This window comes from Hemiscyllium ocellatum, chromosome 5, assembly GCF_020745735.1.
Source record: "Hemiscyllium ocellatum isolate sHemOce1 chromosome 5, sHemOce1.pat.X.cur, whole genome shotgun sequence".
In the NCBI taxonomy this organism is placed as follows: Eukaryota; Metazoa; Chordata; class Chondrichthyes; order Orectolobiformes; family Hemiscylliidae; genus Hemiscyllium; species Hemiscyllium ocellatum.
In genome coordinates this window covers 39,330,500-39,435,657 of record NC_083405.1, presented here as the reverse complement: position 1 = coordinate 39,435,657, position 105,158 = coordinate 39,330,500, and the positions used below count along the sequence as shown (strand labels likewise).

Below are 105,158 nucleotides of genomic sequence, written 5' to 3'. Positions count from 1 at the left end.
GCTTGCTGCTTGGCATTGAGGTTTTGAATGAATGAGGGAGCCTGAGTGAGTGTGTGAGGGAGGGTGATTGATCTTCAGCTAACTTCAAATGGCATAGAATTCACTTCAGAACAGCTGCTTTGGATATCACTTGGGCCTTCATCTGCAATTAGGAAACAGCATGACTGCTCATAGCTAAGGCAAAAGTGAGGACTGCAGATGCTGGAGATCAGATTCAAGATTAGACTGGTGCTGGAAAAGCACAGCAGGTCAGGCAGCATCCAAAGAGCAGGAAAATCGACGTTTCGGGCAAAAGCCCTTCAACAGTGCAGGACATGTCCCAGCACATCCTCCCTAGCTCACAGGTTACCTGCAGCTCGTAAATATGATTGGTGTGAATTACTCACTTTTTCAGTAATTCCAGTTTCAAACATATGTCTCTGGATAAAGAGCAATGGACACATTTGAAAATTTCTACTGCCATGACCTGATTTTTTTTTTCTCTGGATTCTCAACGTTCTCCACGTTTCTGTTTCATTTTCATTAATATCTGCAGCTTTATATTGTACACTTGAAAGCAAGCATTTGTATTTGCACATTTCCTTTTACAACTGAAGAGGTTCTGAAATTGCCTTATATTAATTAAATAATTTTGAAGTGCATTCATCATAATTAAGGAAACACATTATTTGCAGCAGGAAATCCCACAAGCAGCAATAACGTACATGGTCAGATAATCTGTTTTGGTGATGTTGATTGAGGGGAAGTAATGGCCAAATACAAGAACACTTCTGCTCTTCCTTGAAGTAATTATGAACAATGGAAGAGAATACTCTACAAATAGGTAGCACCTTTAACATAAAAACACCATAGCAAGGCACTTCTCAGAGGTCTGATAAACAAACTGGCTAACAAAGAAAAGAAGTTTTAGGAGGGGTGACCAATATCTTTTTAACACAGATGAGAGGCATGGAATGCAGGACATGAAACTGGTGCAGCAGAAGTTATCACTAAGATATGATGTGCAAAAGGGTGGAGGGAATTATACAACAGATCAGACCAGAAAACTGGAGGGTCTGAGGGAAGGGTGGGAGTTATAGGCTGGAAGATAGAATCGTACATGTCTATGATGGTATTTTGCCGTTAAAATTTTAAATTTAAGACATGCAAAATAGAAGCAGAAGTAGGTTTTTCTGCTTGTTCAGCCTGCTCTGCCATTCAAAATGAGCATGACTGAGGGGGCAAATCAGTACCCTATTGCCATTCTTTTACCCATACCTTTTGATTCCTTAAGGCCTAAGAACTATATCTAACTCCTTTAATATTCAACGTTTTGGCCACAACTACTTTATATGGCAAAAATTCCACTGGCTCATCATTTGTCTGGACGAAGAAATTTCTCCTCATCTCAGTTCTAAATGATCTACTCCATTTAGACTTAGAATAACCCCTGGTTCTTGACTCCCTCGTCAATGGGAACAATATTTCTCCATTTAGTCTGTATAGCCCTGATAGAATATTTGTAGAGATCTCCCCCACTCATTCTTCTAAATTTCAATATCTGAACTGAATATGCTCCTAACTGATCCAGTCTCTCTTCAGACATAGACACAGAACAGTATAGCTCAGGAACAGGCCCTTTGGCCTGTCATGTCTGTGCCAACCATGATGCTATTTTCAACTGATCTCATCTGCCTGCAAATAGTCCATATCCCTGTATTCACTACCTGTTCTTGTGTCTGTACAAATACTGCTTAAAATTTGCTAACATTTCTGCTTCTGCCACTTCTCATAGTCGTGCATTCCAGGCACCTACCACCCACTGTGTAAAACATTTTCCTCGCACATCTCCTTTAAACTTTCCCCCTCTCACATAAAACCAATGCCCTTCGTATTTGGCATTTGCATTCTCAAAAAAGATTCTGACCACCCGCCCTATCCATGCATCTCATAATTTTATACACTTTTATCAGGTTGCACCTCAGTCTCCGATGTTGCAGTGAAAACTATCCAAGTTTATCCGATCTCTACTTATAGTTAATACACTCCAATCCAGGCAACATCTTGGTGAACCTCTTCTGCACCCTCCCCAAAGCCTCCACATCCTTCCTGAAGTGTCATGATCAAAACTATGCACAGTACTCTAAATGTTGCCCGACAGAAGTCTTATACAGCTGCAAACATAACATGTCAACTTGTATACTCAGTGCCCCAACCAATGAAGGCAATCATGTCGTATGCCTTCTTTGTCGTCTTATCCATTTGTATTATCACTTTCAGGGAACTATAGACTAAGATGCCAAGATTCCTCTAAATAACAATGTTCCTAGGGTCTGGCCATTTATTATATGCTTTCCTCATGCATTTGACCTCCCAAAATGCATCACCTCACACTTGCCTGGATTAAACTCCATCTGCCATTTCTATGCCCAATTTACCAATTGATCTATATCCTGCTACATTCTTCAATATTCTTCCTCACTATCCACAACTACATCAATTTTTGTGTCATCTGAAAACTTATCACTGACATTTTCATCAAAACCATTTATATACATTCCAAAAAACAGACTGATCCTTGTGAAACACCATTGGTCACAGACCTCCAGTCATAAAATATAAAAACCTTCCACAACTACCCTCTGTCTTCTCTGACCAAGTCAATTTTGTATACTATTTACCAACTCACCATGGATTCTATGCAATCTGATCTTCTGAACCAGCCTACCATGAATGACCTTGTCAAATTATTTAGTTAAGTCCATATAGATAATATCCTTACCCTCAATCATCTTTGCCACTTCTTCAAAAAACTCAATCAAGTTTGTGAGATAAGACTTCCTCTGCACGAAACTATGCTGACTAATAAGTCCATTCTTCTCCAAATGCAAGTAAATCTTGTCCATAAGAATCTTCTCCAATAATTTCCCTATCACTGAAAAAAGGATCATTGTGTTATAATTTCCCGGATAATTCTTGTTGCCCTTCTTGAACAAAGGAACTACTACATTGGGTATTCTCCAGCCTGTCCTGCCATCCCAGGATTCAGTCTGGTAAACCTTTACTGAACTCCCTGCCTAGCCAGAACATCCTTCCTCAGATAAAGAGACTGAAAATGCCCACATTACTCAGGAGTGTAGCTCACCAAGTCCCTGTACAATTTTGGTGATATCCCTGCTCCTGTACTCAAGTCTTTTTGCTATGAATGCCAACGTACCATTTGTCTTAACAAAAATTGGAATTGCTGGCAAAGAAAGCAAAGTTAACATTTTGAGCCCTGTGACACTTCATCAGAACTGTTAGCAGCTAGGAAAATGTGGTGTTCACACTGAAGATGATATGGAGGGTGTTACTGTGTGAGCTATTAGGTGAAGATGGATCCCAGAGAGAGACATGATAGAGGTGGGCAGATAAGGGCATTATTGATAGGCGGCCAGCATAGAAGAAATTAATTCACTTGCACATTTCTTCCATCTTGAAGAAGCTCATCTCCACTCTGCAACAGGATTTCTGTTCTAACTTTTCTTCTTGTTCACCATTATTAGTTTTGTTTTCACTCCGAGTGTTTGACAAAACTCGTTTCCACAGTCCCATCCCATTCCTCAGTAACTGTCTCTGCTCATATTCACTCCATGTGACTCATGCTTTGTGTTTTGAATCCACTAGGGATCATTGGTTTCTCTGATTTACAATACTCCTCAGAACTCTGGTCTCATAACATCCTGAAATCCACTCTCAGTGTTATGCATTGCCATCTGCAGAATGTCAAACTGTCTCTTCGTAACCACTGCCTCATGCTGGCTCAGAGCTGTCCTATAGTCATAGAATCCAGTCCCCAGGTCCATTTCATTCTCTAGCTCATTCAATATTCTCACAAAACTCTTTTCCTTTCATTATTAAGAAATGCTAACTGCAATAACTCAGAGATACCTGTATCCCTCTTTTAACTTCTCTTCCCGCTGTCTCCATCCCTTCTCCTAACCTCACCTCTTGTCAAGTATTTATAATCCCTTCTGACCATTGGCTTGCAGATGCTGAACATTCTGTATTTAGCAAAGGTCTTAGTTTTATCCATCTGTGCACCCACCTCAATGAATTTTGGGCATATATAACTTTAATTCTTCCATCACCTTTACCTCCATGCCCATTTCTTCAGACAGGAATACGCCCTCTGTCTCACAGACTCCTTCATCCATCTCCAACACTCTCCCTCCACCTAGAACCCGCTCTGTGGCCTTTTATCTGCACTCAACCTGTTCATTTAGAATTGTCAATGTGACATCGGTTGCATTAATTTCTCCGTTTCCCCCCCCCACCCCCCACCCCACCCATTCAAACTATTTCCCTCTGAACTGACTGCACGCTCTGCTCTCAGATCCAACCGTGACCTTATAATCAAGCTAGCCAATAAAGGTGGTGCTGCTGTTGTCTGGCAGAGGCTGAGCACCAGCTCTCACATACTTCTACCTATTTCCCCTTGGACATGACCCCACCATTGAGCAACTCACCTCATCTGGGGATCTTCCTGCAACAGCCTCCCAGCTCCCCCATCGGGATGGTCTCAGGATTCTCCATTTTTCCTGGAAAGAAGGCCTGGACCATCCACATCAACCACCTCTCTCCTCTGTTTGGCTGGGCTTGCTCTATTTAACTTCTCCCACTTTCTGCAGATCAAAGGTGTGGCCATGGTGCCCACATAAGGCCCAGTTATGCCTGTCCCTTTGCGGGGTACATGGAACATACCTTTTTCTAATCCTACTCAGGCCCCCATCCAAAGTTCTTTCTGCATTACATTGATTACATCATTGCTGTTCCTTCCCTCCTTCATTCAGAATTGGAAAAATTTATCAATTCTGATTCCAATTTCCATCCTGCTCTCACCTTCCCTTGGTCCATCCCTGACTTCTCCCTTCCTTTCCTCGATATCTCTGTTTCTGGGGATAAGTTGGCCATCAATATCCATTCTGCAAATGTGTTGCTGGTCAAAGCACAGCAGGTTAGGCAGCATCTCAGGAATAGAGAATTCGACGTTTCGAGCATAAGCCCTATTTTTACTCGAAGATTTTTTACATCAATATCCATTACAAACCCATCGATTTTCACCGTTACCTTAACTATACATTCTCATACATTGCTCCATAAACGACTGTATCCCATCCTCCTGGTTTCTCCATCTCTGTCACATCTGTTCTGATGAGGCCAGGGGATTCAGAAATGTTCACTTTTTACCTCAACTAAGTATCCCCTGCTGCAGCAGTTGACAGGGCCACTAGTCATCTCCAACCCATTTCCCATACGTCTGCCCTCACCCCTTCCCTTCCTTCCCACAACAATTATAGTGTCCCCCGATCCTCAATTTCCACCCCATCAGGCTCCAATTACAAAAGATTATAAGCCGCCATACTGGTCCCTCCAATGGGATGTCACAACCAGACAGATATTCCCCCTTTCGTCCCTTGTCAGCATTCTGCGGGGACCGTTCCTAGTTGCTCCAGTCCACTCCGCCTCCATTCCCAACAGCTCTCCACACCCCCACAGCACCTTCCCATGCAATCACAGAAGGTGTAATACCTACCCGTTTACCTCGTCCCTCCTCATTATTCAAGACACCAGACACACTTTCCAGCTAAAGCAGCAATTTACCTGTGCTTCACGCAATCCAGTCTATTGTACTCACTGTTCACTGCGTGGTTTCCTCTACATTGGGGAGTTGAAATGCAGACGTGGTGACTGTTTTCAGCATTCACTTTTGGCCCATAAAATTGACCCACACCGACCAGTTCCTGCCATTTTAACACGACATCGTGTTCACTGGCCAACATTTCTCAAGCCTGTTGCTATGTTCCATTGAGCCTTAGGACAAGTTTGAAGAACAACATGTCATGTTCCACCGTGCAGCCTCTAGAACTTGAAATCGAGTTTGGAACCTGATTCCATCCTACCATGTTTTTTTAACCATCCTCACACTCTGGTCCTGTCATGACATGGATTGCTTTGAGCACAGCCAACCCATTCTCTCCTACTCTCAACTCTCATTATCACTTATGCAACTTCTCAACTGTCCGAGCCTATTATCGATAACCCCCTTGTTTGTCTACCCCTTCCATATCTCTCTCTCTGGGCTCTGTCTCCACATATCCGCTCACCACTCCCACCACCCTCCAAAGCCCATCTTCAGCATTAATACCACTTTCTCCTAGCTGCTACCAGTTCTGCTGAAGAGTCACTGGAATCAAAATGTTAGCTCTGCTTTCTCCCCGCAGGTGCTGCCAGACCTGCTGAGTTTCACCATCAATTTCTGCTTTAGTTTCAGATCTCCAGCACCTGTGGTTTTTTTGTTTTGTTATACCATTTCCTGTTTCACCACCTGCTGCACCTGCATGATTACTTTCACTTTATCTGCCATGCATTCGCCTACTCACTCAATTTGTCCAAATCACAATGAAGCATTTCTGTATTCTCCTCACAGTTTATCGTCCCATACAGCTTTGTATCATCTGCAAAATGGGAGATATTACATTTAGCTCCCTCATCTAAATCATTAATATATATTGTGAAAAGCTGAGATCCAAGCACAAATCCCTGTTGTATCTAACTAGTCATTGGCTGCCACTAATAAAACTGTTTCTTGTTACGCTATGTTTCCTGTCTGTCAACCAGTTCTCTATTCATATCAGTATGCTACCTCAGTCCCATGATCTTTAATTTTACATGCAAATCTTTTGTGTAGAACCTTATCAAATGCCTTCTGAAAGCTCAAGTAAAGCCCATTCACTGGCTCCCCCAACCACCCACCCTCCCGAGCTGGCACCTACCCCTGCTACCGCAGGAATTGCAAAACCTGCGCCCACACCTCCTCCCTCACCTCCATCCAAGGCCCCAAAGGAGCCTTCCACATCCATCAAAGTTTTACCTGCACATTCACTAATATCATTTATTGTATCCATTGCTCCCGATGCGGTCTCCTCTACATTGGGGAGACTGGACGCCTCCTAGCAGAGCGCTTTAGGAACATCTCCGGGATACCCGCACCAATCAACCACAACACCCTGTGGCCCAACATTTCAACTCCCCCTCCCACTCTGCCGAGGACATGGAGGTCCTGGGCCTTCTTCACCGCCGCTCCCTCAACGCCTGATGCCTGGAGGAAGAACGCCTCATCTTCTGCCTCGGAACACTTCAACCCCAAGGCATCAATGTGGACTTCACCAGTTTCCTCATTTCCCCTTCCCCCACCTCACCCCAGCTCCAAACTTCCAGCTCAGCACTGTCCCCATGACTTGTCTTCCCTGCCTATCAGCCTTTCCACCTATCCACTCCACCCTCCTCCCTGACCTATCACCTTCATCCCCACCCCCACTCACCTACCATACTCTATGCTACTTTCTCCCCACTCCGACCCTCCTCTCATTTATCTTTGCACCCTTCAGGCACTCTGCCTGTATTCCTGATGAAGGGCTTTTGCCTGAAACGTCGATTTTACTGTTCCTCGGATGCTGCCTGAACTGCTGTGCTTTTCCAGCACCACTTCTAATCTAAACTCTGGTTTCCAGCATCTGCAGTCATTGTTTTTACCTAACTGGCTCCCCCTTATCAACTCTACTCATTACACCCTCAAAAAATCCCGGAAATTTATCAAGCGTGATTTCCCTTTTGCTGCTGACTTTGGCCAATTTTATCACTATTTTCTATGTGCTCTGCTGTTAAATCTTCTCCAATTGACTCTGCATTTTCCCTACTACTGATGTCAGCCTAGCTGGTCCATAATTACTTGTTTTATCTCTACCTCCTTTTTTTAACTAGTAGAGTTATAATAGCTACCATCGAAATCGTAAGAACTGTTCTAGAGTCTAAAAAATCTTGAAAGATGATCACCCATGCATCCATTCTTTCTAGGGCCACTGTCTTAAGTGCTTTTGGATGTAGGTTATTGGGCTTGGGAATTTATCAACTTGTAATTCCATCAATTTCCTATTCCTTACTAATGCTGAGTTTATTCCTCCTTGTCATCACACTCAGAGTTCCCCAACATTTTTGCAATATGATTTTGTGTTCATCTTTGTGAAGACAGAACCAAGGTATATATTTAATCTGTGTGCCATCTCTTGGTCCCCATTGTAACTGTCCCTGTTTCTGATTGCAAGGGGAATACATTTGGCTTCACTAATCTTTTTCACATTACATATAGAAACTTTTATCATCAGTTTGTATGTATCCTCTAATGCTATTCTCTGACACTGTTTTCTTCCACTTAATTAATCCCTCTGTCTTCCTTTGCTGAAATTGAAATTGCAATTGCTTCCAGTTGTCAGGTCTGTGGAGTTTTTTGGCAAATTGTGTATCCTTTCCATGGATCTAATACTATCCCTAATTTCCCTTATTAGCTATGGTCAGGCCACATCTCCATTTTTTTGTGTTAGACAGGAAGAAACAATATTTTAGTTACTCCGTCACTCTTTGAATGTTTTCCATTGCAGATATTCACCATCATCCCTTTAACTAACATTCCCCAGTTAATCATTGCCAGCATGCACCTCTTAACAGCATAGTTTCTTTTATATAGGTTCAGGAACCTAGTCTCAGAATCAATGTCATTTTCCATCTTAATAAAAAATTCTGTCATGTTATGGTCATTCTTGCCCAACGGGCCTTGCACAAATAGATTACCAATTATTATTTTCTCTTAACACAACATTCAGTCCAGGATGGCCTGTTCTCCAGTTGGTTCCAGGTTAATCCAGAAAATCATCTTGTAAATTTCAGGAATCCCTCCTCACTGGCATTGTTGCAAATTTGATTTGTCCAATCTATTGCTGCCAGGAGGTTGAGAGAACTGATATTTGGGCAGCGGTTGAACCCGAGACACTACGCCTGTAGTGTTTCCCATCCGTCCTACTCCTCTAAATCAAACAAAAGACTAGTGTGTTGAAAAGGTAGGGATTTCTATTACTTTTTTTATCGTGTGATTGGTTAAAAAGAATTTTTTTTTTCATTTTTCTGTTATTGATTTTTTGAATTAACTCATATTTATTTAATTAATAAAGTAATTAATTAAGTCGAGATAGCTGGGCAGGTAATGTGTTGTAGCTGTATGATGTGGGAACTGCAGTGACCAATTCTGCAGAAAGTGTTGGTTGCTGGAGGAACTCCAGCTCAGAGTTGAAGATCCGGAATCTGAGCTTCAAACACTGCAGCACATCCAGGAGGGGGAGAGCTACCAGCACGCTTTGTTTCAGGCGGCAGTCATACCTGATAGATTAAATAATTCAAATTCAGTTAGTGAGCAGGGACAACAGTGTGTGATTGCAAGTGAGGCAGTTAGGGGGATCCTGAGCTCAGGAATGGAGGAGCCTTAGTTCTTGACCTTATCCAACAGGTATGAGATGCTTGCCCGCTGTGTGAATGAGGCAGTTGACCATGGCACCGTGGTGCAGAAGGCCATTACAGAGGGGGGAGCAAAAAGATAAGAGGTAGTTATAGGGGATTCTATACTTAGGGGGACAGATAGCATTGTTTGCAAACCGGATCGGGAGTCCCACATTGTGTGTTGCCTGCCCGGTGCCAGGGTGCAGGACATCTCCAACCGGATTAAAAGGCCACTGGAGCGGGTAGGCGAAGATCCACTTGTTGGGACTAACAACATGGCAAGGCTAGGAAGGATTGTCAAGCACTAGGAACGAAATTAAGGAACAGGTCTTCAAGGGTCTTAATCTCTGGATTACTGCCTGGGACCAGGGGGGATCTGTACCGATGGGACGGTCTCCACCTGAACCAATCTGGAACCAATGTTCTTGCGAAAAGTATAAATAGGGTGGTCACCATGACTTTAAACTTGTGAGTTCGGGGGAAGGGAAAGGAAAAGCAACAGGAAGTGTGGTGGTAAATGAAAAGGTAAGCAGCAGTATAGCTGTATGCAGGAGGGTTTAAGCTCAAGGCAGACTATGAAAGAAGCAAAAATGAAGGATAACTCAGGAGGTATTAGAGATCTTGTGAATCATGATTGTAAGAAAACGAGCATAAAGGCACTCTACCTGAATGCTCGTAACATTTGTAACAAGGTTGATGGGTTAACAGCACAAATCATCGTGAACAAATATGATTCGGTAGCCAACACGGAGACATGGTTGCAGAATGGTCATAACTGGGAATTAAATATCCAGGGGTACCAGACTATTCGGATGGACAGACAGGAAAGCAAGGCAGGTGGTGTAGCTCTGATATTCAAGGACGACATCAGGGTGGTGCTGAGAGATGATATAGGTTTTATGGAGCATTAGGTTGAATCCATTTGGGTGTAAATTAGGACTTCCAAGAAGAAAAAGTCACTGATGGGGGTAGTCTATAGGCCACCAAATGATAACATCACATTGGGCCAGGCAATATACAAGGAAATAATTAATGCCTGCAAAAATGGTACGACTATTATCATGGGTGTTTTTAATCTACATGTAGATTAGTTGAACCAGCTCAGTCAGGGTAGCTTGAGGAGGAGTTCATTGAGTGTATTTGAGACAGTTTTCTTGAACAGCATGTAATGGAACCGATAAGGGAACAAGTCATCTGAGATCTGGTCCTATGTAATTACCTCATAGTGAGGGATCCTCTTGGAAGGAGTGATGACAGTATGGTTGGATTTAAAATACAGCTGGATAGTGTGAAGATAAAATCCAATACGATGGTCCTGTGCTTGAATAAGGGGTATTATGATAGAATGAGGGAGGACTTGGCTAAAGTAGACTGGAAAGAGACTGGAAAAACAGCAGGAATCCAGAAGATTGGGAAAACTTTAAATGTCAGCAGAAAGCCACAAAAAGAGCTACAAAAAAAGTAAGATAAGAGTATGAGAAAAAGAAACTAGCATAGAATATAAAGATAGATAGCAATCATTTCTATTACTACATAAAATGAAGAAGAGTGGCTAAAGTGAATGTTAGTCCTTCAGATGAGAAGGAGGAGTAGTTATGGATATGCTGAATTGGCTGAAGCATTGAACAGGTACTTTACACTGGTCTTCAAGTTGAGGATACTAATAAAATGCCACTAAGTGATGAAGAGACAAAGGTAGGTGAGGACCTGGAAACAATTATTGTTATGGAAGAGCTAGTGTTGGGTAAGCTAATGGACCTGATGGAATGCAGTCGAGAATGTGGTGCTGGAAAAGCACAGCATGTCTGGCTGTATCAGAGGATCAGGGAAATCGATGTTTCAGGCAAAAGCCCTGATGAAGGGCTTTTGCCCGAAACATGGATCTTCCTGCTCCTTGATGTTGCCTAACCTGCTGTGCTTTTCTATCACCACACTCTTGACTCTAATCTCCAGCATCTGCAGTCCTCATCTTCACCTGATGGAATGCATCCCAGAGTACTAAATGAGATAGTAGGAGAAATAGCAGGTGGATTGGCAGTACTTTTCAGTACTCTGGGACAGTCCCAGCAGATTGGAAAACAGCAAATGTGACGCCACTGTTTAAAAAGAGAAGTAGACAAAAGATGGAGAATTATAGATCAATTAGCTTAACCTCTGTAGTGGGGAAGATGCTTGAGTCTATTATCAAGGAAGAAATAGCATGGCATCGTGAAAGAAATTATCCCAATGTATAGACGCAGTAAGGCCAGGCCCATCCTTCACAACACCGGGGGCAGGTAGAACCTCAGTACATAGTGACACTTTGTGTTTGTGTACCGGGGGTCCATGTACAGCTTGATGCAGCCACACACAAAGATGGCCATTAGGGTGAGGGTGGCATTGGGTGTACTTTTTCCCCTGTTGTCCAGAGCTTTGTACATCAAGTCCCTTCGGACCCTGGCCATCTTTGATCTCCACATAAAATGGAAGATGGCCCGGGTGACTGTGACGGCACAGGTTCTGGGAATAGGTCAGACCTGTGCCACATATAACAACACAGACGGTGCCTCAAACCTGATGACCAGGTATTTACCCACAATGGAGAGCGACTGTAGCTTCCATCTGCCCAGTTTCTGCCTCACTTTCTTGATACACTCTCCCCAAGACTTGGTGCATGCCCCAGCCCTTCTGAACCAAATACCCAGCACCTTCAGGTGGTCAGTCCTAACAGTGAAGGGGATGGAGGATTGGTCGGCCCAGTTCCCAAAGATCATTGCCTTGCTCTTGCCTCAGTTGACCTTTGCTCCTGAGGCCCATTCAAACTGGTCACATATGCACAAGAGTCTGTGCCAAGATTTTGTAATCTACATTTAATAGTGAGATTGGTTTCGAATTTCTGATTTCCTCCCTCCCTTCCGCTTGTAGATGAGGATATGGTGTGCAAACACTCCCCCCAAAGGTTAGTGCTCTTTTTTATCAGTATAGAGATTTTTAGTGTTGGTTGGCAAGAATCAATGTTTAAAGATCCAAAATAAGGTCAGCGCAACTGACCAATCAGCAAATACTGGGTAGATCTCAGTCAGTGTATTGTGTACAGTTCTGGGTGCCATTAGCAACGGTGAATCATTGGAGAGAGTTAATAAGAGATTTACAAAAACGATTCCAGGGATAAGAACATTAGAAATTTGGAATGTTCTCATTGGAGAGGAAAATCAAAAGTTGAATTGATATGTTTTCAAATCCTGAAAGGTCTGAATAGAGTAGATGAGGAAAAACAATCCCCATTCCTAGAATGAGCGTGCATGGATTTAAAGCGGTTTGCAAATATAGCATAAGTGATGTGAGAAAAAGTTTTTTTTCAAATAAATGGTTTTGCATCAGGAATGCATTGCCTGGAAGTGTGGTGAAGATAAAATAAGTTGATATATTCAAAACTTCATGAGTTTATTATCTAATCAGAAATAATGTAGAAAGTTATGGAGAATTGGCATGAGTCTAGTACTAATTCACAGTGTTCGTTGGAGAGGTGGTACCAACAAAAAGTATCAATTTTCCCCTTCCTGTTTTGCAACAATTCACTTTATGCAAATTCTTGCCACGCCCCAAGGTTTCAACTGTCAGATCGTACATGCGCAGTCCGGGAGAACAGGGACTGCTGGGATGGGTGGTCGCAACTCGGAGGCAAGCGGGTGAGCGAACTGGCGCTGCGTCATAATGGGTAGGGGCTTTTGAACAGTCCTCTCTTCCAGTCCCGAGCTCGGGTCTGTAACCGACCGCGGGGTCTCCCGGCCTAACCGCAGGGTGTCCCGGCCCCGATCCCCGTCCGCCCCTGACCAGTCGGGGGCGGGGAGAGAGAGAGAGTGCTAGTCGAGTCTGTGGCTGCCTGGGTAAGAGGGCTCGGTCTCCCAATGGTTCAAAAGCAGAAATGTACGAGGAGTTAGTGAGTTTAACGCGATTTTGGTAAAAAAAAAGAGCTTTCCGATCTCCGATTCCCCGCTAAAACCTTTTTGTGAGAAACTGTCTTTAGTGCCTTGCCTTGGTCACTCCACGCCCGTGCTTCCCCACTTGCACTCATTTAACGATGGTAAAGTTGTCAAAGGTAGGTGGTGTGTCAGCCGCTCCTTCATTCCTGATGAAGGGCTTTTGCTGCTCCTTGGATGCTGCCTGAACTGCCGTGCTCTTCCAGCACCCCTGACCCTGAACCTTTGACACCTCCTCTCGGTTCCATCTCCTACCCACACTGGGTAAATGCTCCACTTCCAGCAGACACGGAACGCCATTTTCGGCCTCCTGCCACTGACAACACCAAAAGGGCAGGAGTTTGCAGGAGCGATAAAGATACCGACCATTATTTATTTTTTTAAAAACACGCACATTTAACTTTTTGTTTGCGGAATGTTTATATAGTATCGTGGTACGGTGGAAAAATGTTTGCAAGTGATATCAGAACATAACGAGTTCAGAGGAGGTGTTTGGCCCCTCCAGATTGTGCATCGGTTTAAAGAGATCATGGCTGATTTGATTGTAAACTCGATATTCCTGCCTGCTCCCGCAACTTTTCAAACCTTAACGTAGCAAGAATCTATCTCTGCCTTAAAAATATGCAAAAGCTGCTTCAACTGCGTTTTGAAGAGAATGCCTGGCAGCCTGGAGATGGGTCGTTGAGCAATCTACATTATAGCAAGTAACTGAGAAAGCAGTTAGTAAAGATGGTGATGATGGCAGGAGCGATTTTGTTGTTGACATAAATCTTGGATCAAGTGACTGTGACTTTAGCTTTCAGCTTAACCTATTCCCTCATTTGCTTTCCTTGTAATGCAAGTAAAGGAAATACTTCAACTGGATACTGCAGTCTGAATGCATCTGGGGTAGAGAAATATTGAAACAGAATTTTGGATTGGTGAGAATTAGTATTAGGCTTCTGAATCATTTTTCTTTTTGATTGTCTGTCTGATTTAAAATGTGCTGTGCATAGGCAGAAAGTATTTCTCAATATTTGCAATTTGCAACACCAGACTGACACTGTTCCATAACCACTGCCTTAATCATGTGGTTTGTATGGACTTGCAACTATCAGTTACAGGAAATCTCTTATCATTTCATTGCATCACTCTCCTCCACAGCTTGCTTTCTCCTTTTCAGTCCCTTCAACTGAGAAAGTTCGGTTTCTGCTCTTTCAGAATCCAAGAATTTCTAGTTTTTGGCCCTCCATTCTCTGTAACATCTACCCTTCAGCAGTTCCTCCACCCTTGCCTCCAACAATTTATGGGAAGTTTATGGAATTTTGTAATAAATAATGAGACCATCTGATTGGCTGCTCTCCCACTTCATTTCCACTAGCTACCAGACTAAACTTCGAATCAGCTACACTTCCTCCACTTCCATTACCTCCATGTCCCAGCCTTAATAATTTGTTTATTTATTCACAGGATGAAGGCTTTGTTGGTTGGGCCAATACTTATTGCCATCCCTTAAGAAATTTGTGATGAACTGTCTTCTTGAACCATTGCAGCCCATTTGTGTAAGTACATACAGTGCTGCACAGAAAGGAGTTCTGTGGTTTTAACGCAGCAGCACTGAAGGAATGGTAAAATATTTGTATTATATTTCCAAGTCAGATGATGATTGGTTTGGAGAAGAATTTGCAGGTGCTGGTGTTCAACTGTATCTCCTACCCTTCTTCTAGATGGTAATGTGTTGCACATTTAGAAGGTGCTGTTTAAGGAGCCTTAGTGAATTTTGCAGTGCATTATGTAGGTGCTGTTTACTATTGGAAACCAGTATCAGTGACAGAGATGTGTGTTGTGGATGTGGTGCCAACCAGCTTTGTCCAAGATGGTGTCATATGTTTAGTGGTGTTGGAGCTGCACTCATCCAGGCAAGTGGGGACTATCCCATCACACCCCTGACCTGTGCCTTGTAGACATTGTAAGGTTTTGGGGAGTCAGGAAGTGAGCTACTCACTGTAGGATTCCTGGATACCAACTTGCTCCTGTAGTCACTATTTATATGGCTTGTCCATTTTCAGATCTGGTCTATGGTAACGTTGAAGAATTTTAATAATGGGGGATTCAATGATGATGACATTGAATGTCAAACGATGGTGGTTAGATTCTCAGTTGTTAACAATGGTTATTGCCTGACTCTATGTGGCATGAATGTAACTTGACATTTGTCAACTGAAGCCTAGATATTGTCCAGATTTTGTTGAAATTGAACATAATCATGCAGCATGGAAACAGACTATTTGCTCCAACTAGCCCATGCTGACCATGTTTATAAACTAATCTAGTCCCTCGTGCCTGTGTTTGTCACATACCCTCCAAGCCTGTCTTATTCATGTACTTATCCCGAATGTTTTTAAACATTGTAACTATACATGCATCCTGCACTCTCTCTGACAGTTAATTCTGCATACGATCGACTATGTAAAAAATGTTGATCCTTATCCTTTTTAATCTATACGCGCTCTCCTTAAAGACATGCCCCCTAGTTTTGAATACTCCCACTTTGGGAAGAGACCCTTGTCATTCACCTTACCTACACCCCTCATGATTTTATACACCTCTGTAAAGTTACCCCTCAAACTCCTAAGTTCCAGTGAGAAAAGATCCCAGCCTATTTTTGTAACTCAAACTCTCCACTCCTGGCAACATTCTGGCAATCTTTCCTGAACCCCCTCCTGTTTAATATCCTTCCCGTAACAGGATGACCAGAACTGCAGTCCTCCAGAAGATGCCTCTTAAATATGTTGTACACCCTCAATGTGATGTCCCAACTCACATCTCAGTGGTCTGAGCAAGGAAAATAAGTGTGCTGAACACCTTCTTAACGACCCTATCTACCTGAATCGCAAATTTCAATGAGTTATGTAACTGAAATCCTAGGTGTTTCTATTCTACAACATTACCCTGTATCCTACCATTTTCAGCCCTTATTTGTTTTACCAGGATGCAATACTTTGCAGTTATCCAGACTTAACTCCATCTGCCACTCCTTACCCCAATAACCAAGATTTGTTTGTAATCTTAAGTAGCCTTCACTGTCCACTATGCCATCAATTTTGGTGTCATCTGCAAACTAAGTAACCATGCCTCTTTAATTCTCATCCAAATCATTTTTATAAATGACAAACACTGTGTTGACCCATGTGGAGCATCGCTGGTCACAGGCCTTCAGTCTGAAAAACAACCTCCACCATATTCTGTCTCCTAAAGTAAATCCAATTTTATATCCAGTTGGCAAGCTCACCTTGAATCTCATGTGATGTAACTTTAATTAGTGTATCATGCAGGACCTTGTCAAAGGTTTGTCTAAAATCCAAGTTATAAAATGTCTACTGCTCTGCCCTCTGTCTTTTTTCCTTAAACTCAATCAAATTTGTGACACGTGATTTCCCTTCCACAAAACCCATGCTGACTATCCCTAATCATTCCTTGCCTTTCCAGATGCATGTAAATCCCTGTCTTTCAGAATCACCTCCAACAACCTATCCATCACTGATGTCAGACTCTCGGGCTTCTCCTTACAGCCTTTCTTAAATAAAGACACAACATTAGCCATCCTGCAGCACCTCAACTCTGGTTGTAGATAATACAAATGTTTCTCTTAGGGGCACCACAGGTTTTCCCTAATTCCCAACATTGTCCTGGGTTACATTTGATCAGGTCCTGTAGATTTATCCACCTTTGTTTTCTAAAACCTCCTAAACCTCCCTTCTACAATGTGAATTATTTTCAAACCATCAATATTTATTTCCCCGAGTTCTCTGGCATCCATTTCTTCTTCCACAGTAAAAGCCAATATGAAACATTCATTGAATATCTTTTCCAATGCCTGAGGTTTAATATAAAGATACCTAATGGACAGCTTCAGAATCTGTGAAGTTGCAAATGGGGCTGAACACCGTGTATACATCAGCAAACGTGCTCATTCCTGACCTGATTGTAAAGTTAGATCATTAAATGACGTAGCTGAAGATAGTTGTGCCAAGAATGCTAGCATGTGGAACTCTTGGGGCTCTTATGGTGGTGTCCCTACTCTGGGTCCTCCCTCATTCCTGATGAAGAGTTTATGCCCAGAACATCGATTTTCCTGCTCCTTGAATGCTGCCTGACCTGCTGTGCTTTTCCAGCACCGCACTCTCAACTCTATTATTACACCGCTTAAACTAAATATTAAGAGTGAAACAGTTATCTTCTGTTTTTGCCTGGAGCTCTGTATCCATGTCACCAATTCTATTCCTCCTCTTGACAATAGAATGAGGTCAAGTCAGACTGTTAATAACTTTAATATTCTGCTTCACCCTGAGTTGAATTCACACCCATTAATCTGTGTCATTATTAAGGCTACCCAGTTTCACATATGGAACAAATTGCCCAAATGCATTCCGGTCTCAGCCTATCTGCTTCAAATCTTCATCCTTGCTTTTATTACCTTTTAGACTGATCATTTCAAAGTATTCCTTGCCAGCCATAGTCATTGTACCCTCTGTAAAGTTGAGGTAATCAAAAACTTCTAAAAGGTCACATAATCCAACACCCTTGAGCTATAGAATCTGCATGAGCTCCAGGTTGCAAAATCTTGATTTGTAATCCTTTCATTACCTTGCTCCTCCCAAATTCTTATTCCCTACAGCCTTGAAACCTTCACAATAGCTGATTCATACTGTGAATTGTGCATGATTGTAATTGTTTGACCTTTGGCTTTGTTTTCAGATCACAAATCTCTACAATCTTGAATTCTCACCATCAGCCTGTGACAGCTTTGATTTTTTTCTTTTTTAAGATCCTTAAAATTTAATTCTTTATGCAGATTTTTGGTCATCCATGATTCTACTGTGCTAAAGGCTAAAGCTATTATATAAATGGATGGCAATTAATACTGTGGGCGGCATGATGTCTCAGTGGTTAGCACTGCTGCTATACAGCGCCAGGTGCCAGATTCCATTCTCGGGCAACTGTGTGAATTTTGCACATTCTCAATATATCTGCATTATTTTCCTCTGGATGTTCTGGTTTCCTCCCCCATTCCAGATATATGCAGATTAAGTGAATTGTCCATCCTAAATTCCCCATAGTGTCCAGGGATGTGAGAGCTGGGTCAGTTAGCCATGGGGAATGCAGGGTTGCAGGAATAAGGTGGCGGGGGTGGTGGTGGTGAGTTTGGGTAGGAGGGTCTGCAGAGGGGTTGGTGTGGAATTGATGGGCCAAATGGCCTGCTTCCACAGTCTTATGCTTATGAAATACAAATAGTCGGTTATGTATTGACTGCACTTGCCTTTCAAAGGGCTGAATCTAGACCATTGCTTCAAAATATAATTTGCTGTACTTGGACAACAAACACCAGTTACTCTCAATGATATTATGCATTGTGTTACAATCAGTAACACAATCAGTTACAACTGGAGCTGTTAACATTCAAAAATAATCTAAAACCTTTATACAACTAATAGAACTATGCCACAAGATTTCACTTTAAATAAAACAGTGAAAATGATTATGAAACTGCCAGCATTCGTTGCCATTACATTAGTGAAACTACATGTTGAAGTCCCAGTGTATAAATGCAAATATTGTATGTAACTCTGTTTATCCAGTGACTGTAGTGTTAACACTAGAAATAGGAGCTGGCGTGAGCCATTTGGCTTTTCAAACCTTCTGAGCCATTCAATTAGATCATAGCTGATTTCTATCTCAGTGCCATTTTCTTACATTATCCCCGTGTCCCTATGTGTATTTAGTAGTTAGAAATGTATCCGATTCTGGATTGAATTTCCTTAATGATTGCCCTCGAAGTCTGTGGCGGGTCAGAGAATTCCAAAAATTTACCAGCCTGTAAATGACAAAATTCCTCTTCTCGGTCCTGACTGGCCTGTCACTTGATTTGATACTGGTTCCTGAGGCTTGTATGCAGCTCTCCTAGTCCAGTGGGAATTTTCTTGTATCTACCTGGTCAAACCCATGAGAATTTCAAGTGCTTTACTGAAAGCAATTATCATTCTTCTAAACTCTAGACAATATAGGCATAGCCTCTTTGTTGTTGGACAATTCTTCCAACCCAATGATCAGTCTGGTGGATCTCCATTATACTGTCTATGGTAAATATAACCTAATATTCTATCAGACTGCATCAGTGAGAAATCAATTGCATTGATGAATACTTTCACTCTTGCAGTAAAAGTGCTTTGAATTGATTTCGGTTTTTTGAATGAGATTAAGCTGGGATCTTAAAGGCAAAAGCTTGAAAATTGCTGTAAAAAAAGGCAGTTTGTTGAAAGTTTCCATTTTCCATTCATCAGGACATTTGCAATAATAATACCTTCCCCAATATAAAGTGGAACAACATTTTATACCTTGTAAAAGAAAATGCTGATGATTTGCACCTGTACACTGACAAAGGCAATGCTGTGATGAATTTGACTACCAAGTTTTTTGTTTAAATTTAAATCATCTTGAGGAATGAACTGAAAAAATGGCCAGCACTTGTTTTAAGTTGAAACAGACACGATGCATATATGTGTTCTTTCTGTCTGCAAAGAGCAGGGCCCTGTGAATTAATATATATAGAATGTGCCCTACTGTGAATCCAGCTGACTGTCTTACATTGGTAGTTAGCATAAATCTTAGCACATTTGCGTACTTCGCAAATAAGAACGATTAGAGGCTTTGGAGAGGGCGCAAAAAAAATTTACCAGGCTACTGCCTGGACTGGAGGGCTTGCCTTATGAAGAAAGTTGAATAAGCTTGGACTTTTCTCTCTGGAGAGAAGGAGGAAGAGAGGAGACCTGATCAAGGTGTACAAAATAATGAGAGGAATAGATAGAGTCAATAGCCAGAGACTTTTCCCCAGAGCAGGATTGACTGGTACGAGAAGTCATAGTTTGAAGATATTAGGAGGAAGGTATAAAGGAGACATCAGAGGTAGGTTCTTTATGTAGAGAGTTGTGAATGCATGGAATGCGTTGCCAGCTGAGATGGTGGAAGCAAAGTCATTGGGGACGTTTAAGCGACTGCTGGACATGCACATGGATAGCAGTGAGTTGAGGGGTGCGTTGGTTAACTTAGTATATTTTACATTAGGATTAAGTCTCGGCACAACGTCGTGGGCCTAAGGGCTTGTTCTATGCTGTACTTTTCTATGTTCTAAATATTGTCCAATGGCAGAATCAATGTATTATTAGACCGTCTTGGACCACGTGTATGTTGGGTTTGGTTGGGACCATGACTGTTGTGAACGGTCAAAGGTATGTGCTCTGTTTGATGTAATCTGCCAGTCTTTGGGACATGCACCCTACATACTGTTACGACACGGGGTAAACCCCACTGCTAATGAAACCAAATACACAGAAAAGCTCACCTTGCCTCCTAATCTGTTAAAGTATGAGTGATGGAGAACCACCCAAATTCCATTATTTAAAGAAAAAAAAACAATTTTATTCTTTAACTCCAAAATTCATAGGGCACTGCAGCCTTCACCATTCAATTAGATCATTTAATACCTTTGGTTAGTAAAAATCCATTGATCTCAGTTTTAAAACAAATGATTGCTTGACCACTTTTGCCATCTTTTTTGCATATTGAAGTGTTTATTGTCACTCCAGAAATTCTTGACTATGCCCCTTGATTCAATAATGTAGCCCCAAGCAACAGAAATAATGTAAATTGGAAGAAACTATTTGTCTGTCTTAATATCATGAAATTTTCATTTGACTCCTCATAGCCTTCAGTTCCTCGAGAATAGAATCCTCATTTATTTAATCCCACTTATAGCTGCATGTCCAATTATCTTTCCAGTGTACCTGTGCTGCACTTTTCCAGGGCAAATAACTGTCCTAAAATGTGTTAACATGAAGTTCCCAATTTAACCAGGAATTCATAAAGCTGAAGCATGACGTTTAGCTCCTTGGTTTCTATTCCTTTAGCTATGAAGGCCAGTATTCTATTATTTTCTGTACTAATTATTGACATTTTAATGTTCTATGCGCATGGATCCCTACGTTATTTTGGCCCTCCACTAGCCTGTTTGGAATTACTATCATGTACCTCTGAAGCAGGTGGAACTTGAACCTGGGCCTCCCAGTCCAGGGGTTGGGAAAGTACCACAATCCCACAAAAGAGCCCTTATTGTGTCTCTTTTTTTTGAAGAAATTTATACTTCTACCTATGTCGCTAATGTAATGTATCTTTGTGTCATCAACAAATTAGGAGATGTGGTATTCCATTGCACCTTCTGAATTAATGATGGTGGTGACTAATTGAAGACCAAACAACGATCCTCCTGGACAGCACTAATCAAAGAAGAATTGCAACACAAAGCAACCATTCAGCCCACGTGTCCGAGCCCAATAGATAAACTATCCATCCATTCTAATTCCTCTTTTTAGCACATTGTCTAAAACGTGCGAGTTGGTTACAACTCTTGGTGTGCACATCTAGGTTCCATTCAAATGAGTTGAGTATGTCTGGCTTGGCTGCCAAATTAAGCAATGAATTCCAGATATCCACCACCTACTAGGTGAAAAGAGTTTTCCTCCTATCCCCTCAAATCCTTGTGTGAATCAACTTAATTCTGTGCTTCCTAGTAACTGGCCCCACTGATCAGAGAAACAGGTCTTTCTTGCCTTATTATTTTGTACACCGCAATTAGGTCACTCCTCAGCTTCCTCAGTTGTAAGGAAAATAATCCTAACCTATCCAATCTTTCTTCATAGCTGCAATTTTCAAGTCCTGGCAGTATCCTTATAAATCCTCTCTATAGATTCTTTCAAGCACTTGCATCTTTCGTATGATGATCAGAACTGTACACAAATCTCCTGCTGTTGCCTAAACAGTATTATAAGGTTGCAGCATTACATTCCTACTTTTGTGTTCAATACCTTGCCAAACGAAGGAAAGCATCCTACATGCCTTGTTTATCGATTTATCTGACTGTCCTGTCACCTTCAGGAACATGGGGGCATCCGCTCCCAAGGTTTCTCACCCCCTCCACCCCTTTAAATATCATCCCTTTTTTTGTGTATTCCCTTGCCCTCCTTTCTTCTTTTCTGGATTGAATTCCATTTGCCATTTTTCTGTCTAATTCTATGTGCTAATTTTTCCAACCAAGCCATTGATATCATCCGGCAGTCGATTGCCATTCACTCTTCGGTCAACTGCACAGTCACATTTTGTGTCACCTGCAAATTTTCCCAAACAGTCCTCCCACATTTTAATTCTGAGTTATTCGTATATTATAAACAACAAGAGAGCACTGTGGAACACTACAGGAAAATGTTTTCCATTCGCAACAATAGTCAACCTTGACCCTTCTGTTTCTTGTCACAAAGCCAATTTTGGATCTATCTTGCCACATTTTCCTATATCCCAAGCATCTTAATTTTTCTCGTGTCTTACTAAAATTGATGTGGACAATATCCATTGTACGACTTTCTTCAACCTTCTTTGTTACTTTGAAGAAGTAATTTCACATCAATTGTTAGTGAGACACAACCGTTATTTCGAAACCATGCTGACTTTCACTGATCAATCTGTGCCTTCTAACAGTTCATTTTATATCTCAGCAATGATTCTAGTAGCATGCACACCACAGAGATCAGACTAACTGACCTGTCATTATTTGGCCCATTCCTCTCGCCCTCTCTAAACAATGGTACAACATTTGCAAGCCTTCAGTTATTTGATGCTCCACTTGTATCAAATGACGATTGGAAAATAATCTTCAGTGCATCCACTATTTTCTCTTTGCTTTCCCTTAAATCCAACCCTTGTAACTTATCCATTATACCCAAAGGTTACTCTTTGCTTCTCATTATGTTTATCTAAGATTTCACATACCAGCTGTTGAAGTAGACTATCTGCATTATTTCTATGTGAAGACAGACAGTATGCTTATTAAGAAGCCCGTCCGCACACAAATTAGTGTACATCTCTGAAGAGCCCTACCCATAGTCATCATCTTGCTCTTAATGTACTGCTAAGATATTTTGAAATTTTCCTTGATTTTAGTCACAAATATTTTCTCGTATCCTGTTTTGCATTTTCTAAATTACTTTCTCATTTCTATACTTCCTATACTCAACTTGCTACTATATTAGTTTCTTTTTGTTTTATGATTGTCATAAACTGTGTTTTTCTACTTTATCTTACCTTGTATTCTTCAGGACAACAGAGGAAGGGGGTCTCTCGATTGGCAGCAGCATACTTTGACTTTGTGGGATAATTTCTTGGATTTTATACTTCATTATGTGAGTGACCCCATAAGTAGCAGAAGTTCATGATAATGGAAGTTTGGCCATCCACACGAAATGTAGGAGTATTCAGTGTATGTACCACATGTAGAGACCACTGAGTGTTCAACAACCTTGATGGAGTGCTGCTTGGACCATGGCAACTATAGACAAGGAATTTTTAAAAGTAGAAACAACAAAGGAGAGTGGGCAGGGATTATAAATCCTGCATGGTGTGTTCCCTCGGTGTAATGGTAAAAGATGTCAAGGAGCAGATGAGTAACACTTTGCAGAGGGAAGGGACTGAGCCAGAACTTGTATGATTGTACCAATGACACTGCAAGGCAGATGTTGATGTGGGTCTGCTCTTCAGGGGCTAGGAGGGAAGTTAAAAGATACAAGACCAAACGTAGTGCTCCTTGGATTACTCAGAATTCTGCACCCTGTGAATATTAATAGATAGGAAGCATCAAAGCATCATTTGAAGCATTATGCATGAGAAGAGAATTTGCCGAGGTAAAATGGATCCAAATATCTGACAGAAAAAAGCTGTTAAGAAACAATAAATAATCTCTGGGATGATGATTCCCGTAAAGGCTAGGAACATTCGAACAAGAAGGAATGATGGATCACAATCGAGGGCTCTTGAATGATAGTGTTTTGCAAAAAAAAATTAAACAAGAAGAAAACGTTCATGTGATTGAGAGAAAGTGAGGACTGCAGATGGTGGATATCAGAATCGAAAAGTGTGGTGTTGGAAGAGCACAGCAGTCGGGCAGCATCCAAGGAGCGGGAGAATCAACATTGTCAGGCCAGTATTTCAAGTGAGAATCTGGCCAAATAAAAATGAAGATGAGAATGGAATGGAATTTAATATAAAAGATCATCCAAGGTTTAATTTGTGCCATATAAGTAGCAGGTAATAGGGGTTTGTGCATATAAGGAACAAAGGTGGTGATATATGCCAAGAGCTGCAAGGTAGGATAGGTGAGAATACTTGAGAATGTTGCATCATTCACTGACAAAGAGGAAAATAATAAAATATGAGTATGAGAGACAAGTGTGTATGGATAGTGAATGGGTGAAAATTGACAAGCTGGATGTATTGGAAAGGCTGACTGTGCTGAGGATGGATGAGTCACTTGGTCCAAATGATTTGGACAGTGCAGCAATAGCAGAACAGCCTGCCATTATTTTCCCAAAAACTCTGGAGGTGTCTGATGATAGGAGAGTGGCTCATGTGACTTATTATTAAAAAGAAACTGCAAAGCCATTCCTGATCACTATAGGCTTGTGATTAATACCGGTAGTGAAAAAGATTTAAGAAATAAATGAGGAGAGAGAAAAATAATGGGCATGTGAAGAATTTTGAATGAATTATGAGAACCAGCAAAAGTTTGTCATAGTCACACTGTGCTTGGTTTATCTAAATTTTTTTGATGAAGTAGTGTAGATGATTCATAAAAGGCATACAATGGATATTGCTTACATGGTTTTTCAGAGTATATTTGACAAAATGCTACATAGAAGGTTGGTCAGCAAAATTGAAGGTGATGGAAAGAGATGGTTACTGTCCTCTCTGATATAAAATTGAGTTCAGGACAGAAAGCCATGAGCATGAAGAATGGTAGATGGTGATGTTCCCCTAAGAGCAATGCTAGGTCTATTGCTTTTTTAGTCGATAAATCACTTGAATTTAAGTTCAAAATAAAATCTCAAAGCTTGCTGATCATATCATACTTGGATGTGGGGCATACTTCTTGTGATTGCAATTACTTTTTCTTTTAAACAATATATTTTTCATCCTCCTGTATTTCCTTTAATAGTAATATTATCAGTATATATTCTATCCAACACTTCTCAACGCAACTAGAATCTATATTTTCAAGTGATTTTTTTTGTATATTCAATTATTCCAAAAATAATATTAGATTTAACACAATCTGCCTTTTAAATCTATGCTATAATTCAAGTCTTCCTATTGAGAAATTTTGTACAGTTGTTACTCTGACAGTCCTCTGACACACAATTTATGTTCGAGGATCTCTGAAAGATGGTAGTTGTGGGGTTATGTTTGCCTTTTTCTCCCTGATATATTTGCACTTGGTATGAAATTTTCTAAATACACAAAATTCTGCTTTGAGTCCATTCCTCATATGTTAAAAAAGACAAAAATGTAAAAAGTTAGAGTTAAAAATGTTCACTAGCACAGAAATCTAACTTTAAATAACATTAGTATGAAAACTGTTCTAGTGTATTTAGAATTTAGATATTCTCATCCATCCATCAGCTCCTGCTAAAGGTTCTTGTGGGGAAGAGTGCAAATGAGCCTTTTTCCTGAATGTGTACAATGGTATTACTGACACCAAGGGTTATAGACATTTTTCATGCCATTCTTATATCTTTGCAAAGATTTATCAAGGAAGATTAGTTTATAAAAGTCCCCTTCTTGCTGCGTATCGTAACTTTTGAACCCTCTTAAAAGTGTACTTTTCCAGAATATCTGTCCGAACAAAGCTTTCAAATGGGGTAGGACTTTCAACTAGAACTGTGTAAAGCAGTGTCATGAATGAGTCTCAATTTGAAATATTTTAATTTTGTGATATTATAGCCAAGTATATTTCTAAATCACCACATTTGTGCATTGTTGTTTCCAGTTCAACTTATTAAGTACTGTGACCCTTTTTAAAATCAATTCACAGGATGTGGGCTTCACTGGCTATTGCATGTTCCTAATTGCTCAAGGGATTGTTAAGAGCCAACCAGACTGTGGGTCTGGAGTTAGATGTGGGCCAGACTGGGTAAGGACAGCAGTATCCTTTCCTAAAGGGCATTAGTAAATCAGATAGTTTTATACAACAATCGATTGTTAAATGTCATCATTTAACTTTCCAGATTTTTATTAAATTCCAATTCCATCATTTGCCATAGCAAGATTTGAACCCAGAACAATACCTGGGTCTCCAGATTAATAGTTGAAAAATGTGGTGCTGGAAATGATATGTGCAGTGAAGTATATTTTAACTACTTCCTGTAACAAATATATGCATACAAACAACAAAATAGATTTTTAAGAGTTGAAAACTGAGAAAATGTCAACCAACTAAAGTAAGACTAAATACCAGGTCATAAAATCATGCACATTTTAATCATGATATCTGAGCCTTTACAGAAAAGCCAGTTCATGGTACTGTTCCTGTGAAGATTTATGATGTGGATATCTGAAATGGGGAAATCAGTACATCAGGTGACGAGATGGCCTAGTGTTATTATTGCTAGACTATTAATCTGGAGAAAGTGAGGACTGCAGATGCTGGAACCCTTCTTCAGATGTGGCTTATGCCCGAAACATCGATTCTCCTGCTCCTCGGATGCTGCCCGGCCTGCTGTGTTTTTCCAGCACCACATTTATCAACTCTGGGTTCCAGCATCTGCAGTCCTCACTTTCTCCAGATTAATAGTCTAGTAATAATAACACTAGGCCATCTCGTCACCTGATGTACTGATTTCCCCATTTCAGATATCCACATCATAAATCTTCACAGGAACAGTACCATGAACTGGCTTTTCTGTAAAGGCTCAGATATCATGATTAAAATGTGCATGATTTTATGACCTGGTATTTAGTCTTACTTTAGTTGGTTGACATTTTCTCAGTTTTCAACTCTTTAAAATCTATTTTGTTGTTTGTATGCATATATTTGTTACAGGAAGTAGTTAAAATATACTTCACTGCACATGTCATTTGCAGACTGCTTTCCTGATGTTAGTGGTGTAATCTGTAATTGAATTGACCAGACCCCTTCTTATAACAGCGTAACATTTCACTGTGAGCAATGCTTTGGATGATCTGCGAGAAAGAAAATGGCATTACAACATTTAATGGGAATGTGATCCTGTGCTGAATAGTTTAAGATGAATCTTCTGATTTTAATATTTGACTTAAAATGGAGTAGATGTGAAATAGAAATTGACTTTAGTGTTTCTAGATTTTGTGTCAGAAAATAGTGATTACACAAAATTGTTTTAATTCATCCATTTTTTGGTAAAAAATATTTCCTTGGATTTAGTGCAACACTTTGTAATCAGTAACTGATCACCTTGCATGTTTGAAACACTCAACAAATTTAGCAGTATCTGTGGAGAGAAGGGATGTTCATGAGGCTTAAAATGCCAGCCTTACCACCCTAACTGCACAGACGTTACCTAACCTACCAAGGGTTCAGTTTTTATTTCAGATTTTTAGTATCAACCTTACTTGACTTTTAGAGGGCAGGTTTCGTATATCTTTTAAGTCTTAATGTTTGCAAGTGTCTGGGCTGAGGAAACAGCATAAATAGTTCAACTATAGAAGTTCCTCTGTCAATGGCTGTTCCAAACAGAGAAGTTGAAAATGTTCCAACATTTGGAACGATATGTCAGGATTCCTTTGGTGTATAGTATTGCCATCATTTTTTAATCTTGGTTTCAGTGTGCATGATTGGCATATAGATTTATTTTTGCAGTGGAAAGTGTTATCAACATAACCATAAACAAGATTGTATTGTTTGAATTGTAAAACAGTGTTCGTACCAAAATGTTTGCATCAGAAATTCTGATGCATACAACCTCTTCTGTGTTTGTCTAAGAATTTGTACCATAAATTCGCAATGACAATGATATCTGTTATCATACAATGAAAAACTCAAAAAAATGTCGATCCTAAAAGGTCTCAGTTTGACAATGCTGGCAAAGGTTAATTAGAATTTCTTAGAAAGATGGAGCACGTTGTTATTTCCCAAGAACACCTCTTAAAAATGAAATGAAATTCGCAAGACATTGAATTCAGCTACCATTGTGACTCAACACCCCAAAGTCATTTCAGATCTTTTACTCTTCCACTCCAACCACTTTCCAAATTGTCTTTTTCACTATCTGAATTTTTTTTTCTGTTTATTATTTGATGACATGTGGTTGTCATTGGCAAGGAGAAAGTGAGGACTGCGGATGCTAGAGATCAGAGCTGAAAATGTGTTGCTGGGAAAGGGCAGCAGGTCAGGCAGCATCCAAGGAGCAGGAAAATCAATGTTTCAGGCATGAGCCCTTCTTCCTGAAGAAGGGCTCATGCCCGAAACGCCGATTCTCCTGCTCCTTGTCATTGGCAAGGTCAGATTTGTTGCCCTTCCTCAAATGCTCTTAAACTGAGTGACCTACAAGGTTTTAGATTAAACAGGCCCTTCGGCCCAACAAGTCCACACCGACCCGCCGAAGCGCAACCCACCCATACCCTTACATTTTACCCCTTACCTAACACTACGGGCAATTTAGCATGGCCAATTCACCTGACCCGCACATCTTTGGACTGTGGGAGGAAACCGGAGCACCCGGAGGAAACCCACGCAGACACGGGGAGAACGTGCAAACTCCACACAGTCAGTCGCCTGAGTCGGGAATTGAACCCGGGTCTACAGGCGCTGTGAGGCAGCAGTGCTAACCACTGTGCCACCGTGCCGCCCACCCTGTGCCACCGTAATTTAAAAAATAATCAACATGGCAGCAGATCTGGAATCACATGTAGCCACACCAGGTAATTGTGGCTAATTTCATTCCTGAAGAGACATTAATGAATCACATGAATTTTGCAATAATCAATGATATTTGCCATGGTCGTCATTACTGAGAGTAGCTTTGGATCCATGATTGATTTGATTAATTGAATTCAAGATCTGTCAACTGCAGTAGTGGGATATGAAGCCTTGTTCCCAGAACATTAAACTGGATTACTAGGTCACTAACATGACCGCAATGTCACCATTTCCTTTTCTTTAATGGGAAGTAAATACTTCCTGTATTCAGACGTGGCACCATTTGAAAATAAGTGGGCAAGCAAAGGATCTAAGATTTATCCACAGTCAAATGTATGCCAAAAAACAGAATAACATGTAATAGGGCATAACAACAAAATAAAAGACATGTTTGACTTGGAGCAGGCTGGCCACAGCAAACTCTATTGCACGTGAGTCAGCCACTGGAAAAAACCTTGTTATCTAATCACATTGTATTGTATCAGCTTCTGAGTAAGAAGCAAATTAAAAGAAACATGTAATTAATTATTTTTATGCAAGACATTATTTAGAATAACACAACTATTTATTTTAAAAGGTTCCAACGTAATTTGCAGTATTGTATAACTCTGTTGCAATACGTTCTAATTAGATATTTTCCACTGATGTGAAAATAATGGCTGCAGCATTCTACAAGATCAAACGTATTTTTGAAAGTAAAGCTTCTTAAATGGTTCTCTCAAAAATTAAAAGCATAAGTCAATTAATTGAAGTATTTTTTGATTTTTCTCTTAGCAAATCTATTGTTTAACATAGAGCACTGAAGATAAATGAAATGGAATTCAATGAAACACCACCTTGACTTTCCTGTGTGCGGTGCAATCCTACTAACTAGACATTGCTAACAAATTGTTGTAAGTGAATCTTGAATTGTTTACTGCAATTGCATATTGAAATGCTTAGTAAGCAATTATTCCATTGTTTTGACCTGTATAAAGCAACAAACTACAAATTTTCTTCAAAAATGATGCAATACAAGTGGAAGCTAGTTAGTCTATTGTGCCTGTCCCATCTCTTTTAATAGATTTAGCTTCCCTCCCTGACATTTTTCTTTCATTCGAGTCAATAATTTCTTTTCAAATCTTTATCCAATTCGTTTTTTAAATTTTATGGAAACTGCTTCCAATGCTTTGAGTTAGTGCTTTTCATGTAATTACTTGTATTAAAAAAAGTTTCTCATGTTGCCTTTGATTTTTCTTTAACAGCCTCAAATCTGTGCCTTCCAGTTAGCAACTCCTACACCTGAACCAGCTTCTCTTTAGTTTATTATAGCTCTTTATATTTTTCTTAATTTTCTTTGTATGAAGAAGAATGACCTCAGCCCCCGTAACCCTTGATTTTCCTATTGATAAAAAAATCTGTCTATCTCAGCCTTAAGTATTATAAAGGAGTCTGCCTTCACTGTGGTCTGGCAATGAGTTAAATTGGCATTCTTTATTCCGAGATTGTGCTTTCCCATGAGAACGAACATCCTCTCCGCATTTACCCTGCCAAACCCCTTAAAAATCTATGTTTCAATAAGATCACCTTATTCTTCTAAACTCTACTAAGTAGGGTCCAAACCAATGTAGCCTTTACTCGTAAGATAATCTCTCCGTGCCAGGGATTGTTCTTGTGAATCTTCTCAGAACTGCATCCAATGAAATGGTATCTTTCTTTAAATAAAGGAACCAAAACTGCTCACAGCACTCCAGATGTGGTTACATCAGCACCTTGTAGAGTTAGATTGAGACATCCCTACTTCGGATACTTCAAACCCCTTGAAAGAAGGACCAACATTCCATTAGCCTTGCTGATTAATTGATTTACCTGTGTGCTAACTTTGTGTTTCAGACGCCTGCAAGTCCCTTTGTGTTGCATATTTCTGCAGTTTTTCTCCATTTAAATAATTTTTATTTTCACAAAATGAGCAACTGCAACATTTCCTACATTATACTCCATTTGCCAACATTTTGATGATTTAAACCATCAATTTCTCTGTGTAAACTGTTAGTATCTTTCCCAAAGCTTGCCTTTACATTTTGTTTGTGTCTTCTGCAAATTTGACTGCAGTACATTTACTTCCTTCCTCCAAGTCATTAATATATGATGCTGTTGTGCTGGCACTGATTTCGGGAGGTGTGTATCAAGTTGTTCCAAGTTACAAATTACAAACTTTGAAAAGAACCATTTATCATCACTTGCTGTTTCCTAACCATTAGCCAACATATTACCTACAATATGGTGGGCATTTATGACTGCCTTTTGTGAGATACCATGTCGAATGCCTTCTGGAAATCCAATTACAATACATCTACTCATTCCCTCTAGCCCCTCTGGTTGAGACTTCCTTGAAAAATTCTATAAAATGAATCAGACATGATTTCTCTTTCATGAAGCGGTGCTGACTCTGATTAGAGTTTGATTTTTCAAATGTATTGTTTTACTTCATTAATGATCAATTCCAACATTTCTTAAATAATAGACAAGGCACATCAGCCTCTAGTTTCCTGCCTTTTGCCATCTCCTCCTTTTGAATAAGGGTCTCAACCCTAGCAATTTTCCATTCCTCCATTGTTTTAGAATGGTTCAGTATAATTCTTTACTCGTTTTCTAAAGTCAAGGATTTGATGTCTCCTTCCTTGGCCTGCCCCACCCAAGATTGTGTGCACACACCAATAGGTGGTGTTCCCTTTTTGTTTTGTTTTGCTCTCTAGCCTAATGAAGGATATATTTTGAAACAACGTTCACTGGAATGACTACTAGTGTGAAAGAACTAACGCATGAAAATAAATTGTTTAGAATAGGCCTGTATTTATTTTTTGGAGTTTAGATGAGATGTGGTCTCATTGAAACACAAAAGTTCTAATGACGCTGACCGATGTTTTCCCTGGTTGGAGACTCAAAAACTGTAGGGCAATATTGAGATAAACTTGTGACCAATTAAGGCTGAGATGAGTGATTTGTTTATTAGATGGGTGATGAATCTTTGTCACTGTCTATCACAGAGGTGATGTTTGCCCAGACAAAAAGTATATTCAAAACTGAGATTGATGGACTTTAAAGCAGCAAGGGAAAATATAATAGGACAAAAAAATAGAATTGATACTGTAAACTTAGTGGGTTTTTTTGTCTAATTTTTCTTGTTTTTAATTTCCACTTTGGCTGTAGAGCAATATAAGGAATTTATGAATTTTTTTTTGTGATCAATTTTTAATTTTAAAAAGAAAGTTGGCTCACTATTCTAAAGAATACATTTTTTCTTACATTTTACAGATCAGAAGGTGAACGTCAGATGAAAGGGCTTTAAAGTGATGAACTGATGAATACACTCACATAAAGGATTCTAAACATTAAGATGCTCATGATGTGACTAGTTTATTTGCAAAAAGAGGCTGTAGTTGGACAATCATGTTTGGAAGTCTGTTCAGAAGAAATCCATCTCAGAAGCTAAGTGTTTTGCTGCTGATATTTGGATTTATTTGGGGCTTGGTGCTACTCCGATATACATTCCAGCATCCAAAGCACCAAAGCAGCATAGAACTGCGTGAACAGATACTGGAACTCAGTAAAAGATATGTCCGAGCTCTAGCAGAAGAAAATCAGAATGCAATGGAAGGTCCTCATGGTGCTTCAATGGCAGGATATGGTAAGAACTGAAAAGCATGTTTTTTTTTGTTTGTTCCTGTTGGCAAGAAGAATCCTGCTCAAAATCTCTGTCACCTTTTAATTGTGGTAGCCAAGCATTGGGGTACTGAAGTTTAATGTGTACTGTTTAGATAAGCAACACTGTTATGACATCATCTGATATTACTCCTGGACTAGTTAGATCACCGAATGAAATCTAATTTGATAGGTCATATTTTGTTTTTTTCTCTAATTAACATTATGGTCTTTCACTGAAACACAAACATGCAAGGCTGCAGATTGTTTTAACAATAACTAAATAAGGTGGTCAAGGAGGCATATGGATGCTTGCCTACATCAGGTGGGGCATTAATTCCAAAAATTGGCAAGTCATATTGCAGCAGTTAATAACTTTTTAGTTAAGCCACTTTGGAGGATTATGTGCAGTTGTGGAGGCTTTGAAGAGTGCGCAAAAGAGGTTTGTCACAATGTTGCCTGGATTGGAGTGTATTAGCTCTAAGAAGAGATTGGACAAACTTTGCTTCTGCGAAGATTTGTAGCTCGGGTGCTCGTTGTTGTGGTTCTGTTCGCCGAGCTGGAAGTTCTTGTTGCAAACGTTTCGTCTCCTGGCTAGGCGACATCATCAGTGCTCTGGAGCCTCCTGCGAAGCGCTTCTTTGATGTTTCTTCCGGTATTTATAGTGGTCTGTCCTTGCCGTTTCCGGGTGTCAGTTTCAGCTGTCCGCTGTAGTGGTTGGTATATTGGGTCCAGGTCGATGTGTTTGTTGATGGAGGTTGTGGATGAGTGCCTAGCCTCTAGGAATTCCCTGGCTGTTCTCTGTCTGGTTTGCCCTATGATAGTAGTGTTTTCCCAGTCGAATTCATGTTCCTTGTTGTCTGCGTGTGTGGCTACTAGGGATAGCTGGTCGTGTGGTTTTGTGGCTAGTTGATGTTCATGTATGCGGATTGTTAGCTGTCTTCCTGTTTGTCCTATATAGTGTTTTTGTGCAGTCCTTGCATGGTATTTTGTAAACTACATTAGTTTTGCTCATGTTGGGTATCGGGTCCTTTGTTCTAGTGAGTTGTTGTCTGAGCGTGGCTGTTGGTTTGTGTGCCGTTATGAGTCCTAAGGGTCGCAGTAGTCTGGCTGTCAGTTCTGAAACACTCCTGATGTATGGTAGTGTGACTAGTCCTTTTGGTTGTGGCATGTCCTCGTTCCGTGGTCTGTCTCTTAGGCATCTGTTGATAAAGTTGTGCGGGTATCCGTTTTTGGCGAATACCTTGTATAGGTGTTCCTCTTCCTCTTTTTGCAGTTCTGGTGTACTGCATAGTGTCCTGATGCAGCTTCGTTTGTGTGTGTTGGGGTGGTTACTTTCATAGTTTAGGACTTGGTCTGTGTGTGTTGTTTTCCTGTGTACCCTTGCGGTGAATTCTTCGTTCAGTGTTCTCTGTACTATCACGTCTAGGAATGGGAGTTGGCTATCCTTTTCTTCTTCTTCTCGTGAATCGGATTCCTGTGAGTGTTTAGTTTAAATAAATAAAGAAAAGTAAATCTTGGCAGGACTTATACGTTTAATGGTAAGGTCCTGGGGAGTGTTGCTGAACAAAGAAACCTTGGAGTGCAGGTTCATAGCTCCATGAAAGTGGAGTTGCAGGTAGACAGGATAGTGAAGAAGGCATTTGGTACGCTTACCTTTATTGATCAGAGAATTGAGTACAGGAGTTGGGAAGTCATGTTGCGGCTGTACAGGACATTGGTTAGGCCACTGTTGGAATATTGTGTGCCATTCTGGTCTCCTTCCTATCAGAAAGATGTTGTGAAACTTGAAAGGGTTCAGAAAAGATTTACAAGGATGTTGCCAGGGTTGGAGGATTTGAGATATCGGGAGAGGCTGAATAGGCTGGGGCTGTTTTCCCTGGACCTTGGCACGCCAAGGGGTGACCTTATAGAGGTTTATTAAATCATAAGGGGCATGGATAGGATAAGCAGACAAGGTCTTTCCCCTGAGGTGGGGGAGTCCAGAACCAGAGGGCATAGGTTTGGGGTGAGAGAGGAAAGATGTAAAAGGGACCTAAGGAGCAATTTTTCCAGGCAGTGTGTGGTGCATGTATGGAATGAGCTGCTAGAGTAAGTGGTGGTTGCTGGTACAATTGCAGCATTTAAAAGGCATCTGGATGGGTACATGAATAGGAAGGATTTCGAGGGGTATTGGCCAAGTGCTGGCAAATGGGACTAGATTAAGTTAGGATAACTGGTCGGCATGGGCGAGTTGGACCGAATGTTGGAGAGATTATCTGGGGAAGGAGGGTTTTGGGTACACCCTGTGTATAACACCAGGGAAAGTGGAGGAGAGAGAGGGGGCAGGCAGTCAGTCATTTGGAGATGATGCCTGTTTAATCACTGTGAACAAAAGACGCGGTTTCCATCAGTACCTGGAGATCATCTTTGGATAATCCGATTTTCGGATAATTGGTATTCGGACAATCAAGGTTCCCCTGTAATTAGTAGAATATGAATGATCACCTGCATCACAATTTTTAGTTCTGAACAAGAGTTCTACTCAAAACAATAACTCTTTCTCTCCACAAACGCTTTCAGACTTATTGAGTTTCTCCAGCGCTCTGCTTGTTTTGTATTTCAAGCATCTGCAGTATTTTGCTTTTATTATTTGGTATTGGCTCTTTGATATCTAAACCTAATGTCAGTCTTTGACTGTGCCTGTTCCCCTATCACCGTGTGAAGAACTCAAAATTCAAACCACATGATGATAAAAGAATACTGACCAGTGAATCTTGCCTTTACACATTCCCTGTAAAGGTAATAATACAAACACTTCATCTGTTTGAAATGTTTTGGTTTCAGTAAACTCATTGGCACATATATTCATCTTTGCCTATAAAAGTTTTAAATGCTCATGCAATTGAGATCCAACATAGAGGATTTTTACTTGATGATTTTTATTTCACAGCCATAGGTGAATTCGAATTGACCAAACCCAGTGGATTCATTTGGCAAATCACTGGTAGGCAGTAACAGAAAACCTATACCTTTTGTCATGAATATTCCCATGACTAGGATAGTACACTTTATTGTTTTGAGAATCTGATGCTATCTCTGAAGGACTCTCCATGCTATGGACTACAACTGTTTTTCACACAAGTTATGCATTATATCTTGAAAATTGTTATACATGAAATTGAAATCTTGGTTTGACCGTGTTTCTTTTGATAGCCCTTAATTAATTAAAAGTTGATTTTTTTTTCCCACCTTGACTTTACCTTTGATTGTCCTTAGAGAAATCATCTCTGGGAGCTGAGTTTTTGTGTCCATGATAACATTACAATTAGAATTAGGTTTATTGTCATGTGTGCTCAAGTATGAGAGTACGTGGAAAGTTTACACTGTCATCCCTCCTGCCAAATGAGGCACAAAGTACTTGGGTCTTGGATACAAGAAAAAAAAGTTACAGTACCTTAATAATTCATAATGTAAGTTGAAAAAATAAGAAATAAAGTTAAAAAGATAAACATTACAGTCAGATAAACAGATGACTGGTAAAGATTACATTGCAGTAGATCAAGGCATGGGGCTTTGACATGTGATCTGACCGTGCTTGCAAGCCACTGACCGCCCACACCAGTCCCCAGTCCAACAATCATCCCTCCTCTGGGCTCCATAAGTAAGGATATAATATAATTCTACTTTTGCTTTCAGTATTGGTCCTTCACGGTCTTCTAAGATCCTACTGAATGGTTCCCTCCAAAACTGATATGGATATTCAGGGTGCCACTTTGATTATGTGTTGAGGCATTCCCACCAATTAGCATATGTGATATGTTTTACAAAACCATACCCAGCAATTAGAATTGATGACTTATCTATGTTTGAGTTTCTGATACTCCGATATGTCCAGCTGGAGGAATTTCATGTGCTTTCCAGCTGTATCTCTTCCGAAGTCGAGGTGGTACCACAACTTAGTGAGCACTTATCCTCTCTCATGGTCTGCAGATTTGTAAGGATATCTCCATTTTCTCATCAGAACCCCTCTTTTTGAATTCATAACTTATGTTACAATGTAGGAACAGACAGCTGAACCAAAGCAACCTTTCCACTTCTATTTGCAACACATTAAGACTGAACTGTTGAAGACCGCTAAATAGTCACTCCAATGGTTTCGAACTAGACTTTTGAATAAGCAATTCCAGATTTTGTGAATAATTATTTCCCGATATCAGTTTTGTATCTCAAACCAAAGACTTAACAATTTATTAAATACAGACTAACATTAGCGGAGACTAAAATTAAACAGTACAGTAAGCTGATTAATGTCTGTGCTTTAAATACATTAGTTTTCAGCCCATTCACACACAAGACCGATGGACAATCAAACCCAATTAAGGGATAATTTTTAAAAAAAATCAAAACTATCCAGATTACTTAAATGGTTTTCACAATGCATTGTTTCCCAAGCATAAATGTTAACTCCTTGGCTGTCTTCTTGAAACATTGATTGGGATCCTCATCTCAGTTCAACTCGAAGACAATAATACTTTGAACTCTGCTTTCCCCTCTCTCTGGGCTTTTGGAAGCTAGTGCATCATAGTGGACAGGGAGCTTTCAAATCTTCATGTTTAGTTCCACTGTATTCCAGAGCCATCTCTCAAAAAAAAGTTCAAAAGCAACTTTAATTCTGGTTCTGCCCTGATAGACTGAATCTCCCTGAATCCTTAGTTACCATTCAGCAATTGCCATCATCATTGTGCCTTCAACAGGAGCTCTAATAAATGGAGGAATTGAATTTTTAATTTCTTCTAAGCGAAGAATATCTCTGGTCGTTTTATATATTACTACTTCTCCCCTTTTCAGTCTTACCTCTCCATACCCCAACTGATTTTTCAGCCACCTCTGGCTAACTCCCCATTCCTGCCACACCCATCTCTCTGTGGATCCCTAGCATTTAAAATTCCCAGATCCAACAGAAGACCTCTGTTTTGCCAAAGGTATCTCCAGTCATGTTGCCTGACAGAAGAAGACAAACCGCGCCCCACCCATACCTCTGTCATCAATATACTGGATATAAGACCTTAGAGCCGTGAATGATTTTAGCTTTCTCCTATTGTCTCATCTGACTCCACACACACCCACCCCACCTCATTTCAGATTCCACCTAGTGCCTTACAACGATGTAATATTCTCATTTAAAGTAATTATCCAATGAGCTTTCATAGTTCCCACATTAAGAGAAAACAGAAACAGTGATCCAGCAGCAGTGATATTATAATTTGGATTTATCATATGAACAATTATAACTTCAGCAATTTACCACTAACCATACCAAATTTGGAAAAATAAAAATCCTTTGTCAAATATGTTGACTTGACTAAGGTGCTAATACTAAAAGTTAATTAAGTTGTGGACCTGTACATGTTAATATAAATGTACTACCCATTTCTCTCATTTTGTTATCTCTAAGGCTGGATTTTTTTTAAGACATGTATTTTCAGGATAATATTTCTGGGAAAAGCATACTTTGTATTAGTGATTTGTGTATTCAGTTTAAAAGTTAATGTGAAATGTGTTAAATGGAAATTGATTATGATATTACACATTTAATATTTTCTTCCTCAGCTGATCTGAAAAGAACAATTGCTGTCCTGCTTGATGACATTTTACAACGCTTGGGAAAGTTGGAAAACAGGGTGGACGACATGCTTATAAGCAGTTTGACAAATAGTACCAACAATACCAACACCAATCCTGTGTCAGCAGCTTCCAATAAACAAATTAATGTTCAAGGTAGTATTAGATAGCAAGTCTGCAAAGGGGGTAAGAAAATGGCATACTATTTTTGTTTCCTTTTCTGTTTTGGTCACCATCAAATCTTACAGACCTTCTCCAAAGGTTTCATTGACATTTCTGTCCAATTGAAGCACAGTAAGTATCTGGTGCTGTGTACAGTCTCATAGAATTTTGAGATCAGTACATTGTGTTAAAACTAATTTTGCAAAAAAAAATCAACCTAATGTCATACTGGAACAGATTGCACGTGAATGCAAATTCTTGGGGATCTGTCTCATGGTTCAGTGCAATTTTAGTTGGCTGGATTTTTACAATGTTATGCTTGTAGACAAAAGAGATCTGTTATATGAAATAGAAATTACCTAGTCAGACATTTATATCCCACTAATATATATTTAAAAGTTGTCATATCTTTACTGACGTTAACGTCATTACAGTTTAAAATGAATATTTTAAGTGCACTGAATTTGCATGTAAATACAAAACAATCATGCTGAATATTTGGTCAATAATGATATGTTTTCGTATGCTACAAGTATAGCCTAGGATCACTTTCAAGTATAATAATAAGGATGCATCACCCCCATTTTCCATTCATTTCACCTAGAACTTGCACTGATGCCTTCAAAGCTGTAGAGATTTTTGAAATGACTGATAGTGAATGTACTGCAAAGTTTAAAGCTATTGCACATATTTTGCAATATGTTTTGGTTAGAAAAAAGGGAACCTGATTATTTACGCATTCATAAAAATATAGATGGACAATTACTTTTTTCAATGTGCTGCTCATTTTTGTGTACTGAACTATTACCACTACCTTACCTTTCTGAACCTGCTAGGCACCTATTTAGGAATGAAAAGGACTACTGCTTGCTTTATTTAATTTGATTTACTTTTTTACTGCAGGAACTTATTTACATTGTCTGCTTTTAAAGTTTATAATTGGTTTGCAGATTCACCTTGTGTACAATATATTTCAGGTCTTCTATTTCTTGATGGAAATAGAGTTAATTGTGGCCTCTCCCCAGTGTAATTAAAACTGCAGTACTTCATAGTAAGACATATCATTGGAGATTAAGGTATCCATTTTTAAAAGTACAGTGAAATTTCCAGGCCAGTTGGCCTTTGTGTATGCTAATGGAGAAAGCCTGTAGGTGCTTTCATTGGAGCTGCAGGTAACATTCATAAAACATAAATTGACTTGGAAAAATTCACAGGTACTTTGCCTATGTATTCAACTCTTAAATTCATTACAGTAAAAATGTATTTACATTTTATCAGAAGCTGTGCATTGCCTGTAAAACAAACTGCATAAATAGTCTGACATCAAATGTTTCCTACACAGTGCTGCAGATTTAAGTATAAATGCTTTTTGTAACTCAATGCTTTTTGACCTGTTAATCTGCTGAGCAATAAACATCTGTTTTGGGGCTTTGGGGTTTACATTTGCTTTGCTATTTATGCTTCATTTAAATGTTCCTTTTATTCATGCTGTCAAATGTGTTTTGCAAAGCAAGTGAGCAACGTAACAGGAAAGAAAATGAACAAAATTACTTGGACAACATTTATAAGTTACTCAGTTTGATACTGGTGTTAAACATATTGTTGATCTCAATAATTAGCTGCAGCAGTGAGCTGTCATTGTATCCCTTTGTGTTGAGGTCTTGAGCTAAAAGAATCCCTTCATAGCGATATATGTCAAGAGAGCTCGAAAAGACTCAATGAACCTAAGCAAGTAACATAAAATTCACAGTATTACTCAGGGAAGCGTCAAGAATCAAAACATTCATTGTGTTCTAGGGAATACTAAGATAAGACACAATAATGAGACAGTGTAGAAGCTGATTTATTTTGCAACTCACCTGAGCATAGTTCATGTTGACTTTCAGTTGACAATAGTAGAGATCGCATTTTCTATCACCGTTACATCTGACATAGATGACAACAAATTTTCAGCGAGACCATTTTTAAATCCATCTTTTTCTGGCTTTCCTACACTATTATATTTTCAAAGAAGTTTGCAGATAAGCCACAGGTTGGAATGTTGGATTTAAAATCTAAATTATTATCACAACGAGCATTGAAATTCACCTTCGAACTAATTTATTATGATATTTGTCCAGGTAATGTTAATAGGCTAGGAATTGACTTCATTTTCTTAACTTTTGCCCATCATGTGACCATTTTTGAAACACTATTGCTATCTTAAAATTAAATGCAGAATCTAGAAGGAAATCTAATTTGAAGTAAAGCAATCTGAAGAGGGGGAAATGAATCCCTCCAAAAGATTTCCTTACTGAACTTTAATCCAGGTCTAAGGTTGATAGCTTTATGCTGGAAGTGTATTTTCTTTCTTCTCATTGTATACTCTAATACTATAATTGTATTTTGCAACACAAGTGTAGCTAATGTAATGTATCCAAGTAGCTGAATATGAAGTAAATGATGGAAAAAAAATCCACATTTTACATCCTCATTTCAGTATTGTAAAAATAGTAATATTACACCATTAGGCAGTTATGTTTTATATTTTTTCAAGGTAATTTAAATAAATAGATGGTGGATGATCATCTCAAGAGAAAATTGGCAAGTAAGTAGGACTTGCGGAGTTGCTCTTCTAGAGAACTAGTATGGATGTTGCAGACCAAATGACATCCTATTGTACTGTAATGTACAAGCTTCTGCTTACTTTGTTACTAATATCATAAATGTGCATAGTGAGTCATTTTGTTTTCAGTTTATGGTAAAATTTAAGTACATTTAATTAATTATTTTGGTAGCACAAGCTGAAACTTCTGAAAATTCCAACATTCCGACCTGTCCCAAATTTGTTTTGATAAATGTTTAACACCAGAATCGCATTTCCTTTCAGTTCATGATCTAAGTGAGTTCAGACTAAATACAACTTTTTGGATTAATTCATTTTTGAGATATGGGTGTGACTAACGAAGCCAGCATTTATTGCATATCACTGAGAATGTGGTGGTGGTCCATCTTCTTGAACAGTCTGTACAGTGAAAATAATTCTATTGCTGCAATTCTTTTACTGGCTGCCATATTTTCATTAACAGAGAAATCTATGCTCACTTTGTGCAATATTTGTTGCTTTGCACTTATAACAGAATTTTTTGTAATTTTTGTGCCACTGCTGGGTTAACCAGTTTTTCTTGCAATTTGCACAGCGGTAATATCATCTCCAAGACTGTTAATAGTCTATTTCAATAATAAAATTGAGATATATGAACTATTTTTGAGAATTTAAAAATACTGGAAATAATTGTATTTCACCTGAGAGTTTTTTAAATTGTAAAGCAAAATAATGTGCTGCTGCAAAGCTTAATCATTATTATGTGACACTGTTTCTGGAGCTTTGTGGTTGGAAGTACTTCTAATAAAGTTCATTTAAAAGGCTTACAGCGCTATTTTTCACTTTCCTGGTCTGTCTGGTTCTTTTAAGTAGTGTTTTTCTTTGGGAGTCGTTGCTATTTAATGCATATTTCCTGGCTTCTTTCCTCCTGCTTACACTGTGTCCTCTGCCAAAAAATACTTTCCCATTATTGGTTCATATTTGTTTGAAGGTATGATTCAAAATCAGCTTATGGGAGCCTATGAAATAAAATTACACAATCTACCTCAGATACTGAAAGAAAAATACCCTGTAGTTATTTGCCACTAGTTTTGAAAGAGATTGTTTTTTAGTTTTCTTTTAGAAATACTGATTGATCTTTTCCTTAGCTAAAGAGTAAAATGGTTGTGAAATATTTGAAACTGAGGTAAATAATAAATAGGTTCCAAGAGGAGTGCCTGTGTTAGGGAAGTAAGGTTGGAGTTGTCATCAAAGGGCTGATATGAAGAGGAGGGTCCAAATAACTTATGTTCTCACCTACTATTATTTCCGAAGAAACTTTTTGAAACAACTCCCAGTTCAGGTGTAACAGAAAGGGAAATGCAATTCTTCACAGATCACAACATATTTTTGGTCTATATTGAAACATTTTCCCCTCCCTTCCACTAAAAGTCTTTATATTTTTGTTAAAATTAGTATAATTTCTGATGGTTCTGAAACCTGTAAAAAAAACATACCAAAAAACTTTCTATTCCATATTTTAGAAATAAACTGCTTTGGTTTTAAGAGATTATCATAAGACATTGGAGTGGAAGTAAGGCTATTTGGCCCATCAAGTCCATTCCACCATTCAATCATGGCTGATAGGCATTTCAACTCCACTTACCTGCACTCTTACTGTAACCTTCATTCCTTGGGAGATCAAGAATTTATCAATCTCTGTGTTCTGTGGCATTGAATTCCACAGGCCTGTCACTTTCTGGCTGAAGAATTGTCTCCTCATTACCATTCTAAATTAACCCCCTCTAAATCTAAGGCTTTGCCCAAGGGTCCTAATCTCCCCACTTAATGGAAACAACTTCCCAACATCCTCCCTTTCCAAGGCATGCATTATCTTGTTAGTTTCCATTAGATCTCCCCTCAACCTTCTAAACTCTAATGAATACAGTCCTAGGATCCTCAGCCGTTCATCATATGTTAGGCCTACCATTCCAGAGATCATCCATGTAAATCTCCGCTGGACACGTTCCAGTGCCAGTATGTCCTCCTAGAGGTGTGGGGCCCAAAATTGGACACAGTATTCTAAATGGAACCTAACTAGACCTTTATAAAGTCTCAGAAGCATATCACTGCTTTTATATTCCAGCCGCCTTGAGATAAATGACAACATTATATTCACCTTCTTAATCACACACTCAACCTGCAAGCTAACATTTAGAAAATCCTGGACTAGCACTCCTAAATCCCTTTGTTCTTTAGCTTTATGCATTTTCTCACTGTTTAGAAAGTAGTCCATGCCTGTATTTTTTTTCCAAAGTGCAAGACCTCACGTTTGCTCACATTGAATTTCATCAGCCATTTCCTGAACCACGCTCCTAAACTGGCGAAATTTTTCTGCAGCCTCCCCACCACCTCAGTACGACCTGCCTGTCTACCTAACTTGGTATCATTGGCAAACTTCACCAGAATGCCCCCAGTCCCTTCATCCAAATCATTAATATATTAAGTGAAAAACTGTAGCCCCAACACAACACTTGTCGCTGGTTGCCATTCTGAAAAAGAACCTTTTATTCCAACTCTGTCTTCTGTCAGACAGCCAATCCTCAATCCATGTCAGTAGCTCACTATGAACACCATGTGTCCTCCCCTTACTCGGTAGCGTCCCATCAGGCACCTTATCAAAGGCCTTTTGGAAGTCTAGATAGATAACATCCACTGGGTTTTCCTGATCTAACCTCCTTGTTACCTCTTCAAAGAATTCTAGCAGGTTTGTCAGGCATGACCTCCCCTTATGCAATCCAGGCTGATTTGTTCTACTCTGACCTGCACTTCCAAGAATTTAGAAATCTCGTCCTTAATGATGGATTCTAAAATTTTACTACAACCGACGTTAGGCTTATCAGACTATAATTTTCCATCTTTTGACTTGATCCTTTCTTGAACAAGGGGGTTACAACAGCGATTTTCCCATCATCTGGGACTTTCCCTGACTCCAGTGAGGATCAATTTTTAGACTTTTTAGCTTTTCTAACACTTTCTCTTTTATAATGGCTACCATACTCAACTCTGCCCCCTGACTCTGCTTATTATTGGGATATTACTCATGTCTTCCACTGTGAAGGTTGACACAAAGTACTTAAGTGCTTCAGGTATTTCCTTAGCTCCCATCATGAGCCTTCCAGCATCAATTTGGAGTGGCCCAATGTCTACTTTTGCCTCTTGTTTGCTTCTTATGTACTGAAAGAAACTTTTACTATTACTTCTAATATTACTGGCTACCCTACCTGAATATTTGATCCGCTCCTTCCTTCTTTCTCTTTGTTATCCTCTGCTTGTTTTGTAGCCTTCCCAATCTTCTGAATTCTCAGTGCTCTTGGTCATTTTATCGGCTCTTTTTCCTTGATACATTTCCTGACTTCCTTTGTCAGCCATGGCTGTCAAAACCCCCACCCTGGAAAATCTTTCTTTTCTTTGGGACGAACCTCTGTACTGTGTGCTCAATTACACCCAGAAATTCCTGCCATTGTTGCTCTACTGTCTTCCCTGCTAGGCTCTGCTTTCTGACATGCCCTATCTATTTCCCGGTGTATCTTGCGCCCCTGGTCCTGACCACTGTTAGGAGGGGGGTCTGTACCTAACTCCCATTATGTTTTTTTTTGCCTATGTCGTTCCTCAACTCCAACACACAGACTCCAATCATCTGACCCTATGTCATTCAGTGCCATAGATTTAATTTCATACTTAGCTGACAAGGCAACCCTGCCCCCACCGCCCACCTCCCTGTCTTTTCGATAAGTTGTAAATACTTGGATGTTTAACTGCCAGTCCTTCATTCCCTATGTGAAGGGCCAGTTGAAATGTCATTTCGTGAGGTGTAGTCATCCTTACAATTCTAGGTCTGGAATGAATCTCTCAAACTAACTTTTAAAATGAATGAGAAATATGCATTACCCATTAGGTGATTGAATGAATATTCAATTTCGTATTCTGATATACTACTGAAATGAGATGTTACTTTTGATAAAACAAAACTTTATCTGGTTATTTCTGACACCTTGAGGACCTACGTTGGAATTAGCATGTTTTATTTTCATCCTCCTACAACTCGTAAAATTTGAAAGGTTCATCAAACGGTAAATACACATTTGAGAACAGCAAGGTACTGAATATTTACATTTCCAGAACAACATTTCTTCCTTTGTTGTTGATCAAAACTCAATTCAGTTCTTGAAAAATTACCCAAGGCCTTGGCCTGCATTTTAGTTCCCAAGTTGGGATAACTTGCAGGTCCACAAACCAGACCTAGGAAAAAGTGCCCCAAAACTTCAGATTTTGTTTGGACGGAGTTAGGGATAGGTGGACAGGTTTTATGAAAGTCATAGCTGTCGATCAGGAAGGCATTTAAGGGCTGCTGGTTGTGAGGCAGCCTTAGAAAAAGGCCACCTTTGGTGCTCCAGACTTTGTTGCAGCACTAAAGAAAAAGGTAAAATAAAATGGCCCACATTCCTCACTACTCCCACCTACTTCCCATGCTCTATACTTGTCAATTCCTATCTTACCAATTGGCCCCTCGCAACCTTAGTGCCAACCTACACCCTGTATCCAGCTCCTCCTGTGCTTCTCGTAAAGATATGCTGCAATCTTTTGTTGCTAACCCACACCATACCATCCACTTACCAATGATACTTCAATCGTCACAACCAAAATATGCCCCTCGATCCATTCACTTGTCCCTTCACACAATTGATTAACTCATGTCCCTCTACATAATTCAGATAATTGCTTCCTGCCTTATAATTTGTCATTTGCCTAACCAAACTTTATATCATTACAGAACTTTCAGCTTTGTGTGGTTTAACGTCAGTAGATGGTTTTCCACATTGTGAAGAGAAACTTAAGGTGAGGAAATAAACCTTTTCTTTCTGAATCTTAGTAATTAAGGTTGATTTTTAAAACAAAAACTTAACCGTTCCTTAAATGTTTGTTACAAGTTTTTTGAGGTGGTATTAGCATGTAGGTCAGTGATACTTTTAAAAAAAACTTTCATGATCGTAGTTTCTTTCAAGGGTGAATAAGCTGTCGGTATTCCCTGATGAAGATCTTATGAATGTTCATATGGGCAAAACTACTGGACAGCATCTGGTGTCTTTGCAATCATTGTTTTGCAACAATTTAAAGGTTGAGTACATGTACTGAAAAGCAAAACTCAATCTTGGAGGTTCTTATCTGGTGTGAGATAGTTTTGATTTATGTTAAGTGATCACCAACCTCAAATAGATGGCATCAGCCAGGGAGTGGGAAGACCATCTTGTCAACCATTGTTTAGTGGCTTTGATGAACCTGAGGAATGATGAGAAAAAAGTGTGTATCTCAAATACATCTTTATTTTTTTAAATATTGATTGCCCAAACAGTCTTGTACAGTACATAGAGAAACTAATTTTGTTCCTGCGACCATTCTGTTCAAACAGACACATAAAATACCAATCACTGGTTGCCAAAGGTGTTGTCAATGCCTGATGATTTTAAGTATGGATTTAAAGGTGGAGTAAATAATATGATGGAGCAGTTTTGGGGACAGAACCCTTGACAAGGTCAAGTTTGATCAACATAGTCAAATTAATGTCTGTGGGGATGTTTACAAATGCAAATTAGGTCATCAATGAGACTCCAGCAAAAGTCAGACAGGACTGAACTAACAAGCATAAGTCAAGATCCAATGAGACCATTAATGCTGTGATTTATTAGTTGGTAAAATTGAGATCTCTGCTTTTTTTTCATTTTTTTTATTGTTTACTTTTGAAATGTGCCAACAGTACTGTTAGTACCCCTAGTTGATCTTGAGAATGTGGGGTGAGCTTTCTTCTTGAACTACTGCAGTTTGTGAAGTGAATTATGTCCTCAACGATGTTATGAAAGGTAAGGAAGCCCAGAATCTTAATCCAGTCATGATGTGGGAACATTTCAGGCCAGGATGGTGTTGATTTGGAGGGGAAGTTGAAGGTGGTGTTTTCATGTCATGAATGCCCTTTCTCCTCCAGGTGACAGTGGTTTTGGAGCTGTTGCCAAAGGAACTTTGAGTTATTATGGTACGTCTTCTGTATGGTACACACTAATGCCACAGTGGTGGATGGATGCCAGTCAAATGGGCTGCTGTGTCCTAGATGGCATCTTGCTCCTTAAATGCTATACAACTGCACTCATCCAAAGATGTGCAGAGTATTTCATCCCACTCCTACTTGTGCCTAATAGGTTTTGAACAGGCTTTGAGAGGTCATAGAATTTCTCACCTCTGAGCTCTTGTAACCATGTAACTGATCCTATTGTGTTTAGGTCAGTGGTTTCCTTTGAAATCTTGTTGATGGAAGTGCTATTGAATGTCATAAGGTGGTTAGGCTGTATTAGTAATACAGATGGAGAAAATCTCCTGGTATTTGTGTGGCATGAAAGCTACCTGCTCATTATCAGTCCAAGCCTGTATGTTGTCCAGGTCTGTCTGTCTTGCATGTGTAAATAGCTTCATTATCCAGGTGGATTTTGAACATTGCAATAATTAATCAATAGAAAGTTGTGCTGAGGGAGGATATTCCTGGAAATACATTGAGGGAAGTTATTTAGGTGGAACTGAGAAATAAGAAAGGGATGATCATCTTACTGGAATTATATTATAGACCTCCTAATAGTCAGAGGGAAATTGAGAAACAAACTTGTAAGTAGATCTCAGCTATCTGTAAGAATAATAGGGTGAGTATGGTAGGGGATGTTAACTTTCCAAACATAGACTGGGACTGCCATAGTATTTCAGGGTTTAGATGGAGAGGAATATGTTAAGTGTGTAGAAGAAAATTTTCTGATTCAGTATGTGGATGCACCGACTATAGAGTGTGCAAACTTTGACCTATTCTTGGGAAATAAGGCAGGGCAGGTGACTGAGGTAACAGTGGGGAGAACACTGGGGCTAGCGACCATAATTCTATTAGATTTAAAACAATGATGGAAAAGGATAGACCAGATCTAAAAGTTGAAGTTCTAAATTTGAGAAAGGCCAATTTTAATAGTATAGGCAAGAACTTTCGAATGCTGATTGAGGGCAGATGTTCGCAGGTGAAGGGATGGGTGGAAAATGGGAAGCCTTCAGGAGTGAGATAACGAGGATCCAGAGAAAGTATATTCCTGTTAGGGTGAAAAGAAAGGTTGATAGGTATAGGGAATGCTGGATGACTAAAGAAATTGAGGGTTTGGTTAAGAAAAAAAAAAGCAAGCATATGTCCGGTATAAACAGGATCGATTGAGTGAATCCTTAGAAGAGTATAAAGGCAGTAGGAGTATACTTAAGAGGGAAATCAGGAGGGCAAAAAGGGATATGAGATAGCTTTGGCAAATAGAATTAAGGAGAACCCAAAGGGTTTTTACAAATACATTGAGGACAAAAGGGTAACTAGTGAGAGAATAGGGCCCTTCAACGATCAGCAAGGCCGTCTTTGTGTGGATCCGCAGAAAATGGGGGAGATACTAAACGAGTATTTTGCATCAGTATTTACTGTGGAAAAGGATATGGAAGATATAGACTGTAGGGTAATAGATGGTGACACCTTGCAAAACGTCCATATTACCAAGGATTAAGTGCTGGATGTCTTGAAATGCATAAAGGTGGATAAATCCCCAGGACCTGATCAAGTGTACCCTAGGACTCTGTGGGAAGCTAGAGAAGTGATTGCTGGACCTCTTGCTGAGATATTTGTGTCATCAATAGTCACAGGTGAAGTGTCGGAAGACTGGAGATTGACTAATGTGGTGCCACTGTTTAAGAAGGGTGGTAAGGACAAGCCAGAGAACTATAGACCAGTGAGCCAGTGGTGGTGGGCAAGTTGTTGGAGGGAATCCTGAGGGACAGAATGTACATGTATTTGGAAAAGCAAGGACTGATTAGGGATAGTCAACATGGCTTTGTGCGTGGGAAATCATGTCTCATAAACTTGGTTGAGTATTTCGAAGAAGTAACAAAGAAGATTGATGGGGGCAGAGCAGTAGATGTGATCTATATGGACTTCAGTAACACATTCAACAAAGTTCCCCATGGGAGACTGATTAGCATGGTTAGATGTCACAGAATACAGGGAGAACTAACCACTTGGATACAGAACTGGGTCACAGATAGAAGACCGAGGGTGGTGGTGGAGGGTTGTTTTTCAGACATTGAGGCCTGTGACCAGCGGTGTGCCACAAGGATCGGTGCTGGGTCCTCTACTTTTTGCCATTTACATAAATGATTTGGATGTGAACGTAAGAGGTACAGTCAGTAAGTTTGCAGATGACATCAAAATCGGAGGTGTAGTGGACAGCAAAGAAGTTTACCTCCGATTACAGCAAATCTTGATCAGATGGGCCAATGGGCTTAGAAGTGGCAGATGGAGTTTAATTCAGATAAATGCGAGGTGCTTTTGGGAAAGCAAATTTTAGCAGGACTTATACACTTAATGGTAAGGTCCTAGGGAGTGTTGCTGAACAAAGAGACCTTGGAGTACAGGTTCATAGCTCCTTGAAATTGGAGTTGCAGGTCGATAGGATAGTGAAGAAAGCATTTGGTATGCTTTCTTTTATCGGTCAGAGTATTGAGTACAGGAATTGGGAGGTCATGTTGCGGCTGTACAGGACATTTGGTTAGTCCTCTGTTGGAATATTGCATGCAGTTCTGGTTTCCTTCCTATCGGAAAGATGTTGTGAAACTAGAAAGGGTTCAGAAAAGATTTACAAGGATGTTACCAGAGTTGGAGGATTTGAGCTATAGGGAGAGGCTGAACAGGCTGGGGCTGTTTTCCCTGGCGTATCACAGGCCGAGGGGTGACCTTATAGTGGTGGAGGCTGGTACAATTGCAACATTTTAAGAGGCATTTGGATGGGTGTATGAATAGGAAGGGTTTGGAGGGATATGGGCTGGGTGTTGGCAGGTGGGACTAGATTGGGTTGGGATATCTGGTCGGCATGGATGGGTTGGACCGGAAGGGTCTGTTTCCATGCTGTACATCTCTATCACTCTATGACCCCCACTTCTGACATCATGATGAAGCTGCTCAAGATGCTTGAGTTTGGGGCACTGCTCCAAGAAACTTTACAGCAATATTCTAAGACTTCTAACAATCACAACCAATGTCTGGTGGAAAATTTTTACCTCATCCCAATTGTCTAATACTTTACTGGAAAACCTTGGTTCCACAGTCAGTCAAATATTGCTTTGTTATCAAGGGAAGTCACTATTCTCATCTCTTAAATTTCGCTCCATGCAGATACAATTGTGTTTTAAAATCAGGAAGACAAGTCATCAATTTAAGAGGGATAGTAAAAAAAAAGTACCATGGTGTCCGTTGGCATACGCAAGAAAACTGGTTGTATGCTTCATTAAAATATCGAGTAAAAAGTGAGGCCTGCAGATGCTGGAGATCAGAGCTGAAAATGTGTTGCTGGTTAAAGCACAGCAGGTCAGGCAGCATCCAAGGAACAGGAAATTTGACGTTTCGGGCACAAGCCCTTCATCAGGAATCCTGATGAAGGGCTTGTGCCCGAAACATTGAATTTTCTGTTCCTTGAATGCTGCCTGACCTGCTGCGCTTTAACCAGCAACACATTTTCAGCTTCATTAAAATATCACCAAGGGGAAACATGTAGTTTAGGAATAGAAAAGGGTCAAAGGTAGAACTCTGAGGCATGGCAGATATGCTGATTTAGGATAAATAGGAAGTAACCCTGTACGTGCAATGTCACATATCAGACACGTGATGGAGCAGGATGGTATCATCAAGTTTGTAACGCAAAGTAAACATAGAAATAAATGAAGGGAAATGATGGAATGATCCACAGAAAAAGCCGTACATTCTCTCTCAATGTCGACTTTGATCAGGTTGGTCATGATGCTGGGACTAAATTGAAGGGATTCAAACAAGTAATGATGGGCATGGATTTATTAATAACAAATCATTAGTAAATAAGCAGGAGTTAATGTCAGAGCAATGGTTGACTATAAAAACGGATTCAAATGGACCTTTTTTAAGGATCATCTAAAAGCTGTAGGACAAAGCGCCAAAATCTGAGTAACTGTATTTGAAGGAGAAAAGATAAAAAGCTGAATGGAAACCAAGTTTTAAGATGAATATTTGTAAGATGTTAGAATGTATTTTTATATTTCTGTCCTTTTTCTAATGATGCTAATGTATAGGATTCTTTTCATATTAGCAAACATGAATGTAATAAATCATCTTAATACTGAGCACTTGCGATTATAATGTCTTCTCACTTTATATTTGCTCAAGTGGATGCAAGAGATGTGGAAATCTGAACCTTGCTATGCAAACTATGGTGTCAATGGAACTGTATGTTCATTTATTGTGTATCTCAGTGAGGTATGTTATTTTTACTTCCATTTTTAAAATTGTCTAATGTCTCAGGTTACATGCAGTGCAGGCGCAAATGTGTGACTTACCTATGAGCAATGTGATTTTTTTTCTCTCAAATTCCTAAAACATTCAATTTTCAATAACTGATAGTGAGTCTTGTCAGTTAATGCAATATCATTATAGTTTTCCCATGCATTCTACTTTGGGGAAAAAAGATTGAGGCTACTGACATTGATTCCAGTGAATATTATTTCACGCATTAGAAACAAGGCTAAATTTAAATAAATAGCATCATAGAATTGTCAATGATGAAGGAGCCTGTCATTTTTTTTCTTTATTTCTACACCACAAAAGGTGAGCTGTAGACTTAAGGCATAAAAAGAAGTGCATCTAATAAATTCACTGAGTTGCAGCAAGACTTTAGTTTTCAGGTTTGCAAAATTCAGCAAAGTATGAACTATTGCCTTTTTAATTGGTTTGCTACTTTATATTCACTGTATTATGCATATTTATTATGTCACTTGTGTTAACCTTCTTTGTTTTACCATATTGTCATTTTTTAAAAAGTTCAAGCAATGCATAGTGATCTCCTATTCAAATATAATGAACATGTACTCTTGGTGAACTTAATGTTAGAAATATGAGCAGGAGTAGATCATAAGGCCTGTTTAGCCTGCCCCACCATGCAATACAAACCTGGTTGATTATCAGCATAAACACCACTTTCTTGCCTTTCCTTTGATTCCACGAGAGAAAAAAAATCTGTGTCTCATCCATAATTGCAATAACGATGAAACCTCCACAACTCTGAGGTAGAGAATCCCGAAGATTCACAACCCTTTGAGTTTAGAAATTTTATTTTAAAATGTCAGTCCTAAATTATAGTCATCATGTCCTTAGACTGCCCCAGTCACTCTTCAGCCAGGGGAACAATTTCTCAGTGTAAATCCCCTTCAAAATCTTGTATTCTTCAATGAAATCACCTTTCCTTCACCTAAACTTGACATGGTACCAGTGCAATTTATTGTGATTGGGAAGCAATCTGATCAGGAAGCAAGCGATCTCATTGCTGCAGTGTGGGAATACAAGCATATCTTTCCTTCAGTGTGGAGGTTGAAACTGAACACAGTATTCCGAGAGTGGCCTTGCCAAAGCCTTATACAATCTCAGAGGACTTTTTTATTCCAAATCTTCACTCTCCTGAAAGTAAAGGCCAACATACTAAATGCTTTCATAATTGCTCACTTTGCCAGCATGCTAACTGGATGTATTTATACAGATACACCCAAGTCTCTCTGAACATCAGCATTTACAAGTTTCATGTTTTAAAGAATACAATCTTTTTATTCTTACTATCAAATTGAATAAGATTGCACCTCCTACAAAATAACTTGTCTGCTGTCACATAGCTCAATCACTTAACCTTTGCAAATACTTTCTGCAGTATTGCTGTGTCCTCCTCACAGATTTCATTCCCATCGAGCTTTGTATTTCTAGTTAGTTCTTTTAGTCTCTTACTTTTAGATTACTTTTAGTCTGTTTGTCTAATTCATTAGCATTGGGTGTAAGTACAGCAGCTGTGGCCCTAGACATAACCTACTAATGTAAAAATGTACCATTTGTCTGTATTCCGCTCCTTATTCACTAATCAATCCCCTATATGTGTTAGTACATTTCCTCCAACTCAATGAGCAGTGTGTAGCATCTTTTGGAAATTCAAGTATACTACATTTACTGATTCCCTTTGTCCACACTGCTGCTTGCATCATAAAGAAATTCAAGTAAATTTGACAGACATTAGTTTCTTTCTATAAAACCATGTTGATTTTGATTGTGCTATGATTTTCTAAATATGTTATAGAGTCATGTTGTTGCCACTTTCTTAATAAGAAACTCAAGAATTATCCAGATGATCGATGTTGGTAACTGATACACACAGTTCCCTGTTTTCTTCCTACTATCTTGGATAGAGGAATTACATTTGCTGACTTCCAATCTGTGGGGCCATTCTAGTATCTAGAGAATTTTGAGAAAGTGCATCCAGTACTAATATATTGCTTGTACTTAAATCATTTGTTATAGGATTTAATTTCATGTAATTAAGGTACTTTCAAATATTAATAAATGAAATGTTGTTTTTCCTCTTTTTCTTACCATGCTTTGTCTTTTTCTTTACTACTGAAACATGTCTCCATACTGCATTCTAAAATCACAACTAAATATGATTGTTTCTTTGCTCATCCTCAACGCAGACATAGTTGCATACATAAATACATACTTTAAATACAGTAAACACATCTTGAAATTTTTATTCTTAGCGTGATGTTTGTGAATGTTGTGGAATTGGAGAAACTAAAGCCATTTTTGATGATCAGTGCTCCAAACTCTGTTCCCCATGTCAATTCTATGCCAAAAGCTAATTCAATCTTTTCCCATGTTTAGAATCATTGAAGTCAAATTTAACACTGCCCCTCCAGCTGAGATCAAATTTTCAAGAAGTATACTCTATCACATAAGGTAATTGGAAATATATCAGACCATATACTGCTGCCGCACAGCACCAGGATCCCAGGTTCGATTCCAGCCTCGGTTAATGTCTGTAAGGGGTTTGTACATTCTCCACGTGTCTGCGTGGGTTTCCTCTGGTGCTCCGGTTTCCTCCCACAGTCCAAAGATCAGGTGAATTTGCCATGCTAAATTGCCCATAGTGATAGATTAGTCAAAGGGAAATAGGTATGGTTGGGTTACTCTTCTAATCTAATCTTAACATTCAAACCAGTATTGTCCATTTCACTACTTATGAACAAAATGAAAAACAATGCATTATTTTTTTTTGTTTTGGTAATAGACAAGATTGAGTTCTGACCGTGCTGCACACTGAATAGCACATGAAACAGGATGTGCAATACGAGAGTTCAAGCAAATGATTTAATAATATTTGGCAAATGCCAAATTGTCATTCATTTTAAACCGTAAATTTACAACCCTCTTTCCCAGAATTGCTAACTTCTAGCTTCATTTCAGAAGATAACCAGAGAAGCCCTCATTCTTCCAAGAGGCTCAGAAATGGGCTATCTGTTGTTCAATGCCTTAACTGCTAACATTGACCTTAAAGATAACACACGGAAGTTTTTCTTCCTGATAAACTTGCTATATTGCCAGTGAGTGACTTTGAGCACAATAGCACGTTAGTTGGTGTGGGTCATTCCTTTTCATGAAAGCATGAAATAATTGAAAGCAAAGCCAAAGTTCATATTAAGCTGTAAATATTGAATTGTGTAGTTCTGTCATCATTAGAAATTATAGAAATATTAGATTTTTTTTTCACTGTTGTTCATGAAACTACTGATGTGGACAAAGTGGAAGAGAGTTGTAAAGACTGAGAGCTCTTCAGCTGATAGGTAGGACCTCTCATAGAACAGAGTGATAAACGTGCAGTGATGACCTACTGAGCATGGTACTACTTTTACTGTAAACTGCAAGGATAAACAAAAATTTAAAAGGATAGTTCTACATCCATTGGAAATTGGAATTATGCCATTACCGATAACTTAGAAATGAACAAGAATTCGCCATTTCGAAAAATATCGGATGAATTCATCTGTGGTTGAAGGAGCATGACAAAAGTCAGGCACACCCACTGCAAAATAAATTAAATTGAAGAGTCAGCCATTTAGGGCTTTCGTATATTCCAAACAATTAGTTTGAGTGAAAGAGTTAAAGATACAGATTTTACTCCAAGTTTTAAAAAAAAATACAAAATCTATCTCTCGTTCTGTTATATTGTTCAATTTTAATGTGATATATTAATTGTCTATATTTCTTTAGATTGAGAATTTCTGCCCTATGCTTCCCGTAAGAATAAATGAGGTTGCTAATAATGATGCCTTAAAACCCAAGGTAAGAGAGTTGAATCATTAATACATTTTAAATGTTTTTAGAAATAAACTATCAGAAGCAATAGTTTTTGTAATTTTAATTCAAATATACATACGTTATTTAAAGCACATTATACAATCCACAAGATATTCTTATGCTTTCTATCAGTCTTTCTTTAAATACAATAAACACATCTTGAAATTTTTATTCTTACAGAGATGTTTGTAAATGTTGTGGAATTGGGGAAACTAAAGCCATTTTTGATGATCTATGCTCCAAACTCTGTTCCCTACCAACTCTATACCTTTCATTGATAAGAGACTGAAATTAAACTTGGACATGTACTTTTGCCACATTGGAGAGCTCTCCATCAAAGCAAAGATAGCAGAATTAGCAAAAACTAAGACTTGCTGCCACCCACCTGATGAAAAATTATCATGATTCAAAATGTTAGCTTGCTCTCTGTCCACAGGTGTTGCCTGACCTACTGTGATTTCCAGCATTTATTGTGTTGAGTACAAATTCTAGCATCTGCAGTAATTTTCCTTAAATATTTCTGACTTTTTAAAAAGTTGTTTCTACCTTAAGTGCCCATAACCACATTGAATACCTTTCACCTAACTAACCCGTATCAAAATACCATCGAGCTTAGACTTCTTACATACTGACCTAGTTGCAGAGCAGCAAGCACACCTAATGTGGCTATTTACTGTATTTAAAGGCATTTGCAGAGACAAGTTTGGTTGCTCCACCCTAGCTCTCCATAATATGGATGCAGGAGAGGCCTCTCCTGTAAGGTAAAATCTCTGTTGGTATTCTCTGAAACGCTGACCCATGTCCAGGAGTGATCAACTATGTGCTGGAATGCCAACTAACAGAGCCTAGCAATGGAAATTGCAGCTATTTGTGTATGTGCCCAAGTTGGACAGTTTCTTAAGGCCAAAAAATGACCAGAATTGACTCCTACCTGATACTGCAACTGGAAAATTGCATGGACAGGGTCAGTAAGGTCAAGTACATTACCAAGATAGATTTACTCAGGGGAAACTAACAAAATCCCTGGTAGCCCATCCAAAGGAAATTTCTGCCTGTGTTGAGTCATGCTGTTTGAACTCCAAAATAGTTCAGTAGTTAGCACTGCTGCCTTACAGCGCCAGGGACCTGGGTTTGATTCCAGCCTCCGGTGACTGTCTGTGTGGAGTTTGCACGTTCTCTGTGTGTCTGTGTGGGTTTCCTCCCAAAATCCAAAGATGTGCAGGTTAGGTGAATTGGCCAGGCTAAATTGCCCATGGTGTGCGAAATTAGTCAGGGGTAAATATACAGGAATGGGTCTGGGTAGGTTACTCTTCGGAGGGTCGGTGTGGACTTATTGGGCCAAAGAGCCTGTTTTTCACACTGTAGGGATTCTCCAATTTGAAAGGCCAATGAACCAGATAGTGACGGGTTTATGTAATTTTGTAGTGTACCTAGATGACCTCTCAGTGTACAGCAACATATAGGAAACATGCTTAGAACAACTGGAAGTCTTCTCTGGAAAATACAGTCAGCTGACCTAATGGTCAGTCTCTCAAAGAGGGAGTTTAAGGCCCAAGTGACCTTTCTAGGATACGTAGTGGGTCAAAAATGAGAGCTACAAAGGCAGAAGCTATATTACAGTTACCCCTTCCTGCAACAAAACAGGAAAGAGTTTTTTTTTGGGAATGTGAGAGTTTAGACTTAGACTTACAGTGTGGAAACAGGCCCTTCGGCCCAACAAGTCCACCGAAGCGCAACCCACCCATACCCCTAACCTAACACTACGGGCAATTTAGCTTGGCCAATTCACCTGACCCGCACATCTTTGGACTGTGGGAGGAAACCGGAGCACCCGGAGGAAACCCACGCAGACACAGGGAGAACGTGCAAACTCCACACAGTCAGTCGCCTGAGTCGGGAATTGAACCCGGGTCTACAGGCGCTGTGAGGCAGCAGTGCTAACCACTGTTCTCCTGAGAAGTTGTCAAACTTCAGAATAGTAGCTGTGCCTCTAAGAAACCTGTTCCAGTTAAAAGCAAAGGTTGCATGAACCAAGGTATGCCAAATTGCTTTCAAAAAACTGAGGGCCATTTTAACATGCAAGGTTGTACTTGCAGTTCCAAACTTTAAACAAGCTGTCAATTCAATCAGTACGAGTGACATGAGGATGGGGGCTGTTCTCCTCCAGAAAGAGAAATCTGGAATGGAGAGACCAATCAAGCACTTTGCCAAAAAAGAACAAATATCAAAGATTATGTTCCACAGTAGAGAAGGAAACCCTTAGCTAATTACTGGCTCTGAAATATTTGATGTAACTATTAGAAATGGGTACAGAGAGACCATCTATACTGGCCACAAACCGTTAACTTTGCTGAAAAGGTTAGGACCCAGAATGCCAGCTTATTGCATTACAGTTCGTTCTTTCAGCCATATCACCTCAAAATTACTCACTTTGCCAAGAAATCAAATGTGATTGCAGATGCTTTATCCATAATTTAGTGACCTCATTAGAAATGAAAAGATAACGTTGGCTAAGACTTAGAGAATGAAGGTATATGTTGTGTTGTTACATATTTAATTCATTTTCACCCTTTGTAATGAAATAGGAATGAATCTAATTTCATTTGTCATGCAGTGGAAGTATTATGACCACTGGTCAGAGTGTGCTAGTGGGACTGAGCGTTTTCATGGTATACCAGCCTAAATTCAAATGCTACTGTGCTACAAAAGTGGCAGTCAAGAAACTACGCCTTAGTCATTCCTACAGTGAAGGTAAAGATCTCTTACTTCTGAATGATAGAGGTGAGATAGCTACACAAACTAAAATGGAAAAATGAAATGAATCTCTCTCACCCTGAATACTGGAATTTAGTGACAGTTAAAACGAGTTGAACTATAGACTTTCAACTCGTTTGCAAATCCGAGGATTATACAGCTGATTGGTCAACTGCCAACGTCAATGCCAACAGTAATCTCTACCACAGTAGCTGCAATGTTCAGCTATTCACTCTTAGTCATAGAGTCCTATAGCACAGAGCCCAAACTGGTTCATGTCTACCAAGATGTCCATCAACACTACCTCCATTTCCCTGTACTTGACCCATTTTCTTCTGAACCATTCCTTTCCATGTATTCATCTAAATGCCTTTTAAATGTTGTTACTATATCCACCTTAACCACATCTGCTAGCAGCTCATTCCGCATGTGTACCACTCTCTGTAAAACAAAAGTTGCCCTCCAGTTCCCTTTTATTCTTTCCCCTCTAACCTTATCCTGAAGCCCTCTAGGCCTTTATTCCCCAACCCTGGGAAAAAGACTGAGTGCATTCACCCTAACTATGCCCCTTATGATCTTGCACACTTCTATAACTAACCCCCCCCCCCCCCCACTTCAGTCTGCTATGCTCTAAAGAAACAAGTTCTAGTTTGTCCAACCTCTCCCTGTAACCCAGACTATTCTGGACCTGAATCCTGGCAACATACTTGTCAATTTCTTCTGCACTCTTTCCAGTTTAAAATCTTTCCTATAACAAAGTGACCAAAACTGAACACAATGCTCCAAGTGCAGCCTCACCAACGTCCTGTGTACCTGCAACATAACTTCCCAACTTCTGTACTCAATGTCCTGACTGATGAAGGCCAGTGTGCCAAAAGCTTTCTTTACTGCCCTGTCTATCTGTACCTCCACTTTAAAAGAATCATGCAGCTGAACTCCAATATCCCTTTGTCGCACTACACTCCTTCGGGCACTACCATTCTCCATGAAACTCCTACCTTGATTTGATTTTCCAAAATGCAAGATCTCGCACTTATCTACATTGAATTCCATCTGCCATTTCTTTGCCTACTTCTCCAGCTGATCAAAGTCCTGCTGCAATTTCTGATAATGTTTCTCACTGTCCATGATAACGCCTATTTTACTGTCATCTGCAAACTTAGTAATCATGCTTTGTACATTCTCATCCAAATCATTGATATAGATTGTAATGGGCCCAGCACTGACCCCTGAGGCACTCCACTAGTCACATGCCTCCAGTCCGACAAACATCTTTCCACAATTACCCTCAGCAACCAACCATCAAGTCAATTTTGTATCCACTTTGCCAGTTTGATCTGGATTCCAAGCGATCTAACCTTCCAGAGCAGACTACCATGTGGAACCGTATCAAAGGCCTTCGTGAAATCCACATGGATTATGTCTGCCGCTCTGCTCTCGTCAACCTTCCTGGTCGTTTCATCAAAGAACTCTAACAAATTTGTGAACAATTCAGACATTGATCTGTAAAGCTTTTAGTTTTTATCTTTTTGGACTCCCCACTTAATTCTAATCTGTGTCTGTGTGCACCACATTATTAATTTTTTTGTAATTAATTAGTTTAATATTTTTAAAGTGTGAGTTAATTGGGTATGGGAGAAAGAATCCACAAAGTTTTAAATTAATCTTTTTATATCTAACTGAGGGATCATGTGAATAAAGAAGAGCCAACGAGAACTTGGATTCGGTGTTCATATTTCCTTGAAAGTGGACAAACAGGTAGATAGGATAGTGAAGAAGCATTTGATATGCTTTCCTTTAATAGTCAGAGCATTGAGTATAGGAGTTGGGCGGTCATGTTGCAGTTGTAGGGGATATTGGTTAGGCCACTGTTGGAGTATTGTATGCAATTCTGGTCTCCCTCCCATCGGAAGGATGTTATGGAACATGAAAGGGTTCAGAAAACATTTACAAAGATGAATAAAAAACAAGGGTTGGAGGATTGCGATATAGGCAGAGGGTGAATAACCTGGGGCTGTTTTCCCTTGAGAGTTGGAGGCTGAGGGGTGATCTTATAGTGCTGTATAAAATTATGAGGGGCGTGAGTAGAGTAGAGAGACAAGATGTTTTCTCCAGATTAGGGAGTCTAGAGCTAGAGAATATAGGTTTAGGGTGAGAGGGGAAGATTTAAAAGGGACTTAAAGGGCAACTTTTTCATACGGTGGTGCATGTAAGGAATGAGCTGCCAGAGGCAGTGGTGAATGCTCGTACAATTACAGCATTTAAAAGGCATCTGGATGGGAATGCGAAGAGGATGGGTTTAGAGGGAAACGGGCCAAGTGCTCGCAAATGGAACTCGATTAGGTTAGGATATCTGGTTGGCATGGATCAGTTGTACCAAACGTCTGTTCCCATGCTGAACATCTCTATGATTCTGAGCCAGTTCATCTATCCTCACCTGGAATTTTCAGTATTCTGTCTGGAACTGTTCTGGTCTCCCTCCTATAGGAATGATGTTATGAAACATGAACGGGTTCAGAAAAGATTTTCAAAGATGTTGCCAGGGTTGGATGATTTGAGCTGAACAACTGTTAGAGACCCTTGTTTGAATCTGGTCATAACAGTGCTCTTTATTACAGTCATATGTACTTTATCTGAGAGAGTACTTTTTCTTCCATTGTTGCATTATTTTCTGTTTGATGTTCAGAATCACTATTACTCCATTATTGTTAGGCCGAGGTTGCAACCAGTCTCGATGGTTTGCTGGAAATGCTGGCTGAACGTAAAGAGCTCACGTGGATAAAACTAAGAATAGAAAGGATGAAAGAGAACTGGATCATGGATATGAAAGCATTGGCAAAGAAACGGAAGTTAGAAAATCGACCAAAAAAAAAGGTATAGCATTGAAAATACGTTACCTTAAATTTCTTTTTTGTTTCTGAAAAAAGCACTTCGACAAGTTATTTCCTATGAGATAGTTTGGTTAACATACAACTGCACTTGCATATGCATCTAAAAATCTGATTTTTTTTCTATAGTGAGCAACATTTTTTTAAAGTGGTAAAAAGCATACATTTGATGAAGTGACTATACAGTTTCATTCCAGATACTTTTAATAGAGTTGTTTTAGAACGTAGGAGTATACAATGTGCATTTATGCAAATTTTAATGTGTGTGTAAATGTAAATTTATATACATGTTCACCTGGTGAACATGGAACAATGTATCCTAGTACTGTACAGAAATGAATACTAAACCAAATTAATGGGAGAAGTGGAAGACATAGAATTTAATTAAAGGAGAAGATGAAGGTGGAAGGTTCAGGAAGAGAATTCAAAAATGTGGCGGTCAATGGTGGAGAAATTGGGTGGAGATACTAGAGACACAGAAAAGTTTGGAGACAGTGAGATTGAAGCTTTGGAGGAGGTTAGAGATGCAACAATTATGGCTGTGTTGTTCAAACACATAAATATAAGCTTTAGATTTTAGTTGTTGTGAGGCCAAAACCTAGTAAATGTCAGTTAAACTAGAAATATTGCAGGACTAGTGTGAGATAAATATGACAAAGGTAATTTCATCCTCTCTCATTCTTAACCAGAATAGAGATCGTGGAAACGTGCTGTGATAAACATGGGATATATTTTGGAGGAGACAAATGAACAATATCACAATTTAATAGCATTCTATTTTTGTAATTTGTATTTTGTAAGCCCCCATGAGTTTTCAGTTGGGGTTTCCTCATTTGCTGCATGCCCTGAGGTAGTGTTTCATGAAATATTTTTCTATGCAAGTCCACTCCTTTTGTGGCAACTTTCAATCTTGTATTTATCAGATGATATAGCAGTGGAGAACATTTTACATGTTGTCAAGTTATTGGAACCAGAGAATAATTGCTTGCCTTTCCATCACGCAAAATCATGAAAACCATGACCTACAATTACTTAATTGGTCGTATTTATGATGTCTGTTATTGACAAGGTTTTGAGCTTTATGAATATGCTCTATTCCTAAACTTACTGTTATTCTGCAATTGAACAGTAGCTCTGGGCCTTCCAAATATTTCCCAATGAAATGCTGAAAAAAACAGAAGCCATTGTCTTTGATCTCTATCAAAAACTTTGTTCTTGAACTATCATCCTAAAGAGCCATATCAGACTCAAAACATTTCATGCTGTTTCTTTCTCTACAGATGTTACTAGAACTGAATTTCTCCACCATTTTGGTGTGTTGTTTTAAATTTCCAGCATCCACAGTATTTTGACTTTAACTTTGTCGTCTTCTCTGACAACTGTGAGGCTGAATAAAAATACTTTCACAATCTTGATGCTGGACCTTGGCATGAACTTTAACTACATATGTGCCATCACTAAGGCCACCTTTTCCACGTGTACACTGCCTAATTCCATCTCTGTCTCAGTTCATCTGTTGCTGAAATGCTCATCCAAATACTTTCCACCTCCGACCTACACAATCCTTACCAATCCTAACATCCTGCATGATCTCTAAACGTGAAGTTGTTCAAAATTCTACTGCCTATGTCCTAATCATGTTCACCGATCATCATGAATTAGGCCACTGGTTAAGCAAAAGCTTGATTTTAAAATTTGAATCTATTGTTAAATCCTTCTATTGCCTCACCGTCTTTAACCGTGTCATCTTCACCACACCTACAATCCAAGATATTTAATCATATTCTAGCCTTTGAGCCTTTGTGATCTTAATTGCTCCAACCATTGATAACCATGCTTCAGCTGCCAATGCCCTAAGCTTTGGAACTCCTTAACCCTCTCCTCTCTCTTTCCTCCTTTAAGACCCTCCTTTGAATCTCCAGCATTATTTCCTATGCAGTTTGTTACCATTTTTGCTTGATGGTTTTCCACTGGAGTAACTTGAAATCGTTTACTACATTAAGCGTGCTATATAAATACAAATTGTTGATGTTGAGAACAATGTTATAGTTTCAACTATAGTTTCCTAGTTATGGTTGTACGTTTTGGCCTTAGACCTGTTTCAGCTAAATCCAACAAATGCCAATTAAAGATGATATATTACATATTTGAATATTTTGTTAGAACAAACTTTATATTGTGATTTTGCTGGTAATGTGTAGTTAGTACAGATGTTTTTACCAGTTATCATTTATGCAGATGTATCAGAGAGGTCAACCAGCAGTAATGAACACACATCACATCACTAAAAGGAGACTTGTACTGAAATAGATAAGATTTAGCATTCTCTGGCAAGTTGACTTCATATCTACTATCCACAGATATCAGCTTCACGCCATTCAAGCATTGTCTGATGAGGAATAATGCAAGCTGTCAGTTTGCAAATATAATAGTGGGGTTGATTGGCGTGATGAAACTCAGACTTCAACTTCTGGATTTCCAAATTTGACAACATGACTGCCTTTGTCTAAAGTTGCTGTAGTGTTCATGCATGAATAACAGTGAACTCCATTAATCTCAATTTTAGATCGATTTGTAGGCCATTTCCACCAATATCTCAAAAATGAGCTTAAAAGTCTAAATGTCTACATGATTTTCTTTGCAGAAAGCAAGAGTTCCTTAGCTGCTAAAATAAATGTTAGTGAGACTATTGAAAGTGCTTCAACACTTAACTCTTCTTAATGCTCCAGAAATAAAATTCAAATTTCAAGTAGTGAAATCACTTCAATTTTAGAGTTTTTGCTTTGTATGAACAATCCTGGGAAAGTCATAGTTTACTGAAGATGTCATGGCATTCAACTTGCCCACCTTCTTGAGTTCCAGGATAATTTTGTATCCTGTCTCTAGGTTGGATGGATCATCCCACATGAACTTAGGTCCACCTACCTGCTTGGTTCCTAAGGTTGTCATCATTTCCCCATCCCTGTGAGAGCTCACTTCACTGCAGCCCCTCTGATCTCACAGCAGAACCTCCAGATAAGAGAGACCCCGAAGGAAAGCCTTCCTAGGGCTCCAGTTCCCATGTTTACTGCAGTCTCAAACACCCAAGAGCTGGTGAGTGTGTGGAACACAAGTTGCAGTCCCTTTAATTCGGAATCCTTCCTTTATCGGAAATGACATTTCCCGCTTGCTTCCTTAATCGATCTCAGAAGCCACATTTTAATGTTGTGGCTTGGGGAAGTTGTTGTGGCTAAACTCGCCAATTAGTAAATCTGTATCCTAACCTACAAGTGTTCTTGCCTTTCTTGCAGGAGCTAAGTTTGCAAAATTCTACCCAACGATTATGTCTCCACTTTTGTTAGAGAGGAATGGTCACAATGAACAGCAAAGCTATTGTACTAAGAGAAGTAAAATATTTTTCCCTACTAACTTTCTTCTCTATTTCTCCTCTAAAACTCCATACGTCAGAAGGATATAATTCAAACGATGGTAGCAAACCACCATTACCTTGCCCAACTACTCTTTCTTGAGCCTAAACGGTTAGTTTCAGCAGACCCTTCAATCAAACAGTGTTTTCGGCTTTATCTCAGTTGTATCTTATGTGGTTATTGCCCATTTACAAACTTATTTTATAGCAGAAATCACTGTTTGGTAACCAGGAATAAATAATAAATGGTCCCTACTTGTTAAATAAGACCTTTTCTGCCAAGGTATTTCAGTGCATTACACGCACTTTTACATTGAGCTGTTAGAGATGCTCAATTAAAGTCAAGTATAAGCAAAATACAATAACAGAGCTAATGGAATTTCACAGGGTCCACTTAACAACTAGACTGGTGTGCTTTAAACAGTATTATTCTTTATTTTAAAGTGGACTACCTTTCAAATTCAGTCACAAATAATGCATTTATAGATTGTGCTGTCTCTGAATTTCACTTCTGTGTCCCACTTGATTTATATTGTGTATAATGAAAACTTCCAATTATTTTATAACTGTTGGAAATGCATCAGGCTCATTTTCTTGATCTGGAGTTTTCTAAAGTGTCTCAATTTAGTCTGGAATTAATTCAACTGTCAAAGAAGTGTGAATTCAGTTAGTACAGATTTCACAGAAATAAAGGCTAATTGCACGTATCAAACCTAAAATTAGAGTGTTTAATAACCATGTCAATGATGCTTTAAAAGTTGATTTCATACAAAATGATGAAAACAAAAACTAATCTTTTCTCTTTATTGTTAGATTTTACTTCATTTAGGTCTTTTGACAAAGGAGTCAGGATTTAAAATAGCCGAAAATGCCTTTAAAGGAGGCCCACTTGGGGAATTGGTACAATGGAGTGATCTCATTGCCTCAGTGTATTTATTAGGTCACAACCTGATGCTTTCTACATCAGTAAATGAATTGAAAGGGTAAGCTATACTGAACAAGACACACACTTTTCCTAAATATCTGGCAAAAAATAATATTAGGAGCTGATAAAAGGATTGCTGAAATGCTGGCATATTTCAATTGAGTACAATTGCTACTTAAAATTGTTGTACTATAAATAACAATGTAATGAATGCTAACAGCAAAAACTAAAGTAGAAACAATTTCTTTATATAAATGCAAAAGTAGTGAAACTAAATATGGAATATAACTGAAACTAGATAATTAGATATAGAAGCAGAATTAGGCCATTCGGCTCATCGAGTCTGCTGTGCCATTTGATCGTGGCTGATGCATTTTTCAACCCCATTCTCTTTCCTTCTCCCCATAACTCTGGATCCGCTCACCAAACAAGAAACTATCAATCTCTGACTTAAATACACTCATGGGCCTCATGGGCCACGGATTAACCATCCTCTGGCTGAAACAATTCCTCCTCATCTCAGTTGTAAAGGGTTATCCCTTCATTCTGAGTATGTTACACAAACACTTAATGTTTACTTATGAATGTGTAAATGTGCAGTATATATATTGATACTGTATATTATTTATTGGATGGATAAAGTGACATTTAGAAGCAGATGAGTGCATTGTTCTCAGTGTGAGGTGATATGCACTGACAACATCTCAACTAGTGTTGAAAACTCATGTCTCAGAGAAAACTGCTTCCAGAACCAGTTGTTCAAGAATAGCTACTACACTGGCACCTTCCTGACAATGGAAACTTGTTCAGTTGTATCCAACTGAACCAATTGTCATTCAAATGTTTTCTGATGACTGTCATGATCTTGCAGCAATGTAAATGTTGTAGCAGATGGTGGACCATTGAAATATAGAAAATAATACACTACACATGACTGACACATTAAGTAGATCAATAGTATGGGAAAGTAAGTGGCCTCAATGTTAACCTTCCATTTATTGAAGAGAAAATGTTATGCTCATGTTATGGACCATGCCAGACCTCCTCAAAACATTTCAACAAATATCCCAGACCCTAACTTTACTAGTGGACATTCTAGAAGGGATACAGATGGTCAAACATTGTGTTTTAAACAAAACAGAATTTATTTACAATATTACAGAATGAAACACAAACAAAAGAGAACAGAATTCAGAATAACAACCTAACCGAAAACACAACAGGCTATCCCAAATTAATGATGCTGTTCCCAATACTTCCAATAATCCCCTTAAACATCCATTGACACGAAAGGTAAAATCAAACACAGGGTCTTAAAGGAGAGAAGTCAGAGAGAGAGAGAGATTCAGCATGGACCTGTTTCTTTGGGTCCAGCAGCTTCACAACTGTCTGACTGCTTTCAGTGACTAACCAAGCCAGAGAAGAGCTGAGCTGGAAAACTGGCCGCTCCCGTTTCATTGTACAAGTGATTTTTTTTTAAACTTGAAAGTCTTTTGCCTGAGGTAGCATCGGTTGGGTAGTATCTGTTAGCTATCATCAAACTGGCCTAAACCCTTCAAACCTGGATTTTTCTAAGTCTGTGTCGTTTATGACCTTGCTGTTTAAAAAAAAAGCCAAGGATAACGTAAGCTTGTTAAAGGAGCAGCATTATCACACTACTTTTCTTAATGACTTAGGACAAAATCTGTTTTGTAACTTATCTAAAATTTGTTTATGATGCATCTTCTCACACCTTTTCTCCAAAACCTTTTTATTATGGATTTGCATAACTATATATTTTTAAGAATATCTGTCTTGTATGTTATTCCTCCAAAGTGTTATGAAGTTGATGGGAAACTGTTTCAACCCAGTGATCTCCTGGGAACTGATTTTACATGTAAAGTGTGATCAGTGGTTTGTTCACTGCCTTCCCACCCATTCCTGCCCAGGTCCCCAGAATAAGCAACTCTCTCCCCTTTTGATACATATGACTAACAAGTAATTGAACTTGCCAACAAATCAGCTGTTCCGAATATTTGGCTGCTGACATATTGCTGGAAGGAAAGTTGGGTGTGCTGTGTGTGGTTGGGAGCACACACCAAGATGATACAATTCCTTCTTTGAGTCCCTGCTTGATGTCCAAATCCAGTCCCCCTCCAGCTCCTTAATGTCTGTCCTAAGGATGCCTGATCTCTCTTCTGCACTGAAAGCCTAGTATTTACATTAATTTGAGGTCCATTGCAGTACTTCCTTGCAGTCCCTCGATGACCCATTACCGGGTTCTGCTACTGCTGGAGTTGCTGGCTAATCTGATTGGCAGATTAAGGGCAGCAATTCCTCTCTCTGGCAGGGAAGTGCCACTTTCTGCTCATTTCTGTGCACTTTCACTCACATTGTGTTATCACTTTGGGAAGCCCTTTTTTTTAGAAAGTCAGTTTAAAATAGGCTTCTATAATGGCAAGTGAGGGTGAAATGAGCAATATGCATTTCTCACCATCTTAAAATTCAGCCCCTCACTTTTTCATAGAATCCCTACAGTGTGGAAACAGGCTATTAGGCTCAACAAGTCCACATTGACTCTCTTAAGAATAACCCACCCAGACCTAACATTTGCCCATGACTTATGCACCTAACCTACACATTCCTTAGCACTTTGAGAACTTTAGCATGGCCAATTCACCTAACCTGCACATCTTTGGACTATGGGAGGAAACCCGCACAGACAAGGGGAGAATGTGTAAACTTCAAACAGACAGACACCTGAGGCCGGAATTGAACCTGGATCCTTGGTGTCGTGAGGCAGCAGTGCTAACCACTGAGCTGCCGTTTTGTTACTCATTATGTATGTATTGACAAAGCTGAGCTCTTCACAGTTTAGGTAACGCCCTGCAATCTTTTTGCATGTTTCCTAGAAGTAAGTGCCCCTGAACCCCAAGCTTTTTTGTACAGCTACTGTATTTAACAAAATACCATCGAGAAAGTACCCCGATCTTTCCTTTCTTGGCCCAAAATGGAGAACCTCTCACTTCCTTATATTGACTGCTGTAATTTTGTCCATTCGCTTAGTCTATCAATATCCCATTATAATTTTATGCTATCATCTACACTGTCTACAATGCTGCCTAACTTCACATCATCAGCAAATTTGGGTATATACCATTATCCAAGTTATCAATAATGTCTATAACAGAGGCCCTAACACCAATCCTTGTGGGACACCACTAGTTACAATCTGCCAATTTGAGTACCTACCCAGTACAGTATTCCCACTTTGTCATCTGCTATACAAGCAATTTTCCCACAGTGGATTTTGACTTCATGGGCACATTTTCATAAAGAATAAGATTTCAGGTACCTTGGATAATAAAGGCATTGCAAATGTATGTAGAACCTGCAAGTTAATTCAAATGATACAATGTTTAACATCTCCCATCTGCCAAATGTAACAGTATTTTTACTTAATTTGCGTTAGTTACTTGAGCATTTTGACTGGAAATAAAGATGGATGTCCAATCAGAGGACCAAAGCTACTGGACCTAATATACATTGATATCGTTGGGTTAAAACAACTACAAACTGTACTAGGAGGATCTTTCACCCACTATCGGTAAGACTGTACCATCCTTATGCTTCTGTTAATTGCATGACAGAAAACAACATATTCTACCTTATGGTTAATCTTCACACTTAAAGTTACAGTGCACTGAGTCAAAATTAAGCAGTTTTATATTATTTCCTGGATTAGTTGGAAGTCTCGTTTTCACAATACCTCGGGTTTACTAGCCATTCACTTAGGAGACATGGTTAGTAAATTTGCAGATGACACCAAAATTAGTGGTATAGTGGACAGTGAAGAAGGTTATCTAATATTACAAGAAGATCTCAATCAATTGGGTCAATGGACTGAGGAATGGCAGAGGGAGTTTAATTTGGATAGATGTGAGATATTATATTTTGACAATGCAAACAAGGATAAGACTTGTACAGTGAACAGTAGGGCGCTGTCGTGGAACAGAAGGCCCTATAGGGGCCTACTCTGTCTGTAATTCTTTGAAATTTGCAGACAGAGTAGACAGAGTTAAGAAGGCATTCAGCATGCTTGCCTTCATTACTCAGACCTTTGAGTATAATAGTTGGGTTGTACTGTTAAGGATATGCAGGACATTGCTGATGCCTCTTCTGGAGTACTGTGCAGTTCTGGCTGCCCTGCTATAGGAAGGATATTATTAAATTGGAGAGAGTCAGAAAAGATTCACCAGGATGTTGCCAGGAATGCAGGGTTTGAGATCTAAAATAGACTGGAAAGGCTGGTTGTTTTTTTTCCACTGAAGCACAGGAGGTTGCAGAATGACCTTATAGAGGTTTATGAAGTCATAAACGGCGTAGGTAAGTGAAAAACAAGTGCCTTTTCCCTTAGGTGGGGGAGTTCAAAACTAGGGTGCATATTTTTTAAGGTGACAGGAAAAAGATTTAAAAAGGACATGAGAATGGTTCATTTGTGGAATGAATTTCCAGTGAAAGTGATGGATGTATGTACAGTTGCGTTTAAAAGATAGTTGGATAAGTTCATGATTAGGCAAGATTTAGGCAATCTGGTGGGACTACTTTAGTTTGGGAACAAAGGTCTGTTTCCTTACTGCATGACTCTGACTCTGCAAGTATCATAGTACCTGCATTTGAAGCAAAATGTTGGGAATGCTGGAAAGTTGTAATAGAAACAGAAAATTGTGGAAAACACAGATCAGGCAACAGGAAAAAAGAGAATACGTTCATGTTTCAGGTCAATTAACTTTAATGAGAACATATTACTTGGCAATGAAATCACCTCTTAGCATGACCAAGCAAGGGTGAATTTGATGTTGAAGCTTCACTGGCTGTACCTCACGAAAACATTCATATAAGGAAAGTTAATTTTGGTTGGATAAGAAAAAAACCGAAATTCCATTTTCTTGTATGGCAAATTGATTGTGTTGTGGAATTTATCTAGGCTTATTATGGTTAACCTTCACTTAGAGAGTAAAAGAATAGTTGGTGTTTCTGCTCCTGAAGACTTTTGCCTCATACATCGTCATGTGGCTTTGAAGTACTTCGCTTTATAGAGGAAGCAGCAAAATGATATTTTCAGGCTTTTCTTTCGCACACGCCATACATTAAAGCAGTAATGAAAGGGCAAACGATGCAGGTTGCTGATCTGTCTGATCAACTAAAGAGATCAAGAACTTTGGAACAATTATGGAGAATAGGGAATAATGTATTTAAAAATATATTCTGTGAAAAACAACAAATAGTATAGTTATGGAAACAAAATCATGCTGCTGAAGTTAATCCATAAGAGAAAGTAAACTGGTTCTAATTTATGTATGAGTTGGTTGTAGTATGCAAGTGTGTATCTTCCATTCAATAAGATATTGCCTTAGATTTGGAAGGTACTAGTATGGTGGTAATGTAATTAGAGTTGTAATCTCATTTTCCATTCAATCATTACCATCCAGCCAGTGAATCACACCTTGTTCAATGAAGAATTAAGGAAGGCAAGCTTAAAAATGAGGTGTCAACCTGGTTAAGCTGCAAAAGGGGGCTACTTTTATTCCAAACAGCAGAAACAGCATGAAATAGACAAAGGTAAACAATGTCACAAGCAATGGAGCAGATCAAAGCTCTGCAACCTGTCATATTCAATTGTGAATGATGGTTGACAATTAACAGCAAGATCAGGCTCCACAAATAATCCATGTCCAAAGATGGTTGGCCCAGCACATTACTGAAAAAGCCAATACTGCAGACTTGTGTCTTGCTTCAATCAGAAGTACTGAGTGGATAATCCATCACAACCCCTTTCTTTCTTGGCCATTCAGCCATTTTTGCCATTCCACATGATATCAAGAAACGGCTGAAGCTATTGGATACTGCAAAGGCAACATTCCAGCAATAGTACTGAAAACTTGTGCTCCAGATTTAGCCTTGACTCTGGCAAAGTTATTCCAGTGAAGTTACAATACTGGCATCTACCTAACAATATGAAAAATTGTGCACCCAATCAATTATTGCACACATCAGCAAAGTGATGGAAAGAAATGTTGACAGTGCTATCCAGCAGTATTTGTTTACTAATAACATGCTCACTGACTATCAGTTGCAATTCTGCCAGAGCCACTCAACTCCTGGCCTCATTACAGACCTGGTCCGAACGTGGACACTGCAGATGTAAGTTGAGAGTGACTATCATTGCCATTAAGGCAGCATTTGACCAAGTATGCATCAAGGAGCCCCAGCAAAATTGAAATCAGTAGGAATCAAGAGGAAAACTCTGCACTGGTTGGAGTCATATTGAGCACAAAGGAAGATGATAGTGGTTTTTGAAAGATCAGTTGCAAGAAATCACTAGAGTAGTTCTTCAGAGTTGTGTCCTAGGCCCAACCATCTTTTGCCTTTTCATCAATTACCTTCCCTCCATTATAAGGTCAGAGTGAGGTGTTCATGAAAGATTGCACAATATTCACCATTTTACATTGCCTCAGATGCTGAGGTAGCCTGCGTCCAAATGCAGCAAATCCCAAGCAATATTTGGACTGATAAGTGACAAGTAATGTTCTTGCTGCACCACTGTCAGGCAATGACCATCTCCAACAAAAGAGAATTTAATAATTTCACTAACATCAGCAACTTTGAATCCTCCAGTGTCAAAATCCTGGGGGTTACCATTGACCAGAAGTTGAACTGGACCAGTTCGTACAATACTTGGCTATAACAGAAAGTCAGAGGCTGAGAGTTCTGCAATGAGCAACACATCTTCTGATTCCCCAGCCTCTGTCCACCATCTACAAAGTAGAAATCAGGAATGTGATTATATATTCTCCAAGAACCTGGTTGGATGCAAGTCAATCAACATTTAGGCTTGTCACCATCCAGGACAACAATCTGCCTGAGTTGCAACCCATTCATCACCTGCACAATACAAATTCATGAATTAAAAACAGGAGTGAATAGGTCATTCAGTTTCTTGAGCCTCCTCACCATTCATGTCTATTTCTGAAAACCTTTCTCACACTTCACCGCTGACATACACAACCGTGCACCATTTACAAGATACAGTGCTCCAACTAACCCAGGTTCCTTCAGCAGTACCTCCAAAACCATGGCCTCTATCACTAGAAGGACAATGAAGGCAGATGTATGAGAAGACCATCATGAAAAAATTCCTCCAGAAGTCACACAATATCCTCACTTGGAACTATATCACTGTTCTTACACTGGCACCAAGTAAAATTTCTGGAACCCTTTTCTTAAAAACACTGTGGGTGTTCCTGCATCTCAAGATTGCAGCCGTTCACAAAGGCTGCTTACCACCAGGGCAATTAGGGATGACTAATAAATGCTGGTTTAGTCAGTGATGCTCACATCCTATAAGGAAATAAAAAAAATGTTTCTTAAACTTATCTAGTGTTTAACTGGATCTGTGCTGTAAAAAGTTGATGGATGACAGATGTGATAAACCACGGAGGGACAAGTACGTGTTTAATACAAAGAAAAAGAAAAATCTGCAGATTTTGGAAATCAAAAACAAAATCTGAAGTTGCTGGAAACTCTCCGGTCTTATAGCACATTTGGAGAGAAAGCAGAGTTAACCTTTGGCTCTTGTGACCCTTCTTCAGAACAATCCTGAATTTTCTGCATTCTCTCCACAGATGCTACCACACCAGTGTGTTTCCTCAGCAATTTCTGATTTTGTTTGTTATACAACAGTCTTGAAATACTGTTGGGAGTATACACTGACAATGCAAGTGATTGAAAAAGGTGGCAAGCAATTCCAGTAAAATAAATGTGAAGAAGTGAATTGAGTTTGCTTCTTAGTGTTTAGAATGAATAATGATATACAGAGTTTTGCAAAGGCCTGCCAAAATATGCAGATAAAGGGCAGTGGTTTGTTCCAAAAATCTGGTGTTTCCAATGGAAGGAATTTGGAACAGTTATCATTACAGTATCTTCAATAATTACACAAATGCTTAGAGAATTTTAAATTGCTCCACATTCACATGGATATTTTGGAAGTTCAGAACTAAGTATTCAAAACTGGTAAATCAGTCTTTTGACTCTTAACGAACTGTCATTGTCTCCCTGATAATCTGAAAATTTTGATCATCATGCCAATATTTTTCATACTTCTTGCATCCTTTCTTAGATGCTTGTTGAGGGTTCTTGATTCTTTTGGAACTGAACCAGAATTTAACCATGCTGAGTATGCCAAGAAAAAGAACCATGGATCTCCCTGGGGCAAACTCAATCTAATTCCTAAGCAGTTTTACAACATGTTCCGTAAGTAAATACATGTAAAACTCATGTATCACAAATAAATTGCTGACTGTACTCCTGTAATTACACATATGCATATATCCCGCAAAAAATATGCAACTCTAGATCAATCTAATTTTTGCAATCTCTACAAACATTTTTATTTAAAGCACACTTTGTAGCAGGTCCATTGCATAAATTTTTCATGTAATTTGCTTGCTCATAACATAAATCTAGATTTTAGGTCCATTTCAACATAAAATGGTGCATGATAAAAACAAAAAAAAATTTTAAATGTTGAGGTTTGGATTGAGTTTTTTAAATTCATTCTGGAGATTTAGGTTTTGCTGGTTGGGCAGCATATATTGCCATCCTGTTTTGTCTTTAAGGCGGCAGTGGTGAGTGGTCTGATTTATGTAGGTACACCTGCAATCTTGTTCAGGAGGAGGTTCTAGGATTTTGACCTAATGACTGTGCAGGAACAGCAATATATTTTCCAATTCAGGATGGAGACTGACAGGGAAAGGAGTTTGCAGGTGATGGTGTTCCCATGTATCTGCTACTCTTTTCCTTTCAGATGATGGCTTTGGAAGATGTTGTTCGACGAAGTTTGGTGAATTTGTGCACACTGCTGCTATTGTGTATTGCTCATGAAAGAAGTGAATGTGTCAGGACGTGGGGTGCATCAAGCAGACTCTCTTTTTCTGAATGGTGTGAAGATTCTGTGTTGTAGTTGCACTTACCAGCAAATGGATCATATTCTATTGTATTCCTGATGTATATAGTTTTCGATGGTGGGCAGGCTTTAGGGAGTCAGTGGTGAGTTTCTAGCTGTATTCCTAGCCTCTGACCAGCTTTTGTAGCAACAATATCTATATGACTAGTCCAGTTTTCTTTCTGGTCAAAGATAGCCCCCAGATGTTGATGGTGGGGATTTAGCAATGGTGATCCTATTAAATTTTAAGATGAAGCTGGTTAGATTCGCTCGTAAGAGAAAAAGCTAATTTTGTTAGTGTAGCTAGATCCTTTTGAAAAGAGTGGACGGTAGGAAATTGTTTCCGTAAGGCGAGGAGTCTAGGACCTGTGGACACAGCCTTAGAATTAGAGGGGGTAAATTCAGAACAGAAATGCAGAGACATTTCTTCAGCCAGAGAGTGGTGGGCCTGTGGAATTCATTGCCGCAGAGTGCAGTGGAGGCCGGGACGCTAAATGTCTTCAAGGCAGAGATTGATAAATTCTTGATGTCACAAGGAATTAAGGGCTACGGGGAGAATGCGGGTAAGTGGAGTTGAAATGCCCATCAGCCATGATTGAATGGCGGAGTGGACTCGATGGGCCGAATGGCCTTACTTCCACTCCTATGTCTTATGGTCTTTTGTGATTTCTATGAACATGAATGGTATTGAAATGAGCAAAGAGTTAGGGAGGCAATTCTGCGATATTATTTTCCAGAAGAGTTCCAAGTTAGGATAATGAATAACTTGAAGGAGAACTTGAAGGTAGTCTTACTATTGGCTGCTGTCCTTTACCTTTTAAGTGGTAGAAGTTGCAAATTTAGAAGGTGCTGTTACAGGAGTAGGTTGTAAGAGTTGCTGTGGTGCAACTTGTAGATAGTACACTTTATTGCATCCATTGTGCATCACTTATGAAGGGCCTGAATGTTTAGGGTGGTACGTAAACTACAAATGGTGGGTTGCTTTGTATTGGGTATCAAACTTCTATTATTGTTGAAGCTGCATGCATCCAATCAAATGAAGACAATTCCATCACATTCCTGAGTGGTGCTGTTTGGATAATCTTCAGACTATTTTTTGGTAATGTCTTGTAGCTACAGTATTTAAATTGATGGTGAAGTTCAGTTTCTGGTCAGTGGTAATTAAGAGGACGTTGATGGTGGGCTGGTAATACCAATAAATGTTAAGACGATGGTTAAATCCTCTCTTGTTGGAGACAGTCACTGCCTGGTACTGTGTGGTCCATTAACATTTGGAAGGTAAGTGAGGACTACAGAAGCTGGAGGGTCAGAGTTAGTAAAGTGTGGCGCAGAAAAAGGCTCTGCAGGTCAGGCAGCATTCGAGGAGCAAGAGAGTTGACGTTTCGGACAGGACCCTTCAAGACTGGGGAAGGGGAAAGGTAGACAATAGATGGGTGAAGGTCAGAGGTGGTAGTGATAGATTGGTGGGAAGTGTTGAGCAAATAGGTGGGAAGAAAGTGGACAGGTAGGTCAGATCAAGAGGGCAGATCTGAGGAGGAGGTTTGGAGCTGGGATGGGTTCGTGGGAGGGGAGATTTAGAAACTGGTGAAATCAGTGCTCATGCATGCGGTTGTAGGCTCTTGAGGTGAAAGATGGGTGTTCCTCCTCCAGTTAGCAGGTGGCCTTGTGTAGGGAGTGGAGGAGCACAGAATGGATATGTCTTTTATGGGTGTGGGTGGGGGTGTTGAAGTGGATAGCCACAGAAAGGGTGAGGTTGGTTAGTGTGTATGGACCAGAAATGTTCCCTGAACCATTCTGCGAGTTTGTGCTCGGTCTCTCCAATGTAGAGGAGACCATATCTAGAGCACTGCATGCAATAAATGAGGTTGCAGGATGTACAAGTAAACCTCTGCTGGATTTGAAATTAACCTTTAGGGCCTTGGATGGAGGGGGAGGTGTGGGCGCAGGTTTTGCATCTCTTACCTGTGGCAAGGGAGGGTGTCAGGAGTGGAGAGAAGATTAGTGGGGAAAGTGGACCTAATGAGGAAGTTCCCCTATTTGTCTCTATCCCTTTTCCTCTTCCCAGTCCTGAAGAAGGGTCCTGCTCAAACGACAACTGTCTTGCCCATTAACATTTGTCTGAGCCTGGATGGTGTCTAGATTTTGTTTAACATGAGATTATGAACTACTTCATTATTTGAGGAGTTACGAATGATATTGAACATTATGCAATCATCAGTGAAGATCTCCATTTCTGACCTTATAATGTTGAGAAGATCATTGACAAATCAGCTGAAGATAATTAGGGTTTGGATACCCTGAGGTGATGCTTTAATAGTGTCCCTGCTTCTGAGCCAGGAGGCCTAGGTTCAAGTCCCATCTGCTCCAGAGGTACGTTATAATCAGCTTGATTAGAAAATTTGGGACGTGGAGTACATTCTGTACTTTTGTGCTTCTCAGTGCTTCTTCCAAGTGGTGCTCAAAGTGAAGAAACATTGATTCCATCAGTCAAGAGTGAGCATAATGTTGATAATAGGTGGCTGTTTCCTTGCTCATGTTTTATCTGATGCCATGAGTTTCTATAAGCCAGTGTTGAGAATTTCTGAAGTGACTCCTAACTGTGTATCCTCTGTTCTCCACCTCTGGTAAATCAGTGCTGCCAGTGCTATACCCAGGGATGGTGATGGAGGAATCTAGGATATTGATTGTGAGGTATGATTCAATGAACATGTCTATATCAGGCTATTGCTTGACCAGTTTATGGGACAGCATTCCCAAAGTTAGTCCACGTTCCCTGATACTCATGAGGAGGACTTTTCAGGATTGCTTTGCTGAGTGTAACTTTGTAACTTCTCATTCCTAAATTGATGCTGGGTGATCTGCCTAGTTTTTTATTCTTTGACTTTAGTGCAGAAATTTGGTAGAATTGAGTGATTTGCTAGGTCATTCCAGAGGTCTGAGATTAGAGTGGTGCTGGAAAAACACAGCAGATCAGGCAGGAATGATGAAGGGCTTTTGCCCGAAATGTTGATTTTCCTGCTCCTCAGATGCTGCCTGACCTGCTGCCTCCACTCATTTCAGAAGTCTATTAGGAGTCAACCAATTGCTTTGTGTATGGAGTCAAATGTAAGCGGAAAGAAGGCAAATTTCCTTTTCTGAAGAACTTTTGGGATGTTAGAATATTTGGGACTGGTTTGAGCCAGAGTTGTTCTGAGAAAATAAAGTTTAGTGGTTTAAAAAAAAAGCAATGATGAGGGTTTCTGCGACAGGTAAGCTGGTGTGGGGGAGGAGTCAGGTGATATTGCAGAGGTGGAAGCAGGCATAGATATGTCATAATAAGTTCATCTTGGAGTCAACGATGACACCAAACTGCTCCTACATATCATTTTTGTTTTAAAGGAAAAACTGAATTTATTTTTTATTTGAATAAAGATTTTCAATTGTTCTTTAGTTTTTTGATGCATCCTAGAACATTAGATTAATGGCATATGGTGAGACTGCATTATTTAATTTCAGCTCCTAAAGTTATGGCAAAAATATCCAACTCAAGCTTTTGGAAAATATCTTATTAATAAAAACTTAATATGTTCAAAATTCCTTTCATTGAATAATATGTAAGTTTTCCTGCAGTAATTTTTATTTACTTTATTTTGTTTTAACATTTCAAGTTACTGAAAAAAAATGTTTGTGGAGGCAAACATTCTGAAAATATTTTGACTAATTTGTGATAAAACCCAATATAAATGGGGACTTTGTCACCTAGAATGGAAAAAGAATGTAACTACTGGAAGTACTTTAAATATCATTCATTTATTTATCTTGTGAGCATGAATTTCATGATTTACTCTAATAAGCAGCTGTCCAACTTATTAAATTTTTATCATAGGTTGATTGAAAGTTAAGATAGCAAGTGAAGTCAGTTTTACATGACACATTTCCTTCAAATGTCAATTTTTTTACAAAAATGTGATTAACAACAGTACAGTAGTCATATTTTCACAACTCAAGTAACCACATGATATCAGTCTATATCTTTAAAGGGCTCTCAATGTTTTGATAAATATTTGTTAGTATATATTACCAGATAATGTCTTCAAGAATGTTTAATTTATTGTATTTTCCAGCTCATACACCTGACAACAGTTTCTTGGGCTTTGTGGTGGAGCAGCATTTGAATAGTAGTAATATTACTGTCAGTAAAATACCAAGAACTAATAAAGCTCTAATTTATGGTAAACTGGCGGGCTATTGGAAGGTATGTGCTGTCTTCTTTTATCCCTTAAACTGTTGATATTTTTATTGCCCTTTTTTAATTCTGAAGAATATATTACTGCTTGTTCCAGGTGTTAACCTCTTTGCACTTGTACTTACTTTTGATTTTCTAATAATTTTCTTACTATTATTTCCAAGTTCACTACTTTCACACCATTTATGAATGAAATGGAACAGGATACTAGAGCATTACAAAATTTACTGGTGATTTATGAACAAGTAATTAACAGTTTCTATTTTTTTTGCCTTTTTCTAAACAGCTGGTGTACCTTAGTGAAGTTACATTAATGATATTTAATTTGAATGGTTTGTTTTAGAAGCCTTTGTTAGCCAAGATGTGGAATATTCCATTTCTAGTTATGCTTTCTGATTTTCACAGGATAAATCATCTTTCCTGGATATTGTCAAAAATTATGCTGAGATCCATGGTACTTTTCACAATGAAAATAATGTTGTTTTACCTAATTTTATAATTAATCATGGGATCCTCAGTGGGCATGACCTTCACCTCTTGCTAAGAGGGACTAAGGTTTGTCAAATATTAACAATTTGTAGTAATTTGTTATCAGTTTTATGGATGTATTTAAAAGAAGACAAATGTACGTTTAAATTAGACATGTTAATTCATCAAAGTCCAGTGGACTATTCTTTAGGCAAATATTATACCATGATCGTAACATAGAAGTGAGATTGCCTAATCAAATGGCAAGAAACATCAACAAAATGAGTGAATCAAACTCTTTCCACACAAGACAATGTTTATTATATTTAACACAAAAGAAGTTGCAAAGGATTCAAATAGTTGAAACCAGTTCTTTTATTAATCGTTCAATTCTTTGTGTATAAAGATACAAGGCAGTGGAGCTCCTACTTGAATATGCAAATCATGTGTCCTCCAGAGGGAAGTAATGGAAACTGTTTGGAAAGTAATGAAAGAATGTGTTTAATTAAGTCTAGTTTTCTGAAACTGAAAGAACCAATCTAGAAGCCTTTGGATCTTTGTCTTCAATTAAACAATGCCCATCAATTGTGTTATCTTTAACAATGTAATCAACAAACCACTCAGTACATTATACATCTTGATCAGTTGTTTTCTTTGGCATCGTATTTTCAAGACTAGTATTTCAATAAGTGTACATATTATGTAGTTCCATGACACCTCTTCTGCAGGAGGATTCAAAGAAGACTCTGTGTTGCAGTCATGATCTGCTTACAAAGTCTTGGTAAATCAGATTTTCTTTTTACCTGTCAAGGCTATTATAGGGTGAGCCGGTGGGGGGAGAAAATGATGCTTTTAATAGCCTCACATTTTCCCAGGCAAGACACACACTTATAAAGCTTAAGTAACAAACCATTTTCATAGCCATTAAAATAAGTTTTGCCAATAATCTGTATACAAATATTATCCTAAATTTTATCTTGCTTTTAGAAAGTATGCACTATCTTCAAAAACTTGTTTGCCTCAAGACACTGAAATAGTATGAGTTACTTCAAGGTGCAATGATGTATATTATACCAATGTTACATCTGCAGTATTTATTTGTTTTAAACATCGTGCTTTTGTCATATAAATGTCATTTTACATAACAACTAAGTGCTGCTGACACTTTTTCTTGAAAATTGTTCACATTCAGTCTATCAGGACCTTGTTTTATCTCCACAATTGACAGTTTGCTGCATTGGAGAAGGGGAGTTCATTACCCCATTAGCTCATCCTGAGTTGCAACTCAAGGTTTGGGAACCCTAAGTTACTCATTGAATTCATCAAGACTTGAGCTATGAATTTGTAGATATTGAATAAACAAAATATTTGCTCCTTCAAGATTATACAAGTTTGAAGACTGATATCTGTTTGGTAGTATTCCCGAGACACTAAAGTGCAAATGATTGTAGAAAGTACATTTATCTCCCCCTTGAAGGGATAGCCTGATTCACGTAGCCCACGGTAATAGTTGGAAAACTATGGTTATTCCTTGATGTTTTGTTAATTCCTAAATGGTGATCAATGTCTCATTGCTATTAAGCTTTAATATTGAGTAGTCCATACACAGTGACCATGCAAATGTTTTTCAATGAGGCTAGGAAGAAGAAGCAGAAATGAGTTTCACCTCAATTTCTTTCCAATCTGCCAGCACCAGCACTAAAGTATCTTTGCCTTCGGGTTGTACTCATTCTATGCCCTAACGAGAACAACATTTCTACTATCAATAAATGTTATTGGCAAAATGTGTAAGAATTTTTCATATGATGAAAGTGATGAATGAAGTTTTAATGTGTAAAATAATTGTTTTATTCTTTAGGTTTTTGTAGGGCTAGGGTTTCCCTATGAAGGCCCAGCACCTCTTGAAGCAATTGCAAATGGTTGCATATTTCTGAACCCAAAATTTAACCCTCCAAAGAGCAGGAAGAACACTAATTTCTTTCAAGGGAAACCAACATTCAGAGAGGTGTTGTATACAAAATATTCATCATTCAATATGAATTGTAGAGTTGTTGAATTATAACTTTAGTTTGTCATTTTTATAAATGTTATACTGCACTGGGAAAATGTGTTTCATTGACCACTTTCCTTACTAGGTAATGATACACCAATTAATATAATCGCCAAAGGTATTGCATTGTAACAATTTTTTTACGACAAACTAGGTGGGGATTAAGGATAATGGAACTAAGATACAGAGCTGGGAAGGGAAGAGAAACATAGAAACAATATTAGGTTGAATACAGGGTGGAAGAAGGGAATATTCTGGCCAGAATGGGGTATTCTGGTTCGAGGAAAATTTTGAGGCTAAATATTAGGAAGTGAAGTAACTAAATATTGGAATGGTGGTCGAGGATACAAAATTAAGGAAACGTCAAACGCTTTTGGGAGCCTTAATGTGGCTCAGTGGGGAGGAATTGTTAAACAAGGTTGTAAATGTTGAGCCTAGGGGTTGTAATATTGCTCATTGGAGGTAGGGAGATTCAGTGGAGATCTTGCTCACCTCGATCAAATGCTCTAGTCAATTAGCCATGTAATCCCAGAAGTTTGTGAATATCTGAATGGTAGACATGTATCTTGAGAGTTTAGGACTGCTGGTAGATGAATGATGTGGTGCATTGAGCATGTTAGTGGTATGCTAGGGAGGAATTGTCACATACAGATGCATCCACTGACAGTCCATATGACATTATAAACATCTTTTGGCACTGCTGTCAGGTCCTTGAGGCTCGAGTGTAGGAATGTTGGTATCACTTGGCATTTTGCAGGCCTGCTCACTCCTTTCACCATAACCCTCTATTTTTATTGGGGGTCAGTTCACTGAGTTTGGTGGACAGAAATTCTCCAGTGCAAAGTAATGTCAACAATTTGGGTTAAATTCCTACACTAGTTGAGGTTAGCAGAAAGTACTCTCCTTCTGAACCTGTCACCTTGCCTGAGGCATTGTGCCCCTCAGATGACTTCTCATGATTTAACCTCTCTAATAAGAGAGTAGCCTTTGGTTTATAGAACCGTGGCAGTTTAACTTTACCACTTGATGTGAAAATATGTCTCTCTCTCCGCACCTGTCCACTCCAAGTGAGCTACAGGGGTTGCGATCTATAGGCACTTCATTTTGCTCAGGTGTTTGCTCCTTTATTTGGAATTGTAGTGCTGGAAATCAGACACAAATCCTTGTGGTTCTGTGCAGGTTCCCCATATGGTTGATAACTGGGATGTTTTAAGCCAAATAGAATGTTAGGTTCCCAGCTAGCCAACAACTTAAGACATGCTGAGCTTCAGGCAGAAAGCACTTAAGTCATGAAGCAGGAGGCAAATCATGAACCTTGTGCCCAAAATGTATACAAAACAATTTTTAGATGTTGATTTTGATTGAACACTTGGCCTGATGATCCAGTGATTTCTTCTTTTTTCTTCTGTTGTCAAATCACTTATATATGGGGATTGTCTTGAGAATTATATGATTAGATGAGAAGACTTTTTCCTTTTTTTCAAGGATTTTCCATTTACTTTTCCTGAAAATCCATTTTGCTGCAATTTTAAATATCTTTACAAATTGGTTTTAGTGCCCTACTCTTTTCTAAAGTTGGCCATTCTGAAAATCAGTTAGACAATTATGTTAATGCAGCAGGTATCCGGAATTAAAACTCAATCTTCACTTCTATTAACAGCTCTCATCTCAGCATCCATATGCCGAGGTTTATATTGGGAAGCCCCATGTTTGGACAGTTAACATTGACAATCCCAATGAACTAAAAGAAGCAATGCGTCAAATAATGGAACAGAAGGTAAGAGCAAAAACATACTAAGTACAAACTTGTTGAACATTTATACGTTATTGTACTGTAAGTAATAAGGAGTGTTGTTTTGGACCTAAGGAGAACACAGATTAGTAATAAATACAGTAGTGTAAAATAATGCAGTTTGGTAGGGAGAGGCCAATAAACTAAACGGTGCAGTTTTAATAAATAGAGACCTGGGAATAAAGAGCAGACGAAGCTTTGAGGGTGGTAAGACGCAGTGATCTTTAGCTTTACAAAATAAAGCAAAAATAGGGAGAATGTGCTGTACCTTTATCGATCACAGTTGGCATCTTGTGTCTAATTCTGGATGCCATATTTTAGAAGGAAGGCCAAAGCCTTAGAGACAATGCAGATAAGATTCACTGAAATACTGTCAGTGATGTGGGACTGATATTATCTGAAGAGTCTACAGAAGGTGGTTGTTCTTTAGACCAAAAATTATTGTGGAGACATTTAGCAAAGGTACTCAGAATTATGAAGGGTTATGACAATATATCTGGAGAAACTATTTCTAGTGATGTAAGGGTTGGTAAATAAAGGACACAGATTTGAGGTAACTTGGAAAAGAACCAGAGTCAAGAATAGGAATTGTTTGTACAGCACTTTGTTTGAAAGCATTGTCTCAAAATGTAGTGAAAGTAGAGTTAATAATAACTATTGAACGACAATTGGATAAAATCCATGAAGCTAAGGGAATAGCTATTTCAAAAGGCTGACACAAATATGAATGGCCACTGTGCTATATCATTCTTCTATGTCACATTACTATGAAACAAGGCACATTAATCTTCTACATATTTAAAAAATTAGATGTGATTTTTACAGAGTCTAGGTTGATTTCATTGTTCATTGGATAATGTGATGGATGGAATTTAATAAAAGTTTATTTGAATTGAATTGAATTTCTGGTTATGTGTACTGAGGTAAAATGAAAAGCTTTGTCTTGCGAGCAATACGGGCAGATCACATAGTTAAGTAACATAGATAGTAAATAATAGGTAAACAAAATACAGGTACAGGTGAATGTTAAGAGTTTGAGTGTCCATTTCGTATTCTAAAAACAGTAGGGTAGAAACTGTTTTGAAACTGGCTGGTGCGTGTGTTCAGGTTTCTGTACCTTCTCCCCGATGGTAGAGGTTGTAGAAAAGCATTGCCAGAGTGGGATGGATCTTTGAGAATGCTGGCTGCCTCTCCTTGACAGCGGATCTGTTAGATGGATTCTATAGATGGGAAGTTGGCCTTTGTGATTGTCCGGGCCGAGTTTACCACTCTGTAACCATCTCTGATCTTGAATGGTATAGTTGCCATACCAGCTAGTGATACATCCAGAAGAATGCTCTTGATGGCGCACCTATAAAAGTTGGCAAGGGTATTCGCTGTCGTGGCAAATTTTCTTAGTTGCCTTAGGAAGAAGAGACATTGTTGGACCTTTGCAACTAGTTCATCCATGTGAAGGAGTTAAGATTATGCAATTTTAGCACAAGGGGAAGGATAAAACCATATGGACTAAAAGGTCCCATTTTGATGCCACAGAGAGAGAGAGAGAGACTAGGGATGGGGTTGAGTTGGGTATAAAAGCAAAAGAGCTATGCTGACCTACATATCTAGAGCATTGCATTGAATTATGGTCACCACACTTCAAAGCATGTCTAAGATTCATTAAGATGGTGCAGAGAAATTTACCAAAATGGCTCCAATGATGAGGCTACAAATTTAATTCATAAGTTCTGAATTAATCATGGAGCAACAGAAACTGAAGAAAGATGTTATAGACTTGTTTGTGATTGTGACAGGTTTGTACAAAAGTAGACAAGGAAATGTTGTTCCCATTAATTGATCGTACAAGGTAACTTGAAGAAGAACCAGATGATGCAGACTTGAGCTACATTTGCAGGAATGATGTGAGAAAGAACCTTTCGTGCAGAAGAAGATAATACTATGAGAGTGGTGAACGTAGAGCTGGTGAATAACTTTAAAAGGAAGTTGTGTCACTGACTAGATTCTCTACTGTGAACTAGCATGGACTTAATATGCTGTATGGTCTGCTTCTGCACCATTGATTCTGTTGCTTACCACTATATTTGACTAATTTCATTTTCTCCAAATCATCAAAATTTGTAGTGTTATTATATTCTAGTTTTTGAGAAATAAATGCAACTAATGTAGAGCAGGAATACTGGAATTGTTGTACTATAGCTCCCTCTAAAGGCAAAATTAGCTTTAAACCGATCATTTACACTGGGGCAATATTTAATTTTGTAGTATGTCATTTTTGTTGAAGAGTACTTTTGCCATTCTTGCTAAAAATAGTGATTTCATGGCTATACCATTCTGAGTGGTTAACCTATTTTGCCTTTATTATGTTAAAAGTCACACAACACCAGGTTATAGTCCATTAGAGTCATAAAGATGTACAGCACGGGGGAAACAGATTCTTCAGTCCAACTCGTCCATGCCAACCAGATATCCCAACCCAATGTAGTCCCACCTGCCAGAACCCAGCCCATATCCTTCCAAACCCTACATATACCCATCCAGATGCCTGTTAAATGTTGCAATTGCACCAGCCTCTACCTCCTCCTCTGGCAGCTCATTCCATACACCTACCACCCTCTGGATGAAAAAGTTGACCCTTAGGTCTCTTTTATATCTTTCCCCTGTCACCCTAAACCTATGCCCTCTAGTTCTGGACTCCCTCACCCCAGGGAAAAGATTTTGTCTATTTATCCTATCCATGCCCCTCATGATTTATAAACCTCTATAAGGTCACGCCTCAGCCTCTGACGCTCCAGGGAAAACAGCATAGAAGCACTAGCTTTCAGAGTGTTGCTCCTTCCTCGGGTAGCTGTGAAGCAGGATCATACAACACAGAATTTATAGTGTCATGCAACTGAAATGATATGTTGAACAAATTTAGATTGCTGTTAGGTCTTTCATCTTTTAGAATGGGTTGCAGGTTTCAGTGAATTAATATATAAATCCCAGAAGTACTTTTAAGTCACATTCTCGAGATAACTTAAGGTTTTCTTAAAAAAAAGAGTGACATCTCAGCTCAGCCAGTGCATTAAAGGTGTGAGGTTAGAGACTGTCTGTATCCCAATCATGAGTCAGACTGGTTCTGTTTCCAAAGTAGGAATTTATAAAATGTTACATGGGTTGACTGTCTGCAAATTGTATCCTTTTTGAGCAAAGTAGAATGTGTCTGCAAATTCGATTCTGCAAATGCAAATTCACCCCATAGACGTGTGTGTGTGTGTGTGTGTGTGTGTGTGTGTATGCATGAGCGAGGGAGTGAGAGTGTGTGCATGTGAGTGCACGTGATTATTATGATGTAGTCAGTAGTGCAGACCTTAAGGATTTTTCCTTAATTTTTTTATAGAATGCACATAACACTGGCAAGGACAACATCTGTTGCCCTTCCCTAATGTTTGCTTCACAAAAATATTCTTGATTCATAATTCAAATTGAACATTGAAATAGATACAATGAAATATCACGTTTGACAGTGAACACTTTGCACTCTTTGGTAACTCAAACCAAATGCAAAATTGGAATATGTACTAAATAGAGAATTATACACATTATAATGCAAGAATACACCCAAACAGGTTCTGTAGGTTAACAGCCTCTCAGTACATTATGGCAAAAAGGTGGTGGCCATTCCTCACTGTGCTTTGTCAGCAGCTGTCCCATCCTTTAACATGAAAACACAAGAACAAGGAACAGGAGTTGGCAATTCAGTGCTTGCACCTGCTCCTCCAATCAACACCATCATGGTTGACCTCATCCCTGTCTCAACTCCACTTTTCTGACCATTCCCCTTAACTTTTCAACCCATTACTAATTAAAAATCTGTCCATCTCCTCCTTGAACTTTGTCCCAATATCCACTGCACTGTGGGGAAGTGAATTACCCAAATTCAATATTCTTTGAGAGAAGTAATTTCTCCTTATCTTAAAAGGACAATTTCATGTTCTAGTTTGCTTCACAAGAGGAAACATCCTCTCTATATCTAGTTAAAAATCAAACAACTGAAAATGTGTTGCTGGAAAAGCACAGCAGGTCAGGCAGCATCCAAGGAACAGGAGAATCGACGTTTCGGGCACAAGCCCTGAAGGCCCTAAATATATGTGTGGATGTGGATCTTTATCTGTGTGCGTGTGTGTGTGTGGTGGGGTGAATTTGTACTTGCAGAGTTACATTGTACTTTGCTCAAAAACTGCATGCATTCATGTAGAACTCTGAGCTCAAAAACTGCTTGAATTTATGTAAAACTCTGATTCTAATCTAAAAAGTGAGATAACAATCTAAACATCATGGCATAGACAGAGAACACAGGGGGCCAACACCTTCAACATATTGTCTAGCTATCATTATTGTTAACAGCTAACCTGAGAATGCAACTTTTTAAAAAAAGTTTTATAATTTACACATGAAAGAAGTGAAACTATCACTATTCTAACAGATGAAAGGCTTAACAGACAATCAATTTTTCAATGTATGATTTTAGTTACATCAAACTGTAAATTTTTGCTATAAATTCTGTGTTAGGATCCACTATCACCTGATGAAGGAGCGTCGCTCCGAAAGCTAGTGTGCTTCCAATTAAACCTGTTGGATTATAACCTGGTGTTGTGTGATTTTTAACTTTGTACACCCCAGTCCAACACCGGCATCTCCAAATCAACTCGATATCTACGTTGTTAACCTCTTTTAGCAGCTTATGTACCTCAATTAGATCTCCTCTCGTTCTTCTCAATTCTTGAGAGTACAGGCCTAAACTGCTACATCTCTCTTCACCTGTGGAATCAATCTAGTGACTCTGCTCGGAACTGTCTCCTTTGCAACCACATGCCTGCTGAAGTAAGGGGGCCAAAACTATATACTTAAGGTACAGACATATTAACATCTTATACAGTTGCAGTAACATTTCCCTAAATGTTTATTCTATAAATAAATGCCAACATTCTATTTGCATTCCTTATTATCTGCTGAATGTACGAACTAATTTTCTGCGACTCTTGCACAGTGATACCTAGATTCCTTTGCACCAAAGTATTCTGAAGTTTCTCTCCATTTCGATAATAAGTTGCAATTCTTTTCTTCTCGTGTGACCCTCAGCAAGTAAACCTGGACATTGAAATATACCAGTCTGCAATGCTCAGTTGAAGTAGACCAAAGAGCATCTTTAACCGGTTTGGTGGTCCTCCAGATACAGTTATGTTTGTCACAGTGATAGTCTTACCAGACCATCGGGCTGCTCTCTCGTCAGAGAGAAGCAACTGCTGATGATTTTAACCAGGTGAAGGAAGAGGTTGCGAAGGAAAGTCCTTCGTGCTAACCTCAAACTGGTGATGGGAATACTGCTCTGTAAACCAACAATCCAGCCAACTGAGCTAAACCGATTCCCTCACAGCGTATAGGCCTGCAACCTGCCGGTAGAGCATTCTAAACGATATGTCCAGCACCGTCAGGTAATCTGACCTGATGGTGAAGAAGATAAAGGATCTAATAGTCCAGTTCCCGAAGAACATGGCCTTGCCTCAATTTGTCTTGGCTCTCAAAGCCAGTTTGAACTGGTTGCAGATGTTCATGAGTCTGCCCACTGATATTGGATCCAAGAATGATATCTTGCAAGTGCCCATCCCTAATGGTCCTTGAATAGGTTGGCTTGCTAGGGCATTTCAGAGGGCATTTAAGAGTCAACCATATTGCTGTGGGTCTGGAGTTACATTAAGGTCAGATAAGTGAGAATGACTGATTTCCTTTCCAGAAGGACGTTGGTACATCAGGTAGATTTTTTAGAATAGTATTGTTTTGATGTTGTAACAATAAACTAAAAGAATGGAGAACACTGCAGAGGTTGCAGAGCTTCTGTGCAAATCAAGAGAAGCTGGGTTAATATAACAGCTTGATTATCTTTCATTAGAAAAAAAATGTTAAGTAAATAGCAAGTGTTAAGCCAGGGAAAAATACAAGGGGGAGGGAAACAGAAAGAGGAAGGTCTGTGTTAGGATAGAAGGTGAAGAAAAAGTGATTAAATTAGTGGTGATGGTGCAAAACAAAAGGAATTGGTGATGGGAAAATTTTCCAAAAAATGTATTTCTAGTCCAGGTGTAAATTGTTACAGTGAAACAGCAGAGGGAAAAAGAAACATGCAAAAATGTGCAAGGAGAAGAATGACCCTGGGAGTTTGGTGGAGAAGATTGGCAGAGGTCAAACCTGTGAATCAGCCGAACAGCTTATTTGCTGATCGTGAATCCCCATTCTCCAACTCCACCAAATATTTGGTATAGGCATTACAACAATCTGACAAATCTGAGCCATGTTGAAGATATATCAAGAAAAACTGAATATTATGAGGATACCTGAAATACTAATGGTAATAGTAAAATGGGAATTCATGTAAAAGGACAGAACCTCAGTTTAACTATTATCTAAAGGATGGCACCTCGGTCAAGCACAAGTATAGCACTAGTATCTTCGTTTTAGTACTGTGAAATGTTGCTGAGTTCTAAATGTAATAGAGCCTAGTTTTTGCAGCTCTGTCTCAGTCTTGTCTTTCAGTCAGGCTGTAGGGTTCAAGTTCTTCTCTAAGATTTTGAGTGTCAAGTCTCTGCAGATACAATGGTGCAATGTTTTGGAGGCGTGGCATTGGCTCAGATGAGACACTAAACTGATGTCTCTATCTGCTTTCAACAGACAATGGGAAAGATTTCTGGAGGTTTGAAGAAAGACAGGGGATTTTCTCTGATGTTTTGGGTAATGTTTATCTATCAATTAAAACAGCATTAAGCAAGTTAAACAAACCTAGTTATGATTTCATTATGATTTCTGGGAGCTCTTTTTTTGCAAATCAGCTACTTCATTACCCTACAATTGAGGCAGTGCCCACATTTCAATAGATACCTAAATGATTGGAATGTGCTTTGGAATGGCCTAAGGTCTTGATGATCAATAAATGCAAGTTCTTTCTTCTTTTCATTATAATGTAATCAATATTGTCTGCTTTTTCTTTTGAACAGGTTGACCCATATTTGCCATATGAATTCACAAGTGAAGGAATGTTGGAAAGATTAAATGTTTTTATTGAAAAACAAGTATGTTTATTATTTAACTTGAGAATATTGTTAGAAAAATCATATTTCAAATGGATCTCGGTGTAAAAATTCTAAATATACGGTATAAAAAGTACTTCCAAAATCTCCAATGATTTGATAATTATATCCAGCATACAGCTGAGCCATATAAACCAGCAGGTTCTGTGTTGATCCCAACTTAGTAATGTTAGAAGATTTCTGGTGAATTGGCAGTAAGAGCTTTTTTTATTAGATGTGACTTAGAGTCATAGAGATGTACAGCACAGAAACAGACATTTGGTCCAACTGGTCCATGCCGACCGGATATCCTTACCTAATCTAGTCCCATTTGCCAGCACTTGGCCCATGTCCCTCTAGTCTTCCACCTCGGCAACATCCTTGTAAATCTTTTCTGAACACTTTCAAGTTTCACAACTTCGTTCCAACTTAACTTGAGGGAAATTAGCTCAGTCACAACTTGAACTATGTGCTCATCCTATATTCAGGATCCATGTTGTGCCCTTATTGCAGATACCTACATGATTGTTGTAACCCAGTGTATGTCATGACCTTAGAACATGCCCTTATGATTCACCGGTGTTTCTGATGGCTGACTTGTAAATACTTCAGGGAAACAGGGTGAGATATCAATTGGTTAGGTACGTTATTTTATTTTACCAGTAGCAAATCAATTTACAGAGTAGTAGATGCAATTATGTTTCTTCCAGATTCAAATATCTATATAAACCTCAAAATAAGCTGGAAAACTTACACAAGTATGCCAGAGTCCTTGCTGTAGGCTTCCTTAGTTAACCTTTGTAGCTAATCGTCTGATTTTGATTAGCTCTGGACTTGAAAACGAAGTTCTCTATTGCTGAACCAGACTTTACCTCCACTCTTAGTTAGTTGCCTGACTGGCCCTTATACTTTTTTTTTTGTTCGCCCTATACAGAAGGCTTGTTTCGTGATTCATCAATAGGATTTGTCAGTATCAATCAAATCAATGTCCCTTGATTTCCTAAAGGTGTATTCTTAATGAACACCACATTTTAGCTTCACACGAATGGAAATAAGCCTACCACTATAGATGTAAGCATTCCTGGAAATTCTAAATGATTGTTGTTATCAAAATTCTGAACTCTGCTTCCATTTATTCTTGCATACGGTGTATTGAGCAGTTGAGTCAGTCTCCTTTTTGTCTGAGATAACGTTGGGCAACTTGTCTCATGGAAAAGCTCATCACACAATGTAATGATCAACACAAGCTGCAATGGCACTTTACAGTTCTGTTTTTAATCAAGCAACCAGATACAGTCCCCTGAAACTGCATCCAGAAATCTGCCCCTAAAATACCTTCATAGTTTATGCTTTTGTTTTGCATACACATCTGCTATGTGTTTTTGAGCTCAATTTCTCTATCAACAGAGATGGGATTCTTCCTTGGTTTCTGAAATTTCTGCCTCCATGTTTCAGGCACTAAATCATGAGTGCCTTTTTTTATGTTATGTTGACTGCCCTAATCATTTCTGCCTCACATTTTTATTAAATTATGGAATATGGAGGTTGCGTATCATCCATTATACTGATGGTGCAAATATGTTTTGCACCACTCAAGTGCCAGACAATTCTGGCTCTTCCATAAAGACAGTCTAACATTCCATGGTATTACTGTCATTTGCATCCTTTATCCTCAAACAACTCTCATCACCAAGCATTGATCACGACAACCAGAAATGTAAACACAGCAGCCACACAAATACTGAGCTACCAGAGGCTGGTATTTTACAGTAAATGACTCCCAAAACCTTTTGCAATATTCTTAATGTATCTGGAGAATATGGTGGTGGGTCATCTTCCTGAATTGTCACAGCATTTGACAGTTGAGTTTACCCAAGTATACCCAGAATACTGTTGGGTCAGGATGTCCTGGTTTTTGACCCAGCAACAGAAGAGGAGTATTATCTTTCAAAATATGGGCTATAGGTCAAGGAGGAGGCAACTGTATTCCAACATGCTTGCTGCCTGTGTTGTAGATAGTTGAAGTCACGTGTCCAAGGGTGTTATCAAAGAAGCCTTAGTGAGTCATGGCAATGCATCTTTTAGATGGTACACACTGCAACAATAATGTTTGTGACTTGGAGGGAGTGAATGTTTATGGTGGTGGATAAGGTGCTAATAAAACAGGTTTATTTGGCCTGTTATGATTTTGAGCATATTTGGTGTTGACAGAGTTGTAATTGTCCAGATAAAGAATACTCAAAGGTTTTGGGGCTTTATTTACTGTAGAATATCCAGCCTTGGTAGCTCAGTATTTATGTGGTTGTTGTGTTTACATTTCTATCATGATCAGTGCTTGATAATGCAAGTTGTTTGATGTTAAGAGGTAGAATGAAATCACTGCCATTGAATGCTGAGGGGAAATGGTTAGACGTTCTCTCGTTGGAAGTGCAAGTTGTCTGACACTTGAGTGGTGCAAATATACTTGCTACTTATCAGACCAGCCTAAATGTTGTCCAGATCTTGCTCCATCTTTCCAGACATTCATACATCTGTGTTATACTCCTATTTTTCCTAACCAGCATTTAGTAAAAGAATTGATCTGGAGGTTATGACATTAGAGGCTCTGACTGTTAATTTCTTCCCTCCTCCTAAAATCATCCCTCTTTTTACCTCTGCTGTTGATACAAACATGGCTCTTTACCTTTGGTGGTTCAATCCGTGGTCTATCATCCCCCTTCTGAATATTCTGAATCACTCGGTGGCATCCTGTCCCCTGGTACTAGGGAAGCAACATATCATGGTGGAATCACATCTGCAGTAACAGAAACTACAATCTATTCTGCAAACTTTCAAATTCCTCTATCAGTAATGCTTTTCTGATCACCCTTATCCAATACTCCTGTCTGTCATGTACTACACTGGTGCTCATCAACTTGTCTTAACTCTAATGCCTAGAGAAAACATCACACTCAACTGCAGAAGATCAGTTACAATCAAGCTCCTTACTTTGAACTCTCCGGTGGACTGCTGTCAGGGACTTGCTACCCATAATTATCTTGATCTATTTCTGTGCTCTTATAAAGTCCACATTATCCAATCTCCAAGTTCATCGATTCTTGGAACCTGATTGCTGAAAGATGGATTGATTAGATTAGATTCTCTACAGTGTGGAAACAGGCCCTTCGGCTCAACAAGTCCACACCGCCCCTCCGAAGAGAAACTCACCTAAACACATTCCCCTACTCTATATTTACCCCTAACGCACCTAACACTGGGCAGTTTAGCATGGCCAATTCACCTGACCTGTACACCTTTGGATTGTTGGAGGAAACCGGAGCACCCGGAGGAAACCCACGCAGATACAGGGAGAATATGCAAACTCCACACAGACAGGCAGGAATGCTTCTCATGCTGTTTCTCCTAAGATTTGTATTCCCTGCTCTCACTGACTTCCTTCAATTATTTTATCCTGTTGCCTGCTCCACCTTTTCAGGGTTGCATGCTCTACTCTCTTTATCAGGTAAATTAGTATCTCAGGTAGCTATTACCAGCCGTTCAAAGTTTCAAGTTTACTTTGTAGTGGTTGGACAAGTGTACGTGAAGGCATTTGCAAAAGGCATTGTATTCAATTAAAATCATAAAGTGGTTCAATTGTTAGAATGTTCTCTCAAAGTCCCCTCCCAGATGCAAATTTAGGTTTAGGACAAATTTGCACTACATTTCTTGTTAATACCACCACAAGGTGACATAGTGCTTGTGCAGGCTCCGGTTTGCAGTGAGTGCCTTGTCACTTCAAAGAGAGGACACTGCAGCTTCCAGGAATCTCATCTGTGTTTTCCATTTAAAGTTTTTTTTCAAGGTTTGTAGCCTACAAAAAAATGTTTTCAGAGTCATTTAACCTAGCTGCTCCCTCTGCCTGCTAAAAACCCACTAATAGTAATTCTGACAAACAAAACATCAATCTGGCAACAAACAGTCATATGATGGCCAGGCATTGAAGTGCTGGCATGCCTCCCTGCCAAGGAGGAGAAACACATCTGATCCCCACCTGTTTGATCCTTTACTGTAGTCTTTTCACCAAACCTTCCCCCCTGAAGATCCTGACGCCACTGTGCACACAATGTGACAATGTCAGCGATGGTTTCCCTGTGGCCTGTTGACCTTCTGCAAAAGTCCGGGGTGTCATTTTGTCATTTAAAGTGGTCGCTTCAGTTTAGATTTTGGGTAGTATCATCACACATCTGTATTTTAGATGGTTTAAAATGCTCACTACAGCCAAGAGACCCAAAACTGTAATATCCCACTTCATAGCTCTGTTTCTGAATGTTCAGTTCAGTGCAATTGGTGATCAAGAATGCTTTGAATCTGATATTGTAAATTTAATGGTTTAACTGCAGGATTTCTGCCGTCAGAGAGAAAAATGGCCACCTCTGACTGCCCTTAGAGTTAAAGTGGCCCAACCTTCCGAATCATGTGTTGAAGCCTGCCAAAGAGAGCAATTAATGTGTGAACCTGCTTTCTACTATCAACTCAACAAAGAAGTAGAGCTTAAGAGGTAAGAGTTCTGCCCTAGTCTTAATATTGTCACTGCACCTCCTGTTACAGGGAAATTCCTAAGTTCAGATCTTATTTAGAGTTTAGAAATGCTGTGAACACAGGTGTTCAAATGATTTAATTCAAAATTGTTTTCTATTGTCCAATCGCAAGTTAAATTCTTCATGAGAGAGGTAAGCACAGTAAATGACAGATAAGCTTGTAAAACCGTACACTGACAAAAGGCAGGATTTAGGTAACTGGGAAATTCTTTTTGTTGTGTGCCCGTTTTCACAAAATGACTACTACAACAGCCATATTAAAGATACCATAATGCAATAATTCTATATGCTATAGAGGCCAACAAACCTCCCCCCCCCCCCCCCCCCCCCCCCCCCCCCCCCCCCCCCCCCCCCGCACCCCACACAGGTATTTATCAATACTCCTCCTCCAACTGTGAATTAGGCAGCTTCACAAATGACATCAAAAATGTTATGTAAGCACCAAACGCACTGAACTCCTACTTGCCAGAATGTATTTGAAGTTCCTGTAGGTAGGCTTGCAAGACTTTCCTTCATTTCATACTGAGAGTTTGCCAATAGCAAGAGAGAGGAAATAATGTACAGTGGGATTTCTCAAAAGCTGTACTCAGACATGTCTGTGTGACCATAACCTTTCAACTTGGAGGCAGAAATACTAACGTTGGGCTCAAGTGCATTCATTGTCTATTCTCTCTATTGAAGCAAAACTTTGTTTTTTATGTGACTGGATTTACAAATTTTATTCTAATTTATGATCTCATCCAGCTATCAACGGAGTTGAATTTGAAACAAAAATAAAGATAAAATACCATAACATGATCACATTAGCTATTTTTAAAGAAAGAATCAACCACTGTATTTAGAATGAGAGAAAGAAGAAAATAAACAATCAATTAAAGTAGCTGTACGAGATATGGGCATTTGGCTATTATTTGATCATATTTGGAAGAGTGAGTAATTGATACCACAAATTTAAATGCATCACACCAATGAATCATACCGCCCAAAAGGAGAGAATCAGTCTATCAGTGATGAAAGATGGTATCCCTAGCATAGAGTATTGGATAAGTTTTTTTGAAAAAAAATTTGAGAAAATAGCTTTAAAGTTACAAGAACAATTTAATATGTCCTTTTTAGTGGTAAGACCTTCCAGCTGTATTGGCAAATCATTTTCATTATAACCACTGCAAACCAACATTGTTGTGAATATTCAACGAGATATGAAATAACGCATATTTTGAGGCATTTGAATGACAAATTGTGAGTGCTTCCAGTCAGTTACTTGAATGAAACACATTCTGTTTGACTAATTTATTAAGAGATCTTTAAAGAAGAAACAAGCAATTTGGATAATGAGAATTTGTGAACATATTGTATTTGGAATTTCAACAGCATTTGATAATGTCATGTCAAAGGTTGCTATGCAAGAGTTTATGGTGTAGGGGGTAACAGAGGTTTGATTGGTAAACATTGCTAAAGTTAATATTGCAAAGGAAATAGAATTTAAAAGTAGGGAAGTGTTGCCAACATTATGTAGGACATTGGTGAGGCTATATTTACAGTACTGTGTAAAGTTTGGCTTCCTTATTTAAGAAAGCACATAATTGCATTGGAAGCAGTTCAGGGAAAGTCCAATTAACTGACTCATGGGATGAAGATTTATCTTGAGCAAAAGTTGACAAGTTGCACCAATATCATTGGATTTGAGAAGAACTTACCTTAATGAACATAAGATCCTGAGGGGATTGATCAATGCTGAAAGGACTTTTCCCCTTGTGGGGGCAACTAGAACCAGGGAACATAGTTTGAACATTCGGAGGTTGGCTGGTGACAAGATATTTTTCCTCCCAGGTAATCATGAACCTGTGGATTTCTCATCCCTAGAGAACAGCTGAGAATGTGTTGTTGAAGGTTTTGAAGGCTGAGTTCAGTCGATTGTTGATTAATAATGAATTCATATAAAGGATAGGCAGAAGAAAAGAGTTGAGGTCACAATCAGATCAGCCATAACCTTAACAAATTTTACAGCAGGCTCAAGGGGGCTTGCTGACCCCTGCTCCTAATTTTCATGTTATTTCATTCCACATAAAGATACAGAAAACACACTCATCTTGAGGCAATGTGCAGTGATATAGTTTCATTTCACTGTTTGCTGTTGCATGATCACAGGAAACAAGAAGGTTTGTGTATTCTATGACATAACATCATTTTATGATAAATTTAATCAGATTTTTCCTGATATTCTACAGACAAGCAGAAAACAAACATAGGAATGGGAGTGGGTAATTTATCCCTTCAAGTATTTCCCAACATTCATGAGTTGACTGAGAATTAAGTGCATTTACTCCCCTTTACGTGATATAATGACCTCAGTGTTAAAATTAATGTTTCAGATTTATGTGCATAAGTGTCAACATGAGATTTGTGAAATTATCTACTTTGTTTTTGCAGGTATGGAATACACTGCGACTCTTCAAAAACAGAAAGTGATTTGTATCTGCCAGCATTTAACCCTGAAAACCAAATGTGCCTGTTTCAGTCAGATTACTTGCTCTTCAGCTGTGCAGGATCGCATGAACATTACAATCGAATCTGTCCATGTCGAGATTATGTCAAAGGACAGGTTGCTTTCTGCCACGATTGCTTGAAAAGTGAAACACCTAACTAATTTGCATTGTTTACTGAAATGAAAGAACCTACTGCCTATAAACCAGACATCAAGGATACATCTGTTAGTGTTGCTGCAAGAATCGTGTGATGATACCAATAGTGACAACAGGTGGACCAGAAACCATTTTCCTCAAGTCCTTATATCAATCATATGTTATTGTAGATAACTTAGAAACTACCAAAATGTCGTCAGTCTTCCATTTCCGTTCAGCATCTTAAAAATATTATCTGTTCTTCACAGAGTCAGAGATTTACAGCATGGAAACAGACCCTTCAGTTCAACTTGTCCATGCCAACCCGTTTTCCTAAATTAAACCTGTTCCATTTGGTGGCATAGTGGTTAGCACTGCTGCCTCTCAGTGCCAGAGACCTAGGTTCAATTCCCGACTCAGGCGACTGACTGTGTGGAGTTCGTACATTCTCCCCGTGTTTGTGTGGGCTTCCTCTGGGTGCTCCGGTTTCCTCCCACGGTCACAAAGATGTGCAGGTCAGGTGAATTTGCGATGCTAAAGTTGCCTGCAGTGTTAGGTTAAGAGGTAAATTTAGGGGTATGGGTGGGTTGCACTTCGGCGGTTCAGTGTGGACTTGTTGGGCCGAAGGGCCTGTTTCCACACTGTAAGTAATCTAATCTAATCCCTGTAAATCCTATCCATATACCCATCCAGATGCTTTTTAAATGTTGTCACTGTACCAGCCTCCACCACTTCATCTGGCAGCACATTCCTTACACGCGCTACCCTCTGCATGAAAAAGTTGTCCCTTAGGTTCTTTTTAAATCTTTCCCCTCTCACCGTAAACTTATGTCCTGTAGGTTTGGACTCCCCTACCCTGGGAAAAATACCTTGTCTATTTACTCTATTCATGCCCTTCTTGATTTTATAAACTTCTATAAGGTCTCCTCTCAGCCTCTGACGCTCCAGGGAAGACAGCTTCAGCTATTCAACCTCTCCCTCCAACCTCTTGCTCAAACCCTTCAACTCTGGTAACATCCTTGTAAGTCTTTTCTGAATTCAAGTTTCACAACATCCTTCCTGTAGCCATGCAGTTTTCTGATGTTGGCCTAACCTCTGATGTCTTGTACAGATGCAACAGGACCTCCCAACTCCTATACCCAACTTCACTATCCTATCAACTCTACTTTCAAGGAACTATGAACTTGCACTCCAAGGTCTCTTTGTTCAGCAACCGTCCCCAGGATCTTACCATTAAGTATATAAATCCTGTTCTGATTTGCCTTTCCAAAATGCAGCACTTCACGTTTTTCCAAATCAAATTCCATCTGCCACTCCTTTGTCCATTTGATCAAGATCCTGTTGTACTTTGAGGTAATCTTTGCTGTCTACTACATCTCCAATTTTGGTGTCATCTGCAAACTTACTAATCATACCTCATGTTCATCTTCAAATCATTTATATAAATGGTGAAAAGTAGTGGACCCAGCACCACTCTTCATGGCACACCCTAGCCACAGGCCTCCAGTCTGAAAAGCAACCCACCAGCACTACCCTCTGGCTTCTACCTTCAAGCTAATTCTGTATCCAAAAGGCCAGTTCTCCCTGTATTCCATGTGATCTAACCTTGATAACCAAACTACCATGCGGAACCATATCAATGCCTTACTGCAATCCATGTAGATCACATCCATCACTCTGCCCTCATCAATCATCTTTGTTACTTCTTCAAAAAACTCAATCAAGTTAGTGAGATATGATTTCCCATGCACAAAGCCAAATTAACTATCCCCATTCAGTCCTTGCCTTTGCAAATACATGTAGATCTTCTCCCTTAGGATTCCCTCCAACAACTTGCCCACCACTGATGTCAGATTTTGCATCTTCTCTCGTGGGTTCATCCACATACTAAATCAGAAAATGTTCTTCTATGCACTTAAATTCCTCTCCATCCAAGCCCTTAACACTATGGCAGTCCCCATTTCTGTTTGGAAAGTTAAAAGTCAGAGGCACAGACAGACATTTCTGCAGCCAAATATAATCGACCATCACCACCCTATCATTCCTACAGATAACTGAGATCTCCTTACAAATTTGTTTCTCAACTTCTCGTTGACTATTTTATGGGGGGGTTGGGAGGGAACTATAGTACCCTGATACGGTGATTGTCCCCTTCTTATATCCCAATTTTAACCAAATAACCTCCCTAGATGTATTCCTGGGCATATCCTCCCTAAATACTGCCGTAATGTTATCCCTAATCAGAATGCCACTCTCCCTCCTCTCTTGCCCACTCCCCGCCCACCCCCCACCCCCCCCCCCCCCCCCATCCTTACATATATCATCTACACCTTGGAACATTAAGCTGCCAGTCCGGTCCATCCCTAAGCCATGTCTCTGTAACTGTTACGATATCACAGTCCCATGTTCCCAACCATGACCTGAGTTCATCATCCTTACCTGTTAAGCCTCTTAAATTAAAATGTAGTTATTTTATCACATCAGCTCTACCTTGTTCTCTACTTTGTATCTACCTGCCCTGACTGTTTGCCCCTTTTCTCAACTGTACCGGTTTCACATTGAAATCTTTTCTCATCAATGATCCAACAATGCAAACCCTTCTTCCCTGTGGCAGCTCCTCAGCCATGCATTCATCTGCTCCATCCTCCTATCCCTACGCTCATTAACTCATGGCACCAAGAATAATCCAGATATTACTACCCTTGAGGGCCTTTTTTTAAAAATTCCTGCCTAAATTCCTATATTTTCTCCTCAGAATCTCATCCCTTTCTCTTCCTATGTGGTTAGTTCCAAGTACAATGACCTCCTGTTGGTCCCTCTCCTTTTTGAGAGTATTCTGCACCTTCTCTGAGACCTCTTTGATCCTGGCACCAGGGAGGCAACATGCCATTCTGATGTCTCACTGTTGGCTGCAGAAACATCTATCTGTGCCTCTGACTAGAGAGTCCCCTATCAATTGCTTGGAATCTTGCTGCATTGGAGCTAGTCTCAGTACAAAAAAACCTGGCTGTCAGTGCTACATGCCCCTGACAGTCCATTATTCCCCACGCTTTCCAAAACAGCCTACTTGCTTGAGATAGGGATAGCCACAGGAGAATCCTGCACAACCTGCCTCCCTCTCCTATCTTGCCTGGAGATGACCCACCTACCTGATTGTGTCTTCAATTTATCTCCCTTCCTTCAACAGTCATGCACCATACCCCCTAATTCCTGCAAATGCCCCATTTGCCTCTAACTGCCCCTGAATGGAAGTAAAAGTTTGTGGTTTTGATAATGGTGGCTAATCTGCATTGTCAGCTTCATGCCTGGTCAATATGTTGAAAATCTTCCCCTACATTTCTTTCCTGTTTCCTGTGCTGAGTGCTGTCCTTATTCCAAATTATGGAGGTTCTTCAGTGACTATGAATTTGCAAGAGTCAACTCAGTCAAAAAAGCTTAGCTTGTATGCTTGAAGGAGATTTGAGCGGATCAAAGCACTTCCATTGTGTTAAACTGATATTTTGCTGTTGACTCCTGCACATTATATAGAGATCTGATCAAAATGCTGAAATATAGGGATCCCTGTTAGTAATAACCCAGCCATAAATATTTTCTAGTATCCAATTTGTCAAATTAAGTTTTAGCTTCAGGTATGCAGCAGGCGACATCATCAGAGACTGATGTCATGGTATTACCTGTACACGAGAAGATGTATACTGGCAATACCTGTCACAGCTGAGTGAGGTCACAGGGGGATCTGCTTATGTGTGCACTCTCAGCAGCCATCTTTAGCATTGGAAACACATACTCTTCACATATTAAGGTTATACTATGATATATAAATATGGCCAAGGATATAATGATGAATGCAATAATTCTGTTCCCATGCCGAATACCACTGGTATGCTGCACAAACAAAATGACATAATTGGTCTGCAGGCAAAATTGAAGTGTCATAGAGGCAATAGGAAACAAAAGGAAACAATTTGGCTTTATTCTAGTTCACTGTAGGGCAGTCCATTAACTCTGTAAAATTAGTCCCATTCTCCTTCTCTAATCTGTTAAAATTATAAATTTATTGACATGCCCATCCAAATTCCTTTTGAAGTCACAAAAAGCGAGCATATAAGATTGACAGGTAAGAGAGAAGGAAAATGGCATGTTGGCATTAATTTCAAAAGGAATGGTGCATACAAATAGTGAGGACTTGCTTAAAATAAATAAAGCACAAGTTAGATCACACCCAGGAAATTGTAAACAGCTTTTGTCCTTCTCTACAGGAAAACATATTGGATTGATGGCAGTCCACAGAAGATTCATTAGGTTGAGCCTGGGAAGGCAGGGATTTTTTTTAAAGTGGTATAGTTTGTTAGGCCTGCGCTTGTTAGAATTTAGAAGAACAAGAGATGAATTTATTGAAACAAAAGATTCTGAGAGGGTTTGACAGAGTAGATAGTTGTGTCACCTTTTCAGAAAGTCTAGGACCAGAGGACATAATCTCAGAGGAAGGGGCTGCCCAGATAGAACAGGGTTGAGGGGGAATTTGTTATGAGAGGGTGGTGAAATTGTGGAATTCTATAATGTAGTAGGTTGTGGAGGTTAGGTCTTTCAGTATATTTAAGTTTAAATAGACTGGTGATTAGACAGTAAGGAAGTCGAGGGCTATGGGGGAAAAGGCAGTAAAGGGGAGTTGAGGGTGATTAAATCTGCCATGCGATCGCATTGAATGACAGAGCAGATTCAGTGGGCCAAATGGCCTAATATTACTCTCATGTCTTGTCATCTTATGGTACCACTATCTGTCTTAACTTTAAGACATCATTCCAGTTCCCACACAGAACAGCAAAGGTTATGTATCTATTTCTTGTGTTGGAACTTCCTTTGAATCTATTCATTTACATAAATTCAGTTTCTCTCTTTTTCCTGTCAAAGTACATTATCTCATATTAGATTAACTAAAGGGATAGGGTAGGGAAATGGGTATGGGTTGGTTACTCTTCAGGGAGTCAGTGTGGACTTGTTAGGCCAAACAGCCTGTTTCCATGCTGTAGAGAAATTAATCTAATCTAATTTGATTTTTTTACATTTGTGTTCTTCACATTTATATTATATACCAACATAATATTGCCATTCATTCTACTTGTATAATGACACTGAGGATTTAAAATCTGAATTATCTATGTCATAATTATACATTTTGCTTATTTTTAATGACTAAACTCTTAGTGCTGAGGCTTTAAAATATTATCATTAATTTTAATAACTGAAAATAATAACTGACAGTTCAAAATTTAATTTTAACTGGCTTTCAGACAGTTTTACTTGTGTTTTTCATGATTACCTTTAAGGCATTATCAACAAGTTTCAGTGGGAATTTTTATAGAATTGTGGAATCCCCTAAAGTGTGGGAGCAAGCCATTTGGCCCATCGAATCCACAATGACCCTCTGAAGAGAATGTCACTGAGACCCATACCCGTAACCTATCTCTGCATTTCTCATGGCTGTTCCACCTAGCCTGTACATCCCCGGACTCTATGGGAAATTTAGCATTACCAAAACACCTAACCTGCACATTTTTGGACTGTGGGAGGAAATTGGAGCACCCAGACATGCAGACTGGGAAGACAGTTGCCCAAGGATAGAATTGAACCCAGGTTCCTGGAGCTGTGAGGCAGCAGTGCTAACCACTGAATCACTGTGCCACGATGGTACTCCCCATTGATATATTTTAATACAAAAACATGTGTCAGTAGGAAAACCAAAGAAAGTTCCATTATTGCTCACTGATACTTTTGCACCACTTACACTCAAGTACATATTGAGTTAATATTTAATACATAAAGTAAATCCAGACCTTAGTTAATCCAATATCAATTGCTGTTGGTGTTGTATTTTGTGATGTCAATTGGAAATGTTGACTATGTGTTAAAAATGTTGTATATTTGCATATTTAATTAGATATTTGGAATTATTTTTCACTGTTACTCTGTGCTATATCTACTGTGGATCTGTTTACAATTTTTAAAAAGTATTCTTGCACTTGTTCTGCTGTGACTGCTGGGCAGTTAATTAGAATATTATATTTTACTCAGGGTATTCTAATAGCTTAATGAGTTTCTCCGGAGAGCAGCTGAGTCTTGTAAGCCAGGAAGGTTGCAAATTTGATCCCTTGCTCTATGTTAGCAGCTAATTTCAGTAATATGAGTTTGACAGTTGGTATCAATGTCTCTGGGTTTAGAAATAGAAACTATGTCAAAACTTCCATTTTAATTTTGCTTTAATGGTCTTGCTACATGTATGCGCACTAGATGAATCAGCTGCACTGTCAATTGTTGTTGAGAATCTCATTCAGAATTTCACTACTTTTAGGGTGGTGATGCTGTCGGGACAAATTTTAGACTTGCTTAATTTGTGAGGTTATTAGATAGCAAATTGTCAGTATTACCTCTCTGAATTTGACCATAACTCAAGACTTAGTGCAAATGTAGATTAACTCTGAAATCCTGGATATGTAGACTTGCAACATAGACTGCACAATAGATGCCTTCCCTTCACTTATAGTTGCACAAAGCTGTCAATCAGTGAGCTCAGTCTATAAACCTTTTCTTTTCTCTACAGCTAATGAAATACAATGTCTTCTCTTATATTTTCAAGGAATAATTGTACTTATGTGATATGCACTTCCTATTATAATTATACAATTCTGGTAAATAGGTGTTTAATCCATTTAGCTTTATTAGTTCTTCTGAACAATCGGCTAAATTCACCCATGAAAATAAGACAAATTACTGAAGTGAGTTTCCTTATATCAAACAGTAAATTATAGTGCATATTCTATTATTTTTTTAAACATTTACTGGCTTTAGCACCACACATTTATTTGGGAAACTTTTATTTTCTACTCAAGGGATACAAGAATTGTAATTGAAGACAAATATTCATATGTAATTATTATTATACTTGCCTCAATACTCGAATGTAAGGAATATTGGGTTTTATATAGAAAAAGTCTCTGGTTAGTTACTTACACCGATTACCTGAAAAAGTTGTGCTATCCAGTTGGCCGTGTTTAATTAAATGCTGGCTGACTTCACCATGGGTAAACTTAACTTTGCACTAATAACACTTAAAATATTATTTTGTTTTCTGCATTTATCACTTGAATTTAGTTTTCCATTGACTATCCATTCTTTTGTCAATTCTCCTGATTCCTGAAGAAATTGAATTGTTACTAGGATACTATTACAAAGATGCCAAGCATATTGTGTCAGTGAACAAGTTATTCACATGAGCCTTTACAGTAAGCATTGGTAAGCTATTTGATGAGAATGAACACAGCCAAGCCAGCCCAAAGTTCATTTACACATAGCCGAAAACCTTCCTATTCTGTATGATTCAGCTGCTCACTAGTCTGTTGAGCTAACTCATTTCAGGATGTTTGTAATTATTTTATGCTCTGTAACTATAAATCATTTTAAAATAACTGAAGAAAAATGAATGAATTGTTTGCTAAGTTTTACATTTACACTGATCTGAGGAGGTGCAACCAAACTTTCAATAATCCTAGTTACAACATCTAATTAAACAGAAATAAGTAGTTGAGGAATATTTGTAATTTACTTATTTATGACACGTTGGCTGGTTTGTCAGGGGTACTGTAACAATGTAAATCGATACAAAATTGTATTGTTATTGTGGGACTACTTGGGAGAAATGCGCAGAATAAACTTAGACATGTTTGATTAATTGAACTGTGTATTAATGCTATGACGAATGCAGAGGAGTAACTGTGCTGCTTCAGTTTGATTCCACACAGTGGTAATTCCTTTGCAATATCAAATGGAATTTAAAAGTGACGTGGCTGTTACATACTCTTCTATCTTATCCACATTTGGATTAGAGTATAAAAACACTCCTTTTTTTTTAATCTAGACGTAATAGCTGATGTTTCCTGGAAATTCATAA

The 105,158-nt window shown here is 39.0% G+C and overlaps 1 protein-coding gene across 9 annotated transcripts; it reads left to right on the top strand.

Annotated features, from left to right (window-relative positions):
* The first annotated feature begins 12,944 nt into the window (after window positions 1-12,944).
* Window positions 12,945-104,939, top strand: LOC132815671 (alpha-1,6-mannosylglycoprotein 6-beta-N-acetylglucosaminyltransferase A-like). 9 transcript variants are annotated; one of them, XM_060824691.1, is made up of 19 exons: window positions 12,967-13,013; window positions 14,754-14,845; window positions 29,890-30,008; window positions 32,410-32,782; window positions 38,389-38,556; window positions 45,960-46,024; window positions 51,429-51,518; window positions 55,341-55,412; window positions 60,894-61,055; window positions 65,289-65,458; window positions 68,852-68,986; window positions 73,559-73,692; window positions 78,487-78,617; window positions 79,014-79,163; window positions 80,935-81,081; window positions 82,787-82,903; window positions 89,944-90,018; window positions 94,395-94,552; window positions 97,023-104,939. In XM_060824691.1, exons 4-19 carry the CDS (start codon window positions 32,545-32,547, stop codon window positions 97,237-97,239), a joined length of 2,229 nt encoding a protein of 742 aa, XP_060680674.1. In that variant the 5' UTR covers window positions 12,967-13,013; window positions 14,754-14,845; window positions 29,890-30,008; window positions 32,410-32,544; the 3' UTR covers window positions 97,240-104,939. The 9 variants fall into 9 exon arrangements, with proteins under 9 accessions (XP_060680680.1, XP_060680675.1, XP_060680673.1 ...); XM_060824689.1 differs by having other exon boundaries at window positions 12,972-13,042; XM_060824693.1 differs by lacking the exon at window positions 12,967-13,013 and adding an exon at window positions 13,052-13,211.
* The last annotated feature ends 219 nt before the right edge of the window (window positions 104,940-105,158 follow it).

Excerpts from the sequence above, each read along its gene's own strand:
- LOC132815671 (XM_060824697.1), top strand. The coding sequence starts at position 32,545 with ATGTTTGGAAGTCTGTTCAGAAGAAATCCATCTCAGAAGCTAAGTGTT. Across the intron at positions 32,783-38,388 it reads TGCTTCAATGGCAGGATATG|CTGATCTGAAAAGAACAATT; the intron begins GTAAGAACTGAA and ends TTTCTTCCTCAG. Across the intron at positions 90,019-94,394 it reads ATGTTTTTATTGAAAAACAA|GATTTCTGCCGTCAGAGAGA; the intron begins GTATGTTTATTA and ends GTTTAACTGCAG.